The 119276-nt window shown below is 40.6% G+C and overlaps 3 protein-coding genes across 9 annotated transcripts; 1 reads left to right on the top strand and 2 right to left on the bottom strand.

Annotated features, from left to right (window-relative positions):
- Window positions 1–46513: 46513 nt before the first annotated feature.
- Window positions 46514–63352, bottom strand: CASP3 (caspase 3). 2 transcript variants are annotated; one of them, XM_037526402.2, is made up of 8 exons: window positions 63285–63352; window positions 59934–60083; window positions 56190–56256; window positions 53437–53561; window positions 50121–50249; window positions 49676–49851; window positions 49006–49126; window positions 46514–48318 (listed from the first exon to the last, which is right to left on the bottom strand). In XM_037526402.2, exons 3-8 carry the CDS (start codon window positions 56240–56242, stop codon window positions 48089–48091), a joined length of 834 nt encoding a protein of 277 aa, XP_037382299.1. In that variant the 5' UTR covers window positions 56243–56256; window positions 59934–60083; window positions 63285–63352; the 3' UTR covers window positions 46514–48088. The 2 variants fall into 2 exon arrangements, with proteins under 2 accessions (XP_037382299.1, XP_037382298.1); XM_037526401.2 differs by lacking the exon at window positions 59934–60083.
- Window positions 63353–63931: 579 nt separating this feature from the next.
- On the top strand, window positions 63932–97757 carry PRIMPOL (primase and DNA directed polymerase). 6 transcript variants are annotated; one of them, XM_037526392.2, is made up of 15 exons: window positions 63932–64433; window positions 66207–66263; window positions 69314–69390; window positions 69541–69748; window positions 71619–71716; window positions 72505–72634; window positions 76051–76198; window positions 80210–80497; window positions 82739–82901; window positions 84970–85058; window positions 87465–87554; window positions 87627–87735; window positions 89194–89276; window positions 89357–89403; window positions 90078–97757. In XM_037526392.2, coding segments are annotated over exons 3-15 (1713 nt in total). In that variant the 5' UTR covers window positions 63932–64433; window positions 66207–66263; window positions 69314–69388; the 3' UTR covers window positions 90336–97757. The 6 variants fall into 6 exon arrangements, with proteins under 6 accessions (XP_037382289.1, XP_037382287.1, XP_037382292.1 ...); XM_037526390.2 differs by having other exon boundaries at window positions 63932–64453; XM_037526395.2 differs by lacking the exon at window positions 69314–69390 and having other exon boundaries at window positions 63932–64453.
- CENPU (centromere protein U) lies at window positions 85356–110028 on the bottom strand. Its single transcript, XM_037526400.2, is given in 15 exon segments — window positions 85356–90805; window positions 91831–91916; window positions 91919–91986; window positions 93172–93233; window positions 94578–94625; window positions 94845–94923; window positions 96345–96453; window positions 97776–97833; window positions 99582–99815; window positions 100569–100629; window positions 101047–101143; window positions 104290–104401; window positions 106627–106675; window positions 107363–107495; window positions 109383–110028. Coding segments are annotated over 14 exon segments (1224 nt in total). The 5' UTR covers window positions 107410–107495; window positions 109383–110028; the 3' UTR covers window positions 85356–90691.
- Window positions 110029–119276: the final 9248 nt, after the last annotated feature.

The raw sequence follows: 119276 nt of genomic DNA, 5'->3' as shown, positions 1-119276 counted from the left end.
AGCCAGCTCACCCCCAAGTCTTGACACGGGAAGACAGCTTGCCCAGACTGCTTAGCCAGCTCCCATAATCATGCGTGTTCTGACCCCTGCAATAAATTCCTTGTTTCACTCAAGTTGGTTCTGCTTCTCTGATCAAACTTGAACTGATACAGATTTTGGAACCGGAGTGGGGTGATGCTGTAATGAAAGCCTAAAACATGTGCGCTGGCTTTGAAACTGGCCTTGAAAAGTCTGTCAGCGAAGGCTTAAATAAACATGAGGAAAATATTATTGGAATCTGGAAGAAAGGAGACATTTTTATGTCATGGTGGGAAGTTTAACAACATCGACACCCCTGGTAACTTGGAAAAGAGAAAATGTGCCAATAAACTGTGTGATCTAGCAAAGGGCATCTCCAGGCAGTGTTGAAAGTGCCACCTGGCCTCTTCCAGCTGCCTGCAATAAAATGAGAGTGCAGAGATAAGCTGAAGAACAAACAGTTAAACACGAAGGTGACAGGACTCGCTGAGTTTGAAAATAAAATGGCTTTCGTTCCCAGATGGCCAACAAATCTAAAATTAAGAAATGACTTCTGGATCTGGTTCCAGGAAGGGTAGCCTGAGCATATTCCACTGTCGCTCTCCTACTGATGACACCTCAGGTTCTCAGGCAGTATACATGAAGCACCAAATGAAGACTCCGAAAGGAAATAATAGCAAGAGGGCGGAGAGATAAGTCAGAATTCCAAGAAAGAGGAAAAAGATAGTGAGTGACCTGGTTTTTTTTCCCTTCTATAGACAGCCCAAAACTTGGAATTGCTTAGGTGGTATGGACAGAAGGACAGAAAAGTTCCAAGAGAAACCCTCTCGTCTGATCAAAGGAATAGGGATGAGGGTTCCTCCCCAGAGGGAGTGGGGTAAATTGCTTTGGTTCCCTCCAAACTTGTCCTCATGTGGGCCTCCGTGGTGGCACAAGGGGTTAAGTACCACACTATGAAGCAGTCCACAGCCTCTACAGCACGAGTTTGATCCCCGGCCAGCTGGGGAGCAACCCACATGGCAAGGCAGACCAATCCTGTCTTGCCCGCTGCTCCCCTCAGCAGTGTGTTTCAGTCAGTCTGCTGTTCTGTTCCCCACTCTGTCTCTGGTGGATCCTCTCACCCCCCTGCATCTCTGGCCCCAGTTCTTATATGCATAAATAAATTAATTAAAAAAAAAACTTGTCTTCATGCCATAAAGCAATGGAACTTAGGGGTCTTGAAGAGGGGATGAAGTTATTTTGCATGTGGGAAGAGGGAGAGTCACTTCGATCAAACTGCAGACTGTGGCCAATGGCATCATCTAACGATGGCCATAGCTGTATCCCCATCCTACACGCTCTTTAGACAATGGGCTCTTGTCATCCCCCACCAAGAGGAAGAGTCTAATGTCTCTTTCTTTTGAACCTGGGCAGACATTTGTGACTACCTCAACCAATAGACATAGCAGAAGTGAGATGGTGCCTTCCAAGACTGGATTATAAAAGGCAATGCAGTTTCCTCCTGACTTTTTCTGAGGAAGCTTGCTTTGGGAGCCCAGCTGCCACACTATGAAGGAAGCCCAAATCACATGCAGAAGCCACAAATAGGTGTTCCAATTGCCTGCACCAGCTAAAGTCCTAACTGATTGCACTTGTTAACAACAGATTCCAGTCCTAGCCCATCTGCCTGCAGCCACATGAGTGGTCCCAAGCAAGAACTGTCTTCTAAGTCAAACTAATCCTCACAATCATGACAGAGAATAATAATAAATAATTTTTGTTTTATGCCACTAAAATTATGGTGGTCTGTCGTAGCAATAGCTAACTACAACAGGGATCATAAAAACAGTTGTTTTGTTTTGTTATTGATCTGCACTTAGAAATTCTCCAAGTTTATCATCCTGCCTCCCATTTGTAATGACCAGTTCTGCATGTTGGTCCCCCCACCCTGTTTCTCACACTGTGGTATATACTTCTCATCTGTTCTTTGGTAATTGACACCTTCCTCATTGTCTAAGGAGTCCTGTATCCCCATCCATTGGCCCCAGGCATTTCTTCCATGAGCCACTTACAGTAAAACTGGCCATCGGATGTGGGACCAGCAAAGTAGGAAGGAAGATGTGAATTGTGGTAGGAGCAATATGCTTCGATTGGAAGTTTAGCAACCCCTCATTAATGTGGGGAAGAATAATGGGTGTAAATATTGTAATTGAAGAATCACATCATGAAAATCTAAAGAAATGTTAGAGAAATATATAAAGAAAATAAGAAAAAGAGATAAACCATTACTGTATAATGTGGGACAAAGAGAGGTTGGGACCTGCATCTCTGTTTTTGGGTAGAAAAAATTATTCTGCCAATCAGAGATAGATTCCAAGAAGAAGAGATTACTGAACCTGGTTTTGCTCCTGCTAGCCTCCTGGTTGAGAAGGCTTAAGACAGAGCATTTCAACCAGTGCCCTTGAACAAAAGGGTTTCTTGTGTGCCATGATATTGAAATTCTTAACCCTTGGGATGGCTAAGTGCAACCCTATATATATATATATATATATACACATAAATATATATATATATATATGTGCCTGGTTATATAATGTACAGACATTACAGACATTACTTCCTATCATTACTATTTTCTGTATGTGTGCAGTGAGATGAAGAAGGTAGGAGACACTGATTTGCGGTTGAGTTGACTCTCTGTTGATAAGGTCTTCACATAGGTCTGCATATTCTATCCTGATTCCAACTCAGCTAAGGAAAAAAGAAATCCATTTCAAACTACCTTACTATTCACTTAAGATCCCACCCCCCTTCCCAAACCTGTGTTCCACTCCCAAATTTACATGGGGAGAAGCAGCATAAGTTACGGAAGGGAATGTGATGACTGTCCATTTGTCACAGAGCAGCTAAGTGAGCTTGGTCAAATTACAAGGATCATCTGATGAATTCCCTCCACTGTCTGGGTGATGAAGCCTGGACTGAGTTAATAGCATGAAATATCAAAGATAGGGCTAGTGGTAACACCACGATAAGGACTTTTGTTCTTTCCAATCCTGGCACAGGGCTGTTACTGAAAACCAGACTGTTGTTCTATATGCCACAAATAAATGATTCATTTAAACAAAAGAGCACCAGCTCCACCATCACTAAGGAAGATCAGCAGAGCTGATCCAAGGAAACTGGCTGTCCACTATAGAGGACAATCAAAATGGACAAAGGACACTGGCGTGCTCATCATGGTTCTCCCTTGCTGATCCAGGAAGTCCAGAATTGGTTGCATTATGGAGGACAGCCTCATACCAGTTATCCCCGAAGTCCTGGAATATAAACCAGAAAGCGAGTTTCTTACTTTATTTTTTTTTTTTTTAAAGATTTATTTATTTATTTATTTATACAAGCACTGGGTACAGTCAGAAGCGCAGAAGGGTGAGAGAATTCACCAGAGCCAGAGCGGGGAGCAGAGCAGGCAGAAGGACCGAAGTACACTGCTGAGGGGAGCAGCGGGCAGCAGGAGAGGTCTGCATGCCATGTGGGACCCTCCTCCGGTGGCCAGGGAGCAGCCGGGGATCGAACCGGCGCTGCAGAGGCTGCGGGCAGCTTTGCAACCCAGCGCTCAACCGCTGCACTACCGGGGAGGCCCGAGTTTCTTACTTTATAAGTGGAAGTGAGGTCTTTCCAAAGACTATTTGCTCCATTCTTGGCAGCCCTCTGCAGTTATCCAGGTCCTTTATTTCGCTCTCTTTTTTTTTTTTTAAAGATTTATTTATTTATTTATTTATTTATACACGCACTGGGTACAGTCAGAAGCGCGGGAGGGTGAGAGAATTCACCAGAGCCAGAGCGGGGAGCAGAACAGGCAGACTGACGAAGTACACTGCTGAGGGGAGCAGCGGGTGACAGAAGAGGTCTGCACGCCATGTGGGACCTTTGTGGGCGGCCGGGGATTGAACCGGCGCTGCAGAGGCTTCAGGCAGCTTCGCAACCCAGCACTCAACCACTGTGCCGAGGGGGAGGCCCTTATCCAAGTCCTTTAGAGGCTGCTTAATGAATGTGAAATCAGAGCATGGGAATTCCCAAATCCCATGACACCTGATGGAGTATCCTGTCCCACAATGTAGTGTTTCAGTGACTGCATGCCTATTAACCATCATTCTTCCCCAGATAAGCAATCACAATTGATTCATGTTCCTCTAGGTAACACTTACCATGTTCAGCCTCACATAAGCTGATATAGATGTCCCGATATAACACCGTGATTGGTTTGGGGCATCTCTATCTCTTTAGTCAATAATTTACTGACTATTGTTTAGTCTGACTTCACTCATTATCTTTTGATCAGGCCCAGGGGTTAACTTCATCTTAACTATGAGAGTCTTAGTGTGACCCCATGTACTGAATATAGTACCTGCTAAAAGCAATGCCTAGTGACTAGTCTGAATGCCAACCAAAGACTTCTATTGGACCATATTTTGAGAAATCATGAAATTTAACATATATTGTAGTTGTTCATTTAATATTTTCATCTGATGCCACATGGGGTTGATTTACTGCATTGAACAATACTTGAGCATAACTTCTCTAGTTATGTTTAACCCCTTTTAGTCCATTTTTCATTTCTTTTTCTTCTTTTTTAACCTTTAACTATCATATCCTTGCTCCTCTCCACCCCCCATACTTATAACATGGCACTTACACACAATTATTAACTCTACTGACAAATGGCCTCACCTCAATTTGGAAAGCAGCAAAGGTGAAATCCTTACATTTGCAGTGGTGCTCACTGCCCTTTCTCAGCCATTAGAACCTTTGGAGCCTCTGATTTCTCGTCTGCTAAATGGTGGCAGTCATCTTTGTCACCTGTTTTCTTTACAAGATTGCTATGAAATTCAAATAAGATAATGTAGGTAAGATCACTGTAAATGTTACCTCATACAACTATAAGGAAAACATGCAGATAATTTACAACAAAAATAGGTATTCACATTCATTCATTTAAATATAGCTTTTATCCCTGTCTTACATCTAATTAAATCAAGAGAGTGTCAGATATACAATTCTTAAGGTCCAGGGTTTTGTTTTTGCTGGGCAAGAGAAATATGCCCTCCCGTTGTTGAGGATATGCTTAATCTCTTTTTTCTATGCTTTAGGATTAAAGTCCTATCTAGGATTCTTAGGACTTTTTATCCTTGCAATGTTTTTTGATATAATGTAGAAAAATTCAGCAAGAATGAATATTCTAAATATTCTATATATATATTACTTATTTAATGAGTCTTCATTAACAGTTACGGCTCGTCACATGACCTGCCTTTCCAAAAGTGAGAGTAGGTGGATAGCAAGCAAACCCTTGTGCTTGCTTGAGGAAGAAAATTCGGAGACCCAAATAAGTAAATTTAATTAGAGATCTCACATGGAATGACTGTGTGATGCAGGCAAATTTCACTCTGCCTTCCAGCAGGAGGGCTTTGTCCTTGTATGTAACATTGCAAAGGCCCTTGTTCGTGGAAGCCATTTTTTCCAACTTCACAGATACTTTTGCAGCTGCTGTAAGGTGTAAAGATTTCATTTAAAATACAGAATGTTCTCCTGTTTCTGTAATAACCCGCAGCTGTTTGACCACTTGGTGCAAGAACTTGAATGTTGTCCATTGTCCCTGGAGCTGCTATAAGCCAAAGCGAAATATTTTCTGCTTCCAAGAATCATTGAAGGGCCACCTATCAGTGGAATTTCAAATATTTCTGCAATTAAGTTCCAGACTAGAGAGTCCGTTTTGAATGCGAGAGAAAAGGGACAGCAAGCTAGCTGAGTTTCTCTAAAAAAAAAAAAAAAAAAAAAAAAAAAAAAAAAAAAAACCTGTTCTTGAGATGACAAAGCTACTCTGTTCCCAGAGGCGTTCAGCCCTCTTTCTGAATAAGGAAACACCTGCATGCAGTGGGGGGAGCAAAGCCCTCATTCCCTCTGGGCACAATGAGAAAGAAAAGTGTGTGGATTTTCCAGCGTGTTATCTAACGGTCAACATCTAGAAGCAAATGCCCCACTAACAAATAGCAAACCTGGTTGGAAGGCAAATGAATGTTAGTTGAATGAATTCATTAGTGAATGTCATCATCTTAATACCATTTTAGCTTTAGGCAGGGTTTGTTTTACAAAACTCCACTAGGCTGAGTTCATGTTTTTCCATAAGATTCTAAAAATAGAGTGTTGTGAGGCGCAGGAGGGCACCCATAGACGGGTGAAGAAGGTGTGTGTCCACCTGACAAGCCAGATTCCTTGAACCAAACCGAGCTGCCCTCTCAGTGGGATGAGAGCATTCCTAGCTGATTCCCTCATGTCCGATGACCTTTCTGCCCTTGCATTTCAGGAGTAGCCAGTAAACCCTGGTGTATCACTAGGCTCTGGCTTATTTTTTTCTGTCAGACTGTTCCGGGCTGAGAACACTAGAGTTAGTCACATTCCAAGTACCAGCACCAAGTATCTGTAATGCTAAGTGTATACAATGGTATTTGGTTGTGTTCTGAAGGAATATCTGAGTAATGATTATAATTCTAGAATTAGAACAAGAAACAATGGGTATGACTGGCATTGTCTTCTATTAACTAAGCAACCCCGTCTGCCTTGCTTTTGTTTCCATCATAAAGATAGAATAGAAACAAAATGTCACAATCTTGTTTTTTCAGTTGTCTGTTTCCTACCAGATGGGACCCAGGTGGTAGGGGGCAAGTTTCAGAAAAATACTTATTTTCCATAGAACCAAGATGTCCTTGGCTGAAGTCACCTTGGGGACTTAGTATACAAGGTGACACAAGAGGGTCTGGTGCATAGAGGGGCTGTGGCTGACCCAGATCTCTCCTTGTCTCAAACCCAAGGACCTTACACAGAAGGAGAGGTCCTGTGATACTGTAATGTCCACAGGAAACAAGTTGAGGGCCCAATAAAAGCAACCTAGTTGGGTTTTCTCATGCAAGTGCTAGATAGTAGGGATCTGTGATTTCTTATTTATTTATTTATTTTTTAATTTTCTAGAGGCATGTCTTATTTATTTATTTATTTATTATTTGTTTGTTTGTTTGTTTGGTTTATACATGCACTGGGTACAGTCAGAAGTGTGGGAGGGTGAGAGAATTCACCAGAGCCAGAGCGGGGAGCAGAGCAGGCAGAAGGACCGAAGTACACTGCTGAGGGGAGCAGCAGGCAGCAGGAGAGGTCTGCGCGCCATGTGGGACCCTCCTCCGGTGGCCGGGGAGCAGCCGGGGATCGAACCGGCTGCAGAGGCTGCAGGCAGCTTCGCAACCCAGCGCTCAACCGCTGCGCCACCGGGGAGGCCCAAGATCTGTGATTTTTTAATGCTGAGCAGCTTAGAGACATGGTGGTGCTAGGTGCTGGGATCTGCAGAGTTTCCCAGAACTTGACACCAGGGTCCTGAGAGGAAATATCTGAACTCAGAACTGTGACTCAGAGGCATCCAAAGAGTATCATTACCTTGCTATGTTTGCCCCATGCTATGGGGTCTTATTTTTTATTTTATTTATTTTAAATTGAGGTAACACTTGGGGTAGCCCCACCAGGTATTACCACCATAGTGCACCCACCACTATATCACCCACATTCCACTCTCTTAGGCCACTGTGGTTCCTTCCCTCTTTGTCTTTAACCTATCCCTCCCAACCCTCCCCACATGCTTCAGTCTGTAGTTAGCAATCAAGGGTTAGTTTCTTTTTTTTTTTTAACTGCCAAATGAGATTTATTTTTTATTTTTTATTTAAATTTTATTTTTATATTCCCCCATACAATTGCAACCCCCTTATTTTGACCCCAAGCCCTCCTTTCCCTGCCCCCTATCCCCCATAGAGTCACTGGTTCATAGTTGTTTGTTGGTTTTAATATTTTCTTTCTTATAGTTATTCTTTTTCCTGGTCCCTTATTTAAGTTTTCTAGATTCCTGCTATGAGTGAGACCATCCGGTATATTTCTTTTTCTTTCTGGCTTATTTCGCTGAGCATGATTCCTTCCAGCTCCATCCATGTTGCTGCAAATTGCATGTGTTTATCTTTTTTGAATGCTGAGTAATAGTCCATGGTGTATATGTACCACATCTTCTTGATCCAGTCATCTATTTTTGGGCATTTGGGTTGTTTCCAAAGTTTAGCTATTGTAAATAGTGCTGCTATAAACATAGGGGTGCAGGTGCTCTTTGGAATTGATGTTTCTGTGTCCTTTGGGTAAATACCTAGGAGTGGAATTGCTGGATCATATGGAAGCTCTATGTTTAGTAGGTCCAGAAATCTCCACACAGCTCTCCATAGTGGTTGGACCAGTTTGCATTCCCACCAACAGTGCAGGAGAGTTCCTTTTTCTCCACAACCTCACCAACATTTGTTGTTGCTATTTTTTTTAATATGTGCCATTCTCACTGGTGTAAGATGGTAGTTTTGATTTGCATTTCCCTGATTACGAGTGATGTTGAACATTTTTTCATATGCCTGTTGGCCATTTGCATTTCCTTTTCAGAGAAGTTTCTTTTTAGCTCTTCTGCCCATTTTTTGACTGGATTATTTTCTTTGTTTTTGTTGAGTCTCACTGTTAAAAGAAATAGAAGAAGACACAAAGAAATGGAAAGACATCCCCTGCTCATGGATTGGAAGAATAAACATTATTAAAATGGCCATCCTACCAAAAGCAATTTACAGATTCAATGCTATTCCAATAAAAATTTCAATGTCATTCTTCAAAGAGTAGAACAATTATTGATGAAATTCATATGGAATCACCAAAAACACCAAATAGCCAAAGCTCTCCTGAAAAAAAAAGAAGGGAATGGAGGCATCACACTCCCAGACTTCAAACTATAATGCAAAGCCATAATCATCAAAACTGCATGGTATTGGAACAAGAACAGACACACAGACCAATGGAATCGAATAGAAAATCCAGAAATAAACCCACAGATTTATGGTCAACTAATCTTTGACAAAGGAGCAAAGAATATGCATTGGAACAAAGAAAGTTTGTTCAATAAATGGTGCTGGGAAAACTGGGTCGCTACATGCAAAAGAATGAAGCTTGACTACTACCTAACACCATGCACAAAAACCAACTCAAAATGGATCAAGGGTTAGTTTCTAAGCTTGTCTTGATCGGGATCTTACTTTATATTCCACAAATTAGTGACACCATCCATTATTTATCTTTCTTCTTCTGACTTCGCTTAGCATTATCCCTTCAATCTCTGTCCATATTGCCACAAATGGCATGAGTTCATCATTTTTTATCTCTGAGTAGTATTCCAGTGTATATCCATATCACATCTTCTTGATCCACTCATCTTTTCTGGGGCATTTTGGTTGTTTCCATAATTTAGCTATAGCCAAAGGGTCTTTTATAGTCAAGTCCTTCAACCACGAAGGCAGTAATGATCTGGGATGCTTGCAAGATACACTGAGAGAATACAGGAAAGAGGGGGTGCAATGGAGAGGGAAAAGTGAGCATTCCTCCTACTCTCTCCTAGGAACCTCACCTGACTTCTGCACAAGGTCATGGGCTATGGGAGTCACCAGAGGGCTATGAGATCCAGGAGTCTCTCTTGAAACTCCTGCTTAAAGATGCCCTTGTTATACGGAATGGTGTATGCAACTGGGAATTCCTCTCCTTTTCTTCTCTCCACATCTCTGACATCTCTGGCTGCTTCCCATTGAGATCACTAGCCTTAGGGGGTTACAAATGGAACTTTACCCCATTGCTATATGCTTCTTTCTACAGTTTCTTTTTTTAATTACAAACTTTTTTCTCCTAACACATTTAAGGGTGTGGTGCATAAATGTACATCTGAACTTTATGTTTGTCTGAACTGAGAAAAATGATGAAGTATTAGGAATGTCCTAGTTTTGAATGTGCAATTATCAGCAGATCTTTCAGTTTAACTTCACACACACCCCAAAAAAAGTTCAGCTAGATTCTGGGTATTCTGACCTCTCTCATCTGGGTGGTTCCTCCTTCAAGTCAACCCTGTGATCTTCGTCTATTGTCCAGGCCTCAAAGACACTCCCTTTATGGAACCGAGAGACTAAGGCAGGTTTTTTTAAAAGCAGAGTTTCCTTTTCAGGACTTCCCAATTCATTCCTGCCCCACCCCATTTGGGGGAGTACGGAGAGATTCATTTGCTAAAATGGTGAAGCAAGTGCCCACAGCTGGCCGGGCTGAGCTGTTTCTGAAGCTCAGAGCCGCTGTGACTCATCCCTCCTACAGTCCGTTAACTTCCCACTCCTCGCTCTAGACCAGCTCGTCCTCTCACTCTGACTCCTACAAACCCACTTATTTTCAAATTTGCTCAATAACCATGACATTCAAACCCAACCTGCTCCATACACAGGATGCTGAGAAAACACCCAGTGAGAGTGAAGGATACGCAGAAGAAATAAAGAGCACAGAGCGAACACTATTTTCTTGGACTAGGGGTGGTAAGAAATAGCTGCTAATAAGAGGCAACAGTAAATTTTAGACATGCGCCATCCTGCCCAATTGAGTTAAGGGAATGCAGTCATCCCAAATGATGATTTCCAGGAAGTCACACCAGATTTTAATTGAATTCACAGGCTCCTGCATGATTAGGAGCATAATACTTTGGTGCCCAAGCTGGATGAGCTGGTAACAATGAGCTAAAATGGCTTTCAGCCATAAAGGAGAGATGCAGAAGTCTATGCTCCCTGGGACACATCCAGACTGGACATTTCAAACCATGCAGGACATGGTTCTAGGCTCTCCTAAATGTCTGTCAGAGTGAGGTTCTTTAATCGCATCTTGTTTAAATCTGAACTCACTGTCTTGCTCAAACTGTATGTCCTCAGGTGGGACTCTATCAACCAAATCAGGACTTGAGAATCATCCTGTATTCCCTTACTTCCAAGATCTAATCCAACAACATATCACATCACTTTCTTTTTAAATATCATCTAACCACTACAGTAGATAGTATCCTAGGCAACAAAGATGGGAATTAGTCTCATCCCCATTTTACAGATGAACAGACAGTACTACAAAGGTTAAATAACTTGCCTAAAAATCACACAATCGGTAAGTGATAAAGTCAGCATTCAAGCTCGTTTGTCTGATTCCCAAGGTTCGGATTCTTAAACCCAGTGCTTCTAATTAAACAATCACCGCCCTTGTTTAAGCCTCATACTTTCTTCAGTCTTTTTTATTGGTGTCCTTGCTTTCACGCTTTTTTCATTCATTCTAAAAACCTTTATAATTAAAAGTTTAGTTTATAAAATATAACATGCAAAAAATAAAATTCCCTTCCTTGAAATAGTTTGAGGATTTTCAACAAATATATATGGTTGTGTAACCACCACCATTATCGCGATACAGAACATTCTAACATCCCAAAAAGTTCATCTTGACATTTTGTAGTCAGTCTCCTTCCCTGCTTCCTGACCTTGGCAATTACTAGTCTGATTGTTCTCCTCTAATCCTCTAACATTTCTAAGAAATAGATAACTATTACTATCTCAATTCTACAATGAGGAATTTGAGGCAAAAACAGTGAAAGCCACTTGCCATCATAGACGCGGAGATGAACCCCCCTAGATGCCCAGTCTCATTGCCCACCTGTAGGGAGCAGAACAGGCCATCAGCTTTCTGCTGTCAGCTCCTTCAGGTTCAGCTCAAGTGCAGAGAGCCTAGCCTAGGTCCTGCTCTTCCAGGGCAGCAACGCTTCAGGTTTTTGCCTCAGGTCATTGTATAAAGGTCTGGCTAGGTCAACCAGGCCCAGGACCCTGACGGTCCAGCACTCCCTGCCGAGTTGGCTGAGGCTGAACCAGACCCTACCACTTGCCCTGGCCAGTCGGGCTTCTGCTCCTGCTTTCAGGAGTGCTGGTCATCAATAAACACTCTGCACCTTGAACTCTATCTCAGCATCAGCTTCTGGAAGACACAACCTATCGCTCTCACCAAGGGACAGGCGGCAGCTAAGGGGTGAGGCCAGAATTCAAACCCTGGCAGTCTGGTGCTTGTCTGCATGATAATCTGCTGCCTCCAGATATAAAACCTGATCTAGAACACTCTGGTGGCAATGGTCGAAGCTATTAATGGAATATCTGAAGTTTTGTCTTCAATTTTCCCCCCATTTTCAAAATGATTATTTTTCTAAAGCTGTCATATATTGTAAACTCTAAGCAGGTGACAGCCACGTGATTTCTCCAGCCAAGCCCCAGAACCATGGCCTTCCTGGGGCTTACAGCCAGTCTTTCCTTTCAAGGCAGACCCACTGGATAATTTGTCTTCAACATGTCCATTTCTGTTCATTAGGTGACAGCTGTGCTTTCTTATCCATGCGTACTCTGACTCCACCCTACACAACTTCATCAAATTTCGTTTGCCTCCGTATATTCTGGAATATAAGAAAGGCCATTATGGACACTAGTTCTGCCACCAACTTCTACCCAACTTGCCTGGCTTATCTTTACTTTGTTACTGCTGAAGATGTCAGGGTGAGGGCAGCAGGGTGGGCTGCAGCTTCCTCGTGTTTGTGAACCCCACAGTGATCTGGATTGAAGAAGTCCATCATCTTACCAACCCTGCATCCTGCTGCCTTGTACCCAAGCTCCCCCACCTCATTCTCCACAGACACATGGGTGAGAGGGGTGAGTTTTTCTTCAATTGTTATAGCAGCTTCAGTGAGATTTAATTCACATACCATTGAACTTACTCTTTTAAAGTATACATAAAATTCAGTGTTGTTCATGTATTCAAAAAGTTCCAAAACCATTATCAATAAATGCCCCCTCTGACAATAAAAACTCCAGTGCTCATAAGGGATTTCTTCTTGTTCATCTTTAGTTTTGGCCCTCCTAAAAATTAATAATTATTGTAGTTCATCTTGCTAGTTATGAGATTAATCTACAGTCATGAAAAGTACAATCATTACTAATTTCACTCTCTTTTAAAATATCAAAGCCATAAATATGTTCAGATTCTTGTTTGGTAATCTCACTCCTGGGAACTTATTCTTGAAAAGGAGGGAAGAAATGAAATTGTTTCAGCATGTCTTATAAAACTAAAAACTGGAAACAAGTTCGTGGGAATTGGTTAACTGCATGATGGCACATTAACAAACTGGAATATTACGCATCCATTAAAGACTGAAGAGCAACCAGGAAAATGTCTGGTGTAACATTAACCATGAGAGCAGAATATGAAATTGCATCTTCAACTATGCAAAATATGTACATATGGATAAGGATCAAAAGGAAATGGAGAAAAATGAAAACAGTTGCTGCAACAGGATGTTGGAACTGTGAGTTATTTTCATTCTTCTGAGTTCCTTTATTATTGTCAAAACGTGGTCCTTACAGTAAATTAAAATTGGAGGGGAATATGCATATATCTACTCTTGAGATAAAACTGCTCATTTATATGGGGGGGGTGGTGTCACACACAGTTCTTGCTAAGCACAAGGACTTTGCAGTCCCAGGGGAGCTGGAGTTTGATTTTGGCTCTGATATGTCTGAGATGTAGCCTTAGGCAATAACCTAACCTCTCCGTTTCTCCTTTCTCATTAACTGGCGTTAATAGTACCATCTGTCTCTTTGAGTTTTTGTGAAGGAGTGAGACGTGGTGTCTAACCTATCTTAATAAGTGGTAGTTATTGTTATTTTTGCTGCATAGATAATGGTGGTGGTATTGATCAGGGACAGAGGTTTTTGTCTATGAGATTCCACGACACTGAAAACCTGAACAGCAATGTAAATGCACACTGAATAAGCAAAGCAAGGCAGAGGACTTGCCATCACTCTATCAATGGATTATCCCACTTGCTTCAAAGGAGAGATGGAGTTGTAAGCATTATCTTTTCTTAGCTGGAGATGCCTAGAAATATGATACTGATGTCCTAGATGAAAACTCCATCAAAGGAGATCAAGTACAAAAAATTTTAAAAAAGAGAGGGAGAAAACCAAGTACTACTGAATTTTTATGACCTATTAAATTAATGAATACGAAGGTCTGCTAACTATTCTCATTATTGTAACTGCTGATATTATCATCAGCACTAACAAAGAGCCAGCGTGGTGTATTAAGCATGTCTTAATCTCTGTGCATGGCATGTTCTTCCTTCCCACTACAGATGAGCTAGCCCCTTTTCCCCTGCCCTGGCCTCCCTGGCAGGCCAGACATGGGGCAGGCCTTTGCTGCCTACTCAAGGACTCACCAGCCAGCATCCCCCATTTTTGCATCTATTTGCTCTCTTCCCTCCTCATCAGCCCATAGACACATAGTAGCAGAGCCCACTTTAATAAAAAACAAAGCTCTTCACTTAATCCCATATTGCCTTCCAGGTATGGCCCTTTTCTCTGTTTCCTGTTACAGCAAAAATCATTCAAAGAGGATAGCAGGGTGCTGGCAAGTATTGAAGTGAGTGATAAAAATATGTATGATATCTTGCTACTTTTAAAATATTAGCTTATTGAGTTATAATCACACAGGAAACTCTGTATATTACATATGTGTAGTTTAATATGTGCAGTGGCTGAATGTGGATACCCATAAAAACCATCACCACAATGGAGATAATGATCCTATCTATCACCCTTGAACATTCCCTCATGCTCCTTTGAAATCTCTTCCTCCTTCCCAATCAACCCCTGCTTTACTTTCTGTCACTATATAAATATTCATTTGCACTTCCCAGAATTTTTATAAATGAAATCAAACAAACAATATAAAATTTTACTTAATTTTAGTCCCACTTCTTCCATACAGGATAATAATGTTAAGATCCATCCACTGTGCAGCGTGCTCCAATTGTTTTTGTTTTGCTGATTGTTGTTTATACCACAGTTTGCAAAATTATTCTCTGTTGATGGACACTTGGGTTAATTCCAGTTTGGGGCATTTATAAATAAAGCTCTCATAAACATTCCTGTACAAGTCTTTGTTTAAAGCTAGGCTTTGATTTACACTGGATGAACATCTAGAATGAAATACCTGGATAACATAGCAGGTGTTCTACATTTAAAATTTTAAGAATATGTAAAAGTGTGTTTGGGGGTGTTTGTATCCCTTTACATTCCCACGAGCAGTGTATGAGAATTCTAGATCCTCACCCTTAGCCACACATGGTATATAGTCTCATTTTATATTTTTACCATTCAAATAGCTGTGGTCTCTCATTGTGGTTTTCATTTGCATTCCCCCACTGCCCTAAAGTTGAGCATCTTTTCATGTGCTTATTTGCCTTCCACAAACTTTTTTCAGTGAAGTGTCTGTTCAAATCTTTGGCCCATTTTGCACTTTTTTTTCTTAATGCTGAATTTTGAGAGGGTTTTATCTCCTGGATACAACTACTTTATTAGACATGATTTGCAAATATTTCCCCCAATCTTCAATCCTCTTAACAGTGTCATTTAAAGAACAGAAGTTTTAATTTTGATAAGTCTGTTTTATCAATTTATTTTATTTTATTTTTTTTTCAAATAATAAATTTTATTTTTATATTCCCCATACAATTGCAACCCCCCCATTCTGACCCCAATCCCTCCCCTCCCGCCCCCCACCCCCCAAAAAGTGTCTCTGTATGCATATTGTTTTTGGTGTCCTATCTAAAAAATCCTTGCCAGACGCAATATCATGTTTTTTTCCTAGAAGTTTCAGATTTTATATTAAGGGGATAATCCTTTTCAGTGATTTTTTTTTTTTTAAATATGGGTATCTAAATGTTTCAGTGCCGCTGGCTGAAAAGACCACCCTTTCTCTAGCTTTGTTGAAAATCAATTGTCCATATGTATGGGGAAATAATTTTGGTTTCTCCATTCTGTCCACTGACCTATTTGTCTATCCCTAAGTCAGTATCACACTCCCATGGTTATTGTACATTCCCAATAAACTTTGAAATCAGGTTGTGATAACCATCTAACTTCATTCTTTTTCAAAGATGTTTTGACTGATCTAGGTCTTTTCATTTCACATGAATATTAAATAAGATTTTTCAATTTCTACAAAAATATTTACTGAGATTGTAATTAAGATTGTGTTACATTTGTAGATCAATTTGGGGAGACTAATATCTTAATAATACTGAGCTGTGTGTATGTATACCCATTGAATAAGGTGTGTTTCTCCATTCATCTAGGTCTTCTTTAAATTTTTTTCAGCAATGCCACATAGTTTTCATTGTACAAGTATTCCGCATCTTTGCCAGATTTATACCAAAGTATTTTATATTTTTGATGCTATTGTGAATTATATTGCTATTCTTAAATTTTGATTTCTGATTATTCATTATTATATAAAAACAAAGTAGTTTTTTAATCCAGCAACCTTTCTAACTAAGCTCATTAGTTCTAGAAATTGTTAGTAGATTCTGGGGATTTTCTACATAGCCATAGGCTACCAAACTATGGTTCATGGGCCAAATATGGTCTGAGACCTTTTTAAAAATATGTAGTCTTACTGGAACACAGATGTGCCCATTTGGCTATATATTGTCCAAGCTGTTTTCGTACTCAATGGCAAAGTTGAGTAGTTGCAACAGAATTCATGTAGAGTAGGACATCATCTACAAATAGTTTTGCTTCTACAACCTGAGTAAAAACTATGAAAACAAATACCTTTGTGTTGTTGTTGACCTTAGATGAAAAGCATTCCATCTTTCACCATTAAGTGTGATGTCAATATGGATTTTTGTCAAGGTCTTTCTAGTACTAGTTCGTTGAGAGTAAATGCATGTGGGATTTTGTCAAATGCTTTTTATAATTCTATTGAGATTGTCATAGTCAAATTTTTTTTTGGATTGTTAATATGGTGAATTGTTTCACTAAATTTCAAATGTTAAACAAATTTTGCATTCCTCATAAACCCTCATTTATCATTATATATTATTTTTGAAGCAATTTGCTAAAATCTGATTTAGAATTTTCCATTATATTCCTGAGGGATAGTAGTCTTTTGTTTTGGTGACAGGATATCACGCCTCATAGGAGCAGAAGAGCAATTCAAACTCTTCAATGTTCTGGAAACATTTATGTAGATTTTTATTCTTTCTTTTTCACATGTTTGCTAAAATATACTGGTGAAGTCATCTGGGGCTGGATTTTCTTTGTGAAAAGGTTATTAACTACAAATTCAATTATTACATAGAAAACATTTAGGATATTTATTTCTTGAAGAATGAGCTTTTACAGTTGTGTCTTTCAAAGAAGTGTCCATTCTTATAACTTGTTGGATTTGCTGGCATAAAATTGTTCAGTGTTCTCTTATTATCCTTTTAATATCTGGAGAAAAGTAGTAATGCCACCACTCTTGTCTCCAATGTTGGTAATTTGTGTCCTCCTCTTCTGAACAGTTTAATAAAAATAGATAAATTTTATTGCTCTTTTCACGGATTTCCTCTATTGTTTTTTTCTTATTAATTTCGGCAATTATTTTTCAACTTACTCTGTGTTTAATTTGATCTTCTTTTTCTAGTTTCTTAATGTGGAAGCTGAGGTTGACAACTTAAGATCTTTCTTTGTTTCTAATATTATCAGTTGCATAAATTGCTAAGCACTACTTCTTTGTCATCCCATGCATTTTATATAATGTCCTTTCATTTTCATTTCAGCTTTCTTACTTCCCTTTTATTTTTTGATCCATTTGTTTAGATTACAAATATTTCAGGATTTTCCAGTGATCTTTTTGTTACTGGTTTCTAACTCAACTCCATTGTAGTCAGAGACTATGCTTCACATGAGCTGACTCTTTCAAATTTACTTGGATTTTCTTTAATGAGCTAATCAATTGTCTATGTTAGTGTATGTTCAGGTGCTCTGAAGAAGAATGTATATTCTGCCATGTTTAGGTAAATAGTCTCTGTCAATTAGGTCAATTTTATTTACATTTTTCAAATCATACATAACCTCAGAGAAAAAGATAGCTGGTAAAAATCTGGTAAAATAAGGCGAAAGTTCCCCCCATTGCAGCTGAGATAATGAGTTAAGTGAACATAAGAACTCAGAGCCAGGGTGTTCCTGGAAGTGGCATGAATCTTATGAAAAAGATTATGAATCATAATCTTACAATAATTTTACTTAAAAAGTGACCATATCTGTCATATTTCATAAATAAAAAGTGATGCTTAAATAGAAGCACAATTATCACCTTTTGCCTTTTAAGAAGCTAATGGAAATAATTAAGGTGTCCTCTGTAAAAGAAAACAATTACAATTTGATATGAATGGCACCTCCCTAGGGTTGTGTAGTACAAGTTCTGAGGCCATGAAACAATATTAACAGCAGAAGGTGATGCTTCCATTTCTGCCAGATGCTTTCTCAGAAAGGAGACAGATTTGTATAGTCAGCACTAAAACAAAAAGTCAAGTGTGGAGTCTTCAATTTTATACTATTTGGAAAAGATTTATCAAGCTATTTAAATGCTTTGGGTAGGCTATCAGTCCTTACTATGACAATTAATGACATTGATATTCATTACTCTTAATTTGAAAATAATAAATTTGAAAGTAGACAGCAGAGTTAGGCGTAATTCAATTTATTTTTCTTTTTAAAATTTCATTTATTATTTTTAATTGAGGTAACATTGGTTTACAATAATGTGTAAGTTTTAGGAATATAGCTTCATGAGTAATTCCATTGAAAGCAGTGTTTTTCCCACTTGGGAAACAGAGCACAGAATTGCAACCCTTAGCTTCCCATATCTAACATTTAGGCAAGAAATTATTTTGTAATTTTTGAAAAAAGGTCAAGGTGAACACTGTTCCCTCCATAGTCCAGCCATTTTGAATGAGATGACATCCAATAAAATGTTTCTCCAAATTCCACAGTTCTCTCTATGTGAAAAAATAACCTTGGGTCAAAAAAGAACTGCTGAGAGAAGCTACCATTCTTAAACATGTCTCTCCCTCCCATTTACTTCTCTCATCATGATATAGGACAGCAAAAATTAAGAAGCAAAGCATAGCTCGGAATTCAGGCAACTGATTATTTCTTCACAGTCTGCCCACATCTTAAATATCTGTAGTCAGATACAGGAAGCAGAAAGACCGGAACAAAAACCTCAAAGATCCGGCCTTCATCTTTCTTCTACGTGAAATCTACTTTGCTCTGTGACTACAGGTTTCCACATAAGAAGTTAAAATCAGGCGTGATGTCATTGAATGACCAGGTCCATACTCTCTTTCTCCAAACTATTATTTTCTGATAAACACACAGAAAAATATCAGAAAAATATTTTTATCAGGGGGGACCAAAACTAGAAATTCCATTTGTACTAATAAGCAAGTAACAAAACACAGTTCAACACAGTTGTATATTTGACTCTTTTCAAAAATTCCTGTAGTTCTATGGGATAATAATTGTAGTAGAACTGGGTCCATGTATTTATAAGGCTTGGTTGCACTTGGCCAACTCTCCTGCCCAAAGCAAGGGTCTCAGGAGAAGAGCACTGGTGAGCAGAACAACACCTGCAGAAAGTACAATTTCCTCTCACTTACCAGTAGGAAGCAAATTTAATGAGGCCTCTGACTTGGCACCAACTACTCCTTCACTTAAAACACCTGCTTCAGGCAAACTGAAGGGCTTGGGATCAATTAGCCTCTTTTCTGGGTTACATTTGCTGAAAGATTTTCATTGTGTTTTGAAAGAATATAAAAGGACCCTGAACTAAAGTGAGCCATACCCTGACTCTCTAGAACCCAAACTTAGGAACTAACTTCACCTTTTGGCATCTCAACCTCACAGGCCTTTAAGTTCCAATCCTTTTATGTTTAGTCTAGTTTATGGTTTCTAATAAATCTGTCCACATTGATACTTAATAGTAATGATGGTGACGATGACAACAGTGACCTAATAATTAATGCTTACTCTGTGGCAACCCTTGTGCTAAATCTATATATGCATCAACTCTTCATTATTGGAACAACCCCATGCACTAAATATTACCAACCCTGGTTTACACATAAAGAAAGTGGGGCCAAAGAGATTAGACTGCTGATCAATGCCACACAGCTAAGTCAGGTGATAAAGGGGATGCAAACCTGGGCCATTTATGTTGCTTCATTACATCTTCTACCTTGTAGATATCAAAATCTGAAATTCCATCTTTTTTCCTATAATCTACTCTATTTCCACCCTTCTCCTGCCTGTCTGCCCCGAGGGCTGTTCATTAATACTTTAAGGTGAAGTCATTCATTCAATAAATATTCACTATGTACCCAACTTAATTATTTCATTCAGTCACTCACAAAGATTTATTAAGAGCTGACTGTGCTAGGTACTGTTCTAGGTACTGCAGATACACCAGCGAGCAGCACAGAAAAAAATCCTTGCTCCTACCAATGGCCCTTTCAGAACAGACCCAACTCTTGAGTTCATGCACTATAATGTACAAAACACCACATATTATGCCTACTTGGGAGAGAGACAAAACCCCACTGCCATTAGGGGACCTATCTTTACAACTCCCAGCTCTGCTTTGCATCAGCTCCAACCTTAATCTCCCAAAGCACCATTTTGTAGGTTCAACAAGCACCTGATAACTGTAATCTCACTCTACATATATCTTACTCCACTCTCACTGCAGGAGACTCTCTGAAGGCATCAAGCACCTCATTTTACCTCCCCATTTTAAGGAAACCTCACTCCTGTACTTAAGGAAATTCTGCTCTACTGCACTTTGCAGTGCTGCAACCAGTTTTCGACATCAGCTGACATGAACAGGACTCCCTTAAACTATATCCTAATATATTACTCAAGGAAAATTCTTTATTGACCTAGACGAAAGCACTGCCTTTTGGGAATCCAGCTCCTCCAGTATTTCCAGTATCAGCTGGAATTCCTGGAAGGACACCTGGCCTTGGCTATCCTGGTTACTTTCTTGGGCCCCATTTTACACTCTCATACTCCTGATTGCAGGCCCCTCTCCTCTTCAACATTCTCAAGTTTGTTACCTCATAACATCGTTTGTAGGTGTAGATGCTCGCTAACGGTTATTAACCAGTTTCCCCTGCAGACCAAAATCCCCCTAACAAGGCCTGCCAAACTTTCCACCCTGGTAAACCTATGTAACAATTTCACCTTGGCTTACTCTTCCTTTCTTACATGAGGGAACTGTGACGCAACGGGGTAGATCAGCCAGTATGAGAACACAAAGTTAATAAATAGCAGAGCAGGATCTCAAGCCACCATTCTCAATATTTTTTGAAATACTAATTTATGGTCACCTGTAATCGCTCAACTTGCACCCACAATTCATTCTTCACCCCATTTCATTCTGGCATTGCCTTCAATACTGAAATGGAACCTTTAGCTTTCTGGGGTGGGAGGTGTGGGAGGTTGCAGTTTCCCATAAATTACATATATTAAGGATGTTATTTTACATACATTATATACATTACAGATGTCGGTCAAGTGGTCCACTAAGACTTCTCATTTCCCCTCAAATATAGGTATTTCTCCACTGTTCTGTCTTCAGAACACATTAACAATTTCGAGCTGAAAAAACATTTAAAAAGGGGTGGAGGGAGCCCTGACCCCAATGAAACAAAGTACAAAACTGTAACCAGGAACATGCACGGATTTCCAGCATAAAATTTCTGACTTGTGCAGATGTGGCACATATACACAACAGAATATTACTCAGCAATCAAAAAAGATAAACTCATGCCATTCACAGCAACATGGAACTAGAAGAAATGATGCTCAGTGAAATAAGCCAGAAGGAAAAAGAAAAATATCGGATGGTTTCAATTATAGCAGGAATATAGGGGAACCAAATAAGACATCAGTGCAAAAAAATAATAACAGTACAAAACACAACAAAGCAAAAACAGACAATTATAAATCAGAGACATCCTGCAGGGAAGGAGGAGGAGGGAGAGGGATCAGAGGGAGGGAGGGAGGAGCACAGGGGACTGAGGTGATGGTGCACGTGTGCATTGGGGAAGGAAACTCTAAGGGGACTCCACCTGAGGGGGTGGGGAAGCAATATTGTTTAAAAATGAACAATGATGTAAAAAATAAAATATTATTAAAAAAGGAAAATAAATGTTTTTAGCTTAAAAAAATTTCTGACTTGCGGCCTCCTCTACAAACTTCTAATTTCCGACTAAATGCCTATGAAGAAAAGCCCAGCGCTCCTCTACAGCCAGGCCTGGCCGCCGGCTGCCGGGGGAGGGAGCTCTGGCAGCTCCAAGACCAGCTGCCCCAGACCACAGCCAGCCCACACCACCTCGGCCAGGCCCGCCTTTAGGGAGCCGCGAAGACCGCTCTTCGGCTCAGTAAGCTAGATAACTGACGACCTGCGACTTCTTCGCGACGGAAACAGAAGCTACTCCTCACACCTTCCACCTCAAGCTTTTCCTAAACTGGAAGGAGCCTCTATTACCGGGAAACGCCCCTCTCCCCGGAAGTACGGCTGCGCTGGCGCAGCACGGTGCATCCTGGGAGTTGTAGTCCACTTTGCGCACGCGCAGGCACAGGGCTGTAGGCGGGGAGTCCTGGAACAGAGGTAGTCGGGAATTGTAGTTTTTCACGACTTCGGTGTTGGTTGCTGTCCTCCACGTTGGATGGGGTTACAGGCTGATCGTCTTGGTAAATTGAAACTATCCAAATGGAAAATGCCAATAGGAGCTGCAACTTGCGGCAGCTGCACAGCGTCAGGGCAAAGTATGGAGAGTGTCTTACTGCAGCTTTTACTGAAATGCTATTGCTTTCACTCCATGGTAAAGTTGAGAAATCTTGAGTTAAGCTGTGGTGAATTGGGGACCATCTGTGCGTGTATTGAAGGTGTCAGAACTTCAGAAGATGCAGTTAGGAGAATTCTCAGACAGCACGGTGCTCTCCTTAAATGCGTGGTAACTTTGTGTGTCCTCCGTTCAGCTGTAGATCTGAGATGGATTGAGATAGCCCCCAAGTGGACAGACTGGGGCGAAGGACAAGCCACACAATCTATTTACAGAAGACTGTGAAACCATGAGAAAATAGTGTAGAGACATATTTGCAGAATATTTATGTATCTATCTGTGAATATATAGGCATATGTATATACATGCATAAATGTATATTGTATGTTTTTCCAGAAAATGATGTTATCCATACTGCATCAAGGAAAGGAAGCTGTCCTAAAGAATTAGGAAGAACAGACCTTGATAGTATCACCGCACGAATCAGGACATTTTTGAGAAATCGTAGCCCCTTTAACAGGATACCAAAAAAAAAAAAAAAAGTAAGCATATGACATGCAAGTTAATGAAAGGGTGGCACAGTCTGGAGAATATGCAGAAATATTGATAAGATTAATTTCCTTTGAATGAGGAATTTTTTTTTTTTACACCATGTCCTTTCTGAATTGCTTACAAGGGAAAGGTAGTCCTTTCTTGGCATAAAATACTTCAAAAATGAAGAAAAGTATATAGAGCAATTATTTTCAACACTCCTGTAACAGCCAAAAAGTTTTGTCCTATTTACTTTAGGTCCTTCCTTCCTCCCTTTGTCTCTTCCTGTATCCCTTCTTCCATCTGTCTTTCTTTCCTTCTTTGTAAAAAAAAAAAAAATTACAGGAAAAACAGACTTTACAAATAGAGATGGCCCGTATGTAGTCCTTTCTCCTCTGCAGAAAAATACACAAACATTTATGCAGACTATGTATATGTCTGTGACTATGTATGCATGCATGTGTGTACTGAATGTTTTTCAGATAATGCTGTTATATATACCACATCCATCATTCTGTCATTTGCTTTTCTCACTTCTCTGCATCCTACTTTTTAGATTTATCAGGACACAATACATGTAGTTCTAATAGATTTAACTTCTATATACCTTCGTTGCATTGCCTGACAATGACACAGTTTCAAAATCTGATAAGGAATATTTCCTTGGTTTCAAGCAGTTTGCTTTTACAAATAATATCACTAAGTACATTCTTAAATACATGTGCAAGAGTTTCTCCAGGGCATTTACATATGAATGAATTTGCCAGGTCTTGGGGTATTACATATTTTCAGCTTCACCAGATGCTGTCAAATTGTTTTACAAAGTGACTGTACTTCTCTGCATGGACAAAGTGCTTGTGTACTCCCTGTGATCCCCACTCTTAACATCACTATTGTGCTGTCTCATTGTTTTAAGTTACATTTACCTGATTTTACCAGAAATTTTAAATTTTGAAAATGGGCTTTTATTACTTATCTTCTTTTGTCTATCTATATATGGTAACTTTCTACAAGAAGCATGTATTATTTGTAAAGTAGAATACTTTGTTTTAGATTGTGTCTAGAGAATGATGTCTTTTTCTCCATATTCTAAGTTTTCTCTAATACCTTATATTATTTTCATATTTTAATTCTATTATACTACTTTTCAATATTTTTCTTTATGTTTGCCAATGGCTAAGTATTATTCCTGATGGTGCAAGATAGCACTGTATTTCTAATGGGTTTGGCTAAGGCTGCCTTAAGTTTTTAGCTATGAAGGCAACGGTCTTGTGTTTTGTGTGCTCTGTAATCAGAGTTTGCGTGCATAGTGAACCTGTAGGCTAAAGCAAACCCCTACTTTTTTCCTCCTGAATGGCAACTCACCTGCAACTATTTTTTTAAAGATTTATTTATTTATTTTATACAAGAACCAGGGTACAGGCCAGATGTGCGGGAGGGTGAGAGGCTTCACCAGAGACAGAGTGGGGAACAGAACAGGCAGACTGACGAAACACACTGCTGAGGGGAGCAGCGGGCGAGACAGGAGAGGTCTGTCATGCCATGTGGGACCCTCACCTGTGGCCGGGGATCGAACCGGCGCTGCAGAGGCTGCAGGCAGCTTCGCAGCCCACCACTCAACCGCTGCACCCCCTGGGGAGGCCCACACCTGCAACTATTTTTTCTTACTTTTTTACTTTTAGAATTTCTCGTTATTTAGCCTAGGTCTTTTTTGGCTTTGCCTATTTACATCTAAATGAGTTCATTCCTCCCCTCATTTTTTTTTTCAGGCATTGGCTTTGTATCTTGCTGTCATACATAACATCTATAGGGATTAGGTATACTGAGATATAGTTTACACATAGTAAAATTCACTCTTTCTAGTGTACAATACTACCAAGTTTTGATGAACACAAGTAGTAATGCAGCCATTGCTATAATCAAGATAGAGAACAAATCTATCAGCTCCAGAATATTCTCCCATGCCCCTTTGTAGACAACTGCTCCATCCTGATGCCCTGACAACACTTCACAGGGGTTTTCTGCCCCTGTGGTTTTGCTTTTTTGAAAATGTAATTGTGTCAGTCTACTCTGTTTGGTATAGCAGAATATCACAGACTTACTGGTTTAAATACAAATATTTATTATTCATAGTTCTGGAGGCTCAAAAGTCCAAAATCAAGGTGCCAGTAGATTTGATTAATAGGTCTCATTTCTACTGGGTATATATCCTGTAACGAGATTGCTGAATCATGGTATATACCTCATATAGCTCTAAATCTAGTTACTTTTGTTGTTCTTGCTTTCAGTTTTACTAATATCCTTATTAACTTTCAACCAGTTTTTATCTAGACCCATCATTTTGTTTCAGAAATTAACGCATACGTAGGTGTCCACATTTTGCAATTTTTTTTCCATATGCTTTGTGTTAACTGGAAAATTCCTCATAGATTTTTTAAAACAAATAATGTGTTATATTTAGTTTCTAAGGTAACAGTAATTCTTTATCTTACTGTGAATTTTCATTAGTGTTGCAATAGGATATTTGGGAGATGACTAACTGAACCATCTTAAGCCAAAATCAAATTTTGTCTTCTTTAGCCCACCCTATAAATGTCTGAACCTCCTTGACTTTCTTCTCTTGCTACTTTTTACAGTTTCCCTAGACACCTCAATCACTCCCTTGGATCTTGTTAACTGTTCATGAACCCTGATTCAGTAGCGCCAACCCTGATTTTCTTGCTTGTATATTCATCTGCTTTCGTAACACCTGTCTCCACATTTCCACAAATTTTACCAAAATGTCCAACTTACCAGACTAATAATATTATCATCACTTCTGTATGATGCTTTGTGATTGACCCCATTCGTAAAAAACAATCATCTAAGCCATTAATCCAGGAAATGTTCTAAGCTTCCCTCATTCATAATTCACACTTACTAATTTCTGTAAGTTCCACTACTTAAATAGTTCTTGTTACTCTCCTTTCCTTTTGTTCCCCTGTTGTCATCACCTTAGGTCAGAACATTGCCTGTTCTACTGCACTAGTCCATTTGCTCATTTCTCTGCTTTATATTGTATCAGATCCTCAACAACATATATGAATGATCATGTCTCTAACCAGCCTGCCTTTCCAACTACCTCTTCAGTCATCTCTACCTTATTCCCTGTGTCCCAGGCATACCAAACTATTAGCAGTTCTTTTTTTTTAAGATTTATTTATTTATGCATACAAGAACTGGGGTATAAGCCGGAGGGGCGGGGGGCAGTGAGAGGATTCACCAGAGACAGAGTAGGGAGCAGAACAGGTAGATCGACTGAAATACACTACTGAGGGGAGCAGCGGGCAAGGCAGGAGAGGTCTGCTGCGCCATGTGGGTCAGCTCCTTGGCTAGGGATCGAACTCCTGTGGCAGTGGCTGGCGACTTGATAGCATTGTCTTTAACCCTTGCCCACTACTAGCAGTTCTTTGGACAAATGTTATGGTCCATGCTGACCGTTCTGCTCCGTCCGTTGTCATCAGATACATTGACATTCCTTCATTGCTTCACATGGACTTCCTTAGGCAAGTTTGCTTCTTTGTTGTTCACGGCAAATTGTATTTGATTTAAATTTTATGTGTTTTTTACCCTTGTTCTCCTGTAAGAGTCCAGTGTTCTATCCAGTGTCTGAATTTCAGTGGCTGGAATTTTACTTATAAACAATGCTTCACATTATATTTAGGGTTGGAAACTATTAAATATGTAAATTAGTTGTCTCAGTTATTTCATTGTTCACACACAAAAATCAGAGAGTCCATCAGAGCATCCATATCAAAAACAAAAGTTTTTGTTTGTTTTATAACATTTGGGAAAACAAAATTTGAAGAATAGAAAATGTATTTGGTGTCACCATTATAAATTAAAAGAAAAAATAGTCAAGTCATATGATTCATAAGCTAATACAGTTCTTAAACATGTTTCATGACTTCAAAAAATTCTCTTAAGTTTGGAAATTGAAGATTACACCACAGATTAATCTACTTTGGCAAGGTTTTTATTTCTTTACATTGAACAGAAGGATCTCATAAGAGATAAAGCCTATTACTTAAAAGGAACATGGCAAAATTAGTGGAGTTCAATTGGAATATATAGAAATTTCTGATGAGAAATGCCCATAGAAAACTGATACTTGAGAGGAGTAGCCATCTCCTAATGATGCATGACAGACCAACACACTGACATGCTAGAAATCACTCTTTTTTTTTTAAACCTCGATCTGTGGCATTTGTCGATTTTTCTAATGTTAGGGACTGCCGTGTGCCCACCCGCCCTCAAAAAAGTATTTTGAAATCCTAATCCTCAGTACCTCAAAATGTAAGCTTGTTTGAAAATTGGATCACTGTGGATGTAATTAATTAAGATGAGGTCATACCGGAGTAGGGTGCACCCTAATTTAATTTGACTGGTGTTCTTAGAAGAGATAGACTATGAACTGCAGGGAGACTGCCATGTGACCTCAGTGGCAGGGAGAGGAGCAATACATCACCCAGCCAAAGCACATCAAGGAGTGACAAGCTAGGAAGAGCCAAGAAGAATTCTACCCAGAGTCTCAGAGGGAACACGCCATGTTGACTGATTTCATACTTGCAGCCTCCAGAACTGGTACAAAGATACATTTCTGTTGTTTTAAGCCACCCAGTTTGTGTACTTTGTTAACACAGCTCTAGAAAAACTAATGCACATGATGTGATTCCTTACTTATCATCATCAGTAGGATCTTGGAAACTGAGATTTTGAGCAAAAACAATGTAAAACAAAAACAACATCTTTTTGTTCAGTGTCAGATGGGATTGCTTTTTTGTCATCGATGTGATTAAGAAATAAGGTTAAATGAAACATTGATACTCAGGGATTTGCTGTTTTTCGATCATGTTCAATGAATGTGACTTCACTGAATGCAGAGCTGGGGAGGGGTGTGCACTACCTGTCCTCATGAGCTGGTGTAAACCTACTTGGCACATGAATGAACAGCCATCTTAGGGTTCATTTCTAAAATTGTTGGGAGAAGAATTTGACAGAAGTTTGACAGAGAACCTTCAATGTAGAATTATTCCCAGTTGTCTTATGTTTCATGCACTTGATCTGCTTAAATCTCCAGGTGGAATTCAGCAAGTGTATTGATTTTACTCAATTTCAGAGAAGCAAGTGAGATTGTGAATGTGAAAGTATCTGATAACCATTTAAATACCATAGCAATGTGAGGAAATACAGGTCAAGTTCTCAACAGACTAATTGCAATGCCTATTCTGCTTCAGTTAGGAGTTTTAAAACCACTTAGTCCTGATAAGTCCTGTGTCAAGAGGGACAAACACAGAGTGATGATGGACACTGCTGAGGGGAGCAACGGGCAAGACATGAGAGTTCTGCTGCGCCATGTGGGTATCTCCCTGGCCGGTCAGGGATCCAACTTGTGCTTGCAGACGCTGCAGACAGCCTCACAGTGCTGTGCTTAACCCCTTACGCCACCAGGAAGGCCCCCTTCTCTTGCTTTTTCTGACACAGAGAGAAGGGTTGGACACATTTTTGAATCTTATTTTTATTGAGATATGAACCTAAGTGGCATGGGCTCATTTTAGATTACAGGGGACTTTGGCCCCTGGATCACCTTTGTCCTTTGCAACCTACTCCCCTAAGAAATTCAAGCTTGCATTCTAATTAGCTTACCTTCTGTTGACAAGGGCAAATTGCTGTAAGTGTGAAAGTTCAAGAAGAGTCTCATACCTTTCTACCAAGTCCTTAGGAAATTTGATAAAGGAAACCTTGCTCTCTGAAGGCCCAGGCCACAGCAGGTCTCCTCCTTGGGCTAAATCAGATGAATTTCTTCCTGGGCATATTCTTTCCCTACTTCAATTTTTGATTCTAGATACACACTCAGTCAAAGATATATCTCCTTTAGGGGATGACCTTTCATTACTTATTTTCTGGTCATTTCTTCTGAGACCTCCGGATATGTTGTAAAGTGTGGGCTCAATTTCTGATATGTACTTTATTACTAAATTGCTTCTTTCTCTTTGCCTGTCATTATTAATGAATGGTTCCTACTTCAACCCCACAGTCAGTTGTCCTGGATGTGCAGAGCACTGGTGTTCTCCTGCCACACCTTCAGCCAGCACTGAACCCACAGGGAAAATCTAACTTGTAATATTCTGAATTTCAACCCTCAGGTAATAATTCTCCTGCTGTTAGTCATTCATATCCTTGGGCTTAAAGAAATGCTGTATCCAGTGCCATCTAATTGCTGACCTAAATAATATCCCTTGATTTAAAAAGATAATATAAAGTTTATTTTAGTAACAACCATGAGTCATCACAGCAGCTCATGAACTTGGAAATTCAGGGAAGTCACCCAAGCATAGAAAGCCTATTTTCCAAGATCTCTTTTTCTTAGTTCAGGACCACAAAAATTGGAACATAATGCACTTGACTTCTAACCCACATTTGCCTTATGTTTAAATAATTATGAGTTATAAATCCTCCTAACAAAGTGCTCAATAAAATGTGTTCTACTCTTCTTACCTTGACAAATAAACAGACCTCAGTAATGACGTACAAGGCCAAGGGTGAATTTAGAATTCTCAGACTCCTTGGTGCTTTGTACAGGAATGAGGTGATAGAGGGAAACCCCTTCCCCAGGTTGGCCAATCCCCATCCCTGTTCACTCCCTGCTTCTCCCTTGAAGGGCCATGCAGCCCCCACTGAACTCCCCCAGCCCCATTTAAACTCCATCCACACTTCCTTACCCCCTTAAGACAGCAGCATCTTGTGCACACTTTGGGCTTTGTTTGTCCTTTGAAGATGGGCTCAGGAAAAAGGGCCATTTAGATTCTGAGTACCCAGAGAGTGGGGTCCTCATGGGAAGGGGTACACTTAGGAGGAAGCAGAGATGTTCTTCTAAAGAGTGGGGGTCTCACCTGAGACTGCAAGTGCAGAGGCTCAGCTTAGTGGCGAATCATGCCCTTCAGTCCACCTGCATCCCAGTGTCACCATAGCAGACGGTGCCTTATGCTGCCAGGATCCTGCCTCAAGCAGACACTACCTTGCTGCCCCAGGGCCCTCTCTGCCCTGTCAGTTTGCTTGCCCACAAATGCAGCCCAGAAATACTTGAAAGTTAATAGCTTCAGAGAACTTACTAATCCTTGACAAAAGGCAGGCAAGTCACCAGCCTTCCATTGTTCCAGGTGGACGATTCTGGATGATTTCAGCTTCTTACCAGGTGCTGGTAGAAATAGGCCCACGGCGCAGCAGCAGCAACCTCCAGAGCGCAAATGTCTAGGCTTTCCCTCCTTTCCTGTCTCACTCTCCTGCTCTCTCATTCCTGCTTCCTGGAATCACTTCCCAAGCAGAGCACCCTCACCCAAGCCCTTCCTCCAGGCACTGCTTTTAGGGCCCTCAAAAGAATAGAGGGACAAATCCAGAAGTCAGGGAATAGGAGAACCTGTGTATTGTGAGCAGAACCAATTTACAGCCTCACGGAGCCCCCATCAGCACTCAGGTCAGGACCTTGCCTAAGGTGAAATAGTCTCCACATATTTACATTTCAAGGCCAACTGTTAAAGAAGTTGGCTCTTTTTTTTTTTTTTTTTTTTTTTTTTTGAGGAGATGGTCTTTTTGCCCTTCTATTTTTATGCCTAAATTCCTTTTATGGAGCCTCACTTCCATGGTTAAAATTTCCTAAATTGATTACAGCCTCTTGGGAAACTGGATGGAGGAAGCTGTTTACAGAAAATAAACAAGAAAGAGAAGCAGACCAGAAGCAGGAAGCTGTTACTAATTTTGATGCTAAAGATCATAATGAACAGGAGAACATGCAAATAGTTCCTTTTGACAGCTGGCCATTAGACTGAGGATACATATACCAGGTTTCTCCATTTCTGACCTGAGATTGATAAATACATTCTATTCGTCAGGTTTAAGCTTCAGGAAATATGGTCACCATGCAGTGAAGATCTGGTTTGGATCAAGGAGCTCTTTCTCACACTCTGATTCTGCCCTGAGGCTTCAGTCACACCTGACCTGGCCATCTATTTACCTCCACACTTTTAAATCCAAAAAACAAAGTGGGTGGCTGAGAGAAGATTTACCTCGGAAACCCTCAGTCTGAGAGCGGGCAGGAAGCATAGACCAATCCTACACTGGACAGAAGATACTCCCCTGTAGGATTCTAGCCTGAGGTAATATAGTGGACTTCGCTATAGATTTGGGAAAATAAATCTAAAATGGCTGCGTGTTGCAATCATTTGATGTTTAATAATGTTTTCTAAAAGGCAGGAGTTGATTTGTGCTATAAAGGTGTAGAGGGATCCTGCCAGGTGTCAGTAAAGGGAGCTGATTTCATTATCTGTGCTGACCCCCAGTGGTAGAGGTAAGAAGACACCGGGAGGGGGACCATGTTAGTGCATCCCAGAAGCAGATGTTTAGCTAAATCACAACCACCTTGCAGGCCTGGCTCTCCTCTTTAGTAATTAGAATATTACCCCAATAGTTCTAAACACCTTTTTATGTACAAGCACTGAAAATCAAAGTCTAACCCTTGGGTACAAGGTCAGGGAAAATATTTTAAATATACCAAGTTTTATTCAGCAAACATTTACTGAAAATGAACCCTGGTCAGGCACTGTTCTAGGCCCTTAGAATAGAAAGGCCAATAATGCAAGGCCTTTGGCTCGAAGGACTCACAGTTCTTGCCCTGAATGAACTATCAGCAAATCATTGTATTCAGTGTAATGTGCACTAACCATACATTTTAATGATCTTTCTTTTATTTTCCCTCTAGACAGCAGTGGTTCGACAAAATGCAGATGGAGGACTACAGGAATACTCTGTTTCTAAAGTAAAGTTTCCATAGCTACCTCCCCAGGCTGTTTATAATACGCAGATATCCCAAGAATATGTCTTTATCAAACTCACATTCTCTTAACCTGCCGTGAGCCTGAGGTCACGGGATACAACTTTCACCAGATCAATCATTTTACCTGTCTTCCATAAAACTCACATCTAGTCTATGAAAGAGTTTGAAGAGAAACAACAGAACACTTTCCAATTATTCACATAAAAAATACAGGTTAGCTTCATCACTTTATTGTTTTTCCAATATCAGCACAGAAGCAGGACATTGGCATTTACACTAATATTAGTAATAGCACCAAGCATCAGAGTTATCAGAGAAGGAAAAATACAGCTTGGCAACTCTGGGGTTTTCAGAGCAAAACAATAGAAGAACCAACTTTAAAATATTTTAAAATATGCCAAATTACAAGTTAAAGTAGACCATGGTTGGGAGTATGGGTGTGAAACAAACAGAAGAACATTTAGTAAGCAGTACTGTGATGGCAACTTTGTTATGCGAAGTGGGAGGTAAAAAAGAGGCAGTATGCACTGATCTGAACAGATGGAAGAAAACTAACAGTTTGTCACTATCAGACCTACTGTCAAAGAACTATGAAAGAAAGTTCTCCAGGTAGAAAGTGAGGGCCCCCCTGATGGTGCAGGAGTTGTCTCAGAGCTATCTCAGGGAGGGCCTGTGTTAGATCCTGCCCCACCTGGAGCAGCAGACCTCTCCTGTCTCGCCCCCTGCTCCCCTCAGCAGTGTATTTCAGCTCCCTTTTTTTTTTTTTTTAAGAGGCATGTATTATTTATTTATTTGTTTGTTTGTTTGTTTGTTTGTTTATACAAGCACTGGGTACAGTCAGAAGCGCGGGAGGGTGAGAGAATTCACCAGAGCCAGAGCGGGGAGCAGAGCAGGCAGAAGGACCGAGGTACACTGCTGAGGGGAGCAGTGGGCGGCAGGAGAGGTCTGCGCGCCATGTGGGACCCTCCTCCGGCGGCCGGGGAGCAGCCGGGGATGGAACCGGTGCCGCAGAGTCCGTGGGCAGCTTCGCAACCCAGTGCTCAACCGCTGCGCCACCGGGGAGGCCCTCAGCTCCCTTCTTGGCTCCCCACTCTGTCTGCTCCCCACTCTGTCTCCGGTAAACCATCTCACCCCCATACCTCTGGCCTATACCCCAGTTTTCTTATGCATAAATAAAAATAAATCTTAAAAAAATGAAAAATAAGGGAATCAAAAACAAATTCAGCATAGTCATAGGGCTGGAGGGTGTGAGGCAAGGGGCAGTAGGTCAGAGTTCTAATTTCTGGTGGGTTCACAGGTGACCACATTATTATTTAAATACATATTATATATGATTTAATGTATAATGTAATATATAATATAGCATAATAATATCACTGTCTATTATATAACTATGCCATACTATTCAAATATATTTACATGGAGGCTCAGGCATAGCTAAAGATGAACAATGTGTCAAGGTGTGCTTATGAACTGAGGATTATGACTAATCCAATCATCTGTGCTTTAAGCCTTTTTTACACCTTATTTTTTAAAATATTTATTTTATTTATTTATGCATACAAGAGCTGTGGGGCAGGCCAGAGGCTGGGGTATAGGCCAGAGGTGTGGGAGGTGAGAGGATTCACCAGAGCCAGAGTGGGGAGCAGAGCAGTGGATTGACTGAAATACACTGCAGAGGGGAGCAGCGGGCAAGACAGGAGAGGTCTGCTGCACCGTGTGGGTTAGGTCCCTGGCAGGGATTGAACTCATTCTGTGGCTGCCCCTAGCTTCATCGTGCTAAGATTAACCCCTTGCACCACCAGGGAGGCCCCTTTTCACACTTTAAAAAGACAAGTTTATTAGGAAAAGGAGGAAGGAAAAAAAGAGAGGCACCTGTATAATCACAGGCGGGCAGGAGAGCTGCCTATGTTAAGTCATTTTAAAAAGATAACAGCAAAAGAATTTTTAGCAAATGGAATGTAGGGCTTTTTGTTGTCTCTTTAACAATGCTTTACTTTAAATTTGATACTTCAGAAAATTTCTTATTTTGGGTTCTTCCAATTTCTTTCCCAAGTCTATTCTTAAATATGCGGTGCTCTCTATTTAGTATCCAGGTGAGAAAGTTCAGAATGTATTTTTTAAAGGTTTAGTTTCTGCAACATGCTATGAGCATTAATGTTTCATGTAAACTGTTTTTCCTTTCTAGTTGTAACTGTCATCTAGAAACAAAGTGACATTTTACTCTTCAGGTCTTTGGGTTGATTCTGTAGCCCAGGATATGGTTAAATGCTGTACCTACAGAGTTCAAAGGCTTAGCACATTAATCTGTCAGTTGCTAGTCATCTCTATTTTAACACTAAGTTAAAAAGGGAAAGTTTGAACTAGGGACTTTTATTTCTTTTAACTATTTGCTGCCTAACTGTCACACATCGTGTATCAGGTAAGAGGCCCCCCTATTATCGGGGTTCCCCTTCATGCTCTATGGCACCTGAGAGCAGACCCTCCCTCTAGAAGCATTTAAGTATTTTGAATATGAGCATGACAATTAAAGGCACATGGTGTTAACATATCTTTTAGTTCCTGAAGACAAGAGCACAATGATGGTATCCAGGTCAAGTATCTAAGCAAGAGTCCAGGGAGGGTCAGCCTTGGCCTTTGAGAATGAATCCCTGGCCTCTCTGTCATGACTCCTTGGCCAGACCAGAAAGATGGATGAGCAGGGCAGCAAAATAGCAAACATCACCATGTGTGGCCACTGCCGTGTGCTGCTGGTGCTTCTGGTGGTCAGCAGATGTGTCTTCTTGTTGATATCAGGTAGGTTGAAAATGTCTCCTTGGTGATGTTCCTGTGTCTCCAATTGTGGCAGGATGAACTTCAGTTCAGGCAGATTGCAGAACGACATAGGAGTGCGGGTGGAATTTTACTGCTTGGCAGGCCTCGGTTAGAGTAGCAGGTCTGTCTTTTGTCCTGAGGTCAATGATGGGACACATTATGATGCCACTACTGATTTGGAACTTGGTGGCAAGTGGGCTGCTCATCCTGTGTCTCGGGAGAAAGAGATGTTAAAAGTAAAAAGTTATAGGGCCTCCCCGGTGGTGCAGCAGTTGAGCGCTGGGTTGCGAGGCTGCCCACGGACTCTGCGGCGCCGGTTCGATCCCCGGTTGCTCCCCGGCCACCGGAGGAGGGTCCCACATGGCGTGCAGACCTCTCCTGCTGCCCGCTGCTCCCCTCAGCAGTGTGCTTCGGTCCTTCTGCCTGCTCTGCTCCCCGCTCTGGCTCTGGTGAATCCTCTCACTCTCCCGCGCTTCTGACTGTACCCAGTGCTTGTATAAATAAATAAAAAATAAATAAATAAATAAATCTTTTAAAAAAAAAAGAGTAAAAAGTTATAAAATGGGATTGACATCTACTTATGGGGGTGGATAGGGGTTTAAGAAATAAGGACTTAGTATTTGACAGCCATATTTGTTAGAGGAACTTATTAAACCCCGGGAGGTTAAAGCAATGTGAAAACCGATTAACCCACATATGAAACCAATATTTCACGATTATCCTTATCAATCAAAGCCTTTCTCACTTGTGAATGAAATGTCACATCTCATGTGTACAGCTGTAATCCAACAAAGCCCCATTAACTTACGTATATTCTGTCAGAAGTGTACAGAAGCCCCAAAGTCTTACAAATTAATATTCCACCTTGGGAGAGTGCCAGTGTTTATAAACGACAGCTTTCGTATTCATAAGAGCTATGGGCAGGGGCAGTTTGAACGCACTGTGGCAAGTTAATTTTTCAGAATGCCATTTTTATATTTCCTTGTGCCTTTTGGATTGGGTTGGGGTGATTGTGGGTAGCAGAGTCGTTGTTGATGGAATAGGGCTTGAGAAACCTCAGACCGTTCTGCAATGAAGCCACTGACTCCTCATTAACAAGGCATTTCAGGGCCTCCCTGATGGCACAAGGGGTTAAGATGCAATCTATGAAGCTTCCCAAAGCCACTGTAGCACGGGTTTGATCCCTGCCCAGGTTGCAACCCACGTGGCACAGCAGACCTCTCCTGCCTCGCCTGCTGCTCCCCTCAGCAGTGTATTTCAGTCAGTCTGCCTGTTCTGCTCCCCGCTCTGTCTCTGGTGAATCCTCTCACACATACCCCACACCACTGGCCTGCACCCCAGGTCTTGTATGCATAAATAAATAAATCTTAAAAAAAAAAGTAAAAGCGAAAACAAGGCACTTCAAAATTGGAATAAAATCTTTTGGATCATCTGATATATAGAAGTTGCTTCCACCATTCCTGAAAAGATACAATTTTTCAAACATATATGTATGTATGAGGAGAAAGTTTTGTTTGGCTAGATAAGCCTGAGTAGCTAAACATCCTGCAAGAAGGAGGAGCTGCCTTCTTTGTCTTTGAAGTTTTTCTTATACAGTGGTCCTAAAAAATAGGGTTGTTCTTCCAGAGCTCTTCAGCTTCACTGACACATTGTGGTGCTCATTCCTCACATTCAATTGTTCTTAGAATTCCTCCTTTGTTCCTGTGTGTCAGACCACAAATTAAATTAGTAGGAAATGGAAGTAAATCCTCCAGTAATGCCAAAGGCCATAGAAGGAATGCTGAAGATAATTTGGATACAACGTCACCCTGACAGTTTGCTGAGTATTCCACCCTGAATTTAGGGTTGTCGGAGGAGAATGGTCATCTGAGAATGCCAAATTGCAAAGATTTATTTGTATTAGCGATCTAGACATAGAATAGTTAAAGAAGAAAGTAATATATAAAGTTCTATGTGGCTATATCAGCCCCTCCAGAAGTTGGGCACCCTTACGGTTTTATAATCATCATTAGCAGTAAATTACCCCAAAATATAGCCAGCACCATTGAAAATGTTAATAGGTAGGTGTGTATGGAGGGGGGAGGGGGTTTGGATTTTTTTGCTTTTAAAGACAGGATATTTATTTGAGCAAGTGCTATCCCTGACCAGGGGGAATTAGTTCCTCTTTTTCTTCTGTGTTTGGATTGAGTAAGGTGGTTATTGTCTAAAAGTTTTCTGTCCTGCTAGGCTGACCTTTCTTGATTCTTTGGCAAGAGAGAGCAAGCTTTACGGGAGGATTTCTTTATTTAATTTTTAATTTGGGGGTGTCTGTGCCCATTAGTATTTCTGGGTTGCCACCTCCCCTGGAAGTTGGCTTAGTATATGTGGACAAAAAGAAAACTCAGGGAACTCACTGCCTCATCATTTCCTGGGTTTCCCCCTAGCCTCCCTTCTTCTAGTCACTCTCAGACTCTTCTCTTCTAGTCACTCTCAGCCAGAAAGTCCTGGCTTTTTAGCTCTGCTTAGCAGGAGGAATAGGGAACAGTGCCTCTGCTGCATCTCAGTCCCCTCCAGTGTCTTCACATCGATGGTATAGGAATTCCACTGGAATTCAGAAACACCATAAATTTCAGACATCCCTAGGGACACACAAAATGATTTATACCAGAGTTTTCTCCAGTGCAAACTCTCCACTCAGGTCATTTTCTAAAAAATCAACTTTATTTGGTTTAATAGTCATACAATAATGAATATATTATATACAATAAATATACTCATTTTAAGGCTGCAGTTTGGTGAGTTTTGAAAACTTTCTACCTACACAAGTAGGTATCACCTCCATCCAGGTATCAGGTATTTTTATTATCCCCTCCCCAATATTCCTGTGCTCCTTTGCTGTTGATTAGACCCCTAATCCCAACCCAGGGAAGTACTAATATTTCTCCCACCACAGCTTAGTTTTCATCTGTTTTAATCCTTTGTAGAAGTGGAGTCACAGATCATGTACTCTGTCCCTGGCTTCTTTCAGTGAGATGCTTCTAACATTCATCCCTGTGAGATGCTTCTAACATTCATCCCTGTTCATCCCTGTTGTGTATATTGGCATCTTGTCCCTTTTTGTGGGTGAATACTATTCCATTGTATGTCTGTGCCGCTATTTATGTATCCATTCACCTTCTGATGGACATTTGTGTTCCGTTTTAGTCCATGTGAAGAAAGGTGCTAGGAACATTCATGTCCAAGTCTTTGGGTGGATATAGATTTTCATTTTGCTTGAATAAACACCCAGGAGTGGAATGGCTGCCTCAGACGGGAAGCGTATAACTGGCTCCGTGCCCCAGTACTGGAGAGTTACTTGGTGGAGGCTGAGTGAGGCATGTACTCCAGCAGCAAGTAACTGATTTCTGCCACCAACTTTGTGAACTTGGAAATGGTTTTCCCCCTAGTCAGTCCTCCAGATAAGAACACAACCCAGGCTGGTACCTTCATTTCAGTCAGTGACACCCTGATCAAGGCCTGGACTCCAGACCTTGGAAACTGAGAGGATGAAGGTGTGTTGTTTTAAAAGGTGGAGATTGTGTGAATTGTTACGCATCAACAGAGAATGGGTATAGCAGGGCCATTCGGCATTAACACTCCTCCAGCCATGACGACAGTAGTTTGCATCTTGATTCACAGCACTTGCACGGAGCCTTGTGTGTGGTTTAAGGCAGTGAATGTACCTGTTACAAGCTCAAAGAATCTGACAGACACCATAGAAGATCCCTTAGGAAATAAATGAGCCTAGTGGAGGACAGAACTGATCACCTGTGAAATCCTAGGCTGCGTGCTTTCTACACAGTCTCTGATTTTCACATCTGCTCTGCAAGCATGACGTTACTTATTATAGTCTACCTAGATAAGAAAACCGAGGTTCAGGGCCTCCCCTGGTGGTGCAGGCGGTTGAGCTCAGCGCTGTGAAGCTGCCTGCAGCCTCTGCAGCGCCGGTTCCATCCCGGCCGGCTGGCGAGGGTCTCACATGGCGCAGCAGACCTCCCCTGACTTGCCCGCTGCTCCCCTCAGCAGTGTATTTCAGTCAGTCTGCCTGTTCTGTTCCCCGCTCTGTCTCTGGTGAATCCTCTCACCCTCCCGCGCATCTGGCCTGTACCCCGGTTCTTGTATAAATGAATCTTTAAAAAAAAAAAGGAAACTGAGGTTCATAGACATTAAGTAACATATCCATTCTTATAGTTAATGAGTGGAGAATTTAAGTTATTTTATTTATGGAAAATAAAGAGAAGTAAAAAAAAGTATGGTGTTTTAAATAGGCTAGTGATTTAGAACTTTAGTTAAGAAAATCAGTGTATGCCTATGGTTTAGGGATCTGCCTGTTTCCATCAAAGTTGACTCTGACTGTAGCATTCCAGCTTTATTCTAGAATAGAGCTCACCTTCCTTGAAACTGGTTTCTGTAAAGGATGCAGTGAAGTATAGTTCTTGGCCATCTTAAGGACAAGTTTTGCAACAGTGAGTCTCTGGGATTTGTTCAGATTGTTTTCAGGGATCTGAGATCATCTTTCCCTTTGCTCTTTCTTCCAGCTAAGGAAGGACCATGCAGTGGTCTAGTCCTTTCTGATCTTCTGTTAGGTTGACCAACCCTCCTCTGAGGGCTATTTCCAGATTCACAAGACTGGAGAGCTAGGAACCAGGTGGGAGGTGTTTGCCCGATCTGTTTTACAGACAGACTTGTGTTAGATTCTATTGTGTGCTTTGCTTGCGTTTTTAATTTGGTGTCATTTGGGGAAGTAAGCAATGTGGGGATGTTAGAAAGAGCAAGGAATTGGGAGTCTGAAATACCTGGATTCATTTTTAGACACAAATGCCTCCAGCTGTGTGATCTTGAGTAACTTCTTTCCTCTCCGAGCTTTCATTTCCTCAGTTATAAACTTGGTGTAGAGACAGGAAGACCACAGTGCAGGGCATCACCCACAGGTGATTTTACGAGACTCACTGGTCTTCAGCATAGTCAGGCTGCTTAACAGCCACTCAGGGCTTCTCAACTTAGCATCAGCACCAGCTTTTGCCTTCTCAGTTGGCTTTTCTCCTCCGCCTGGCTGCTGGGCATGCACAGGCTGCTTTTGGCCATCAAGGCCCACTGGCCACCCCCAGATCCCCAAAAAAACATAACCTGCCAAGGTCCTCTGCCTTCTGGCAGGATTGTTAGTCCAAGTCCATCAGTCGAAGTCTGTTGGCCTCTCCCTGCATCAGTACTGGTGAGCTCTGAATCGTGGTCCTCTCTTCCCTGACGATTCTTGCTGCCTCAGGGGTCATTGGCTGGTCCTCTTGGGAGTCTCCTCCTCCAGCTGAGGTCTTGTCCCGTAGCTCCCAGACCGTGTCCACCTTCTGTGCCGCCATGGAGCCTCCAGCATCATCACAGGCAAACACAGTCTGTTACTCCTTAGTCCCTCCAGGTCTTCGGAGGGCTCCATATCCGTCTGCATGGATCATCTTGCCGACTTATGGCAATTGTAAGGGCAGGAATGGACACAGTGCAGGTTTTCTAGGATCCCATGCAGACCCGGTAAGGAGGAGTCAGAGTCCTCAGTGGTTTTGCAGGTCTTTTATTGGGATTACCCGGTACACAGCAGGCAAGGGTGCTGGGGGGCCAGGAGGCTGGCAGGCCTCCCAGCAAATCCTCACTCTATCTGGGCTCTCCGGTGATCTCTGCTTCTGCTTCTCTGCTTCTCTCTCGGCTTCTCTTTCGGCTTCTCCTGGCATCCCCGTGACGCCGCCCTTAAAAGCACAGTCTCAGCCCAGGTGAATCCCGTCTACCTCTGCCCACACCCTACTCCAGGTGCCCGCCATCAGGCATGCATTCAGGACTGAGAGGATCCATCATCTGTCCTGATGGCGGGAGGGCAGAAAAGCCTGACATTTTCCTTACCCTACACTTGGGCTAATAACATGTACTTCATTAGATTCTCATGAGGATTAAGGGAGATGTTTGCACAGTGCCTGGCATGGAAAAATTGCATAATAAGAGTAACTACCATTACAAGCACATGTGGTAAATGCTATTAGGAAATATTAACCAATATTTTCCCATCAACTGCATCCCACTTCCTCCTATTACCACTTCCTACTTCTATGCTGTCAAGTTTGGCTGTTAGCCATGAGGTTTTCAAGGTTTCCAAGAGAATTGTCACAGCACAGACCCGAGATAGCCAGCAGGGGAATTGGAGGGAGAGGGAGCAAACAGGAGAGCAAAGAGCACAAGGGACTGTGGTGATAGAGCCCGGGGTGTATGGTGGTGGGGAACTACAGGGACTATATCTGAGGGGAGAAATCAAATACTGTCTCCAAACTAACAAAGGTGTAAGAAAGCCAATATCATTGAGAAAAGAGAGAGGGGCCTCCCCAGTGGCGCAGCGGGTTGAGCGCCACCCTGTGTAACTGTCCACAGCCTCTGCAGCGCGGGTTTGATTCCCCACAGGCCAGGGAGATACCCACATGGCATGGCAGACTTCTCCTGCCTCGCCCTCTGCTCCCCTCAGCAGTGTCCTCACTCCATCTGCCTATTCTGCTCCCCGATCTGTCTCTGGTGAATTCACTCACCCTCCCACGCCTCTGACCTGTACCCTGGTTCTTGTATGGATAAATAAATCTTTAAAAAAAAAAAGAAAGAAAGGAAAAAGAGAGAGAGCAAATTGTTACAGCAGAACTAAAGAATGAGGGCTGTAAAGAATGCCTGAGTATTGATGTTAACAGCTTATGGCCAGGTATGAAACAGGAAGGCTGATCTATCAATAGTACATCCCTCTCCTGCCCTCCCTGCCTCTAGATCAGTCTTCAGAGCTGGGGCAGGAAGGAAACCTGGCATTTGAGTTAGGAATGCAGGTGTATTGAAAGAGGATGCTCAGCCTGAGGGCCTGGGTCTCCCTCCAGAGACTCATGGCAAGCATGCAGACACCTTGCGGTGGCTTTGCACATGTACGATTTGGGGAGGGCACCTATTCCCGTGAGGCCTGCATGTAAAGCCTCTGAAATTGCCTGTATTGGGCCTGCCAGATGACATGTAGGTTTTGGTGAGGAGGCAAGCTCCTCACCTGTCAGCTTCACTTTCTTACCTATGACCCCAAACCTAATTGGATGTCAGTAGAGATTTAAAACACCACACAAAGGAATTTCAGATGCAGACATTTTAGAATGTCTTCTTGATGATGAGCCTGTATCCTAAATACTTTTCTCATCAACTTAACTTTTCTCACATGTACCTTGTGAGGAATAGATGTGCAGTAAGGGTTTCCCATATGATCACGATCTATATGACTGTTTTCATTTCCTTCCCTCTATACTACTTCTGAGGCACTAAATTTGGTCTGTGGTGTTAGCACTGGGAATAAAGACGCCTGTTTCTTTCCAACCACTTATTCTGACATTGTGATCATCATTCCTTGAGAGACCAAATCATCAAATAAAACCTAATGAGGAAATCAACATCCTTTGCTGAGGAAGTGTGCCAGGCGTATCCCACACGGTGTTAAGAGGAGTCCCCAAAAAAGCTGACTTATTCTAAGCTAGCGTGGCCTGGCGCTCTGGGGTCTATGGGAAGTAGGCCATCCCGGGGCACATCCATTGACCTGTTTTAGGATTGGCCTCACTTGTTTTCATTCGTGATCGAGTTTAGCCAAGTTACTTTTGCTTTCCTTTTTGATAAATAGTAAAGATTGGGAGGCTGGTCCAAGGTTACCTTGGCCAGGGTTAGAATTCTCATGTGCTGGAATTTTCCTTTACTTTAAAGGGACAGCACCTCTTAGCAGGTGTTTCTTGCTTATTTCACAATCTGACAAACTCAAGGGCATGAAATGTGTATTATCTCTTAGTGCCTAGCAGAAAGCCTGGCCAAGAAATTGTAAATGCTAAATAAATATTTGCTGAATGAAGACTTTAAATTCTCCAGGATGGCCTACACATTCAGGGTTAAATCTGCCAGCTTGACTGTCTTGGTCTTGCAGGCTCTCAAGGTAGCACAGCAGTGATTAGGTGGGCACGCCCACAGTTAAGATGCCTGGGTTCCAATGCTGCCCTTGCTACTTACTGATAAGCCCTTGGTCAAATTGCTTCGTTTCCGCCCTCTATAAATTGGGGCTACCGTGTAAGGTTGATAAGAGGATTACATAAGTTAATTAGAAACCACGTAGAATAGACAGGGCATGAAGTTGAACATTAAATGTATTGATAGTTTCCCTGATTCTACTATTTTCTTTTTTTAAAAAGATTTATTTATTTATGCATACAAGAGCTGGGGTATAGGCCAGAGGTGCCTGGGGCAGGGGTGAGAGGATTCAGCAGAGACAGAGTGGGGAGCGGAACAGACCATCTACTGAAATACACTGTTGAGGGGGTCTTGGGTGAGGCAGGAGAGGTCTGCTGCGTCATGTGGATCAGCTCCCTGGCGGGGAATCAAACTCGTGCTGCAGTGGCTGTGGATAGCTTCATAGTGCTGTGTCTTAACCCCTTGCGCCACTAGGGAGGCCCTGGCTCTACTGTTTTCAATGACAACAAGCTGATGGATCTCTAGAATAACCTACTATTGTTCTATAATTCTTTAATTGATCAGATGACTTTTGTGTTTCCTTTCATTGCCCCTATGGGGGAGGAGAGGGAACTGGAGTTCAGACTGGGGAAATGGTAGCTAACTAGCTGATTCCTGAGAAGGTATGGCCTAGACTACATGAAACCCAGAGAGGAAGGGTAGGTGTTGGAGGTAGAGTGGGAGGGGGAATTCTGAGTGGAATGAACTATGACTATGTTTTGTGAAAAAATAATGTCTTAGTCATAGTTTACCATCATAGTTTACCTTGTAAGTTTCACATGCTGAAAAATGGGTTGCTCAACAACCATACCACCTCTAAAGATAGTGCAAGGTGTCAACTCAGAATTTTCTGGAATTTGGAAGAATGCCTCTCTCCAATGAGTAGTAAACTCGATGGCCTATGCCTCATAGGTAAACTTCTATGTTTCTATTAGTGACGTGATAGGTTTTGGGAAGAGAACAAATTATTTAAAATTTTTAGTGGTTAAATTTAAGGATATGAATATATTTATTTATTTTTAAAGATTTTATTTATTTATTTATACAAGCACTGGATACAGTCAGAAGTGCGGGAGGATGAGAGAATTCACCAGAGCCAGAGTGGGGAGCAGAGCAGGCAGAAGGACCGAAGTACACTGCTGAGGGGAGCAGCGGGCGGCAGGAGAGGACTGCACGCCATGTGGGACCCTCGCCAGCGGCCGGGGATGGAACCAGCGCTGCAGAGGCTGTGGGCAGCTTCGCAACCCAGCATTCAATGGCTGCGCCACCGGGAGGCCCTATGAATGTATTTATTAGAGTGGCTCTGAATCTAGACTATCTCTTCCATGTTTTTATTGAATAAATCAAACCATTGTTTTGATTCCATTTTTTTCCAAGAATTTCTTGCTCCCTGAGTCTCCAGGGGGTCAATACTTTATTGAACTTCACTTAATAAAAATTTGTCTTGCCACGCATTGCTTTATGTATTTTTAAAATATAAATGTATTTTATTCTTATAACAATCTGCAGAGTAAATATTATCCTCACTTTGCAGAGGAGGAAAATGAGTCAGTTGGTTAAATAATTTACTCAAGGTGACTAATTTGCTCATTGATAGATCAGGATTTGAACTGGAGTGAACTCAACCCCATTTTTGCTCTATCACCATCCATTGTGTGGATGTGTAGATATACCCCATGTTTTTGATCCCATCTCTATCAGCAGGCACTTAGGTTGCTGCCAAGTCCTAGCTAGCTATTGTGAATAATGCAGCAATAAACATGGTGGAACATATAATAGTTGAAATTGATGGTTTCATGTTCTTCCCATAGATGCCCAAGAGTGGGATTGCTGGGCCATATGGTATTTCCATTTTTAGCATTTAAATGTAAGTCCAGATCATTTTCCAAAATGGTTGTACCAGTACACGTTCCTACCAAAATGTGGTAGAATTATTCTTTCCCCACTGGTTCAACTGTTGCCACCTTTCAGTTTTACTCTATGCTAGAGGGCAGTTGAGGGAACAGGATGAGATTAAAAGAGAAGTTCAAATAAAATAAAAAGAACATTTGCATAGTTTGAACATGAGCAATAAACCCAGAAATTACTTCACTAAATTTCTCATATAAAGAGTTTTGAAAATCCCTTTCAAAGGTTGATCAATAAAGTACTGAAGTAAAACAGAAAGCTGGAATCTGTCCATGAAGAGCAGACTTTTAATACTAAATCATTAATTTTGTATCAGCCTGGGTTGAGACAAGAGTGATGAATCAGACCACAGGTGATATGCACAAGGAAGACAAATCTGATTTGCTCGTCCAGTGTCTCAAGTTCAAGACAAGGGACAGAAAGCCATGGAGGTGGAGGGGGAGCAGGGCACAGGGAAGACAAGGTGATTGTGCAGGTACAGAACAAGATTTGGATGCGTACTGCCCCCATCCAGTATCCCAGTGTAGTCTAACTCATTAAGATTTACAAAGGATAGACGCTCTCAACAGACACCACTTAGACCTATTATTTCTCAGTCCTTTCCAACCACGTTTGCACCAGCAAGAGCTTTGGAGGCAAATGTTCAAAACAGAGATGGAATGACATTAACTGGAAACAGGAGCTGCTATTCCAAATGGTGCTTTTTGACTATTTTAAGATCTGATAAAAAGTCAGAACATATTAGGGTGATTAGAATGGGCTTGATTTTCTCAACCCATTACAGTACTGTAGCTTTATTATATATTTTTTAAAGATTTACTTATTTATGCATACAAGAACTGGGGTACAGGCCAGAGGTGCGGGGGGGTGAGAGGAGACTCACCAGAGACAGAGCAGGGAACAGAACAAGCAGACTGACTGAAATACACTGCTGAGGGGAGTAGCGGGAGACAGGAGAGGCCTGCTGTGCCATGTGGGTAGATCCCTGCCCTGGGATTGAACTCCTGCTGCAGTGGCTGCGGACAGCTTCCTAGGTTGTGTCTTAACCCCTTGAGCCACCTGGGAGGCCCTGGTACTGTAGCTTTAAAGGGTCTTAACAAAGCTTTCATGTAGCCCTACTTCTTCAAAACAGGAGACCCTTATTACCAATTACAATTTTGTTTCCTGACTTAAAAATAGTGTATATTCATTATAGGAATTAGAAAAAAAAATTTTATTTATGTTATTATGTGGTTTTCTAAGTATATAAAATAAAAAGGAAACCTCCTCCCTTGTCACAACCCCATCTCACAGAGGTGACATCAGTGCTTTGTTAAATATACCCCTGGTTATTTCTGTCCCCTGCCCCAGCCATCAGTTCTATTTAAAATTTGCGGTGGGAAATGTACCCTTTCAGCAAGACCCTTTATACTTATTCACCACTACTCCACAAAGCAAGGAAACAATCAAAAATGTGGTCATATTTAGGGTTGTGACCCTGGCCTCAGTGTCGTTTTAGGAACTTGCTGGAAGAACCTAGGAATAGGAGATCTCCTTATTCTATTTGGTAATTTGCTACCATTTCAAAATATGTGATAATGAGGGGTCCTGTTGCATCCATCCTCTCTGGCTTGCCCCAAATGAAGATCTTGGTAAAAGTATCTTAACTTCTGATTAGCAGCTTAACATCAGAAACAGCAACAAAAGAAACTTGAACATGTTGGTAATTTTATATTTAATATCTAGAAATCAAAAACTCTTAACAAATTTTTAAAAATGGTCACACAGGAACAGGCCTTAAGATACTATTACATGCTTCAATTACTTAGAAAAAGTTATAGGCTTAGTCAAAACAAATAGTTGTCATTTATGAATTTCCACCTTTGACAAAAGAATCCTAAGAGACCTCAGCCCTAGAGCAGTGATGGCGCAGCCCCTCCCAGTGAGAACCTTGTAGCCAGGCCTCCCTGGCTGGGGGCCAGCTGCCTCCCTCTTGCCTGGTGCTTCTCTGTGCACTGGAGCAGGTGAAGATGGGTGATTTCTGAAGTCCTGTGTGCCACACTCCTCCTTACATGGCACTCTATAACATGATCATTTCCCTTTGATTGGAAAGTTGAAGAGAAAATAACAAGCTCAAAATTTTTACTACAAAGAGTACTATGGTTTCTACTGTGACTCTCACCATCTTCAGAGATGACGCCATTTCTGGAATTTCTGATTTGGTTCACTCTCTTCATGATTCCTGCCTTGAGGGCAGCCTGTGTGTGCACCAGTACCCATGCAGAAAGCTGGCTGGCCATCCTTTATTCTGAGGCCTTGGCCTATGGCTTTGCCTTCATCACCTAGGCAGTGCACAGTCTCTGTGCAGAAGTGCTCAGCTGGTTGATTCATTGTTTCTTCCTTACACCTCACTGTTTATTATGAAAGTTGAATTTTAGTATGTTCCTAAAGAGTTTCTTCAGTTCATCTTGCTCTGTTTGCCCAGTAGTTTGAGGTTTTCACCTAACTGCATCTTCAGATGTTTTGCTGGTATGTGATGCTCAACAGTCTGGCTCAGGGACCAATGCCAGAGGGCCTGTGCTGGAGGATCAGCTGCATTTCAGTACCTCATTGTTGCAACCCTGGCCCTCTATAAAGGTGGCACTTAGCCTATAAGGTTGCATGGCTCACATGGTTTCTCAAGTAAGTAGTTTGGTTTTCAATATCAAACATGTTTGTTTACTGTTGTTGTTTTTTTTTTTTTTTTACAACAAAGACATACTCAGGACAAATAGCACAATACCACGACTCAGGTTAACAGTTAATTTATCTCGATACCAAAATGAAAATCAAGGTCTTCAAGCTTTTATCTATGCCCGCGGGTCCCCGATTTCCCGGATTCATGTCTAGAGTTTGACAAAACCAAAATTGAATACTCTTAAATCCCCTATCTGTATCATTGAAATCTATGTTTAGCTTCTTCATAATTATTGAACATTCACAGCGTAACATCACTAAAACGTGCTAATTATGAGAAATATTAATTTATAATCATTTCTTCTCATAATGATTGTACCATTATTCATTTTTCTTTATTCCTAATTAAAGTCATTTTCAACTACCTGATTTTAAGTTTGAGGTAGCTTCAGAGTAGTTCTATTGCTGTGAAAGTGGCATGTTTCAAAGGACCATTGAGAATATTAGATAAGATTTAAAATAAGAGTGGAAAGAAAATAGTTATCAGTTATACCATTTCCTTACTTGGCAAACAAATTAAAAAAAAATCCATTTCTTTAATGATAAAAATACAGTTCTTTTGTGAGCATGGACACAATACATGGAATCTGCTTCTTTGCATGAAAAGTGGAGTTCAAGGAAAAGGACTCATATTCTCTCGCTACCTTTTGGTTAACCCGAGTAAGAATGTGCATGAGTTCAAGTTTGTGAGCGTACAGTTTCAGCATTGCACAAAGTGACTGGATGAACCAGGACCCATCCTTTGAATTTCGCCAGGAGTAGTAACCTACAAGGCAAATATAATCAAACAACATAGATATTTAGCTGATTCTATAAATTACACATAATCATAATGAAGGTAAAAACAAGTGTTAGCTTTTCCAGGTATTATTAGCCACAAAAACAGGCAAATGACAACTTCGGTTTCATGGAAAATGATACTGGGTGGGAGAAGAAATACTGAGTGTATTTGTAAATGTAACACTGCTTAAAATACACCTAACCTTTATTTCCAAGCTCATGACACCCCAAGTTGAATGATCAATAAATGGTTATACAATGACATGTGCAACACAGCCACAGAAACAGCACGGCTAACAACCTCTTCATTTCTCATTTTGTTTCTTTATGTCTTTCCCTCATGCCACTTCTATACTTTCCTCTACTATTCATGTTTATCTTACTTTCCTATCTTCTAAAGAAATCTTGGAAAAACTACCTCTCTCCTAAATTGTAGGTGAATTCTGACTTGGCGGCATAACTGCAGCATAGTAAACTATCTGGTACTAAGTTCATGAACAACGCTGTAAGAATGCTCCTTACCTATATACATGTTTTCTAGCTACACTTGGCTAAAGACAACTTTTGGAGACTTCTCAATGGTTGAGGTATCATAAATTAGCTGTTAGCTGCTTTACAGATACACTGGAATTGTGACAGCCTTTGGATACACTCCTCATTGTAACTATCTTACCAGGCGCTGTAGAGTATGCATACAAGAAGTCTGCTTCAACTGGTATTTTGTGACATGCCATGTCATCATCAGTACCACTGTCAGTCTCAATACCAGAGTCCAGATCTGTACCTCGGCAAGCCTAGAAGTAAGAAAATAAACATTTATTTAAAAAAAAAAAGTGGACCTCCTCTGGTGGCGCAGTGGTTGAACGCTGGGCTGCGAAGCTGCCCGCAGCCTCTGCAGCACCGGTTCGATCCCCAGCCACCGGTGAAGGTCCCACATGGCACGCAGACCTCTCCTGTCGCGCCTGCTGCTCCCCTCAGCAGTGTACTTCGGTCCTTCTGCCTGTTCTGCTCCCCGCTCTGGCTCTGGTGAATTCTCTCACCCTCCCGTGCTTCTGACTGTACCCAGTGCTTATATAAATAAATAAATAAATCTTAAAAAAAAGAAAGCTATATATGCACATAACTGTTATTTCTAAGAAATGTGAAGACAGTGTAAAAATTGATGTTAATCATGCAAAATCTTTTGGCTAAAAGTCTAAAATTAAATTTTGCTCCAAAGCGGTAGTTTAAATGAATAAAAATTTAACTTAGTTCAATAGCAGTTTTAGGGAAAAAAGCCAATCCCTTGGATAATCCTCAATGGCCACACTGCTTTATTACCTCAACAGCCAACTGTGCATTACCTGAATAATGAAAAGCTTGGGTTTTCCGGTTAGACTTCTACAGTTTTCCCCTTTGAAATAACCTGTCAGTATTTTCAGGTCAATAGGGCCATCTGTTCCATAGATTATTCCTTCGTCACCATGGCTCAGAAGCACACAAACAAAACTGCTCCTCTTGCTGTGATCTTCTTTAGAAACTGGAAAGATATTTACAAATAGGATAAAATAAATAAAACCTCTGCAATGTCATTCAACAATCTCATATATACTGTATGGGAATAAGATGAAGAAATGTTGAGAGTAGAACTAAGAGCATTTAAACTCAACTTAGGCCATAAAAAAATCCCTCTGGTGATTTTAGGGATTTGGCATTAGTCACTTTTATCATGTTTTATTATTGCATGTGTAATTATGATCAGACTGTAAAATTGAGACAATGAAGGTCATTCTTTTAGTGGTTTCTTACCATCGTACATCAATTCTTTAATTTCTTTACATGTAAGATCATTTTTATTCTGGACTTCATATTTCAAGTTCAGGAATGTTTCCCTGAGCTTTGCTGCATCTTCATCTGTACCAGACCGACATGCCATTCCTTGGAACAGAAAGAATTACTTTTACTTGCATTTAAAAAAAACACTCTGAAATGAATTGAACTACTCAGTGAAGTCACAAAATCCACAATAAATTCTTCTTTTCAAATGCTAAGAAAATTCAAATATTCTGACTATGGTGATACAAAGTTGTCTTTAATTTCTTTGCATGTAAGACATTTCATAACAGAAGCTGTATTACAGTCACAAGGGTATCTTTCACAACTGCTTAGACAGTGAAAATAGAAACAACTTAAATACCTAATGTGATCTAAAATGGGGGCTTAATTAAATTATTCATTTATATAGTGAAATATAGGTTGCCATTCAAATTTTTATAGACAGAATTTTGCTATGGGAAAATAGTCATTATTTTATTTTATTTTATTTTTTTAAAGATTTATTTATTTATTTATACAAGCACTGGGTACAGTCAGAAGCGTGGGAGGGTGAGAGAATTCACCAGAGCCAGAGCAGGGAGCAGAGCAGACACAGGGACCAAAGTACACTGCTGAGGGGAGCAGCGGGCGGCAGGAGAGGTCTGTGAGCCATGCGGGACCCTCCTCCGGTGGCTGGGGAGCAGCCGGGGATTGAACCGGCGCTGCAGAGGCTGCGGGCAGCTTCGCAACCCAGCGGTCAACGGGGGGGGGGGGCCGAAAATAGTCATTATTTTAAAAAGAACTAGAAAACAATATTATCCCACTTTTGTTCATATGTAACAAAACACACATTTCATGAACCAAAAATAACTATTTTTTTGATTTTTAACTTTCCAACAATTGTAAGATAGACGACTACTTTTTCATAGTACCATTAAAACCACAAACCACAACCACATGAATACTGTCCACCAGGCATTTGGCTACGGCAAATCTCCTTTAACCCTTCCAGACACCACCAGAGTGGTCATAACTGGCTATATTTGTGCAGATGTGGGATACTGAGCACAGAGGAGTTCAGGAGCTGGTCCAAGGCAGCGAGTATTAGATCTGCATACTTCCTTCCAGTACCTTCTAATAAATGTACAGATTGATTGCATGAGGCACTTAGATTTTAAAATGCTTAAGTACTAGAGGTAATACACCTTAGAGCTGAGTGAAAATTGTATGTGTGAACAGGAAAAAAAAAGGATACATGTCTGTTCTCTCCAAAATATGGTTATCTCTGGGTAGTGTAATCTTGAGTGATTTTAATTCTCTTCTTTTTGTGAATCTGTAATCTCTGAAATTTCTATTATTAATATATTTCATTTTTATAAAATTAAGAGCATCAAGATTTTAATATTAGAAAAGTTGAGGACAGACATCATGTAGCTGTTTGACAAGGTGACTGAATTCTGGTTTTGTTTGAACCACGGAAAACACCAGGCTGTTAGGATTATGAGGATCTGATCTTCAAGTTTCAAAATAGAAAAAGTGTTCACTGATGCCAGACTACTGCCTAAGTATTTTTTTGAGGAAAAGAGTGAAATGACATGCATTTCTTTAAAAAAAAGAATAGATTGATCCGTATAAAATTCTATAGGAAAAAGGCAGGCAACTACAGCTATAGTGTGAGGCAGATTATTCTAATAGTTGAACGTGGTATGTCAGCTTATAGATAAAAGCAATGAAAATGGTGCCTTCAGGGCCTCCCCAGTGGCTCAGTAGGTTGAGCACAGCGCTGTGAAGCTGTCCGCAGCCTCTGCAGCGTGGGTTTGATCCCAGGCTGGCCAGGGAGAATCCCACATGGCGTGGCAGACCTCTCCTGTCTCCCTGCTGATCCTACCCCAGCTCTTATATAAATAAATAAATAAAAATCTTAAAAAAAAAAAAGAAAAGAAAATGGTGCCTTCAGACTTAGGTATACATTATCAATCTCTGTTTCCTCATTCCTTATAACAGCAAAATCTTTCCAGTGTAATCTGGAATCCATTTCACCACTCCTCTGGCAGATAGCCTACTTAGGTTGGATTGTTTGCGTCTAGTTTCTGTAATTAAAAGTTAATTCTAACATGATTAATGTATCAACTTAAAGATATATCAAATCATCACAGCATAAATTTAAAAATGAAAAGCACAGAACAGCCAAGACATTCATTCATATGGTAAATTATGCAAATTAAGAGAACATCTATTTAGAGTGGTGTATTATAGTCATTAAATTAACATGAAAATTACACAGCATGTATATAAGAAATACATATAGGAGAAATGCTTACCTTACGGTAAGCTGAACAAGTAAGGCTACAATATCACTGGCATGTTATGAAAATTACGCTTTAAAAGAAACTGTCTAAACATCAAGAAATACATTAAAATGTTAACTAGCTTTTCAAAATTTTGAGGGATTTTTTCTTTACATGCTCAAAAAAAAAACACCAAAACTCTCCAAAATGCATTACATCCAAATGGTAATAGTTTAAATAGTTTAGAGACTAAGAAGAGGATTTAGTGACCAGGTGAATCTAGGGGAGGAGTTTCAGTAGGGTGGTAGAGGTAGAAAACAGTACCCACCCCCCAAGAGGGTGGGAAGAAGTAAAAATGGTAACTTAAAGTATAAAAGTGTCTACATTTAGGGAAGGAGACAAAAATCAGATCAAAGCTTAAGAGGAGACTGAGTGAATGAAAGGAGTCCCTAAAAGGGCAGCCTGTCTTTTATAGGGTCAGAGAAATAATCAAATAGAGCAATAACCTCACAAGGAAGTAAAGTAGCACAGGAGGTAGATTCAGAGCCTGGGGTGAGGTCAGGCACACCATGGACTAAATCCCAGCTTTGCAACTAATTCACTGTGTGACTATGCAGGGATTTTAATCTTTCAGGATCTGCTAGTGATTACTTTTCAGGTTTGTTGTAAAAATTAAAGGAGATAATACCTATGATGAGCCTTGCAGGTTCTTGGAAGGGAAAAATACTACGTACTACTTATTAAGAACCTACCATTAGCATAAAAGGGAGTAGGAAGATAAAGAAGCAAGGGTTAAAGAGAAGTCAGGGCAGAAGAGGCCCCCACTGGAGGCTGGTTACTGGGAGAGAGTGCTGAGAATGGGCAGAAGAGTTAAGAGTCCACATTGTATTAGAAGATCTGCTCTCTCTCTTCATCATTCTGTGTCATAGTTTACTGAATAATCATATCAACACTATTTGTCATAGTATGCCAAATATAAATGGTAAAAATATCTGAAAAGCATTAAAAATTATGATACCTACCAGTACTCCCAAGAAAGTTCTTATTATTAATTATTACACATAAACCCATTTCAGGATAATCCATTTTGTAACTATTGTCCAAGGATATCCCAGAGTCCATTGATTTGCTTCCATGGAAGATCTTCCTGTTTGGAATTCAAACAATAATTTACAAAGGTAGGAATGACCAATGTTGTTCTCATTAGCACAACTTTATGACATATAGTAACATTTAACATTTATTGAACTTAATGTGCCAGACTGTGTCTTATAGGCTTTTCCTCACTTAAATTTTACAAAAAGCCACTTCAGAGCTGAGAAAATAACGTTCCTTAAGGCTAAGTAACATGCTGGCGGTAAACGCTCTATCAGTGTCAAGGATGAAAGCAGCCTTGGATTTCAGAGTTTAGTCTTTTACTATCTCAGGTTTATGTCTTCCTCTTTTAAAAAAAAATTCTTATGAGCGCAAAATATTTTATCCTTCAAGGTAAGAATAATCTTAAAATTTACCGTGGAGTGATAGGAAATCAACAAAGTGCAAATATGACTTAGAGCACAATATTTATTGTAATTCCCCAAATGTTCCTTAAATCCTATGAGCTAAGCAAATAAATGTATTACTACATAGACCCACCATTGTAAATAATTAAAAATATTTACCTGGAGATCTTAATAAAGTCTTTGTTATCTAGATGGGGGGTCAATAAACTTTCTTAAAAGGGCAAAATAATTAAGTATGTTAGGTTTATGGGCCATGTTTTCTGTTGCAGCTACCCCAGGAGGCAGGTGAAAAGGGTCCAGGCCAATATGCAAATGAATGAGTGCTGCTATGTTCCCAAGAAACTAGATTGCAGGCCTGATTCCTGATCCAGACCAAGAGCCAGGAAGCAACAGGTCTAGGAAAGCTAAACAGTAACATCTGAAGTCCCTGTACTTCTTCACCAGCTTGAGTATTTCACATTATACACACGTCTAAAAAATTATTGGAAAAAGGGCCTCCCCGGTGGCGCAGCGGTTGAGCGCTGGGTTGTGAAGCTGCCCGCAGCCTCTGCAGCACTGGTTTGATCCCCACTGCCAGGTGAGGGTCCCAAATGACGCACAGACCTCTCCTGCCGCCCGCTGCTCCCCTCAGCAGTGTACTTCGGTCCTTCTGCCTGTTCTGTTCCCCGCTCTGGCTCTGGTGAATTCTCTCACCCTCCCGCGCTTCTGACTGTACCCAGTGCTTGTATAAATAAATAAATAAATCTTTAAAAAAAAATTATTGGAAAAAGATTAAAATAGTAAATGAAAAAGTTAGAAGTGAACTATAATATTTAGTTAGAGCTCCACATTTTATAGATGGAAAATTAAAACTCTAGCAGCTGCGTGACTTGAGAAGGTCATACAGATAATGGAGCACAGAGATCTGCCCTCTCCAGAAGCCCATCCCACCACCTCCAGCTGAGGAGGTAGGTGCTGTGCTAGCAATGTTAGCTAGACTGGGAGGGGGCATATCTGATAGACAACAGAGACTCAAAAAGCTTGTGAATGTGAGGGTAAATTAAAGGATCTGTATATAAGAAGACAGGAAAATATATAAACCACTTTTAAAGAGTTTTTAGAAAGCCTCTGAGATTGCTTTACAAAATTAAATTTCTAGGAAAATTCCTTTGCAAAACAAACACTGCTAAATCTTTATTGGTAACCTGTTAATAGTATTGGTGTAATACTTTTGCCTAGAATTAAAATTAGTTTAATTGGGTGGGCCAAGATAATAATATTGAGTCTCAGAAATAAACTTTCTCAGAAATAAACCCATAATTAGTTTATCTTGGGTGGGCCAAGATAGTAATATTGAGTCTCAGAAATAAACTTTTAGAATTGAATGCATCACAAGAGACCACAAGTGAATGAAAACAGACGTGAAGACTTAAGAGTGTTTGAATTTTATCTTTTTCCTTTCTCTATCTCTGTGGTTATTGGAATCATTAACAAACAGAATATTCTGAAAAGAAGACAAGAGAAAACAAAGGGTAAACAATAACCCCTCAGTGGGTTATCTCAGAGAACTGGCACTTCATTTCCATCTTAAAACTCCTAAAGAGGAGGTCAAAAGCTCCATCAAATATACCTCTCCTCTTCCAGAGTGATTTGGGAAGCCACAGAAGCACCCAGACTCTGAGTCCTGCTTTCCTGTGGTGTCCTCCTGCTTCCTGGATGGCGTTTCAGACAATGGATCGAACACTTTACCTGGTCTTTGCCTCAGTCCTCCTCACGGTTTCATGGAAGTGTTATCACTTCTAATTTATTTATTTTTTATTTTTATTTTATTTTATTTTATTTTTTTTAAGATTTATTTTTATTTACTTATACAAGCACTGGGTACAGTCAGAAGCGCGGGAGGGTGAGAAAATTCACCAGAGTCAGAGCGGGGAGCAGAGCAGGCAGAAGGACCGAAGTACACTGCTGAGGGGAGCAGCGGGCGGCAGGAGAGGTCTGCGCGCCATGTGGGACCCTCCTCCGGTGGCCGGGGAGCAGCCGGGGATCGAACCGATGCTGCAGAGGCTGCGGGCAGCTTCGCAACCCAGCGCTCAACCGCTGCGCCACCGGGGAGGCCCATCACTTCTAATTTAAAAACCAGATTCAGGAAGGGTAAGATAACATGTTTAAAACAGTCAGCTTGGTTTCTCTGGCTTGAAAGTCCATATTCTTTCTGCTACTCTGTTCCTCAGAGTCTGCTGTATTACCTACACTCATCTTCCCCTGATTATAAAGGATTCCATTTAAATACTCACATTTCTGAATTTTTAATGGATTTTGAATCCACTGAGTTTTCAGAGTACTCCATGGATACTTTTATAACTAGAATACAAAGAAAATAGAAGTTAATTAAGAAACCTGTCATTGTAAAACCACATATTAATTATTTCAATGGTTATTTCTCCAAATTAAAATTTAATACGGACATTTTCACATTAGCTTTCCCTTCTTTCCTTGGCTTCATGAACTCTGTTGTTAAAGTTTCTGTGAGTTAAACCCAGAATAATAATCCTTAGCAGTGAAGGTATGTATAATGTAGCCCATGTCTCGCTCTCATTTCCTTCTTTTTTAAATTGAGTTCTGAAGTACACAAGACACTTACAACTTTGGTTATATTTGATTACAAGTTCTTATAATCAAGGCAGGTACCACTTACTAAGTGGTTATTATATATCAGGTGCTGTGCTAGGCATGTCTATCTTTTCTTTCTCCAGCAGTTCTAAAAGTTGGAAAACAGAGCTAAATAATGAAAATCTTTTCCTTGCACTCTGCTGCCTCTGAAAAAGCCAGCTTCTTACTAATTGTCTTTTGAGGTTCTACCATCTCTCTTCTAGCTTTCCAGAAACAAAGGAATGCATCGTGGCAATCTGCAATCCCCAAAATAGAGGAGAGAGGGAAAAAAAGGGGTGTGTGTGATTTTTGACTTTCTCTAGTCTCTAGAAATCCTGGCTATTTCAAAACTTCTAATTAAAATGCAACTTCAACCTAACTTTCTATGTATGCTAAAGTCAGAAATCTTAAAAGAATATATACCACACACCAACAGGACTTGCTTAACTACAAAAGTCATTTTAAATTTAAACTTTAAAAGTCACAGTAAGATATACTATATATAAATTTATATATAATATAAATTTCATATATATGAAATTTATCATATTAGCCCTTTTTAAGTGTACAATTCAGTGACCTTAAGTACAGTCACACCTCTGTGCACTCATCACCAGGACATTTTTATCTTCTTAAACTGAAACTCCCTACTAAGTTCCCCTTCCCAGATCTACAAGGTTTCCTGGCAAAATATAATCTTTCCCTTCTCTGAAGCTAAGTTCCTTTCTCCCTTGCTGGAGTGGTGGGTGCACCTATATCAGGAAAAGATGAAGAGAACATGGAGAAAAGGAAGTATCATCCCAGCAGAGGGCAGTGTTTGGTCTTCTCCCAAAGCCACTATGTTGCATGTCTACAAAGGCTCTTTGCTCTCTGCCATCTACTTCCTGTAGGTGCTCTTAAAAAAAAAAAACAAAAAAAAAACCAAAGAGGATAATGGGTACAACTGGGATGAACCTTTTTAGTCAATAAGCAAATATTCAGTGAGCACATGGTTGTGCCAGGTACCAGTCTAACCACTAGAAAAAGGGTGGAAGAGAATACAAAGTCCTACTTTCAAGAAGCTTCTGTTCTAGAGAGGAAAAATACCTACAGTTGACAGTAAGACTGCCGAGAGATAGGTGCTAGTAAGAAAATAAAATAGGGTCCTTCCTGGTGGCACAAGTGGTTAAGTCTCAGCATTATCAAGCTATCAGCAGCCACTGCCGCACTAGTTCAATCCCCAGCCAGGGAGATAACCCACATCCCACATGGCTCATTAGGCCTCTCCTGTCTTGCCTGCTGCTCCCCTTAGCAGTGTATTTCAGTCAATCCACCTGTTCTGTTCCCCACTCTGTCTCTGGTGAATCCTCTCACCCTGCCCCCTACCCCCCACACCTCTGGACTGCACCCCAGTTCTTGTATGCATAAATAAATTAAAAAAGAAAGAAAGAAAAGAAAATAGGGTAAAAGTAACAGGGAGTAGGAGCTACTTGACCTCGAGGGGTGGGAAAGCCCTCTGGGAGGTGATTAGATTTACACTAAATGACACGCAGAAGCTAGCAATAGAGGCTGCCTTTGCTACGGAAAGGAACGAAAGCCCTGAGTGAGTCTGGTATATTCATGTTGCAGAAAGAAGACCAGTTGAACTAGAGCATGATAGTGCTCTACCAGAAGGGAAGGGAAGGAGTTACGAAGATCATGCATAAGACAGTATGTTAGTTAAAATACACATAAGAAAAAGACCAAAACTAATTGTAAAGCATCTTTACATAGCCACTTTGTGTGTGTGTGTGTGTGTGTGTGTGTGTGTGTGTGTGTGTGAACAGTGGCTACCTCTGCATGATGGGATTATGGGCAATTCGTTTACTCTGTGCTTGCCAATTTCAACTCTCAGCTTTGTTTCAAGAGTCACAAAAATAGAGTTTTCTACTACTATGAAAATAGCACCCCTTTCTTGACTGCTCAGTACCATGTTCCACTCTATCTGCCTTTCCCGTTTTTGTCATAGATACAATAAACATGCATTAGGTACATGGAAATCTCAAATTTCCTTGAACCATAAATATCAGAGACCAACTGGCCCCTATGCATGCCAATTCTAAGTGAGAAGACCACACACGTCTTCATCCATGGATGAGAAACAAGTTTGTGGTTAATTTAATTGAGAGAACACTATAAAGAGCAGATGAGATTTCTGGAAACATATATAAATAGATGATGGTATACAAAATGTTTTATTGATACTACATTACAAACCATGAAAAAGTATTATGTATGTTTCAATATGTTGCAGCCAGCTTGTAGGAAACCTGGAGTGAAAACTTGATAAAGAGAATAATTTCTGAAGCTGAACCTGGAGATATTCCCTTTTTGGTCCAATGGTTTAAGTTAAAATCGTCCCTTTGAATGAGTTTGCCAAATGCCAGGTATATAGAATGTGTTCAGAAACCCTGAAATACTGACAGGTCCCGAAGATGGCAAGGCCCAAAGATCTCTTGTCAAACCCTTCTGAAAACCTGTCCATAATTCCTAGACTGAAATACTAACTTCTAACAGCCCTTTATCTCTTGCCAACAATAAAGCTATCTGCCCAACTGGTTCATCCTTATGACTGGTAATAGAACATTTAGATTTAAACAGTGACCAGCTTTCCAGAGTTCTACAGTGTTTATTTGGCTTCTTGGTTCATACCAAGGTAAGATTTCATCTAAACATTAGGTAAATTTTAAGTAATCATTTCCTTTTCATACATTAAATCAACTTTCTTTAACCAAAAGTTTCAGATCAGCTGAAACATGAATAATTATTAATTTGATCATTTCTGATATTAGACATGAGGTAAGAATCTATTTCAGTAGAGTAGTTGGCACAAAGGAAAAAAACCATGAATTCTTTTAGAATAGGATTTAAAGTTAAAGTGCTTACTATTTGATAAGTATTTCTCAGAAACAAATACTACAATGTATTTGGTTTCCTTCATTATTGATATCTGAATATTATATATTGCAGTGGTATTAGCTGACTTTCATGTACTATTAAAATTTATATAATGGTAAGTAAAATCTCAGAGTATCAAACGTGTACATTTACATCTACTTGTGACCATCTGCTTTTTCCATATGAAAGCACCAAAACCACTCTTGGGAACATTTGTGGTTCTTGCAGGACTTACTAAAGTGTTACAGTTAGCATTACCTCACCATCTATTAGCTAACGCCTCCCTGAATATAAATTATTCTGGAGATGGTGATCTCATCCTGGGAGGATAAAAAATTATATCCCAAGGGAAATATTTACTGTCCTAAATGATAGAGAGTTTCAGTTTTTAGAACATTTTCATTTGACAAAACATATAGGGACAATTTACAAGAGGGGTGCAGAGTCGTTGAAGTAGCATAAAGTACACTTACTCTAATTAATGCAGAAAATAAGTACTCTTCACCTATTTTGGCTCTTGTTCTGATGTTTATGGTGTTTCTGATGCCACTAGGTAATTTGCTTCTAAAAGTAAAATAACTGGTTTCATGCGAAGCATTCAGCAGAAGATGTCTTTTTTCTACCTGTCATTAAAGGAAAGATAAAGCCTTTCCAGTGTGACCATCAAAGAATTACCTATTAGAGAAGTCAAAGTATCAAAGGCATTTCACAATTCCAGATTTAATAAGTGAAACAGAAAGAACATACTTTTTACAATAGTTTGGATAAGATAAGATTTCTGCTGTAATGTACTAGAGGTTTTATTGACATCATTTCCCATCTCATCTCTGAATGTCTTCTGGATATAGTCATTGGGCCTGGTAAAGTCAATCTTTAAATATTCATTTTGTAATTAAGGAAAACATGTGAACATCAAGTAAAATCAAATATATAAGTCCAGCTGTGCCATGTGGACAAATAAAACCATTCTTTCCTCTTCTCTGGGAAGGGCCACGTGGTCAGGAAGACAGAATGGAATGTTCGCCAATATTTAAAGCCATAAGCCAGAAAGTGCACAGTACATACTAAGGGCAAGACATTTGTCTCTGGCTCCACATGGTCATTAGATGATTTTTGGAGGAACAAAGGAGAAATGGAAAAGTTCCTGCAGACCTGATATTTTATAGGAAATAAATGTACAATGAAGAATCTTGGATGCCTTTTATGAAAATTACAGGTAAGGCCTCCTCCTTCCTGAGAATCACCTTCAGGTTTACAACCATGGGATTTAAAGAAAGTATGCCTACAAAAGGTTTGGAACTGCTCAATGTCAGAGTCAACGGTATGTCTTCAACTGTCATGTGTACCATAATTCACTGAACAACAACTGTATTAGACCCTGAGTGCATGAAGGGAAGAGACAAAGCTCTACCCCCAAGTGGGGTTTACATGATGATCACTGGTATTCAAAAGTGACACAAGGCAGATGACAAAGTTCAGTGTGCTTATCTGATGACTTTTAGTCTACTCTAGGGCAATTCAGGAGCTTCACAATGAAATAACTAACAACAAATAGAGACTTACACTTACAAAACAGGCTACAAACATCATCTCCTTTGATCCTCCAGATAATTATGCCTAATTTATGGAGGAGCCAGTAAGGGTTCCCTTTGGCGCTGGGCCTCAGGTTGTCAGACCACAGAGGATCTTTCCCTCTACTATATTTGGGTTTTGTTAAATGTGTACAAAACAGTATCTACTACTCTCTGAAGGCTTGCATTTGTTTAGACCCAGACATCAGTGCTTCCCATCTCTCCATCAAGCTTAAAAAACTATCTAATACTAGGCATCAGGATACATTTAATGCCATTCATGAAAACAAAGACTACTTTGTAACTCTAAAAGGGGGCTGAAGCAGTAGGAGATAATGTTAAATTAGGTTCAAAAGCAAAACAGTAAAGAAGTAAGGTCATTGTCTGAATCAGATAAGATGACAGGCTCTTTAAAGCCTTTTTTCAGGAAGGCAAAAGCAAATGTGCTCTAACTAGGTACATTTCACTTCTTTTACTGTCAACAGGTTTTATTGCTGACACCCTAATAAGTTGCTCATTCATTTGGAACTGATTTTGCGAAAAATGAAATCGAAAGCAAATCTTAAACTTCAGGTTGTGACAGGGATGATCTGAACTTCATATTTCATTATTAGAGATCACGCAACTGCAATACATTCAAGTGGCTGAGTGCATTTTGACACAGGCTGGTCTAATCACCTCAGCTTAGCACTTCCTACCACTTACTATCTTGCACTTTCACATTGTGACAATAACTTCCTATTTCATGTCTATCATTCCTTTCTTTTTTTTCCACATCATTCCTTTCTGATCAACATCTTTTAATTATAATTTGCTAAATAATAAAAAAATCTTTTTCTAGATAGGGCACAATTATTAAAAAGCATTTTTAGTACTATAGTACAGGCATTTACTTGTGCTAGGCCCTGGATAACGGGGTAAGCCATTGAGGAACAATAAAATACAGTTTCCCATGGAATTTGCTTAGATTCTAGAAGGAAATAAAGTAAACAAGCTGCTGCAAAGGATATGACATTTCCCTCTTAGAAAATGCCAGCTACAAAAGGAACACATAATAGGGAGACTTAAGTGTTACCATGACAAGTTCTTCAAGCAGAGGTGATTGTGAGGGAGCAGAGGGAGATTGCAAGACTAAACCTGATCTCAGAGAATGTTATTCACTAGGGCTGTACAGAAAGTGAAATGGTGCTATGCTAAAAGACAAGGCAAAAAGATAAGGCAGAGATAAGGCTTGGTTGCCAAGAAAAGGGGCTGGAGTAATCAACTTGAGATCAGTTAGAATTAACCCTAAGGACAAAGGAAGGGCTTTCTGGGCTTATTTTGTAAAGCTCCCTCAGCCTGTTCTGTGAAGAATCCACGGAGGGGCAAGCTGTCTGTAAGTAGGGAGGCCACTGATGTGCTGCTGCAGAGAGGTGAGTGCTAGGGTGGCTTGGTTCGAGGGAGAGGAGTAAGACAAATCTGTGTCTAACTGGGGAGGGAGTGAGAAGAGCTGAGAAGGTTGGTTCCTATTTTCTGGGCTTAGGTGTCACTTATAAAGAAGGAGGGGGCGCAGCTGGCTGAGTGACAGAGAAAGACATGGTCTGAGGGATTTCAAAGCATCCTAGCCACAGTCATAGCGCAGGCTGGAAAGATCCATGGCCTTAAGGCCTGAAAAGGAACAGCAGTTCAATGTTTGAAATGCTCTCTCTGGAAAAACAAACCACACAGTCAACCCGAGAGTATCTAGGCCCGACACAGAGCAGGCAGCAGCTGCATCCAAAGCAGGAGGATGTGCCCCGGGGCCAGCGCGTCCCGGCAGCCTCCACACCTGCAGGGCCACGTTTCCCCACCTCGCCCTTCCCGACTCGACTCGGCCTGCGTTCCGCGGCCCCGACCCCAGCGCCCGCCGTCCCCACCGCCGGCCCCCGCCTCCTGCTCCCGGCCCGGAGCCCCCCCGGACCCGGGCTCGGTCCCCGCCTCAGCCTCCCGCTGCCCGGGCTCGGCTTCTCAGGTCGAGTTTCCCGCTCCGCGGGCGCGGCCTCCCGAGCCAGGTCTCGGCTCCCGGGCCACCCCCGGCCCGCGGGCTTCGGGGCTCCACCCGCACGCGCCGTCGTGGCAAAACAAAGGACCCGCCGCCCGGGCCAGGCCGTCTGCTCCGCCTCCCCCGAGCAGCCGCGGGCCGGGGCAGGCGCCCGGGGCAGCGCTGGGCTGGGAGGAGAGCAGCAGCAGGTCTGGGGGTGATGGCACGCGAGAAGGCGCGGAGGTGGCACTCACCGCAGACTCCGCACTGCAGACCCGCTCCCGCCGCGCTCCGCGCCCGAGCTCGCGCCGCCCGCCGCGGGGTAGAAGAGCTCGGCGGGGGCTGGCCTGGCCCAAGCCCCGCCCCGGCCCAAGCCCCGCCCCAGTACAAGCCCCGCCCCCGGTCCAAGCCCCGCCTCCTCCCGCCGCAGAGGTAGGTGAGCTGGGCGGGGGCTGGCCCGCCCCAATCCCCGCCCCCGGCCCAAGCCCCGCCTCCTCCCGCCGCCGGGGTAGGTGAGCTCGGCGGGAGCTGGCCCTCCCGAAGCCCCGCCCCCTCCCAGAAGCCCCGCCCAGCCCCGCCTCCTGATGGGCCCACCCGCGGCGGCGTCGCAGCGTCCCTCCAGTCCCGCCCCGCCCAACGCCCCGCCCCACGCCCCGCTCTACTCCCCGCCCCACTTCCCGCCCCGCTTCCATCTGCCGCTGCGTCCCTCCAGCCCCGCCCCGCGCCGTCAGAAGCGCGGCTCCAGCCCTGGCCCCGCCCCCCGAGCGCCGAGGGCCCCAGGCGGCTTCCTTATAGGCCCCGCGCGCTCCGCGCCGTCGCGCCGCGTCACGCTCCGGCCCCGCCCCCGCGCTCGATTTGAAGCCGGCGTCTGGCCGCCCCGTCCCCGCCGCCCGGAGCTGAAAACGCGCGGGCTTCCGCCCGGGGCGGGGGATTGTGGGGTGTACCCGCCGGCAGGCCGCAGGCCACGGCGCGCCCCAGGGGCGGGAAGAGGAGTCAGGGGTGGCCTGAGGGCTAGTCCGAGCTCCGGGAGGGCGAGGAGCGAGGAGCAGGCCGCGGCGCCGAGTGGGCCGCAGGCCTCACGTCCTGCCAGCCCTTCCCCGAGGTAGAGCCGGGGGTGCTGCTGTCCAGCGGCTTTTGTTTGGGGGTGGCGCGCCTTTCAGACGCTCTTGCTGAGTCGTTGGCAGAGGCGAGCCCCGACCCTGGCGCGCACAGTTCAGCGGCTGGTCGCCAGGGGAGCTGCCCTGTTCCCCGCCCAGAAGCATCTGCCTTGAACCAGCGCCCGGGGACGGGGAGGCTGAGCCGAGCCGCCAGGTGAAGCTCTGTAAAGTGCAAGGCAAGTGGACTAACGGGCGAGCTTTCTCCTGCTCTAGGCTGGCACCCTCCTACTGCCGAGGTGGAGACAAGTAAGGACACTTGAAGATAGGTGAGGAGGCTGGCAGGGACAGCATTGTCTTGGTGTAGCACCCCTTTCCTAAGGCTCCCTGCCAGAAGGTGCCTTAGACTTGTGGCAAGCTTTCAGGCCAACTCAGTTTGGCTGGATTGGGGGAGGGTGGGGGAGGGGATTGGTTATTTTAGGTGTTTCATTGGGAAACTCGTATTAGAAACTTCTCTCTGCACACTAATTTTGTTAAAGATCTAATACACTGAGTATGCTTCATTTCCCTTGGGCATAGGGATGGCCAGATTGCCTTTAGAAGGAGCACGTTTGGGGGGGGGGTCCCTGAGTACCCCTGTCATGCCCTTAAAACATTTTCAACCGGGTCCTGACATTCTGAGAATAAGTCAGAGACTTATTGTTAAGAATTAGCTCGCGGGCAACAGTTTTGCCTGTTGAGGTATAAACCAATCCTCAATCCTGTGAGGATTGTAGAAAGGGTGAACTGGAAAAGAACAATGTGTCACCATTTTCTTAGCCCTTAAAAGAGATTTTTGAGAAATTTAAATATGAACTACTTCTATTCAGGCATTTACAGGCAAAATGACTGAAATGGGGGAAAATTAGTATATTTAATTTCTTAAGGTGTTACACATCTGGGAAATAAAGTATAATATTTAGTAATTAACATGCATAGTTATAGTTGACCGCAAACAAAAAGCTCTCAGCTATTCCTCCAGCGACATGAGTTTATTTGGAAACAACAACAAAAAGGCAATTTGGCAAATAAAACCTCATGCCCAGGCACAGGAACCCTTCCTTAGAACTAAAGCCAATGCCCCCACTTTCCTGATGGGGCAGGGAAGCAAGATCACTTCTCAGGAATGCAAGGCATGTAGTTTGCTGATTCCAGTACACTCTGTTAGCCTGCAGACCTTAATTAAAAAGGGCTTCTGCATGTTAATTTATTTTTTTTAAAGATTTATTTATGTGTACAAGAGCTGGGGTACAGGCCAGAGATGTGGGGGGTGGGAGAATTCACTAGAGCCAGAGCATGGAACAGAACTGGCAGACTGACGAAATACACTGATGAGGGGAGCAATATACTGATGAGGGGAGTTGGGGGCGAGACAGGAGAGGTCTGTTGCGCCATGTGGGTTGCTCCTTGGTCAGCTGGGGATCGAACTCATGCTGCAGAGGCTGTGGATTGCTTCATAGTGTTTTAACCCCTTGTGCCACCAGGGAGGCCCTGTATGTTAATTTTAAAATACACACACACACGCACACGCATGTACGCACACTAGCATTTGTTGAGTACTTATCCTGTGCTCTTAGATCTTCCCAATACTTTTTTTTTTAATTCTTTCAATAACCCTGTATGTAGGAATTCCAACCCCAACCTGAGCTTAAAAAGGTTAAATAGTTTGTTTTTTGCTAAAAGAGTCATCACTGGAGTTAAACTTGGATCCCAGGAATACAATTCGGGCCTTTTCTTCATCCCTCCCAAATTGAAAGACGCCCAATGGTGGCTGTCCTTTTCTTGTTAAAAAAAACCTGAAGAGGACCCACTCTTAATCTCACCGGTGTGGTTCAGCGCTGCAGGTATTCGCAAGGAAGGCATTGGCATTATCATCCTTACCCCAGGGTGATACCCAACACCCCACCCCCCAGCTAACTGGCCTAGGAAATGCTAAAGCATTGACAGTTTTCTGCTTTACTAATTGATTTTCTAGAGAAACTTTAATTACAGCAAACCAGCTGACGGAAATGTCTTCTGACTCTAGTAATTTCCTTTTCACAGAAGTGGCAGAACTTGATCTGGGCTTTGAAGGGGAAGAATTTGGGGAAGTCCTTCCAGGTGAGAAAAATAAGCAGGAGAGCATTTGGCTTGGAGGGGCAGGGGTCAGTCGTTAGCATTCATTGGTGAGAGACTGAACAATAAGGGTAAGAGATTTGAGGTGGATTCTGGAGAGAGTTTGGGCTTGTGGTAAACTATAGTGCGAATTGAGCGATGCTCTGAGTGGGTAATGAGTGGCCCTATGAAAATGATTGTAAAGGTAATTGGTCTGGCCGGATTATGCTGTTTGGATGGAAGCTTCTGTGAGGATTGTAGAAAGGGTGAACTGGAAAAGAACAATATGTCACCGTTTTCTTAGCCCTTAAAAGAGATTTTTGAGAGATTTAAATATGAACTACTTCTATTCAGGCATTTACAGGCAAAATGATCAAAATGGGGAAAAATTAGTATATTTAATTTCTTAAGGTGTTACACATCTGGGAAATAAAGTATAATATTGCAAATGAATTTTAATCATATACTTTATTATGAATACCTTAGCAGTGGGAGAAATAGTGTAAATGTACTCCAAAAAGAAGCCATAAAAAGAATCATATTAAGGAAATATTGCCAAATAGTAGAACAGTACTGACTAGAACTAGCACATGTATGCTAAAATACAAACTACTTCAGTCTTAAAGCAGAGGGAGAAGTTGGAATTGGGAACCAGCCAAATAAGGAAACTAGGACTAGGCTAGGGAGAATCATGGCATGGCAGTGAAGGCAGTGTTCTTGAAGCATCATGCCTCTGGAAACGGGGCCATCATGTGGCATGGCTGGGCAAATCCAGATAGAAACATAGTCAGAACTACCTAGGTTGACCTTCTGAGTAATCTGTTCACCTCCATCCGGTCCCTTCTCACACTACCATTAAACTAAAAGCACTAAGCCAGCTGCTTTTGTAGCCTGGTCATCCTTAGTTGTAAAATCAGTATCAAACATGGTTTAAACATTCCAGTGCATTGTTAAAAAATAACGCTTTCATGCCTACTATTTAAAAATATAATAATTACTTTTCTTTGGAATTTGGGAAATGTTAACAACAGTGTGGTTCCTGTGTGAATAAACGTTTTGCAATTTTAGGAAAGAAAGCAGCACTCTTTCTATACCAGGAATTAAAAGCATTTCTAATATGGTAACATTCTCCCAGAGGGTGGGGATAAGGAATATGATCGTCTAAAGCCAGACTGTGGATGCCTTCCTCGTCTCCATTTCCTCTGCCTTTGTCATCCAGCCCTGCTGCTCAAATAGTCCAGGCCCCAGTTGTCTTCCATCCCTCAACACAGCTGGTAAAATTTTCAAGCTGTGCCAAGCAAAGGAGGGCATAATATATTCTGAACTTTTTTCTCTGTTGACTCATGGTTTACTCCTCCCAGTAAGTATTAAACTGGGTTTTCATTGTGACTGCATAACTGTATTTTTAATTTTTTAAATTTTTTTTGAAAAAGATTTATTTTTAGGGCCTCCCTAGTGGCAGAGTGGTTAAATCTCAGCGCTATCAAGCTATCCGCAGCTACTGCAGCACGAGTTTGAGCCCCAGCCAGGGAGGTGACCCACATGGCGCAGCAGACCTCTCCTGTCTTGCCTGCTGCTCCCCTCAGCAGTGCATTTCAGTGGATCTGTCTGTTCTGTTCCCCACTCTGTCTCTGCTGAATCCTCTCACCCCCCACACCTCTTATTTTTATTATGCATATAAGAACTGGGGTGCAGGCCCGAAGTGCGGGGAGCAGGGGGGCTGTGGATAGCTTGATAGCGCTGAGACTTAACCCCTGTACCACCGGGGAGGTCCCCTGTGACTTCATGACTTTCATGTATAACACACTTTCATGTATGACCAAGCACCCCTTTGGTCATATCAGTAACTTTACAAATGAAAAAATTTTGTCAGTGTCACTAGGTATCAACATCCAACCCCAAAACTTAATAGCAACCAAAAAAAGCCCAAATTTATTTTCTCTTACATTTTGGTGGAGTGAATGACTGTTTCTTCACTTGAACTTACTTGGGCTTACTCATACTTTGAATTTGGATGATGACTAGATGATCTAAAACGTCTTAACTCATCTATCTGAGCGTTGATGCTGGCTCATGGTTGGGGTACTTTGATTTCTTCTCCAGATGATCTTTTATCTTCTTTGAAGCTGGTGTTACAAGACAATCTCATGGCAGGACTCCAGAATAGCTATATATGAGGACATAGCAATTCTTAAACACTTGCTGCTTCACATCTGTAGATGTGATGTTGACATGAGCAAGTCATATGGCCAAGTCCAGTGTCATTGTGGGAGTCAATTTAGGTGGCATCTCTATGGGAAGAACAGCAAAGAATGTGGGACCATTCTTTAAAATCTATAGTGGAAACTTTCTCTTTTCTTATAGAAATGTCTTCTTTCATTTGTAAGTAAACCGTAATTCCAAATGGAAAAGTATTGACAGGTCAACTTCTTGGCATTGCTAATGTGGACGTAAAACCACCTCAATAAACTGGTTAAAATGTGATCATTTCACACTGACAACAAAAACGCAGTTATTAATAGACAAGGTTAAGATTTGTCTTTCCCTTTTTAAAAATCATACTTATGGTTACTATAGACATCCAAAGCCCCAGCAAGCTTTTATTAGAATTCCCACTCATACACTGTGTTATCCCTCCAACTAGCAGATGTGTTAGAAGAGAGGAACAATAGACAATCTGGAAGAGAGAGCTAAGAGCTGCTTTTTGGTGCCTCAAGATGAAGTTGGCACTAAGAAGTAGTTGCACAGGAATAAAGCCAAGGTAATAATGCCAGCTAGGCAAAGTAGATAGTGCTTAATGCAATGAAATGGTTATGTTAAACACCATAGTGATACCAAAAAGTCATATTTAAATGAGACTTTGTAATTTATAAAACATTTTCATATGTTTTAACACATCCTCAAAATAACTATGTGAAATATCTGAGATACTCCCATTTTGAAGTTCATTAAGATTCAGGGAACTTGTCCCAAATTACAGTATATTGGAAGGAGGAGGCAGTATCTAAAGATTTCTGATAATCATCACTGCTTTCATTTCACATTAAAACATAAAGCTTCACATTAAAACATAAAGCAGACAGGAGTCAGCATTGGGAAATGAATTTTGAAGTTTCATCAGACAAAGTATAATGTAAGTAAAGATTTTTATTTTTGCGTAGAAGAACTGGGGTATAGGCCAGAGATGGGGGTGAAGTGAGAAGATTCATGGGGGCGGGGAGGGGGAATTAATGCCCTTTTTGTTTGTTTTAGTAGTAATTGATAGAAATCTTACTTGGACTAGGATTTGCTCCCCCCATACTTCTGAACAAATGAAGAGAAAATGGGAAGTAACACTGAAACAGATTGAAGAACGAGCAGCCCGTTATGAGAAGAAACCTTTGTTCTCAGCATACAGACCAAGATTGTCCAAGTCAGAAGAACCACCTTCCATTTGGAAACTATTTCATCGACAAGCTCAAGCTTTTAATTTTGTTAAAAGCTGTAAGGAGGTAGTTTGTTCTTTTTTTAAGCGCTACTGTAACTTAAGATTCAAAAAAAATCTGTTTATCTTCATTTCAGACCACATACTCTACCAGGAGAATTTAATTGTAGTCTTAATATCACAGTATTTAGAAAAACATCACTATGAATCATTGACCATTTAATTTATACTAATAAGAAAAAAGAATAAAGTCAGTTGAAAATATAATGAAATTTAAATGAAGCTATGCTTAGCACAGAGTGACTTTTTATTTTTTTTTTGGGACCCTCGCCTGCCGTCGGGGAACTAACCGGCGCTACAGAGGCTGCGAGCAGCCTTACAGCCCAGGGCTCAACCACTGTACCACCAGGGGAGTCCCCAGAGTGACTATTTTTATGGACGGAAAATAAAAATGACTAAGTTTAAAACTAATCCTATGAATGAGTGGAATATGAGGTTTTTAGGAAGAAATGGAGGAAAGAAGTGAATTTAAAGACTAGGAAATGAAAATGTCTCCAATATCATAACTTAGAATTAAGTAAAATTGTAGTGCTGGAGCACACATGTACTTATTTTTCTACTCTGTCCTTTTGTGCTCTGGAGTAGTAGGGGATATTTATAATCATTTGTAACACATTAGGCAAGTGGGAAGAGGTGCTTGCTACATGCCAGCCTTCCAAAGGGCATGGTGCCCCCAAATAAACCGATATATATGGCATCACTGGTTTGTTGGACACTATGGAGGATACAAAGAAATATAATGGAAAGGTAAGATACATATAAGGAATCTAACATAGATACATTGTATCTGGTCACTGATACCACTTCAAACTAAGTGCTAAGTTTTTGTGGGAGGGTGGTCCTTTTTCCCCAATAAAGAAAAACTCAGATCTCATCAGACAGGCTTAGGAAATATAGGAAAACCTTTCATGCTCATTTTGTGTAAGCCTAATTCGGGTATCATAAATTTAAATACAGATTCATTTGATTTTATATAAAAAAATACGATTTTGCTGGACTGAGAATCACAGGTCCATGAAATTTATCTCAAGAATATTTTTAATAGGATAAAACAACTTAGTCCTTCTCTGATTCTTACTCAAAAATATGGGCGTTTTATTCCTTTATAGGCTCAACATAAACACTTACCTTAAGTACCTTAGCATTTACATAGTTTTAAAAAATAAGTTTAATTTTATAAACAAAAACTAAGAGGAAGTCAAGAGTAGAGTGATTAAAATATGATTTATCTTTTTTATTTCTCATCTGGATATCCTGATCGTTTCTGCCTTATCATGTCTTACTTGAGTGATTAGGAAATACAAATAACTAGGTTTTGTTTGGCATTGATCTGGTGAGTTTTCTTGTTTTTAATACAAATGTTCAAATTTCAGCTTTGAAATTTAAAAAAGATTTTTTAAATTGGGGTAACATTAGTTTACAACATTGTATATGATTTAGACATAATAGGACAAGTTTTGAAAATTTGATGGTAAAATTCTTCATGAACATTTTTTTTTTTATAGAGGCATATTTTATTTATTTATTTGTTTGTTTGTTTTTGTTTATACATGTATTGGGTACAGTCAGAAGCGCGGGAGGGTGAGAGAATTCACCAGAGCCAGAGCGGGGAGCAGAGCAGGCAGAAGGACCGAAGTACACCGCTGAGGGGAGCAGCGGGCGGCAGGAGAGGTCTGCGCACCATGTGGGACCCTCCTCTGGTGGCCGGGGAGCAGCCGGGGATCGAACTGGCGCTGCAGAGGCCGCGGGCAGCTTTGCAACCCAGCGCTCAACCGCTGCGCCACCGGGGAGGCCTCTTCATGAACATTTTATAGGTATAGTTGAATTTAGACATGCATTGACTGATTTTTTTTAATGTTCTTTTTGATGTTATGAAGGATGTTCATGTATTTGCTCTGGAATACAAAGGGAGCGATGGACAACGTGTTTACCTTGTAACAACATATACTGAACTTTGGTTTCACTATAAATTACGGTAAGTAGTTTGTAAAGGAAAACGCGTTAAAGTTACTCTGCCTTCATCTAGCAATGTTTGTGACATTAATTCACACTGAATTGTTTTCATAGTTCTCAAACAAACAACTAATTACCAGTTGCTCCGTTTCTTTAAGAATTGAATTCTGGAGGTACCTTAGAAACATTGAATTATATCACCAGGTGTTGGGAGAAAAGCAGCTCTGAGTGAAGGGAGGGAGGGAGGACAGAAGGGAAATTCGTATACTATTTGTGGCACGTAATGACACAATTCCCCCATCCCTTTTCCTTGTTCGAATTACTGCAAATCTTTGTTGTGTTCAGATGCCATCTGAACTTCACTTAGCACAAGTTATCATTTACTTATCAAGTCAGCAACTATTCTTACTAATCCACGTTAAAAATGTCAGCAGGAGTGTAATTGCAAACATGAGCACTGAAAGTTCATTGAAGTGAGGTAATTCAGAATATTTTTAAATCAATTTTTAAAATATTAAAAGTGTGTTACATAATACCAAGATCATCTGTGAATAAATAATAGTATGATGTTGACAGTATCTTAAATATTACAAAATATGATTGATATATCTTGTTTGATAGTAATTATAAGCCATAAACTTTTGATGAGTAAATATTATAAGCCATAAACTTTTGATGAGTAATTGTTCAGTTAATCATTGTCATTTATCATTAAATTACAGATAACAGTGATTTTGAGAATTAAGACCAATTTTTGTGATTTAAAAGGTATAAGATATAAACCTAACAATCTTAAATTATTCAATTCAGAAAAAATCTCTTACACTGCTATGAAGTCATTCCTGAAAATGCTGTATGCAAGCTTTATTTTGATTTGGAATTTAACAAACTTGTTAATCCTGGAGCTGATGGGAAAAAAATGGTTGCATTACTCATTGAGGTAAATGCAGACACATGTTTTTCTCCTTGTCTGTGTATCTCTTCATTCACTCATTTACCCATTAATTGAATCCAGGCTATATAATAAGTAGGATCTGTTTTTCTTGCTACTTTTCCTTTTGGCTTTCATTTCTTACTCTCACTTCTATGAGTAAACTGCAAAAATGAGGAAGATTCTGTTTATGTCCTAGGTTTAATAATATTACTATATCTAGTAAAAAAGAAGCAGCATTTTGGGCATTTTTTGTGTTTTTTAAATTATATGTTACATTATAGACAGCTGACTCTGGTAAAGGCTAGGCAAACTAATTTTTACTGTCAGGTACTGAGTTGGACTTCAAGAAAACTGATAAAAATAGTTTCGGAATTTGTAAATTGTCAGGAATTTTGGAACTTTGTTTTGTATCATAAGTGAGGAAACAAAGATCTAGAGAGAGTGATCCTTACTCAAGGTCTTAGAGTTTATTGGTGAAGCCTACTTTAAAAATAGAATTTATCACTTAACAAATTGAAAAGAACATAGATATATATTTATGATTTAGCACCTTCAACTAGGAAATTACTAGCAAAAGAAATAGTATGGGTTTGTGTTGGTAAGCTCTATTAGGTTTGTTTATAAAAGCTTTTAAGATTGTATTGTATTAAGTTGTATTAAAATGACATTAAATATTATTGGGCCTCATAGTAGGTATTAACACTTTCTGTTAACTTTTCTCTTAGATATTAATTGTAGGAGATTCATTTTATAATTAAAGTATCCAAATTAAAATATTTTTGATAAAAAATGAGATTATTTTGGTCCTCTTCTATTTTAAATTTATTTGAAAAATACATGCAAATCCTGTTTTTTAAAAGTCATGGAATATTAACTTGCTCTGGACTTTGAAGCAGGGGTTATATACATTTAATTAATCTCCCCAACAATAACAGAAATAAAAGTTGTGTTTTTCATAAAATAGCCATCGGATCCTCAAAAATAAATTATTTTATTTCATGTAGTTGGTAAATTACATTTTATGTGTTTGTGTGTTTGATGTACTACTATAATTAAAGGTAGGATTTATTGTGTGGACTCTGTGTGGCCAAGGAATTAAAACTCAGGTTTTCACTAGCACTTTTAATATGATACCATTACCAAAGAAATACCACATTGTTAGAAACTAAAACTATTCAAACTATTCAATACGAGTTCAAATTCCCCTTGTAACAGTATTAATAAACACTGGCACAACAAAGACCATGTAAGTGTTTAAATTTTTTCCCTCCTAATTTTTTTGTACCATCTTATTCAAGTTGTTTCGAACATCTAAATCTTCTATGTCAGCAGAAATTGGAAAATTTTGTAGCTTGGCATTATTATCATGCTGGTAGAAAAGTTATTCAGATCATTTTACTTACTATAACCTTTATAAATGATTATATTGATTATATTGAAATTAGCTTTTTTTTATTGGTTGCTTTGTATGTAACCGTATAATACAATAAGTATTCTTCCTTTTGATTCTCTGAGGAAGCATATAAGTTAGCTCTTATCAGGTGATTGATAACTCATTATATAATATACTTTGATTCAATGACTTAACTGACATTCCAGTAAGTTACTTCTGCAAATTAGAATAAATTATGGTGTTAAAGCATTTTAAAAACTGGTGACAGGTAACATTGATCAAACAATCGTTTATTTTAAACCTATGGATTTTATAATAGTTATAAATATTTAACAAAATTTTACTTAAAGTTTAGCTTGGAAAAGAGAATTTAGATCATGATTACTTACATTACCTTTAAAGTCATTAAGTTGATTATGTATAGCTCCAGAGTGCAGAGCTAAACTATTTGTCAAAAGATTTTCAGCCTCTGGGAAAGTGTCACTGCCTAGCCACTATGAATACAGTGGTTATACCAAAAAGGACGTGGTTTCTGCTTTCATAGGATTTATAGGCTAAATTAGGATAGATTTGCTGCCATAATAAAGACCTAAAATAAAGTGACAAGATAGAAATTTTGTCTCATGTAATAGCTGTATGCTGCTCCACTGTTCTAGGAACTAGGCTTGTAGCTTTGCTTGTTCCTGAGATATTGCCCTTGTATTTACAAAATTCAGGGTGGCTAGCCCTGTTTGCATTCTAGTCTGTAGAAAATGGGGAAACGGTGGGCATGCCCTGGTCTTTAAGACTATAACTTAGAAATGGCATACTTTGCTTCTGCTCGCATATTGTTGGCCAGAACTTGGTCACCTGGCCACACCTACTACAAGGGAGACTTAGAAATGTCCTGATATCTTAACATCAGGATTCTATTTCTACAGAAGATGGAGATAATCAAATAATGAGGGATAGCCTGTATAATTACACAGGAAACCTATGTCAAAATAATCACAAATTAGCATAAAATTGTAGCTATGTATAAAAAACACAAAGGGAGATAGTATGGGGGAATTTGTGCATAGGGAAATTAAGGAAGCTTTCTGAGAAAGTGAGAATTTACTGAAGAAGAGTAAGATCAAAGAACGTGTCAAAATGGCAGTAGTAAATATAACTTACTGTATAACTTGAAGTGCTTGGCAGTATACAGTGCATTTATTTATTTTGCTTCCTTGTACTTCCCCCCACCCACACACACAGCTTTGAAAGTTACTATGTTCCAGCCCTGTGCTAATAACAGTTTAATTTTATTTACTCCTTAAAATAATCCTAAACGTTAGTTCCTGTGGTTATTCCAAGTTTTGCAATCATGGATTGCTGTAAGCTTTGACCAGACATAGAGCAGGCAAGCGTCAAAGCCAGAACTCACACCTAGATCTTTGTGACTCCAATCTTGTGCCTGTTTGCCACCTTCCCCTAATGCATTACTACTGTTAATAGCAGTGTCATCTAGCTCTAGAAGCTATTTTTCTATTTTTATTGAGGCTACAATGGTTTATGATGCTATATGTGATTTAGAGGTATAAGGTCATACCCTGCAGGTACAATTGTTACCACACCACACCCCCGACCAAATCACCCAATCGTCCATTGTGCCCTTCCTCCTGGGCTATATTTTTGGAAGTAGGTTTGGGCACTGTATCTGTGAGGAATTTTCTAATAACAAACAATGAAAAATCGATTTAGTGACTTTAGAACTCAGATAATATTTAAAGAGATGCTTAAAAAGAAATATTTTTATTGTGATTTTAGAGATTAATGTGTAAGGTAAATTGTTCAACTTCTAATAGATCTTTCATCTTAAGATCCTGGGAATTTTTGTAACAAACATGTATACTAATTTATGTATTTTAATGCATAATTTGATAAGAATTGTGTAATATTCTAGCAGAAAAAAATGAAAAATGAATTAGACTTGTAAGACACTAGAATTTTGCTGTTGGAAAAATTTTTAAATAAATTACATTAATTTTTTTGGATTTTGTGTTTTTAGCATGTTTGTAAAGCACTTCAAGAGTTATACAAGGTTAATTGTTCAGCAGAAGATGTTTTCAACTTGGATTCTAGCACTGATGAAAAATTTAGCCGCCATTTAATATTTCAGCTCCATGATGTGGCATTTAAAGATAATGCTCATGTAGGTAAGTAGTATACTATTTTCTAAAAAATCATGGGAGTTAATATTAAAAACTTATTTTCCTTTTTTAAAAATCCTGTATCAAGTTTTATAAGTTTTGTTAACTTACCCTCAAAAATGTCATTTTTGTTTTTAGTATTTGCCCTTACCTCTAGACCTGTCTTCTGTTCTAGAAACCTATTCTGATATCCTTAGCATTGGCGCCTCCTGCTCTAGTTACTGGGATGACTGTGCACATACTGGTGCTGGTTTCTGCTCCACCAGAAGTCATTTCCTAAGTTTTCTTGCTCGTGGCACGAGAGGCCTAGTTTAAGTGCTATCTGTAATCTCCTTTCTGACCTTTACTCAGCCTTGCTTGAACCTTAGCTTGTAGTATATGAGGACTGGGGCTTGGATTCCAGGTCACAACCAGGAAGCCCATGTTTATTGTTTGAAGCAGAACCTGGGGATTGAGAAGTCTAGGTGTATAAGCCTGAAAGTGTAACCAGATTATTTGTTCCAGGACTGGACTTTTAGAATATAGGACCAGGTATAGGATAAAGTCAGTTTGAGGGGAAACAAGGAGGCCTAGAATAGAAACTGAAAACCAAGATCTAAATAGAACTCCAAATCCTAAATGTTTATCAAAGCATGGGTGGGACTAGTATTCCTAGGTCCAAACAGGAAACTGACTGAAGTTTAGGTAATCCATTTTAGAGCTACAAGCATCTGATAGTTTCAAGGGCAACTAAGGGTAAAAGGCATGAACACAACCACTAAAGTACTGCTATAAAAGTCAAGAACCTAATTGCTAGAAATTGGTAGCTCTAGGTCTGATCTACAGTTACGTACACACGTAGCACATCATAGCAGTCCATTTTCTGTTGGTTTATTTTTTTTAAAAGATTGATTTATTTATACAAGGACTGGGGTACAGGCCAGATGTATGGGAGGGTGAGAGGATTCACCAGAGACAGAGCAGGGAACAGAACAGGCAGACTGACAAAATACACTGCTGAGGAGAGCAGTGGGTGAGACAGGAGAGGTCTGCTGTGCCATGTGGGTTTCTCCCCGGCCAGCCTGGATCGAACCCGCACTGCAGAGGCTGAGGACAGCTTCATGGTGTGGTGCTCAACTGCCTGCACCACCAGGGAGGCCCTTCTGTTGGTTTAGTTGGACATTTCATCCTTGTTTCTTTATATTTCCTTGTATTATTTGTATTTCTTAGATATTGTTAATTATAGAATCTGTCTTTGTCTATCATGACTTTATCATTTATGTATTGATGACTTGCAAATCTTTATCTTCGGCCCATATTATAGATGCTGAACTCGTACTGCCACTGCCAGCCCCACACAGACTCTTCAACTTAGTCTGTTCTGGACTGAACTTGTTTTTTCTCCTGTGATTGTATATTAGTGAGTAGTATTACCCAATTACCAAGTAGAAACTCTGGTGTCCTCTTTAACATCTCTTTGTCTCTACCATTTAGTCAGCTAAAGTGATCCACTTGAAGAACCTCAAGGATGTATAATAATGTGATCCACTTGTATAATTCCTCAAAGATGATTTATTATCTTCAGGAAAAGACCCAGTGGCTTAGCTTACAAAAGGAGGTCTGCTGTGCTCTAGCCACATCTTTCTCCACTCAGCCCTTCTTACTCTGTCTTGTCTTTAGCTCCCACCACAGTCATACTTTCTCAGTGTTTGGGCCTTTGCACTTTTGGATTTGCAGTCTGACCAGATCTCAACAGATATGTTTAATTCACCTGATCTGCTCAGACTCAGCATAGATATTGTCATCTCAGAAACCGAGAAATTTCCCAAACCCTAAGAAATAGGTTAGAGTTTTTGCAAAGTGCCCAGTGCTTATTATGTCCAAACATTCACCACTTCCTGAAGTAACTGTAATTTCCTGTGTGTTGTTTTGTTTTGTTTTTTGACTTCTCTATTATACTTAATGTTGTGTTGTTGGTTTTTTAAGGGCAGGTATTGTTTCTTGTTCACTGTTGTATTTCCAGAACTTAACATGTAATACTACCTTTATCAGTAATAATACTGTAATAGTAACAGCACCAGCAATAATAAATGCAAGCAGGCATTTAATAAATATTTGTTAAGTGAATGACTAAGTAGCTCTACTGTCAGGTTGTGGAGGCAGAGTCCTACACAAGATATTTCTTTGGTTCTTATTTACTCCTTGTAGTCTACTCTGACTCCTAGCAACAAGGCTAAAAATTGAGATTCGTTGCTAGGGAAGAAAGGGAGAATAGAAATTTGTCAGATAATAAGCAGTCTCTGCTGCAGACGTCTTCTAAAAGGAGATAACTTTCAAGCTCTGCTTTAATTCAAATGCCATTGAATAGACAAAGATAAGAAGGACTTTACTATCAGAACAGCATAAGCAAAATTATGGAAGATGAGTTTGTAGCTGGTTTGGAGAGCAGGGATTCTCGTGTGGTTAGTGTGACTGACAATCAGATAAGTAGGATGACATCTGAGATCTCTTTCCTCTAAAATAGTGAGCTGCAGAACCAAATATGTGGGAAAAATTAAATAATCCAAATTTCCCTTCAATTCCTTTCCATCAATTTATCACTTGATGGCATCTGTTTCTTATTGTCAGCCTTTCAGAAAGGGGAACTAGAGTAAGTTTATGTGAACACTGTATGTTAGCAAAATATATACATTTGGTTTCCCTAAATATATTCTTCTGCCAGCCTGCCATACGTAGTATCTGAAATTCCTATGATTGATTAGTTCTTTTGAGTTTTTCCCAGCCAATAAAATAGTCCCTGTATTAATGGCCAGGTAGGTGTGACAAGGAGAGAAGTAGAAAGCAGAGTGGTTTGCTGGGGGCTTGAATTAGTATTTCTGCAGGTTATGCTGTCATATATTCTGTCCATGTTAGCTCCTTGCCAAAGGTCAGAGGCCTACCTGGCCTCTCTAGCACCTTTGTAAATGGCTTGGCAACTATGTCCTCATTTTGACTGGTGTCAATCTCAAAGAATGTTGACTGAATCAATGCATATTTAAAATGCTTTATTGTATGTCATAATTTTTTTTTTATTCTATTTGCCTTATCTCCCACCTTCCACAGGTAATCATGTTATTTATGTAATTGCATGAACCACATGTTTTTGCTTTCATTTTGATGGTTAGTGTTTTATAAGATAATGGGTTTGTTTCTGTGCATAGCAAAGTGATTCTAATTTGGAAAAAGTATTTTGAATTTAGAACTTTTGTATCTTATAATTTTAGGGCTCAAGCTGTCTGGTACACAAAGTTACATAAAACCCAGGCTGTATAGTTTTACAAATTAAAACTAAGTTTTTTTTTTTCCCTCGGACATATTTACACATAATTTTATACAAGCAACTTAACCAAAACATACAGTATATATGAGGGTTTCAAGGTGTTCTAGATTATATTACAACTTTTCTTGGTAAGGATAGGGCCACTAAGACTCAGAGTTCCTAGGATAAAAGTTGAAATGTACCTGATTGGTTTAGTTCTGAACTTTATTGATGAGGCCATGAATCATCTTAAAACCATTTACAGGGCAAAGCAGGAGTACCCAGGTTTTAAGGGCACATTATAGCAGGTAAAGGAGAGAGAATAAGCTTCTGAGAAATTAGCTGATGTCCGGACTCAAGGAGAGTATGGCAGCAATCCTTTCTGTTTCTGTGCATATTCTTGGGAGCACCATTTACTCCTTTAAACCCTTCATTTTTCAATCATTGACTGTGGAGATAAATTCCACTTAATTTGTATTAATGAAAGTGGTGCTTTTTTTGGTGACAGAACATTAGGTTCAGACCTAATTAGCCACATTGACCCATCTTCTCATAACCTTCCTTCCTACAAGGATTTTTGTATAAGGGACACTGAGCTTCCTTAAAGGAGGAATGCAGTCCATTTTAAAGCCAGAAATAAAAATAAGCCTTGGTGAGTAAAATTGTTGTGTAGATTTGTGCCTAGATCTTAAGTTATAATTTGTGGAAAAGAAGAATTAGGTAAATCATCTCTTTTTTAGGTCATTTTGTGAGAAAAATTTTGCAGCCTGCTTTTCACTTAATTGCCAGTGAAGATGACCATAGGATCCAAGGAACAACAGCCCATGGATTTTCCCATTATTCTGAAACATCAATCAGACAAGGAGTTTCCTTTAGCAAAATATCCACAGATGAAGATACAGATGAGAGCCGGACACTGAACTCAGAGAAACTGGAGAGGCTGGCGTCAGCTGAAAAAAGCAATTCTGATCTTTCATTTTTAGTTGTGAAGAATAACTTAGGAGAAAAGCAACTTTTTGTTGACTTAGGTGAGTAAAATTCACAGCACTGTTAACTGCCCTGTGCGCTTCCAGAAGAAACCAGTCAGTGCCCACCATCTCTGGGCTTCGGCTCTTGGCCACCACTGCCCACAGTGGCCGTGGCATCGCCAGCAGGATGTGATCAGTGAGCTCAGGTGTTAGAAGTTAACTCAGTTTCTGTTCAGAGAAAGTACCTGAACAGAAAGGTCCTGTGGGACATAAGCACCAGGCCTGTAGGAATGTCAAACTGAGTGGTTGTGACCGGCTGCTGCTCTGAAACATCCAGAGGATTCCTATCCAAGTCTTGACAGGGGGCAGCTAGACCAGCACTCTCCAGTACTGCTGAAAATTAGATGAAATAAAATTTAAAAACAGACACAATATAAATATGGTCTCGTGTGGCAAAGCATGACTGGGTGTTTTCTTCACTGAGGAGATCGGAGTAGTGGCAAGTCAAAGCTTACCTGCTAGGACTGTGTTCCCTTCTGCCCGGCTGGCCCCTGGTCTCTGAGATGAGGCAGTGCAGAGAACTGGGCAACAAGCCGTAGCCTGGTTAGTGACACACATGCAGTCATAACCCACCATTCAACAGCTCTAATTTGGTGAACTAAATCTCATTTTGAGGGCCTCCCCGGTGGCACAGTGGTTGAGCGCTGGGTTGCGAAGCTGCCCGCTGCTTCTGCAGCGCCGTTTCAATCCCCTGCTGTCGGCGAGGGTCCCACATCATGCGCAGTCCTCTCCTGCCGCCCACTGCTCCCCTCAGCAGTGTACTTCGTCATTCCGCCTGTTCTGCTCTTCTCTCTGGCTCTGGTGAATTCTCTCACCCTCCCGCACTTCTGACTGTACCCAGTGCTTGTATAAATAAATAAAATCTTCAAAAAAAAAAAATCTCATTTTGAGATTGTAACTTGTGATTGAAAAAGCCAAAAGAGCGGTTTAAAAAAAAAATTTATGCATACAAGAGCTGGGGTGTAGGCCAGAGGTGTGGGGGAGGGATGTGAGAGGATTCACCAGACAGAGTGGGGAGCAGAACAGGTAGATCTACTGAAATACACTGCTCAGGGGAGCAGCGGGTGAGACAGGAAAAGTCTGCTGGGCCATCTGGGTAGCTCCCTTTCCGGGGATCGAACTTGTACTGCAGTGGCTGGTGATAGCTTGATAGTGCTGAGACTTTAACCCCCTGCGCCACTAGGGAGGCTCTAATATATTGTTTTTGAAGTCTTATTGTCTGGTAAAATATGTTCTCCAGCTTTGTTATTTTAAATTTCTTGACTGTCATTGACTGCACTTCCACTTAAATTTTAGAGTCAACTTGTCATATTTACACACATACACACACACAATTGCATTCACACTCTCACACTCATGTATACATGCATGCACATACCCTGCCAGAATTTTGATTTAAGTTGCATTGAATCTATAACCTTGAAGTGGCACTTTTATAGTATCGAGGCTTCTAATGAATGTGGATATCCCTCCATTTACTTAGTTCTCTACTTTGAGTAACGTTTAAAAATTTTCTAAGTAGAGGTTTTACTATTTTTTTGTTAGATTTATTCTAGGTATTTTACTTTTTTGGTGCTTTCCTCTTTTTCTGAGAATATGGCACCACAAATCCTCACTGCCTCGGAAGCTCTCTGGTAATTTCAAGCTTTTTTCCTAATACATTTGGCCAACGTTTTTGTTTTTAATGGAAAGGTTGCCCCAAAATAATCTGATTTGCTATTTCTAGGCATTGTATTCATTCAGGTCAACTCCAATTTATTTTAACTTAGCATATTGCTGATATTTTGTTTACAGCTACATTTTATTTTTTTTATTTATTTTTTAATTTATTTATTTTTAAAGAGGCATGTATTTTATTTATTTGTTTGTTTATACATGCACTGAGTACAGTCAGAAGCGCGGGAGGGTGAGAGAATTCACCAGAGCCAGAGCGGGGAGCAGAGCAGGCAGAAGGACCGAAGTACACTGCTGAGGGGAGCAGCGGGCGGCAGGAGAGGTCTGCGCGCCATGTGGGACCCTCCTCCGGTGGCCGGGGAGCAGCCGGGGATCGAACCGGCGCCACAGAGGCCACAGACAGCTTCTCAACCCAGCACTCAACCGCTGCGCCACCGGGGAGGCCCTACAGCTACATTTTAGAAAATAGTGGCTTCTAATAATGCTATGCAAAAATTGTATTTGCTGATTGTAACCACTAGTCACTGAAAATGCACATTCAAATTGTTTTATTGATTTTTAATATAGGTGTTTATACAAGAAATAGAAACTTTCGACTGTATAAATCATCAAAAATAGGAAAGCATGTGACTTTGGAGATTGCTGAAGATAACAAATTTGTTCCTAAACAGTATAAGAATGTTTCTGAAGAAAATCAGTATTTCCTCTCCTCTCTGGTCAGCAATGTCAGGTACATATTACCAGAATTAATCCATTGTGTATTCATGAATATTTATTAAGCAGTCAATGGCATTGTATGAAAATCTGAATTACATAAATTCATCCTACCTCTCTAAGAAGAGACTTCTTAAAATCCTAAACTGTTTTCTCCATTAGCTAAAATGTAGTAAGTTATTTTTTAACCACCTAATTTTTTCTTTATATCCTTTTATAGTTGTATTTTATAAATTTTCCAGTTTTTCTAAAACAATTACCACTTCTATAAAGAAGAAAATAAAAATTACTTATACTTGGAAATATAATTGCAAGTAATATCTCTTTTCATAAATGGATGTACATACATATAACTTAAATTCAAAAATATTTTTTGATATCATAAGTATTGCCTGTTTTATATACTCAAAATATATCAGAATGTCTATCAAATTAATTGTCAGCACTTTATTGCAAATGAAACTTTCAGTGCTTACATAATTTTTCACTAAACTGTCAGTTCCATTAAAAAGTCTGTTGACAGTTCTATTGTTAAACATTGAGATTCCCATGTTTTGGTTATTTTTTAAAAGTGTGTAAGACTTCTTTCAACAGAAATTTGCCTTCTTTGCCTTTCATTTTGGAGTGGCAAGTTTTGTCAACCCCAAAACATGGTTAAGGATCACACTAAGTTGCCTTGCTCAGTTAACTTGGTTTAATTCTTGTCCCTTTGTTTTCCCTAGGTAGAATTTTTTTTTTAAGATTTATTTATTTAATTTATTTATACAAGCACTGGGTACAGTCAGAAGTACGGGAGGGTGAGCGAATTCACCAGAGCCAGAGCGGGGAACAGAGCAGGCAGAAGGACCGAAGTACACTGCTGAGGGGAGCAGCGGGCAGCAGGAGAGGTCTGCGTGCCATGTGGGACCCTCCTCTGGTGGCCAGGGAGCGGCCAGGGAGCAGCCGGGGATCGAACCAATGCTGCAGAGGCTGCGGGCAGCTTCGCAACCCAGCACTCAACCGCTGCGCCATCTTGGAGGCCCACCCTAGATAGAATTTTTAATAGAAATTCCATAACGATGAATTTTATAATACTTGAAATACATTGTTGTAGCGACAGTAGTGTCAGGATGTCTAGTTGACAGCAGTTACCCATAAGGTAAAGAAGGGTTGTTTTTCTTCATGTATTTCTCAACTCTTTCAGCTCTTTTGTAATATCTCACAGAAGTAAAGTCACAAATTTAGCTTCCTTTTCTTTAGAATGGAAATAATACCACCTATATTGTGGAGTTGTGAGGATTGATTTAAAACTTTTCAGGCGAAAGTGCTTGAATATGGTATCTTAGTAAATGTTAGTTGTTAGCAGTAGTAGTTTCTGAAGTTCAAAAAATAAAGTAGAATAAAAATTATGATTTATACTGCCCATCATTGACACCAGAATTAGATCACATTCTATCATTTATGAGAAAAGCAAACCAGTTGGCTGTAATAACCTCCTGATTACCCAATCTCATTTCTTTTGTAGTTCTGGTATTAATTTCATAGAAATGGAGAGGTCTACTCACTAAGGTCACCTTAATTGTCTTTTGATATTCAAATAAACAATCAGGAAATTGTTGAAATAACAATAACAATCCTTCCTGAAATAAAGAATACATTTTTATGGTTATAAATGAATTTTCTTAATTTTAATCCTTTTTACCTTTGCTTTTTTTTTATCTATTACTTTTGTCTTGCTAGTCACTCATTCACAGTTTATTTTTTAAATTTTTTTTTATTCAGTTTAAAAATTATTTTGTAACAAAAATGTGAAAGGCTCTGTATGTTTGTGGAATAGAATTAGACTTCAATCAATAGCTTAAGTTAGGACTTAAGTTAGGGTCCTCTGATTGATTCTGTAATTGGGAAAAGTATTTTAGTCAATCACCATCCTATTTTTTCATATGGTAGTTTTGTGCTTTTGTAGGCAAAAGTGGCATAAATATCCTAGAACAAATAGCTGCTGAACAAAGGACTTGAAGATGGAACTATTTGAAATTCAGTTTGCTTTCTGTTGCCTTGTCTCTTTATATCTAATATGTTATTTTGTTTCTATGATTTTGCAGATTCTCAGATACTTTACGAATTCTTACATGTGACACACCTCAGATTAAAGAAAAAGGAGTGGAATATTTTAACAGTGCCAACACTTCAGGTAATTTTAAGAAAATTTAAAGTATAAAACCTAACCTGTTTTGCCTTACAAATCTTAAATCTCAAGTATTCCTAGCTATACTTTATTTTTTAAACGTTGATTTATTTATACAAGAACTGGGATACAGGCCAGATGCGCAGGAGGGTGAGAGAATTCACCAGAGACAGAGCAGGGAGCAGATCAGGCAGACAACCAAAATAACTGCTGAGGGGAGCAGCGGGCGAGTCAGGAGAGGTCTGCTGTGTCAGGTGGGATTCTCGTTGGCAGGCTGGGATCGAACCCGCACTGCAGAGGCTGTGGACCACCTGCACCACCAGGGAGGCCCTATTCTTTTTTATTTTTTTTTTTAAATTTATTTATTTATGCATATAAGAGCAGGGGTATAGGCCAGAGGTGGGGAGCAGAACAGGCAGATCTACTGAAATACACTGCTGAGGGGAGCAGTGGTGAGATAGGAGAAGTCTGCTGCACCGTGTGGGTTAGCTCCCTGGCCAGGGATCAAGCTCATGCTGCAGTGGCTGCAGATAGCTTGCTAGTGCTAAGACTCAGCCCCTTATGCCACCAGGGAGGCCCTCCTGTCTATACTTTTGAACTAAGTTTCTGTCCAAAATGAAATGCTATAAAATTATATTAAAGCTTATTAATTTTTTTATATGGTGTTTTTCAAAATAGTACAAAAATGTAGATTTGTTTTGAACACCTATTAAGATTTAAAAAAAACTAAAAGTTCCTCTTTCTCCCTTGTCCCCTGTTAGAGATGGATAACACATTATTTCCTATTTCACTTAACAGAATTTTTTATATTTCTTTTCTATGGAGATACCTAGTTCTTGTAATGGCTGCAGTTTTTCATGAAACCTGTTTCATTCCTACAGTGATCTTGCAGGTTATTTTCTAAGATTTTATATGTAAACTGTCCAGAAACCATTTTTTGTAAACAGATTTTGGTCTGTCATTGTAACAGTGAAAAAGCTGCAATCTGAAATGTACGACAGAATGGAATTGATCACACTATAAAATACTCTTGTAGCCTTTAAATTTATAGTAGGGCCTCCCTGGTGGCGCAGTTGGTTGAGCGCAGCACTGTGAAGCTGTCCGCAGCCTCTGCAGTGCGGGTTCTATTCCAGCTGGCCGGAGAGAATCCCACATGGCGCGGCAGACCTCTCCTGACTCACCCGCTGCTTCCCCCAGCAGTGATTTTCGGTCCGTCTGCCGGTTCTACTCCCTGCTGTCTCTGGTGAATCTTCTCACCCTCCCACATATCTGGCCTGTACGTGGGTTCTTAAAAAATAAAATTTATAGTAGACTCAAATTATGTGTGATATGATCACAAGTTTGTTAAAAAAATGGGTATTATGTTTATTTTCTTCTGGTTGTTTAAACAGTTTTTTCAAGGCAGAGCTTTAAGTTTCTCTCACTTCTACTTTATTTAGTAAAACTGTTCTAATCATATTTATTTTGTAAGTGAAATATAAGCTTTAAGAAAACTAGATTCTATCTTTAAAAACTGAGATTTTAAAAAAGGTATTCTAATTAATTCTTACAGTTGATTCTAAGTACAAAATATAATTGAGTTATTGCCCTATAGCTGAAGGCTACCAGGGAACACACCAGTCTTGAGCAAACTGAATTACTGGTTACAGTGAAAAAGAAAACAGACCCAAGGGAACTGTGGGGCATCTCAGTAAAAGGGTGTTAGAAGAAGACTTAAAGGATTCAGACTTATGTGATTTTGAGGAGAGTCCAAGGAAATGTTGCTTTGTTTTGAATTGGGTATAGTCAGGGATAATTCTAAGTCTGACTAATCTAATTCTGACAAATGAATTATCTTGAAAAATCTCATCTAGAAGGAAGAAGATAAGGAGACTAAAGCTATAATTGGTAAAGGAAGCAGCAGTTACTTTTGTTAGGATAGGGAGGGAAGAATTTGGTTATTTTAGTGGTTTGGAAATTGTTCATGTTTGGTCTGTGTTCAGACATGATTAGGGTGGCGTTGTTTTCTCTTGAGTCATCATGGCCATAGAATGGCCTTAAGTGACAGTGAAGTTGTGTGAAATAGTTTATGATTAACAGGTTAGCAGGGCTGGGCTGCAAGTATACCCAGTCGGTTTGCAGCAATACCAAGGCCTAGCTAATAGTACTAAGCCAGCTCCTGGATATAAGGGGCTGAGAGAATTTGATTGGATTGAAAGGATTTAATTGCATTTTATGAAAATTAGTTATTCGAGAGATTTGCATTTTACCTACTTCCCTGTAGGTACAGGGACCCATGTACTAGTAGGCAAATTGCAAAAAAGGGAATAAAAACTAGGTGGTTATAAACCCATATTGTACTAAATACTAGTTTAATCTGAATTTAGCTCAACTTTAAGCTGTTATAATTTATAATTTTTGTTTCTGTTGCAGTGGAAACCATTGAAGGTTTTCAGTGTTCACCCTACCCTGAAATTGATCACTTTGTTCGTTCTTTGGTGAATAAAAATGGCATTAAAGGAGGTAAAGATATCTTAATATTAACTGTTATATGATATGGTGATAACACATTTAGAAACATTATTTACATTCCAGGAATTCGGCGTTGGAACTACTTTTTCCCAGAAGAATTACTGGTTTATGATATTTGTAAATATCGCTGGTGCGAAAACATTGGAAGAGCCCACAAGAGTAACAATATCATGTGAGAAATACTGTTCATCAATAAGTTTTTTATATCTAACCATTATCATTTAAATGTTCATAATTTTAAATGAAATTGAGAATGTAAAAATGTTTTTATAATAGATTTAGTTTTAGCTTTACTAGTAATTTTAAAGATACAAGAAATCAGAAGTCACAAGGCCTGAGACATGCAGCATGGTTGATAGGTCCTTTCCGCGTGCCTTTCCTGACGCAGGAGGAAAGCTGAGGCAGAGTGAGCAGGACCATACCCAGCAGGGAAGTGATGAGGTTATGAAACATCTACTGTTTGAACTCAAAATTACATAGCATGTGCGGCAATTCCAGGGAACCGTAGCCTTATTAAATAAGCACTGGGTTTATTTCCTGTATGCAGGAATCAGAAAAAGCCTGCAGAGAGCACTCTGTAGATAAGGACTTTCCTCCAAGCAATTATTGGTTCAGAGTTTCCCAGACTTTGCTTGTGGTACCTGTAGTTTTTCCACATGGCTCTGAAGCTGGAAAATAAACAGCTAATAGTTATGTTTATTAATTAGTTTCAGTCAATTTAATAAGTATTGTCATAACAGATTAGTAGCTTTTTGGATCAACAGTAAGTTGAACATAAAAGAAAATATTTTTATTTCACTCTTACATGTAATTGTTGTGGATGGGATATGTCCCCTTTTGAGTATTGTATAACCTCTTAAATCCTTGAGTCAGAAAGAACACTGCCACCCTCCTTCGTCTTTGCTATTTTTTTGTTAAGTCCTTAAGAGTCTAAATTTTCCCCTAAGGATGATTTAAGCTCAATCTGACATATTTTAATGTGTATTATCTAGTCCATCCTTAGGATTTTCTAATTTCTATTATGATTTTTCCTTGAGCCATTGGTTATTTAAAATTAGTTTTTAATTTTCATGTAATTTCTTTTGTAGTCGGAGAATGTGTTGTGTGAACTAAATATTTGATGAGAATCACATTGTAGAGCTAGCAGTCAGTTTTTATAATTCTGTATGTGATTGAAGAACTGCTTCTAATTATCTGAAGCACTATTTTTATATACTGATTATCAAACTTGCTCATTGCTTTTTACTTGTGTTGAATTTTCCACACCCTTTATGGAATTTTTTGTGGTTATTTTATCATTTACAAAGAATTTTTTAAAATATTTATGGTAGATTTGTTTTTCCTTGAGATTCTGTTAGCTTCAAAACACATAAGAGGAAAGCTATCTTATTTGGTGGCTACAGGCTGAGAATTATGCCATCCTGCAAGTAACGTTTATCAATGTCTGAAGTCCATTTTGTGTGATATTTTTTGACAGCCACAGTTTACTTTTAGTTGTTATCTATTTCCATCCTTCTACTTTGTATCTTTTCTCTAAATCTTAAGCCTATCTCTTGTAAACAGCACATAACTAGATTTTGTTTTCTACCCAGTGGGTTATTAACAAATATTTTTCTTTTTTTACATAAAGGATTTTAGTTGATTTGAAAAATGAAATTTGGTATCAAAAATGTCACGACCCTGTATGCAAAGCAGAAAACTTCAAATCTGAGTGTGAGTTATTAATTTTTGTTACCTAATTTTTACTTTGTGATAAATATAATTATTATAGTTTTACTATATTTCTGACCCAGGTTTTCCGTTACCTGCTGAAGTTTCTTTGCTGTTTCTCCTTAGAGAGGTAAGTGCAGTTTTTTTTCTTGTTACTTGGTACAGTATATATGAAGTAGAAATAGGGTGTCTACTGAGCTCAGATAGGTTTTAAACACACTGGCACATGTTGTTTTCACTTAGAAATACAATGTAGTGACTCAGCACATAATACATACCTCATTCTTTCACTGTAGAAAAAACTGTTGATACCTACTTAAACTGTCACAAACATTTAAGAAGTTTCTCATTTTTTCCCTTTACATAGTGTACCAAAATACCCTGTTTCTTTAAACAACTGTATCTGTAAGAAGAAATGTATCAGAGTATATGTATTTTAAATTTTGGTAGATAACCACCAGCTTGCCAAACACATTTTTCTCTTAACCAATGTAGATGTTTTGGTATACATCTTAACAGAATTTGTATTACGTGTGCTATTTTATATATATGCACATATATACATACATACACATGCAGTCACATATGAAAGAATGTACCACAGGAACTACTGGTATATACAAATTTGGAGTTTCAGGGCTATCTGAGCTATAATGGCAGTAACGTATAAATAAATGAACTCATATTCCTATGTTGATTGGTACAATCTAGGTATAATACCTTGAGTATATAATGAAATTATCACATTGAATAACCTGTATTTTCTTATGAGACTCTTGCTTACCTTCCCCTTTGGGTATAAAGGAAGAAGAGTTGATGACAGATCAAATAACAAACAGTGAAGCCAAGAACCTTCATAAACCATCTAGTACATTGTCAACAGAGATATCTTCTGATGCCAATTGGAATGATGACACTGATGATACTTATTTTTTGGAAGCCACTGAAGACGCTGAACTAGCTGAAGCTGCAGAGGGCAGTCTTCTCAGTTATAATAGTGGCATGGATGAAATTCCTGATGAACTAATTATAGAAGTATTACAAGATGAAAAGAGTAGCTAATTAACCATGGACACTTATAGAACCAGGTAATTAATTTGCCTGAAGGCACACATTAACTTCTTAATAAACAGGTTTAAAGCAACATTTTAATTTCTACATCTTAGGTTTTACAGAAAACTTGCTTCAGTGTACTTCAGTAAGGAATGAAATTTTTAAGCCAAGTTGTTATATGTTTGGAGACACTAACCAGGAAAGATAATTATTACTACTCTATAAACAAATAACTATGAACATTAGGTATGATCAGTTAATTTGAATGATGAGGAGAAACCTATCTCCCCTTTCAAAAGTGCAGTTTCAGAAGACAACAGACAGGAGCATGAGTCTAATCTTCATACAGGCACCTTTTAGTAGATTCATTGCTGGTCAAGGAGCTTCTCTAATTGATGGTTGATACTTTGCAGATGGTTTTCAGCTCCCAAAAGGGTTCTTGCTTTACATAACATAGCTGGAAGGCTGGATAAATCATACTGTTGAAGGAAGATAAGCAGGTATTTTGATATGTTACACAGCTCTAAATATTATGACAAATGTCAGTTTTGATAGCACTAGGATCATTAAGAAAATTGGTTTCCTTAGGACACATTTGTTAATATAAACTTGCAGAGGAAGTCTTTGCAACATTTGAGCTGATCTCATCTCAGAAGACCAGTCCTTTCAAATAACTGGCACCTGAATTATTTAACGGTCATTCCTGGGGTAGGTCAGAAGTTGGTTTGGGGTCTGTTTGATCTCATGGCTACGATTTATCTACAAAAATTGGTGAAACTTGACTGTCACTAGCTTTCAGGGAGGAACAAGGGGAAAAGCTAACATTTGGGCTAGATTTTTTAGTAGGAAAAGTAAGATCCAGATATCTAATCTGTAAAATAAAAAGGATAGATGCTAGTAGAGAAGTCTAAAAAAGGGCACTGAGGGCATGTAAAGATGTTAGTAGGAATTGTGTGTTTACCAAATTCAGTCAGTGCTATTATTTTTCCAAGTTTAATAACCAAATCCCCACCTCAAGTATTTTTAGAGCTTTTACTATATCAACGTTAGGCTCAGGAGAATTAAATTTTTAATACTTTTCTATAACTTAATCATTTTTAGGAATCTGAGCTAGTTATAATAGCAGTATGCCACATTTTCTGTATGTCCTTTTTATGTTTCTCAACTTTCTGGACAAAGAGCAAAAGAAGTTGCTCTTTAAAAGATCTGAGTGGTCTTACACTGATTGCAATTATAATGAAGGAAAGCACAGTTATTCACTTGGGATTGTAACAGGTAAACATCCCTTGATGAAATTTAATTCTCTAGAGCATAAAAACCTTAAGTCAGCATTTTAGATTTTTCTCTATTCCTGCAGCTTTCACTAAGTAGCTAAAAAAGTGACATGACCAATTTTCACTTGCTTTCTGAGTTGCATCTACATTTCTTTCCTGAAAACTGGTATTTTACCATGCAAAAGCCCTATATTTTCTGAAGTACAGTTAAAAATAAAAATGGAAGTTACCGTTTCCTTTACACCTGGTTTTTTCTCTTGAATATCTGAATAATCTTGATGAAGTTGTTTTAAATTAGATAAGAAATTTGCTGCTTTCTCAAGGAAGTTTTTTTCTCCTTAAGTTCATCATGTTTTGTTTGTAGTTGTTTCAGCTGTGGTTCTAACCTAAAACAAAAATTTTCCAAAGTGTAACAGACCATAGTGTATGAGACTGAATATAAGTCTACTTAGGGGTTACTATGGATAAATTACCTCCCTGTGCCTTTAATGCAAAGCAGCAGCAAGTTAGATTTTTCACATGTCAAGTTAAAATAGTGATGAATCCCATTTTTCTCTTACTATGTCTTTTCAAAATATACTTCTCAACTTCTAAGATTAAATTTAGAACAGTAACACAAAAGGCTGATCTGTAAAATATGCCTGCATGATCTCACATTGACAATTGTAAAGACCAGGGCCTTACATAGACATAACCTACTTCACAGGATTATGATGGTTAATGAGATTTAGGACAGTGTCCGGCACGTGGGAAACTTGAGACTTGTCTATCACTTTATTACTTTGAATTTTATATTTCTTGCCGTGAGCCAATGAAAAGTATCATAGGCCTGCAAAACAAGTGGAATAACAGCCAACTTCTAAACTCCTGTAGCAAACTACTTAATTTCATCTTTCCTGATAATACCACTATCAAGCTATTTTAAAACTCCTTAGGAGCAGAGAGCTTATCTGATACTGCTTATTACACTGCTTTACCAACAACCCGCCAATTTGCATAACAGACCTAGATTTATAGAAGACTGCTAAGAAATACTAGCTCTGTGGCTGATGTGTGCTCCAGCCTTCCTAACACTTGAGAATGAACTCCTGTAAGTGCCATGGAAAAATTAGGTTTGAATAACATTGACAAAAAATGTTACCAGTTAGTCACCGTGAAGCACTTCTGTGTATTTACTCATTAATTCTCACAATACCTAATGTGGTATATAATTACTTTGCTCATTTACAAATGAGGAAACTGACTACTAGGAGGTTAAGTAATCTGTTTAAGGCTGCACAGCCAGTACGTGGGAGGGCCTTGATTCCAACTCAGGTAGTCTAGTTTCAGATTTTCTGCATTAAACCTCTAGTAAGACTGCCACTGAGGTTAGGGTGGCGACATCTGACAGCAGGTAGAGGAGTGCTAGTGAAAAAGCTTCAACCTAGAAGCATAACTTTCCTTCATTGTGTTTCCAGGCTGTCGTGGATAACAGGGTTTTAATGCAACATAGCTGCAAGTTTTACTAGTCCCACGTAACACAAATTAATCGTGTAGGAATATTCTCAAAGAGGTTTTTGGTAATATCTTACCGAAGCAGTTCATCCTGGATTTCAATCAAGCGCTGCCTTTTCTTTTCAGTATCTGAAATTATCTAAATACAATTTTCTCTTAATTTTTTTTTAAATGTTTGAGCACCTACAGTGTCAGTGTTGGAATTACAGTAGGAAACAAGGCAGACCCAATTCTTAACTATCATGCAATTTAGTCTAACAGGGAAGACAGGCATTACATACCAACAGTAAGTATGCAGTTATAACTTGTGATATGTGCTAATGATGGAAAAGAACAGGGAACTCTGAATAAGAATCACAGGGATATTACTTCAGGAAGGCTTTAAAGAGGAAGTGGGGGCCAGATCTTGATCCTTGGATATATAAAACAAGGACTTTAGGAAAAAGTTGGTACACTAAGAAAATATTAAAAGCTGGGGAACATCATGGTCCAGTTTGTACTTGAGATAAATATCTCAATCACCACTTTTAGTGACTGACATTCCATTGCTGAGGCAGGCAGACAGTTCCCACATGCAGAAATCACCAATCAGAATTATACACTAATGAAAGTACATACATTTTAAATCCATTTCTATTATAAACATAGAAGGAGAGCTGGTCTTTTGTTCCTGGAGTCACACAAGTTTAAAGCTAGAACTGCAGAGGTCATTTGGCCTAACTCTAAGCTTCCTGGATTGTTTCTCCTTGCACACTTGCTGTATAGTTTCTCGGTGCTGCAGCACTAAAGTAGCAGCAGCACCAGGATGAGAAGACTCATGACCCTCTATTCTACAAGATTTTTCTTTTGGACAGCCATAGGAGTGATACATGGACATTTACTTAATCTTTTATCCATATAAGTGGTAATTCTGATAGTCATTTATAAGCTAACTTTGGGACTAGAGATGGCTCAAATTTCTCTCATCTTATAAAGACAGGGCCTCCCTGATGGTGTTGGGCTTAAATCTCAGCACTATCACCGCTGTGGCCTGAGTTCAATCCCCAGCCAGGGAGCTAACCCACATACAGTGCAGCAGACTTCTCCTGTCTTGCCCCCTGCTCCCCTCAGCAGTGTATTACGGTAGAGCCGCACGTTCTCCTCCCCACTCTCTCTCTGGTGAATCCTCTCACCCCCCCGCACCTCAAGCCTACACCCCAGTTCTTGTATGCATAAATAATAAAAATAAATCTTTGTTTAAAAAAAAAAGGATTACAAGGACAGTCTGGAAGCCTTAGGAAACAAAGATGATTAGCATCCCCTTAACTTGCATTAATAGTACTCATGCAATCTACCACAAGCACAGTCAAATAAAAGCCTAATTAAAAAGATAGAAAATCTTTATTAATTTCAAAGGTCATAAAACCTAGAATCAAGTCATTACTTAAACCTACATGTCAGTATGTTATGTAACTACATTCCCCTAATCACACAAGTGATTTACCTTAGCATTCTTCCTTTTCAGAGTTTTTACCATCTGGACTTCTTTAAGCTACATAAAACAAAAACAAATATTTGCATGCATTCTCTAAAATGAAACATTTTTTAGTTTAACATTTATCACATTTAGCGTAAAAACAGCATGTGAAGTATGAGTAGGTCTAATAAGTTACTTACTAAATTGCCGGCAAATGCAAGCTTTTCTAATAGTATGATGTCTCCAGATTAGTAAGTAAGAATTTAGACCAATAAATTGTCTCAATGAACTTACCATTTTGATGAGTTCTTCTTTAATATTAGAATGAAATTTATCGATGGCATCCTTTAAAATTTTAGATTCTATTTTTTGTCTATGGGGAGTAAAACAAAATAATGATCAAATTAGTTATATACAGCATTTTGAAAGGTATGTTTCATGTGCAATTTGGCATATACCTTTTGAATATCTAACATGGTAATAATGGTCAGCCTACAGCCCTTTCTCAGTCTCAAATACTACAAGTATCTCAAGAAAAAGAAAACGAGAACTATTTCCCCTTAAACTCTAGGGTACATGGTCATCGTATCTCTGTGCAGTGGTCATGGCCAGAGATGTTACCAAGGAATGTAGAAATAAATACTTAGAACTATTCCCAATCTTTTCCTGCTGTCTTGTCCAGTCACCACAGCCCTTAACCCCTCTGTCTGCTTACAACCAGAGGAATAACTGTGTAACACATCTGAACTAGCCAACAGAATGAAAAGGTAGAAAAATTTGCACATCATCTCACAAGAGGTTAAGAATGTGGAGAAACTGGAAGCCTCGTACACTGAGGATTGTAAAAATAACTGCTATGAGAAACAGTGTGGAGGTTCCTTAAAAAACTAAAAATAGAACTACTTTATGATCCAGCAACACACTTGTGGAGAGACACAGATACACACAAAAAGAACTGAAAGCAGGACACTGAAGAGTTAACTGCACACCCACTGTAAGTTACAGTACTATTCACCATAGCCAACGCAGATGAAGAAATTGTATGTGTGTATAAAATTTATAAGAAATAAATAATTGTTCTTTGTCCCGGGTTCTGGCATACAGCTCACACTCTTGGAAATCCTAAGTGATAAGAGCCAGGAAAGTATTTTGTTACATTAATAACATGACTTCGTATGTACCCAAGAACAGGAACTGATTGCCAGGAGAATCCACCATGTGATTAGAGTATTGCACTTTTTGTCTCATCCCCCTAACCTCTGTGCCCCTGAGATGAAACCTCTGTAGAATCGCAAAAGGATGAGGTTTGGAGAACTTCTATGCTGACCGACACATGGAGATCTGGGGATGGTGGTGCACTTCCAGAGGGTATGGAAGTTCTAAGTCCCCTTCCACACACTTGCCCTGTGCATCTCTTCCTCTGGCTGTTCCTGAGTTTTATCTGTTATAATAAACTGGTAACTAGCAAGTAAAAATGTTTCCCTGGGTGAACCACTCTAGCAAGTTAGTTAACCCCAAGGAGGGGGTCATGGGAACTTGTAATTTATATCCAGTTGGTCAGAAGCACAGTGACAACCTGGATTTACTACTCGCATCTGAATTAGAGGACAGTCTTATGGAACATGTTATCTCTGGGTGTCAAAATTGGGTTGAATTGTGGGATACCCAGCTGGTGGCTCAGAATTGTTATGTTGGACTGAAGAAGTACTACATACCAAAAGTTGTGGAATGTGCAAAAGTGGTGCATCTAGGGAAATTTTGTAGGCAGTTACATCACAACTTCATGAGACTTACTTATATTCTAAGAAGACTGTTTCAAATGCAGACAGAACAACATCTAACTCCATGATGTCACTTGTTTTCTTTCCTTTCGGACACCAAATATGTACATAGTCAGAAGTATCTAGAACATTAAGATAAGTTAATTTATTATCCTGTTATCAATGGTTTGGCTCTAATTTCAGGGTTCTGAAAGCCCAAAACAAAAATAGTTCCACCAAATTGGTAACAATGTAGTTGAAGAAATGAGTTTGACTTCTTCCATACGCTTTTTCCTATTCCTGTGCATTGTGTCACAGACCCCTGTCTGTAATGTCTCTCTCAGCCATCCTCTTGGTTCCCTTCCCCCTTTCTGATGAAGCAGCCAAAAGCAATGCTACTTTTTAATTATCTTGCTGCATCTTTGTCTGCTGCTATACAACACTACTCTTTATTAACAGTATTTTCTGAATTTTAATACACCTGATAGGCCACTTCTAGAACACATCAAGATTACTCAGTGTATTGATGCAGCTGTAGTAAAATACAGTAAGATACTTAAAACTACATGGCATATCATGAATGAAATGTTATGCATTCATTAAAATGGTGTTGTGGAATACTTAATTACAAGTGCATGATCTGAAAAGCTCAGTAAAAAGAACTGAATAACAGAGACCAAAAAACAGGGTGATTATTTTTGGGTGATGGAACTATAGCTGATTTTATTTTCCTTGCCATATCTTCTAAATTTTCTAAAATAAACACTTTATAATAAAAATATTTTTTTAAAAGAACTGAAGAAAGAAAATTACTTTCTTCCTAAATGTTTTTCAACAAACTATCTTATGTCAATAAAATTGACACAAAGCAACATGGATGAATCTCAAAAAATAGTGAGAAAGAAAACTATGAAAAACAGTTGATGAAAAATTAAGTGGATTAGTGGACAGGAGGTGATAAAGCAAAATAAATGTTAATAGTAAAATCTATGTGGAGGGCCTCCCTGGTGGCGCAGGCAGTTGAGTGCAGTGCTGTGAAGCTGTTCACAGCCTCTGCAGCTCGGGTTTGATCCCGGCCGGCCATGGAGATACCCACATGGCACGGCAGACCTCTCCTGTCTTGCCCGCTGCTCCCCTCAACAGTTTATTTCGGTCTGTCTGCTTGTTCTGCTCCCCGCTCTGTCTCTGTGAATCCTCTCACCCTCTCGCACATCTGGTCTTATACCCCTGTTCTTGTATGCATGAATAAATCTTAAAAAAAAAATAAAATCTATGTGGTGGGTATAGGAATATGTACTGTGAAATTCATCTTTGTTGTATGTTGAAAGTTTTCATGATATGATGGAGAAAACTGGTTACTCTAAAGTCATAGTATTAATTTTTAAAGTGGCAATTTTATGTACTTGTAATTTACTAAACAGCTTTTTAAATAAAGAGTGACAAAGTATAAAACTCTATTGTGTACCTGAGTCTCCATTTTTTCTCTTCTTTTTGCCACGAGACAGCTCCTTTTTCTGAATTTCCTACAAAAAAAAATGAGACTCTTATGAAGGAAAAATGTTTTCTCTTACAACATAAAAATTAAGACAGTATTATCAAAAACTCACTATTTTAGTTATAATTGTCATTAATTCTAAATTAACATACTAGTTAGCTATATAAAATAGCTATCTAAGAAAACAGTACAAAAATTAAACTGTCTTAAAATAAAAACTAAAACTTTCAGTTGCCTTGTAGCAAGAACTTGAACATTTTTATTTAAGATAACAATGTGTGGAATCACTTAATTTCTGCTGCCATTATGATGAATTAACAGAGCTGCATCTAGCTCCCTTGCCCTAACAATGCTAAAATGGGGGAAGGAGCTAGCAACTTTATTCAGACACGGACAGCAGGGAACTCAGGACTGAATTCTCCAAAGGTGAGCCCGCTGAATGCCTCCTCCCCAGGTTGGGAACAACTGCCAGAGAGCAGCACAGCAAGCTAAAGTCCAAGCAGAGAGTGGCAGTCCTGCTCAGCTGAAGAGGCAGAAATCTGAGTATGCAGCTGAAGAACTTGGGAAAAGTTGCTCAGAGAAGAGTGTCAGAGATCCATGTGGACATTCCCTAGAAACAACAGAAACTTATTCTCTGACAGTTCTGCAGGTTAGAAGTCAAAGTAGGTTTCACTGGCCCAAAACCAAGCTGCCACCGAGAGCATTTCCTCCAGGGATTTGGAGGGTGATCTGGTCCTTGTCCCTTCCCGCTTTGGTGGCTGGCGCATAACTTTAACCATGGCCACATCACCTCAATCTCTCTGCCTCCATCTTCACATTGCCTTCTCCTCTGTGTGTCTACTCTGTGTCTGCCTCTTATGTAGATACTTGTGACACCTCTGATGCATCCTCCATGTAATCCAGAGTCACCTGGAATTAGGACATGGACATATTTTTGGAGGCCACTATTCTGCACACTATATATGGGCTTCATTGCAGACTGTAAATTGCAAAAGAGTAGTCATGGAAACTTAAGACCAAGTGATATAAATGTATCCACTTTGCAGATCAGAGTGAGAGCGATCTAGAAGAAAAATGAAGAAAAATGGTCAGAAACTCTAAGGAACCTGTGTGACAACACTAAATGATTTAAAATAGGAGTCCAGAAATAAAAGGAAAGTGGAAGTAGGGTAGGCTGAAGTAGAAGATGGTGTAGCAGAGAAACCTTACCATACAATAGGAAATTTCTGAATATGAGAAAGGATTGTTTTTTGAAAACACGAAGCCAACTGAACTAATGATTGACATATTAAGAGCCTCACCAAAAGACATGTCAACAATCTTAGCATACATAATTGATAAATCTTGTGGCATCTTTTTTTCCAAGGAAATGATCAAGAATAGGCACAAAGATTTAGTTACAAAAAGATTTTTTTAAAGTTTTAAAACTGCAACATGAGTAAGAAATTACCTATGACACTCATGAGTGAAATGCTGTATATGCATTAAACGGTATTGCAGACTAATGACTGACATGGCCCTACTGAGGATGAGACACTCTCAGTGAAGGTATGGAGAAAGAGCAAAAACCCTTCACAGTGGCTATTTTTGGTTGATGGAACTAAAGGGATTTTTACATTCTTTGCCTTCTAAAATTTCTAAAACATTTTGTAATAAGAAAAATAGAAAATTTATCTTTTTAAATCTTTTTAAAGAATGAGAGACAATGTTTTATTTTCCTCCTAAACATTTTCAGATCAACTTTTTTCTCTCCAGGACAAAGGCAGACACTCTTACCGGCTGATTTTCTCTTGCCAGGGTCTCTCTTTCAACAGAGGACTCGGCGCTAGGGGCTCCTCTCTGTAGATGAGTAAGTGATTCAGGTGGTTTCTCTGGAAGTTCTGACGCTGCTGTAGCTGGTGCAGCTTCATGTTGTGAACTTATTTTCTTTCCTGGTTTGACTTTTCTTCTTACATCAGTTTCTTCGTCGCTTTCAGATTCATCACTAATGGGCTTGAGTTTTCTTCTTGGCTGTATCAAGAAAACAGCATTACTGGACTCAGAAAATACAAATGCTTGTTCTTACTGTAGTAGCAGATAACCGTAAGACCCACATTTATCATTTCTAAACCTCAAAATTAAACATAATAGGAAAATAAGAAATTTCTAAACCTCAAAATTAAAAAAACAAAATTAAACATAAACATGATTACTGGGTAGGATGGGAAACTTCGATGAAAGAGCTCCAGATAAGTCCTTACAAATCATGCTACCTTCATATACACCATCCATACTCTCTTATGAGTGCACCAAGGACTGACAAAGCGCATGGAGACAGGAGACCTCTTTAATAAAAAACACATTATGGCCTCATTGATGGCCTACAGGTTAAATCTCAGCACTATCAACGCTATGGCCTGAGTTCGATCCCCAGCCAGAGAGCTAGCCCACATATGGCGCACACATGTCTTGCCTGCTGCTCCCCTCAGCAGTGTATTTCAGTAGATGTGCCTGTTCTGCTCCTCACTCTGTCTCTTGTAAAACCTCTCCCCCCGTACCTCTAGCCTATACCCCAGTTTTCTACATAAAAACAAAAATTGTCTCTTAAAAAAAAATTGGACATAAAAATATTTCACTTTTTATTATAAAAGTAACTTCTCAACCACAATATTCTTTTCTACAAAAAAAAAATGTTGCTGCAGAACCTTTTCTGTATTTACAACCAATCTAAATAGGACACGAAATATCTTAGTAATTAAAATAGAAAAGAGAACTCCTACATACCTTTCCTGCATGAAATTTTACAGGCTCGTTTTCACTTGTTTCAGTTTCAAAAGTGTCTGAGCTATACCAAAGAACAAGCCGTTAGTTCCTTGCACATTATTTCACTTTATCCACGTCTTCTCTAAGTTGACTGTCCAATATGAAAGCTCGGTTTAACAAGATTTCTCACTCATCATGCTGCGTTCCCAGATTTACTGATCTTCATCATCTTCCCACACCCAGACCACAGCCATTTGTGCTGGGAAGGTAGCGGAGCCCCATGACTGCAGCACCTTGTGGTCATGTCTGAGAACCTCACAGGCGCCCCCCCCACCACCGGCCCCCCCACAACTCCAATGACACTCCCGATTCTCGAAGAAAAACCTAATTTGGCTCCAAAGATCTTAAACAAGATTTAGTTTTCTAAGTTTCTATCTTAAAGGGCTTCTCAGAAACCCCATAAATCATGAATAAACAATTGCTTAAAATCTCATCGTACCTTCTTTTTGCTTCTTTTCCTTGAGGAGTTGAAGGAACAGATGGTCCGCAGAATTCTTCTTCATCAGCATATATAGCAGTGCTGTGTAGAGGAGGGTCTACATAAGACAAAGTTCAACTTTAAGTCTGCTTGGCAGCGTTTAAGTCTGTTCCCTTATAATGGAGTAAGAAGCAATTTTGGTTTAAATGGCTGACAAAATCATAATGACAACTGCTTCCCAAATGTTTTTGCTCTCACATCTCAACAATAAAATATTTCAACCACTTCACCAATACATGGGTATCTATTAACTATGTTCTCTTTTTCTGTAGGTGTATATATTACATGGAATTTTTTAATGACAAAGTACATATAAACAGGAAGTCTAAGTTTCTCTTTCCTTTCCTGTCAGAGCCCCATCACTCTGCTCGGGAAACTGCTACACTGATGATAAACTTGCAGGCTCAGCCATGCCTGGCCTAATCTTATGACTCTGTTGCCTCACAAAATATTGAGGACACAGTGGCACACGACATTTATGAAAGAATGGCCCTTTGGCGAGGGTTTCCGGTCCTTCCCCACCTTCCACCCTCCTACTTTCCGCTGCATTGCTAGAGTCTTTAGTTAGCATAAAAAGTTCACTTGCAGAAGATAAAGAGCCCAAGTAGCCCTGATGGAAAGTTGTTCCTTCCTGCTCTGCAACAGGAGTAGCACAAGGGACCTTGGCACAATGGGCCGGGGCTACAGCAGGGGAAGAACTTGGGGGTGAGGGGGGTGGCCAGCGCTGACAGAGCTGAACTGCCGCAAGGGTTGGGAGGAGGGGCGGCCTGCTGAGAGCTAAGCAGTTATTTCTTCATGCTCAAATTCTGCGCTGACAGCACACATGTAAACAACATGTTTTCAAATAAGCAGCTGCTTAAACCATGAACATAGCAACTACACAATTTTAAAGTTACTTTACTTTCAAAAGTGCTGTGGATTACCCTCAACTAGGCAAAGGGATTCGTTTACTACTGTGAATACCAAGAGACCTGGGCCAATCCTGACTCCGTCTGTAACCAGTCATGTAAGCTGGACTCTTATACTCATCATTAAAAGATAAATAACCCAATTTTAAAAGGAGTAAGAGATTTGAATAGATGGGGCTCCAAAGGAAATAAATGTCCACTAAGCACACTGAAAAGATGATCGGCATTGTAAGTCTTAAAAAAAAAAAACAAACAAAAAAACCCACAAGTGAGGATGTGAGAAATTGGAATGACTACACATTACCAGTGGGAATATAAAATAGTGCCTCAAAATATTAAACACAGAATTATCATATGATCCAGCAATTTCACTTGTGGGCATAAAACCAGATACTTGCACACTCATGTTCACAGCAGCGTGATTCACAATGGTCAAAGACAGAAGTATCTAAACCTCAACTGATGGATGAATGAACAAAATGTGGTACAGACACAGGATGGGATGTTAAAAGAAATTCTGGCACATGCTATGAAGACATAACGCTAAGTGAGATAAGCCCGCCCCGAAAGGACAAATGCGGTGAGTCCTCTCAGAGCAGGTATCTAGAGTAGTCGAATTCATAGGCCCAAAATTGGGACCAGGGGAAGCAGGGAGTGAGGAGCTGCTGGTCAATGGGTCTAAAGTTTCAGTTGGAAGAAATGAAAATGTTCTTTCTGGAGATGGATGGTGATGATGGTTACATAATGTGAATGGACTTAATGCTATAGACCCACAGGATTAAAAGTTCAAATGGTGGCTGTTTTGTGTGTACATTTGACTACAAACACAATGAGACATCACACTCACCAGAAAGGCTAGAATAAAGGCAGATAATAAGAAGTGGTCACATGTGGCAGGTGGCACTGTACAGCGGTGCAACTTGTTTGTAAAACTGCTGCTCAAAGGGTGAAGTATACAGAATTACTAGTGAATCAGCAATTCCACCCCTCGGTGTGTACCCAAGAGAAATAAAAACAGACGTCCATTCGTCCCACACAGAACCTGGCACAGATGTTCACAGAGGTTCACTGGCATTGGCCAAAAAGTAGAAATGCCCCAAATGTACATCAGCTGGTGCCTGGAGAACACAACGTGGTCGAAGCTATCCAAACGATGGCCTACTGAGCCACAGAGACGTGCAGGCATGAAGCACTGATGCTCGCTACGACTTAGATGAGTCCCGAGCACACAAGGATAAAAGGAAGAAGCCACAAGAAAGGCCCACATAACAGCAACTCCAAGTCTGTGACGGGTCTGGAATAGGCAAATCATTAAGGCAGGAAGTAGGTTTATGGTTGATGGGGTCTGGGAAGAAAGACAGATGGGAGTGACTACTAATGGGTACAGTAGGGTTCTCCTCAGAGTGGTAAAAATATTCTGGAGTAAGATAATGGTGACGGTTGTACAATGCTGTGAGTATACTAAACCACCACTGAACCGCACACTTTAAAAGGGAGAATTTTATGGTGAGTCAATTACATCTTGATTTTTTAAATCATGTCATTTTATTATCAGATTTTTTGCTATTTCTTTTAGATAAGTCACTAAAACATTTTTAGGAAGTCATAATAAAAGATGAATCCTGGGAATGATTACTGTTCATCTTATAAGAGGCACAATATTTTAACAAAAAATTAGACTGAAAAATATCAGATGCCACACTAAAACCATGTGAGAAGGGTTTTTTTTCCCCCAAAATTCTCTTAAAACTGATGCCAACAAAAATCCCCAATCACTGCAGTTTTAGATTTAGGGGCACGTGGCACTTTGGCTATCATTTTTGGTCTCTGCAGTGGCCACTGACACAGAGACAGAAGGAATCGCATCTGGACAACTCACATATTCCTGGACAACCAGGCACCAGCGCTGTCATCTTCACACCCCAAGGAACACCAGTGAAGCTCTCCCACTGGCTCTCCTGAAGCATCTGCTGCCTCGGCATGTTTAAGGAAAGGGGAAATCATCCATCTTCTCTACCCAACATCTCCCCAAACATTCCTCTTGCTACATGAACACAATATAACAGATGTTCTCTCTTGACTGTTGACTTTGATCAAATTGAGGAGGGTTCTTAGTTCTAATATACCCAGAAGTGAGAAAAATTAATTCAAATTAGTGAGTACTCCTCAGATGATATTTATATGCAGACAATGGATTTTTATATTTAAAGATTTGTCTAAATCTTTATTAGTGGTTCGTCTCAATTACTGCTTAAATTACTTTAAAAAATGTAGGGTAAAGGTTTAAAATACTAACCAAAGGTTTCATAAGGTTCTTCATCTTTCTCATTTTCATCCAGCTTGCCAGGGCTCGAGGTATCAGAAGTGTAATCAAATGCATTAGTGGGTTCGTGCTTTCGGCCAGCTCTCTGAAAGTGAACAGATCAGCGTCATTGAAACGACTCTAACAAAGAACACTGCAAGAACACGCCTGCTGCCTCTGTCACCTACAGACGCGATCCGGAACACTCCGGTGGGGGAGAAGGACATAGACTGCTGATGTAAACCATGGGGTGAAAAAATTTTCCTATAAAGGACCAGAGATTAAATATAGTAGACTTTGGAGGTCCTAAGTTCTCTTCAAAAGACCTTAAAAAGTCTCTCTGCCGAACTGTTCAACTCAGCCATTGTGGGGTGACAATGCAGGAAAAAGCAAGCCTGGCTGTGTTAAAACAACTGATGGATACTGAAATGGGAATTTCATATCATTTTCATGTCATGAGGTATTCTTGGTTTTATTTCAACCATGTGAAAACCACTCTTAGCTTGCAGGGCTGGACAAAATCAGGTGGTGGGTCAGATTTGGCCCCTAGGCTGCAGCGGGCCATGTCCCCAGGAGTACACCTGTATACCTGGAAGACTATAAACACGGTTCAAAAGTCCAGGCTGAAGGAGAGCGACCAGGGTTTACAGTTCACTGTGCTGACAAACCTCATGAGGTTTGTTACCACAAATCCTATCAAAAGACCAAAACATACAGAAAGGGAGAAATACTTCAACAGTAGCTGGGGAAAAAAGGAGAATGTACATTCACAGACAAGATGAGGAAATATGGGGAGATATAAAGGAGAGGGAATAAAGCTAACAAACAGAACAAAAGCATCGCCACTCACAGACCCTTAATGAAAGAAGTCATCCAGTCTTGGGGGCTGGAACGCCAAAAGCAGCCGACAGAGCCTCGATGCTCCCTGCGGCAAATGGGGCCGCCCGCAGGTAGACAACCCCTTCCCAAAGGAGGAAAGGAGAGCGGGATTCTGAAGAGACATTTGCAGATGCACTGGGCTTTCTGCTAAGGCCGGGGGTATGGGTAAAGGATCCCCGAGCACCCTGGTTTTCAGCCACCGGGGCAGAGAACTGAGACAGACCCATGCCAAAAAGCAAAGCACTAAGTCTGGGGGAGCGGAGAGCTGAGCAAAACCCGGCAGAGTATCCTGGGGCTTCCCAGAGAGAAGGGCTGTTTTGTATAGTTCTGTGATTTAAGAATGGTTTTCAGGGTCTCCCTGGTGGCGCAGGGGTTAAAGTCTCAGGGCCTTCAAGCTATCACAGGCCACGCAGCTGACCCACATGGCACAGCAGACCTCTCCTGTCTCGCCCGCTGCTCCCCTCAGCAGTGGATTTCCGTAGATCCGACTGTTCTGCTCCCCGCTCTGTCTCTGGTGAATCCTCTCACCTCCCAGCCCCTGCACCTCTGGCCTACACTCCAGTTCTTGTATGCATAAATAAAATAAATCTGGGCCCCCCCAGTGGCGCAGCAGTTGAGCGCTGGGCTGCGAAGCTGCCCACAGCCTCTGCAGCGCCGGTTCGATCCCCGGCCACAGAGCGAGGGTCCCACATGGCGTGCAGACTTCTGCCACCTGCTGCTCCCCTCAGCAGTGTACTTCGGTCCTTCTGCCTGCTCTGCTCCCCGCTCTGGCTCTGGTGAATTCTCTCACCTTCCCGCGCTTCTGACTGTACCCAGTGCTTGTATAAATAAGTAAAAAAATAAAATAAATAAATAATGAAATTCCAATTTCATTATCCGTAAGGTTTTACCTTCAGAGTAAAAGAGTCACCCTCGGGGGACTGGGGCTGCAGGTGGAGAGACCACACAAGACAGAGGACTTGAGGCGCAGGACAGAGCAGGGAGCACCCTGGCTCCAGGAGCCCCAGGAAACAGCTCCTTTATAAGGCTCCAAGACCAACCACGTGAGCCGTGGAAAGCTAACTTGGCTTAGCTCCCAAGGATTTAAAGAAGTGTACTTGCCTTTAATAAACATTTATCCTAAGTAAAACTATAACGTTGCCTAATTGGAATATTAGGAAATCAAACAGTGGTTGAAAACCACGAAGCTAGAAATAGCTAGAAATAGCTAGAAGTAACTGCAACTTTTACATGTCAACTATCCAAGTAAATAAAACCAACTTTGGCCCAGAAAAAAAATGTTAACAGTGGTCTTTTTCTCCAAAATTTTGGTAAATGTGGGAAAAGGAATATACTTTTTCACTACAATAAAACACTGAGCTTACCAAGTGAGGACTATGAAACTGAGGTGCCCACAAAATTCTGTATTGTCAATGATGGGAAATTACAGTAAAATGTAAAAGGATAACTCACATCATCCGTGGAATGCGCTCTTCCGAAAGTATTCTTGGAATATCTCGCACTGTCAAACAGCAAAAACACAGAGTTAGGAAATATTTAAAATTATTGAGGAAAACACTAACTTGCAACGCTGTTTTGAGGTAACAGAAAAATACATACAGGTCTCCGTCCTGGCTGCAAGCACAGCATTCCTGACACTCTTGTAAAAGTCTAAGTGCTAAGAACACCAGGAGTATCCTTGGTATAGTGGGGTGACTCTGGGTAGGCTCATGATGGAGAGTGGGCCCCCAAAAGACCAAACCACGATGAGAAGCTTGGAGTTTTCACCTGCACTTCATTCTTCATAGAGGCTCAAAATGCATGCTTGTCAGGGAGCCTCCATAAAATCCCCCCAAGTAGGAGTTTCTAAGAGCTTCCTGGTTGGTGAACACCTCCATACTGGGAGGGTGACGCACCCCAACTCCACTAGGACAGAAGCACCCCTGCCTCCCCGGGGCTCTTCATCTGTATCCTTTATCATGTCCTTTAACAAGGTGGGAAGCAGAAGGAAGTGCTTCAGAGATCTGCAAGTTGCTCTAATTGGTCCAACCTAGGGAACCTCCAATTTGTAACCAAATTGACAGACATGGATAAGCTGGGAGCCTAGTGCTTTTGACTGATATCAGTAGACTTGTGGGAATGAGTCCTTAACTTGTAGACTTTGAAGCTGTCTCTGGGAGGAGAGGGTCAGAATGAAGTTGCCGGGTACCTGCTTCGTGTGGTAGAAACCCACACACACAACTGGGTGCAGAGCATGACACCTTCCCAAGCATTTCAAATTACATTCTTCATTAGCTGCATTAACAGTGTATGTTCAATGATGTTCAGGTGATGGCACTATCCTTTTAGAAAGCAGAAGCCATGTTTCACTTAATTACATTTTTATAGGTGAAACCACATCACTAGTGTATAAACTCACATAACCTCTCTCCCTCAGAAACATGGAAAATTCCCAGTCTTGCTTTTTTCCTTCTCTTGGAGGGTCCAGTCAATAGCAATGGCTGTTTGTGCAGAATTCAGCAAAAGGGAGGCATACTACCATTTACAAAGCACTAGCACTCGGCATACTAACATTTACTAAGCACTATTTACTAACATTAACTAAGCACTCGGCATACTAACATTTACTAAGCACTATTTACTAACATTAACTAAGCACTAGGCATACTAACATTTACTAAGCACTATTTACTAACATTAACTAAGCACTAGGCATACTAACATTTATTAAGCACTGTTCCATCCCGGGCCTGGCTCACAAGCATACGTTTTTCACTTAGCACTAAACATGCCATAGGCAGGCGTGAATCCCATCTTACAGCTGTGGATTTATTCACAGCAACACTTGGCCAGGAAGGAGAGAAGGCTGCATTAAAAACTACGTCAGCCCAAATCCAGAGCCTGCTCTTTCCATCCCTTCAAGTCCCCTCCATTGGGCATTAGAAGGATACAGCTGTGTATCTTCACCATTATAAAGTAAACGAGGTCAAACAACACTGACTAGGGTTAAAAACTGGAAATCAGAGAAGCAGGAGATGATAGCCACAGTGTGACCCAGGACTCTACAATTCTCTGGGAACACACTTGACCAGTACCGTGCACAGTCCCTGACTATTAGTTCAATAAACATGAGCTTAGCTTGTGATAATGCCCATTCTGTGTTTGCCCTTGTTAATTGCCTTTTTATACACTTTCTTTCCTGGATGCTTTGTCATTTTTCCAGCCCAAGAAAACAAAGTCAGTTCTTAGTATACAAGTACATTCACCACCTTGGCCTCACCCTATCACTGACAGGAGAAGGGGGTAGGGTGCCCCCAAATTCTACATGCTTCTGACAACACTCCCATCACTGTTGCCTCCAACTTCAAACACACTGTGCAGATATTTGTGGATGGCAGAATCAGTTTAATGCATCTAAACTAATATTTCATTGAGTAATACTTTGATAGAATTTCCAATTTTCAGAGAATTCACAAGAATAGTTTAAGATCCTTCTGTATACCCTTTGCCCAGGTTTGTCAACTGTTTACATTTTGTCTCATTTGCTTTGTATGTGAGTGGTAACCTACAGACACTGAGTAACTAGAGACACTGTGCACCCCTAAACACGTGTGCATCTTTCCTAGGAGGGCATTATCTTGCGTAGTCACTACACTATTTCCAAATCAAGAAATTCAACATTGGCATGATGATGTAAATTCCAGTCCAGCTCCAAATTTCAACGGTTGCTCTATAATAGCCTCTAAGGTCTTTCCCCAATATTTAAAAAAGGAAATATTAGAGAATATAAGACATAAGATTGACCTGGATTGTCCTGGATATGAGCTACTGCGTGTAGATGCGCAGATGTGTGCTATAATGTAATAAACATTATTATGAAAAACAGGAAAAAAAGTAGAAATTGCTTGCAGCTGTAGATCTTCAACTTTGGGCATCAGAATCACCTGCAGGGCTTGTTAAAACAGACTGTTGGCCCCATTCCCAAAGGGTCTGCTGGTTTCATTTCTAACATGTTACCAAGGTTCATTTAGTTGTCAAAACCCACAGAGACAGGTAGAACAGGTATTCATTTTATGGCAATGATAATTCTGTTAGTTCCATGATATACGAATGGTCACAGCCACGTAACAGAAACAGGGCTAGAAATCAGATAACGTAACTTCTTAACCTAAATTCTTTCTACTGTCTCTTGCTTGTGCTAAAAAAATATGGTCACATTTCCTCCTTACCTTAGGCTAGGAGCAGGAAGGGGCTTTCAAAAGATGGAAACCTTTGTAAATCCATATGTAAGATTTTTGGTGTATTTGTTCCAGTGCTTTTTAGGGGAGGAATAAACAGATTTCATGAGTCCCGGAGGCAAAATGTAGTGTGTGGGGGGTGGAGGGAAGAAAAAATTGAAAACCCAAAGCCACTGGCCTAACAGTTTAACTCTCCTCAGCTGGCCTTCAATGCCTTTGTTCTGTCCAAATCCTCTTCTCCTTTAGGGGAGTCTTCCCCGCTTCCATACTGGCCACAGGAGTCTAGACTGTTTATTCCAAATCTACACTCTGTCCTGCTCCAGCCTTCCCCACTCTCTCCTTAACTCATCTTCTACCTTCACCCTGCATCTACAAATGCCCCCTTCTCCAGGCAGTCTCCCCACAGCCTAGGCACGACTCCCCCATGCGTGACTGTACCCAGCATTACCAACGCCAGACCTTTCCAGCCTGGCTAAGTCTGAGCCTCTGACTTGCCCTAGGTGCGGCCAACAAGGTGTTTGTCAGTGAAGCCATGGAGAATAACAGTTAGGGAGCAGTTTATTTAAAGATGCACACCCTTTGTTAAAAAATTGCATGACGCGCCCTGGTGCGCTTCTTTAAGGATAGGAAGGGGTGGCCTGATCGCCCCCTCTCCCCTGCCCCCGCCCAGACAGTGTTTTAGTTCAGCTTTTCAGTCTGTGGTTTGAATTACAAAAACAGATGGACCTTGAAAATAAAAATATTACAAGGAATGTGACGACTATAAGTACTTGCTAGATACTTTGTTTCAAAATAGTTTGAGATTCTACTGGTCCAACCACTATGGAGAGCTGTGTGGAGAGTCCTCAACCTGCTAAAAATGGAGCTTCCATATGATCCAGCAATTCCACTCCTAGGTATTTACCCAAAGGACACAGAAACATCAATTCCAAAGAGCACCTGCACCCCTGTGTTTATAGCAGCACTGTTTACAATAGCTAAGCTTTGGAAACAGCCCAAATGCCCAAAAATAGATGACTGGATCAAGAAGATGTGGTCCATATACACCATGGAATATTACTCAGCAATCAAAAAAGATAAACACATGCAATTTGCAGCAACATGGATGGAGCTAGAAGGGATCATGCTCAGCGAAATAAGCCAGAAAGAAAAAGAAAAATACCGGATGGTCCAACTCACAGCAGGAATTTAGAAAACCTAAATAAGGGACCAGGAAAAAGGTAATTACAATAAATAAATCAAAATCAACAAGCAACTATAAACCAGAGACACACTTGGAGGCGGGGGTAGGCTCAAAACAAGTAGGGTGGTAATTGTATGGGGAGTATAACCAAGCTGAAAATGCAAATTGTGCAAAGTGAAAAATAATGTAAAAAGTACATAAAATAAAATAATTTTTAAAAAATGAACAATGATGTAAAATAGAAATAAATTTTAAAAATTAAAAAAAAAAAGTTTGCGACTCCAGGCAACACCCGCCCCCACACAGCAATGCCAGCTGGGGCGTTCTTCCTGCCCAGCGGGCACAGTCCTGGACTCCAAGTCCTCTAACGGCCGCCCCATCCCCCCCGGCCCCCCGCGTCTACCCCCCCGCCCCCCCGCCCCCCCCCCCGGAACGGCCGCCGCAGCCGGGACGCCGGGCCGAGGCCCCAGGTCTGGGAGGCCCACAGCGGCGGAGGCTCCGGACGTCCCCGAGGCGCCGCCGCGGCAGGGGGGCCGGAAGACAGAGCCGGTCACCGGGCCCGCGTCACGGGGTCCCCAGAACTTACCCCGCGCGCCCCCGGGGTCCCGCCCGCCGCGGCGAGGCCATCGGCCCAGGTAGCTCCCGCGCAGCGCAGCCCGCGAAACTCCCGCCGGCCCCGGCCGCCCCGGCGACCAATCAGGGCGGAGCGGGCGCCCCGCCCCCTCCCGGGCCCGGCCCGGGCTCCGCCCCTGCCGGAGCTCGAGGGAAAACCCGGTCTGGCTTCAGCACGAATGCGGAGCTGGACTCCGCGCATCACAGCTGCTTGACGGTCGAGGATTTGCCGGGTTTTCCCTCCACACGCGAGAAGGGTGGACCCCGCCTCCGGGGTGATGGAAGGGGAGGACCCCCCCTCCCCGCCTTCCACCCCCACCCCGCACCAGTCAGGGTGGATCCGAACTCTGGTGGGGATTCATGCAGCGTGGGCCCTGGAGCAATGTCTACACTAAGGCTGCACCAAATGGACAGGCTTTGGAGTCTAGTCTGTTGCTGTTTTTCACCAGTGGCGGAAGCTTAGCATGTTGTTTTTACTTCTATCCCAGCTTTTTTCATTGATAAATGAGGAGGATCTCTTCTGCAACTAATCTTTTCTGTTTAAAAATGTATTATCATTTTTGATTGCTGAATAATATTCCATTGTGTACATGTGCCACATCTTCTTGATCCAGTCGTCTATGTTTGGGCATTTGGGTTGTTTCCAGGTTTCACCTATTGTAAATAGTGCTGCAATAAACATAGGGGTGCAGGTGGTCTTTTGAATCAATGTTTTTGTGTCCTTTGGGTAGATCCCTAGGAGTAGAATTGCAGGGTCATATGGTAGCTCCATTTTTAGTAGACTGAGGAGCCCCCACACAGCTTTCAACAATGGTTGGACCAGTTTGCACTCCCACCAGCAGTGCAGGAGAGTTCCTTTTTCACCACATCCTCGCCAACATTTGTTGTTGCTTGTTTTTTTGATATGTGCCATTCTTACTGGTGAAAGGTGTGGTTTTGATTTGCATTTCCCTGATGATAAGGGATGTTGAACATTTTGCAGCCGTAGCAGCAACGTGGATGGAGCTAGAAGGAATTATGCTCAGTGAAATAAGCCAGAAGGAAGATGAAAAATTTCAGATGGTTTTACTTATAGCATGAATATAGGAGAACCAAATAAGACATCAGTGTAAAAAATAATAACAGTACAAAACACAACAAAGCAAAAACAGACAATTATAAACCGGAGACACCCAGCAGGGGAGGAGGAGGGAGAGGGATCAGAGGGAGGGAGAGAGGAGCACAGGGGACTGAGGTGATGGTGCACAGGGGCCTTGGGGAAGGAAACTCTATAGGGACTACACCTGAGGGGGTGGGGAGGAAGCAAATATTGTTTAAAAAGGTACAATGATGTAAAAAAATTTAAAAATACTATAAAAAAATAAAAATGTATTACCGTAGGAAAGAATACTGTTGGACTGTCACCACACCATGCATATCAGTGAACTCAGACTGGATAAAAGATGGAAATATATGAACTAGAACTACAAAATCCTTATAAGGAAACATAGGACATAGTCTTCTTGACTTTGGATGTTGCAATAATGTCTTGGATAAGACGCCAGAGTCAAAGTTTGAGATGATAAAAAATTTCTGGTGAGGGAGAGTGGTGACTGCGCAACCGTGTGAAAGCACGTAATGCCACTGAATTCTCTGTAAAAATCAGAATGATCAATTTTGTTGTGTGTATTTTACTGCAATAAAAATTACATGTTTCATGCACAAGAAATAGGTAATAAGCAACACTCGTGTACACCCCACTGGATCCAGAAAGAAATCATTACACACATAACTCTGGGCCTGACTGAATGGGACTCTTCCTCCAAGGATAACCACGCTTATGATTTTGTGTTTACCAGTCCCAAATAATGTATTAGTTATTGTGTGTTTTGGAAATTTATTCAAATGATATTTGGTATGTAATCTGCAAGTGTTCTTACTCAAAATGCTTTTTAGATTTATCCAGAGTAATGCATTTAGCTGTACTTCATTTCCATTGTCTTTTGAATGTATTATGTAAATAGCCATACTTTTTACCCATTTTCCTGGGCTTGGGTGCATCAGCTGTTTTCAATCTCTTTGCTGTTACCAAAATGCCCGCCTAATGTAAGATGGAACATGTGAGCAAACTCTGAGGAAATTCAGAGATGGAGAACAGGTAACTATCGGGAGATAGAGGATGTCCACATGGTGAGTCCTTAGTTTTATTATATGCATTCATGTTTGGAAAAAGGAAAAAAAAAACCCTATTGCTTTTGTAAGATACTATGAGAACTCAAGAATACAAAGCATCATATCCTTGGAATAATGAGTGGTTGGGCATGAACATTTTGTTGTGAAAATACATATATTCCCTGTGGAGTAGGTATATATGTGTATTAATTCCATATTTTGGAACTGTTTGATCTATAAATGAGAATATAAACAAGAATTTATTATTTATCTTGCAGGATTATGAAGATAAGCGGTAAAGAATATGGTGGTTCGTGTGTGTGTGTGTGTGTGTGTGTGTGTGTGTGTGTGTGTTATTTTTTACTGTGCCTCTGCTTTTTTCTAGTGAGCCCCTCTATTGAATTTTCTGTTCGGTAATGTGCCCGCTAGAGGGCAGATAAAGAAAGGAACTAGAAATCTCACATTCTAGTTGGAGACCAGAGCTACTCATTTTCATGCATTGTAAATAATGACTCAAAGGCAGCAAAAGATTAGTAAGACTAGATATCCTAACTGCCCTTGCTTAACTCATTTTTCCCCTTCCTGATCATCATCTTCTTTCACAATTTATCAAATTCATTTCTGAAAATTTCCCTTAAGGCAGAGTAACATTTTCTATTGTGGAAAAGAAAGTCATTTATTTCCCAAATTTTCCTAGTTTCTTGTTTAACTTTCTATAGCGCCTACTAATTTTGGGGTACAGAGGAATAATCCACTAAACCTGGCAGTTCTCACCAGGAATAAACTGAAGGCGTTATCTGTTTTAAACAGACCAACTGCTCAACCTCTGTAACTATGACAGTGCAAAACAAACCCAAAACGTCCCAGAGGAGGAAAGGGTGGGGCAGGGCTGAAGGAGAGCTTCACTGGGCTTCTCTCTTTAAGAAAAAGAGGAAACAACATTCAGAAGGAGGTATTCTGTGGTAGGACTTACTTAAAGTGGGAGGGCAGATGTTTCCGTTGTAGCAAAGAGCAATGGCATTAGATTCCTTCACATGTCACACACTTCCCAACACTCCCCTGGCTGTTAACCTGACTACTGAGCTTGCTCTGTCACGAATGTTCTGCTTTTTTCCAGACCTCACTGGCACTGCTCCTACCCAAGCTGAGATCACATGGCTAAATAGGTCTACATCATGAAGACGCAATGTCACATGTTTCAGATTCCGTTCCCAGCTCCCTGCGGGGCCGAGAGTCTGTGCAGGAATCCTGGCAGAAGCATTGTAGCAAAATCCAGGATTTCTCTAGTTTAGGAATAGGCGACTTCTAACCTGCTATTTTATAACTTCCAAATGAGTTCTAAGAAATCCAAATGATTTGAGAAAGGGAAAAGAAAAAGAAAAAACATCCCCCCCCCCCCAAAGAAAATATGTCTTAAGGAAATAAGATGTCTATAACAGAAACTTAGCTCGGTGATTCTCTGAAGCGATGGTCAAAACAGAACTTTTTTTTAACAGTCGGAGTTCTTATATTTTTCCACCCTGCTCATGCCGTGACTTCACGGGGTGTGGGGTCCATCAGCTCAGGCTTTTTACTGGTCTTTAAAATGTGTGCTACTTTGGGTGCAACGGGTTGGCGCTGCAGTTGACCACAAGAACCTTTCTCTCTGGCTTGGTTTTTTTCCTGAACATTTCATTCACACGTAAGATTGCTTAATATGCCCAGCGGGTGCATTAATTCTCTGGGCAAGAACCTTGTTTATTTACAAGGTCAACGGCCTGCTGGGTAACACGGTGGACTCCTCCAGGATCACATTATAACCTGTTGGGGCATTCTTTTTTCAACAGTGCTCTTCTTTTTGAGGCCAATGTCACCTTTCTTGCAGAGTCACAGGTCTGTGGCTAAAGCAGTAACTCCTTGTTTTCCAAAAGTTCTAGAGGACAGAGAGCAGATGCTTCTTCTCTTTGCTCATTTAGGTGAGCTCCTGGAAGATGAGTTGGACTGGGAAAAAAAAGCTTTCTGAGAAAAGTTTTCATTCCTCTCTGACCTTGCTTACCCTGACACTACCTTTGAGTGGCCTGAAAATAAACACGTGTGAGGCTGAGCTTGTTCAGAGTTCACGGCAACACCCAACACCGCAAGGATCCTCTCTGCTCAGCCAAGAGTGGCGCCATGGGAAAGCAAAGCTCCCATCAGCAATGACCTACAGACAAGCCTGGTTCACAGAGGCTTCCCCCTTAAGTCCCCAGGAGACACAAAAGCTGCCTCCTCGAATTGTCTGTAGGAGAGAGCTCCCCACTCTCTGGGTGATGTCCCACAATTCATCGGCCAGCTCATTCACCTTTTTGATTTTGTCATTTAGCATAAAAAGGTCCTTACCACTCTTCCCATTCAACTCACACCACACCAAGCCACAAACATGTTCAACTCTTGTCTTCTGAACGTCAAGAATCAGAGAAGGCTTCCTGAAGGAAGTGACACCAGGATGTAACTGAACAAAGGAGTAGGAGTCAGCTAGGCCAGGGAAAGACCATGTTCTAGGGAGAGAGCATATGCAAAGGCCCAGAGGAGAGCATGAGCATGATGCATTCTGGGATCTAGAACAGGCTGGGGTGTGGCTGGAACCTGGTGGGGAGGTAACAAAAGATGAGGCTAGGTTGACAAGCAGGGCCCTCCCCATCCCTGTACAGGCCAGCAACAATGGCACCATTGTCCAAAATGTAGATTGTCAAGTCTGATTGATTCCAAATCTGCCTTTTAAGATTCCCAAGGGGTCTGACACACAACAAGGTTGAGGACGCCCTCAAACACATTAAGCAGTTCAGACTTGAAAGCAGTAGGACAGCTCTGGAAGATTAGGCCCCGGCACCACGAGGTATGACTGGTGCTTCTGAAAGTCATTCTAGTTGTCAAGTGGAGAGAGAGTGGGTGAGTTAAGTAGGGACCAAAATAGGAGGCTAGGAGACGAGGTCAATTAAGAGGTGGGTGTGACTGTCCTGGCAAGAGATGGGCGCCACCCTATTGGGTAGAAGGAATAAGGGAGGAACGTGGACAGAGAGAGATGACAGGAGAAAGCTTCAGGAAGATGTGGATGCTGAGGCTGCCTGAGGCAGCCCTGGAAGTTCTCCCAAATCCAAGGCCCACTGACAACTCAGACTTGGCAGGGCTGGGCTGGCAGGAGGGCAGGGCGGGTAAGGCAGTATCAGTGGGTGTGGGAAAGCAAGACTCAAAAATGAGAGTCGCTCTGCCTCTGCACTGGTTACCTAATGCAGAATGTGAGCAAACTTGTTTTAATACACCCTTCACGTGTCCCACTCCCTGGTGCCTTCCAGCCCCTGCACAGCGCTGCTGCTCGCCCATCCCTCGCCCTCCAAACTGACAAGCCCTGTGTGGAGCAGAAAGCCTGCCAAGGGTGCTTAGGGGGGAAATGCAGCAGCCTTAGTACTTAGCAGGGGCAATTTCTGTTAAGTGAAATTTGACAGCATAAATCTTTTCCCCTCCCCATTAAAAAATCTCAACAAAAGAGAATGCATAGGAATTTACATGCAAAATGCATTGTGGAAGTAGAAACCCTGCTTCCAGCCAAGAGCTGAATCCCTCTGTACTTGAAGCTGTGGAGTTCATCCAGCTTTCTACCAGTTGAGCTACTCAACGAGTGGAAGAGTTCAAAGTCAAAAGGAAAAAATCTAGATTTCTTTTTATGCCAAATATGTAGATAATACTGGAGGAGGGTGACTTTCCCAATCACCCATGCTGAGTGGAGGAGTGAGTTTGCTAGGAACACACAATCTAAACACCTACTCTAGGAAGCCCTGGGCAACAGAAGGTGGGATGTGGGCAGGGCTTGCCCTCGCGGGTCAGCTATCCTGGAGCTGTGATTTCTCAGCACTGGGTGCCAGTCTGCTGTGCTAAGGTGTTGGAAGAATGGTCTCTGGGCTCTGAAGCTTTGGTCTTTGGAGACTTTCCATAATCAACAGAGGGGGTGGAGGCTGAGGGGGTGAGGAATGCTCTGGGTCTGGTCAGTCTAACAGATCCATGGCCTCACCTCTCCAATGCTGCCAGGGCCTGTGCCCTCTGTCCATCTGCTCCACGCAAGCAATCGGGGAGACTGGCAGGCTTCTCTTCTGCTTATGATGCTGTGAAAAGAAACCATCACTGGAAATATGGATGAAAAATGAAAGCGAAATCCTAGAGGCCGTGGCTTACCCTCCCCCACTCGGTGACATGACTTAGTGGGCAAACAGGTACAGAGCTGACCTTTGGACAAACCTCGATTGAACTGCTTGGAGATTTTCTCCGTGAGTTCTGAGTTCATGAATTCAACCGATGGCAGATGTGTGGGTTGAATAACTGATTATAAGTTACACATGGACTTTTGAGTGTGGGGTGGGGGACAAGGATCTTGTCTGCTCACTGCTGTGTCCCCACAGCTTCGGACAATGCCTGGCACTTAGCTCATGGTCAACACAAAACTGTGGAGCAATCACCTGCCTAACGGGTGTTTTGTGAGAATTAAAAGAGAATGTCAGCAAAGAACACAGCACAACGTGCTGACCACAGCAAAACCAAAATGCCCACACCTCTCGCTACTTTCAGAGTTGCTAATTTCTAGAACTTCTAGGGGATCTCATGAGCAAAGGTCAGTGATCCAGCTTTATGCATATTTGCTTCCAAAAAGAACAGTCAGTTCCACCAAACATTTTGGTCCTTGATGGATCTGGGTTTGCCAACCTCACAGAGGGAAACCATATTTAATTTCTGAGGAGCCATAAAACCAGAATAAGACTCTGTGATGTGGCATTAGCTTCTTCTGCCAGGACAAAGAATAATCCCGAGACAGGAATCGAAACCATTGATGCTGCAGCTTTGAGGCAAGACTGCTGGCACCAAGAACAGTCCAGTGACGTTTCAGCACATTCACTGCCAGAGACGGACAAGAGGAAACATCCTGGGCGTGAGTTGGAAGCTCAGTGTCAAGGGTCAGACTCTTCTGCCCATGTATGTGACACTGAAGGAGTTATTACGTGCTTCAGTTTCCTCATTTGCAGACTAGGGATGATGATAGATTTGACTTAAAGGGTTGTAAACATAAAATGGGTCATCTCTGTAAAATGCTAGGCCCAGCATGTGGCAACACTCACTACAGTTCAGTTATTAGTATTATTCCAAGTCATCTAAAAATAGAGAATAGAGCAAAATATTTAACTAGCAAATGCCAAATACACTTGAAAACAAACTGCTTTTCTGAATTTAGATCTAGGATGAGGGTGTGTCACAGCTGGAGCCTGCAGGGAGGGTTCCGAGCTTAGAGGGCTCAGGATTACCCTGTGACTCAGTGACTCCACATCTGGGTAGATCCCCCAAGGAACTTGAAAGCAGGCACTGAAAGCTATGTGTAAACCAGTGTTCTTAGAGATATGATTCTCAATAATTAAGAGGTGAGAACAACCGAAATGCCCATCAACAAATGAATGGATAAACAAATGGGCTATGATCATACAATAAAATTATTACTCATTCAAGAGAATGAATAGTATTATCCAAGGAGGAAGGACATTCTGACTCATCATATGACATGGGTAAGCTTGTGGGGATAATGCTAAGTGAGATAAGCCAGGCACAAAAAGACAAATACTGTATGATTCACTTATATGAGGCTCCCAGAGTGGCCAAATTCATAGAGGCAGGAAGTAGAAGAGGGGCTGCCAGGGGCAGTGGTACAATGCAGGCAGTTTAATGCAGGCAGTTTCTGGTGTTTAATGCAGGCAGTTTCTGTTGTGCAAGATGAGCAGCTGGTGGCAATGCTGACTGACTTAACGCCACTGAACCTCTACACTGATTAACATGGCAAACTTTACTATAACAACTTTTAAAAAAGGTAAAAAGAAAACAGTGCTTCTATCAATCTCATTGAAAGAGCAGTGTTGTTCGGGATTTCAAGTATGTGTTCAAATGAGATT

This window comes from Talpa occidentalis, unplaced genomic scaffold (assembly GCF_014898055.3).
Source record: "Talpa occidentalis isolate TD23 unplaced genomic scaffold, MPIMG_talOcc4v2.1 talOcc4.4, whole genome shotgun sequence".
In the NCBI taxonomy this organism is placed as follows: domain Eukaryota; kingdom Metazoa; phylum Chordata; class Mammalia; order Eulipotyphla; family Talpidae; genus Talpa; species Talpa occidentalis.
This window is presented reverse-complemented; position numbering and strand designations above follow the sequence as displayed.

Coding starts and splice junctions, on each gene's coding strand:
- PRIMPOL (XM_037526392.2), top strand. Junction 72,635..76,050: donor TGGTTGCATTACTCATTGAG/GTAAATGCAGAC, acceptor TTGTGTTTTTAG/CATGTTTGTAAAGCACTTCA. Junction 76,199..80,209: donor TAAAGATAATGCTCATGTAG/GTAAGTAGTATA, acceptor TCTCTTTTTTAG/GTCATTTTGTGAGAAAAATT.
- CASP3 (XM_037526402.2), bottom strand. CDS start 56,242: ATGGAGTACTCTGAAAACTCAGTGGATTCAAAATCCATTAAAAATTCA. Junction 49,127..49,675: donor CCAAGCTTTTCATTATTCAG/GTAATGCACAGT, acceptor TCTTACTTCTAG/GCTTGCCGAGGTACAGATCT. Junction 48,319..49,005: donor TGCATACTCTACAGCGCCTG/GTAAGATAGTTA, acceptor TTTGCCTTGTAG/GTTACTACTCCTGGCGAAAT.